General features: G+C 37.4%; 1 protein-coding gene across 2 annotated transcripts; it reads right to left on the bottom strand.

The window, feature by feature from the left end:
• Positions 1-25,681: 25,681 nt before the first annotated feature.
• PLOD2 (procollagen-lysine,2-oxoglutarate 5-dioxygenase 2) lies at positions 25,682-142,627 on the bottom strand. Of its 2 annotated transcripts, XM_025290398.3 has the most exons (20): positions 142,151-142,627; positions 88,524-88,615; positions 85,268-85,404; positions 71,960-72,123; positions 68,018-68,130; positions 64,864-64,927; positions 63,544-63,641; positions 49,835-49,936; positions 46,491-46,616; positions 44,238-44,359; positions 40,618-40,722; positions 38,162-38,287; positions 35,769-35,910; positions 34,574-34,636; positions 33,472-33,585; positions 29,981-30,046; positions 28,860-28,964; positions 27,520-27,666; positions 27,285-27,410; positions 25,682-27,106 (listed from the first exon to the last, which is right to left on the bottom strand). In XM_025290398.3, exons 1-20 carry the CDS (start codon positions 142,272-142,274, stop codon positions 26,951-26,953), a joined length of 2,292 nt encoding a protein of 763 aa, XP_025146183.1. In that variant the 5' UTR covers positions 142,275-142,627; the 3' UTR covers positions 25,682-26,950. The 2 variants fall into 2 exon arrangements, with proteins under 2 accessions (XP_025146183.1, XP_025146185.1); XM_025290400.3 differs by lacking the exon at positions 34,574-34,636.
• Positions 142,628-144,179: the final 1,552 nt, after the last annotated feature.

The raw sequence follows: 144,179 nt of genomic DNA, 5'->3' as shown, positions 1-144,179 counted from the left end.
TTCAGCATCAGTCCTTCCATTGAATATTTAGGGTTTATTTCCTTTAGAATTGACTGGTTTGATCTCCTTGCTGTCCAGTGGACTCTCAAGAGTCTCCTCCAGCACCACAATTCAAAAGCATCTCGGCCTTCTTTGTAATCCAACCCTCACATCAGTACATGACTACTGGAAAAACCATAGCTTTGACTAGACCGACCTTTTTCCAGAGAGTGATGTCTCTGCTTTTTAATATGCTGTCTAGTTTTCTCACAGCCTTTCTTCCAAGGTGCAAGTGTCTTTTGATTTCATGGCTGCAGTCACCATCTGCAGTGATTTTGAAGCCAAAGAAAATAAAATCTGTCACTGCTTCTACTTTTTCCCCATCTATTTGCCATAAAGTGATGGGACCAGATGCCATGATCTTAGTTTTTTGAATGTTGAGCTTTAAGCCAGCTTTTTCACTCTTCTCTTTCACTTTCATCAAGAGGTTCTTTAGTTCCTCCTAGCTTTCTGCCATTAGAGTGGTATCATCTGCATAGCTGAGGTTGCTGATATTCCTCCGAGTAATCTGGATTCCAGATTGTGAATCATCCAGCCTAGCATTTCACATGATGTACTCTACATATAAGTTAAACAAGCAGGGTGACAATATACAGTCTTGACGTATTTCTTTCCCAATTTGGAATCAGTCTGTTGTTCCATGTCCAGTTCTTATTGCTGCTTCTTGACCTGCGTACAGGTTTCTGAGGAGGCAGGTAAGGTGGTCTGGTATTCCTATCTCTTTAAGAATTTTCCACAGTTTGTTGTGATCCACACAGTCAAAGGCTTTCATGTAGTCAATGAAGCAGAAGTTTTTCTCAAATTCCCTTGCTTTCTCTATGAACCAAAAGATTTTCACAATACGATCTCTGGTTCCTGTTTTTTGTAAATCCAGCTCATACATCTGGAAGTTCTCACTTCATATACTATTGCATACTAGCTTGAAGGATTTTGAGCATTACCTTGCTAGCATGTGAAATGAATGCAATTGTATGGTAGTTTGAATATTCTTTGCCTTGCTCTTCTTTGGGACTGAAATGAAAAGTGACCTTTTCCAATTCTGCAGTCACTGCTGAGTTTTTCAAATTTGCTGACATAGTGAGTGCAGCACTTCAACAGCATCATCTTTTAGGATTTCAGATAGTCAGCTGGAGTTTCATCACCTCCACTAGCTTTGTTTGCTGTAATGCTTCGTTAAGGCCCACGTGACTTCACACTCTAGTATCTCTAGCTCTAGGTGAGTGATCACACCATCGTGGTTATCCAGGTCATTAAGACCTTTTTTGTAGAGTTCTTCTGTGTAATCTTGCCACCTCTTCTCATTCTCTAGGCAAGAATACTGGAGTGGGTTGCCATTCCGTTCTCCAAGGGATCTTCCTGACTCAGGGGTTGAACCTGGGTCTCCCTCATTGCAGGAAAAGTCTTTACAGTCCGAAACACCAGGGACGCCCATAACAGGTGATTAAAAGGCGGAATAAAGGCTTTGCTAAAGTTTAAAACACTCATTCATTTTAAAGATGCCAGAGAAGTGTTTTCTAGAATGTGATTACAATATATTGTTCTGCACTTCTTTATATTTAAGAGACCCTTTAGCAAAGAAAGGGATTCCCTGGTGGCTCAGCTGGTAAAGAATCCACCTGCAATGTGGGAGACCTGGGTTTGATGCCTGGGTATTCTGTATTCTGGCCTAGAGAATTCCATGGACTGTATGGTCCATGGAATCACAAAGAGTCAGACACTACTGAATAACTTTCACTTCACTTCACTTCACTTCACAAAGAAAACAGCTCACAAAGGAGTACCTAAATCTATTCCTTTATCTCTTGAGAGTTCAAAACGTACATTAACCTCTCAGAGGCTTTGAGAAGTCCTGCCATGGGGAAACTGGTTTGGCTTTAACATGGGAGTCTCATATTTTCAAACACCAATGTGTTTGAAATTGTGGCACTGTATATTGGGGGAATTGCCAGGAACAATGAAGTTGAGGTGGGAAAAATTGTTTTCAAACTATGTAGAAATATTCAAAGCTCAATATATCACCATGATCACAATCATAAGGTACTTTCCAGTTTACAAAGCAATTTCATATGTATCATCTCATTTTATTCCTATAAATATCTTAGGAACTAGAAAAGGCAATTAATAACACTCACTTTGAAGATCAAGTAAATAAAGTTTACAAAACTTAAGTGAGGGTTCAAGTTCCTGTGAAGATGAATAAGCAGTTCCACTCTGCCTCTCCAACTGAATGCTACCAAAAGCCCTTGGCAGAATGTGTGGAGTGACCACACAAGAACTCTAAGTAAATGGTAGCAGGTGGCTTGGGAAGAAAAGCAGAACACAATGTACAAGCAATCAGTGGGAAGTTCCCTTGTTCTATTCTTTTTTCATGCATATTTCCTTGAATTTGTGTCAGTAGGAGTCCCAGAATAGTGTACCAAGTATGGAGAACAAGCATTCCAAGAGGAATTCATCTTCTTTTGTCCTTAGGGTTGGGAACTGTAGCCTCTAGAAGACAGAGAAAGTAGGGGAAAGTCCCTATCTCTCTCAGTTTTGCTTCCAGCAAGCCCCACTCCTGAAGCTTCAACCCTGTGGCAGTGGTGGCAGTGGCAGCTAGGTGGGTACCTGAAGAGAGGAGAATCCTGCTCTCCAACCAGAGAAACCATGTGGTCCAAAGATCATGAAGGAAAATCTCCTTTTATTGTCTTTGTTCTCCCACCACTTGCATATAGAAGCAGAAGCAAGCTCGGGACCCACATGCAGGTCAAAAAAACCAATAGAGGACCAAGAAGGGGGGATTTTGGGAGGGAGACTGTCTGGGGAATCACTATAGAGAAGATGGAGCTCAAGGAAAGGACCTCAAAACATTTTATTTGAATCCTTTGACTTATCCCTGAACTGAGCAGTATATATGACCCTAAACAGTAAACCAGCTTTGAGAATGGAAATATGAGGTAGACTACACTCAGGCTTCAGACTGGCCCCCAGGAGGCACACATGCAGTAGAGAAGTGAATAACATTGCAAAGATTTTGAGAAGTATACTAACATTTGAACCAAAGTCCACACAAGGCATATTAGAAATTGCAGCCAGCACCTAACTAAGCTAATTGCTTGCTAAAACAAAACAGTGACAACAACATAAAAGTATTCTCCATAGGATCTAATCAAGACCCAGATCCTCATAGCCTAATATCAAAATATTCAGCATTCAGTCTCAAATTTTTCAACACATAAAAAAATCAGAAATGTCTGACAAACTACCAAGGGAAAGGAAATCAACAGACATTAACTTTATATGAATAAGATGTTGAATTAGCTGACAAAGACTTTAGAGAAGCTATTATGAAATGTTCAAAGAAGTAACAATAAACATTCTTAAAACAAATGCAAAGATTAATTTCATCAGAGAAATAGAAGCTATAAAAAAGAGCCAAATGGAAATTTTCAAACTGAAAAATACAATCACCAAATAAAAGAAAATTTACTAGATGAGCTCAATAGTAGAATGAAGACAAGAGAAGGAGTTAATGAACTTGGATGTAGATAAGTAAAAATTGTTTAATTTGATAGTTGGAAAATTGAAAGGAACTGAAATAAAAAATGAGCAGAGTATGAAGAACCTGAAGAAAATATCAGAAAGTCTAACATTTGTGTTTTGTGGTTTCAGAAAGAAAAGAGAAAGATTATGGCACAGAAAACATATATATTTTAAGAAATAATGCCTAAAAACTTCAACTTTGCTAAAGATATAAACTTGCAGATTCAAGAAGTTCAGCAAATCCCTAATGGATAAACTCAAAGAATTCTATGTTGATACACATCACGATCAAACTGATGAAAATCAGAGATAAAAATCTTGAAAGTATTTACAGGAAAATAAAGCTTCACATATAGGAGAATAACCATTCAAATGACTGTAGATTTATCATCAAAAAGAAGGCAGGGAAACAAAAATTATAGTGCTTATAGTGCTATCGCACTATAACAAAAGAACTTTAAACTTATAATTCTCTCGGTAAAAACAACTTAAATTCACAATTTAAATAACTTAAATTTAAATAAAAATAACTTAAATTTAAAAGGAAATAAAAATATTCTCAAATGAATAAAAACTAAGAGAATTTATCACCAGAAAACCTGCTATACAAGTGTTGTAAAAGAGTATTACAAGTATTGCAAAACTTTTCAGGTGAAAGGGAAAAGATACTAGAGAGAAATATGGACTTTTGAGAATAAAAGAAGAGCAACACAAATTGTAAACATTGAATAAATAAACAGTATTTTTCCTTGAAGTTATTCAAAATGGTTCTTTAAGTTTTTAAATGGTTGAAAGTAAAAATTATAACATTGTTTGGTGGATTATTCAGTGAACATAGACTTAATAAATATCACAACTAAATTATAAAGGAAGATACGGTGGTAAGTTTTCTATAGTTGACTAGAAATGGTAAAATATTCATTCTAAGTAGACTGTGAAAACTTAAGTATGCATATTTACTACTTAGAGTAACCATTAGAAAAATATACAAAAAGACATATTAAAATCAATTTATAAAATTAAAGGTAATACAATATTCAAATAACTCCAAAGAAGGCACAGGCAGTGGAATGAAAAATAGAGGGGGCAAAAGAAAACAAAAACAAAATGGCAGACCTCTCTAAACATATCAATATTTAATTTAAAGAAAAATTATTTACACATGCTAGTTAAAAGAGCTGTTAGATTGGGAAAAGGGTAACAAATATATACGGTCTATAAGAATTCCACTTTGAATATAATGATATTGGTAGATTAGAAAGGAAAAGGATGGTAGTAATATAATCACTAGTCAGAGGAAAACTAGAATATACTATTATCAGACAAAATAAACCTCAGAGCCAAGAAACTTATCAGAAATATAGTGGGATATTGCTAATGATAAAAGAGTCAATATGTTAATAAGACATAACAATGCTAAATATATAACTAACAACAGAGTTTCAAAATACTTAAAGCAAAAATGGATAGACATGACAAGAAAAACATACCAATCCTTATTGGATGTCAGCACTCCTTTCTTTTCTTTTTTTTTTTTTTGAGTTCAAAATTTGAGGATATTTATTTTTTCATTGTTTTTTGTGTGTGTATGTGTGTGTGTTTATTTTGTTTAATTTATATATTTTAATTGGAGGCTAATTACTTTTCAATATTGTATTGGTTTTGCCATACATTGACATGAATCCACCATGGGTGTACATGTGTGCCCCATCACTCCTTTCTCAAGAATCCTAAGGATACAGAAGAATTGAACAACCCATCAGACAAATGGACAAATTGACATTTATGGAACAGGTCACTCAACAACAGCAGAATACTCATTCTTTTCATGTGCACATAGAACATTCACCTTGATAGACTACTTCATGAATCACAGTACAAACATTAACATGTTTAAAAGAATGGTAATTATACAATCATGTTCTCTGATCATAAATTTCTCATATGATTCAGCAATCACACTCAGCTATTTATTCTAAACAGATATAAACTTATGGTTATACAAAATATGTACATGAATGTTTATAGACATTTTATTCATAATCACTTAACACTAAAAATAACTTAAATGCCCTTCAATAAGTCAATGGATTTAAAAGTAATCACTCTTCTATTAATGGGTTACTATTGTAAATACTACTAAGTACTATTAGTATACTACTGTATACAATAAAAAGGAACATGCAACACTACCGATGAATCCCAGAGACATTATGCTGAGTGAAAGAAGTCAATGGCAAAAGGTTATGTGCTGTATGAGTCCAGAAATATGAAAACCTGAAAAAAAAAAAACAATGTATTTGGAAGAAGAACAGATTAGCTGATGCCAGCAGTCTGGAAAAGGGAGAGGTTTTAACTATTACATACTGAAAATCAAGATCAAGTGAGCTTTTGTCCTTCTGCTCCACGGGAGGTTTCTGTCCTCCCAGAGCTCGCCTTAGGACACCTGCGTTACCTTTGAAAGGTATACCACCCCAGTCAAACTCCCTACCTGCCACTGTCCCCACAATGGGTTGCTCCAGAAGCAAGACCCTTAGGGCTCACCCCCCACCTCCCAGGGTCAGTGAAAAAATGATCTTAGAGAGATGGGAATATCAGACCACCTTACCTGCCTCCTAAGAAACCTGTATGCAGGTCAAGAAGCAACAGTTAAAACTGGACATGGAACAACGGGCTGGTTCCAAACTGGGAAAGGCATACGTTAAGGCTGTATATTGTCACCCTGCTTATTTAGCTTATGTGCATGAGAAATGCCATCCTGGGTGAAGCACAAGCTGAAATCAAGATTTCCGGGAGAAATATCAATAACCTCAGAGATGACACCACCCTTATGGCAGAAAGTGAAGAGAAACTAAAGCACCACTTGATGAAAGTGAAAGAGGAATGAAAAAGCTGGCTTAAAACTCAACATTCAAAAAACTAAGATCATGGCATCCAGTCCCATCACTTCATGGCAAATAGGGAGACAATGGAAACAGCGACAGACTTTATTTTCTTGGGTTCCTAAATCACAGCAGATAGTGAGTGCAGCCATGAAATTAAAAGACGCTTGCTCCTTGGAAGAAAAGCTATAACCAACCTAGACAGCATATTAAAAAGCAGAGACATTACATTGCCGACAAAGGTCTGTCTAGTCAAAGCTATGGTTTTTCCAGTAGTCATGTATGGATGTGAGAGTTGGACCATAAAGAAAGCAGAGTATCAAAGAATTGATGCTTTTGAACTATGGTGTTGGAGAAGACTCTTGAGAGGCCCTTGGACTGCAAGGAGATTCAACCAGTCAATCCTACAGGAAATCAGCCCTGAATATTCATTGGAAGGACTGATGCTGAAGCTGAAGCTCCAAAACTTTGGCCACCTGATGTGAAGAGCCGACTCACTGGAAAAGACCCTGATGCTGGGAAAGACTGAAGGCAGGAGGAGTAGGGGATGAAGAGAATGAGCTGGTTGGATGGCATCACTAACTCAATGGATATGAGTTTGAGCAAGCTCCAGAAGTTGGTGATGGACAGGGAAGCCTGGCGTTCTGCAGTTCATGGGGTTGCAAAAAGTCGGACACAGCTGAGCGACTGAACTGATCTGAACTGAACAATTACAAAGGTTTTAACTATTACAAAAGAGTTTAACTAATACAAAGGAGTAAAAGAAAAGCATTGTTTGATGTAATGCTCTATTCCATATCCTGATTATGGTGATTGTTACAAGAATTTATACCAATGTTAACTCTTACAGAACTGTACATCAAGAAAAAGGAAAGTTTAAAAATAACCTTAAGTGACTTGCTGGAGATTATGTGGCAATTATGTGATGAATCAGAAGAAAAGGCAGATTAGATACTTTTGCTCTGGGCTTTCAAATACTTATTGAAAGAAATGAATTGATAAATGAAACAGCAACTACTTGCATAGGTCATAATAGTTATTTGGTAATACAGTTGACCCTTGAACAGCACTGGTGTGAACTCCATGGGTTCACTTATTCATGGATATGTTTTCAATAGGTACTAGCATAGAACTCAATCTGTGGTTGGTTGAATCGTGGATGTAGAATAGATGATAAACAGTGAGGCCCAGTAGTCTCACTCCAGCATGTTTCCCCAGTGGCAAAAATGGAAGGGCAAGTGGAAACATAAAAGGACTCTTGGAACTGCCACATCACCACTTCCACATTATTCTTTTGCTAAAGAAAGTCATATTGCTTTACCTAAACTGAAGGATAAAGAAATATGCTTGGAACCTTTAGGAAGAGAAATATGGCAGAGAGTGTAGAAGCAGGAAGGATAGTTGAACGAAATGTTATTTAAAACACTAAAAATTATTATCACAATTTAAAAAATTAATGTATAGTTGACCCCTTGAACAAAGCAGGAATTAGGGCCACCAACCTCATGAGGGCAAAAATCCTAGTAAGAATTCATAGCCAGCCAACCTGAATCCTAACCTGTATGCCAGGCAGGAGAGGAAGATTTGATCCCTAGGTTGGGAAGGAAATATCAACCCATTCCAGTATTTTTGCCTGGGAAAATCCCATGGACAGAGGAGCCTGGAGGGTTATAGTCCATGGGGTCACAAAGAGTCAGACATGACTGAAGAGAAGGCACGGCATGGAAAGCAAACCCGTGGCTGATTCATTTCAGTGTATGGCAAAAACCACCACAGTATTGTAAGGTAATTAGCCTCCAATTATAATAAATAAATTGATTAAAAGAAAAAGACTGAATCTCTAGGTGAAGATCTAATACATACAGAAATGGAAAAGCATTTAAGTACCTGGGGAGTGAAAAATGCCTTTGTGGCAATATAAAGAGAACTTTGTATCAATAATGTATTCTTTCTTCTTTTGTATTGGCTATAAAAACTGCTCATAGTTTTATGAGCAATTGCAATAAACTTCTCAGCACTTCCTCTAAATGTTTCCTCACCTCTTGTACCTTCATTTTATTGGTATTAACATTATTCCTCTGGACTATCCCCAATTCATTTTAAATGGGTGTGAAAGAGATTATGAACATCAATGCATGATACCTTAGCTTAAGAACTAGAGACTTCAAAGCTGTATATCATGATTACTATCAACAATATACTCAATATTCCAAGAATAATGGGGGTTGCTCCTGACCTTTTAAATAAAGGGCCAATAACATGGATTTTACAAAACTGTAATTCACTACCTTGCAATACTCGGGCAATCTTAACAACTTTGATAAAAAAAAAATCTTTGCCAAATGACCCAGAGATGCAAATTTAAATAACTGCAGTTGTTCCTCTTAATGCTTACTCAACACTGATTAATTTCAGATGTGTCAGACTCAAAGGTTTCCACTGCCAAACTTTCTAAATATTCCTTTTAACAGCTGAAAGATATCAAAAGTTAAAGGAATAAAAAGTAGTTTAATTTGGACATGCCTTAAAACCAAGCTAACTAGCATAGGATTAATGCTTGTTTTATTTGGAAGGATCTTAAATTTGGAAAAACATTCTTGTATCCCTTGATTACTGGCCTGTGTCATTTGCCAAGAATGATCATACAAGTTTATTCATAATATGGCGGTAGGATGCTACTACATACTGTAATTGTACAGCACATGCATGATGACCTTATGCATAAACCAACAATATAAGAAATATTAAACTGAAATTAATCTTTATACTATTTAAAATTCCTTTTTAAACTTTTCTAAACATTTTATGAACAGTTTAATAATTTTAATGTTCTATCTTTGTGGAAGATTGTTGAAGACTGACCTCACAAAATTGCACTTGGAAATTCTAGGACTCCTATTATTAAAGATGATTAGGCTGATACAGAGCAAATTTGCATTCAAATAAAAGACTGTATTTACATACAGGTTGAGAAACTCTTCATTTAAGATCAAAACTCATTAGTATACATTCAAAATCACTGAAGCACTTAAAAAAAAATACCTCTACTTGGACCTTACCCCTAGAGATTCTAGTTTTTTTGGTCTGAGTTAAGATATTAGTATCAGCATTTTTTAGATGCTGCCCCAGGTGATTTTAATGTGCAGCCTAAGTTGAAAAACACTAATCTGGTGTTTTCTTTTAAATCATTGTGGTATGAACCCCATCAAAGATGGTAAAATCTTAGGCTTTCTATCTAGAAATACAGGGACCAGACCGAAGGGGCAATCAGATTCAGGTTTCCACTGATACAATGTCAAGTGTAATGTTGACAAAGGAGAGAGAAGGGAATCACAGATGACAGATGCTGAGATGATGGTGAAAAACCTGAAATGCTTATCTTGGAAAGCATTTAGGAAAACTACAATCCATTTGCACTGTGAACACATAGAGCATTCCACTTAGTCTGTGTTCCTTTAGCAAGCAGAACAAGAGCAAATAGGAAGAAGTTATGAGGACAGTTGACAGCTCAATAGAAGGAAAAGCATTTTGCCAACAAGATCTTTAGGCTTCCCAGATGGCTCAGTGGTAAAGAATCTGCCTGCCAGTGCAGGAGATGCAGGTTCTATACCTCAGTTGGGAAGATCCCCTGGAGGAGGAAACAGCAACCCACTCCAGTATTCCCACCTGGGAAATCCCATGGACACAGGGGCCTGTCAGGGTACAGTCAACGGGGTCTCAAAGAGTCAGACACGACTTAGTGACTAAACAAGATCTTTCAACCACGGATGAGCAATCTGCAAACCCTCAAGCAGAGGTCTAGTGATCTATCCTGAACATGGGAAGGAGGCTAGACTATGTGACCTTTTATTTCCCATTGTACAAATAACCTGAGATAACATCTTGAAGCTTCTTGAAATTTCTCAAACTGAGACTGTGCTTTTGGAAGTGAAGAAGCGAAAGACTGAGGGAACTCAGACTACTGTTCGGAATCAAAGTTGTCTATACTCGTGAGATGTCTCTTTATGTGGTTGCACCAAATCTAACTTGACCATCTTAGCATTGGTCAACTCTATGAACCTAGTATGCCCTCAGGAGAAATTGGTTATTTTTGTTTTCCAATACAAAGGATTAGGTAAAAATGCAACATGTTAAGTGTGGAAAAGATAATAGGGAGTGGAAAGGTAAGAGAAAACAGTTGTGATTACTGCTATTAAATATGTGAAAGAGAAGCCCAAATTAAAAGGCATTCATTTTTTTCCACATTATTTTCAAATGTACAAATATACACTTTAAGGAGAAGTTACAAGAGACAGTTCAGCACCATTAGGAAAATGCTTTGCTGTGTCTGTGTCAAGATTCAATAACTTGGCCATCAGCAGATTCCAATGCAAGGGTGGTAAATTGTATCTATAAATCTAAATCAAATCTATAATATCAGATTCAATGATATTATATTGTATCAGGCACAGGCATATAAGAGACACCTAATAAACAATCACTAAATGAAGTTTTCAAGTACATTCTGGATGATCATCAACCAGGGAAACTTGAAAGGGATTTATTTGCCTAGGGTGACAACAGGAAAGAGACTGGACTACCTAGCTTTTAAGACCACTCCAATCTGGAGTTTCTATTGTTTGTTGTTAAGAGCCCATCATAGACACCAAGTCATGTCCAACTCTACAATGCCAGAGACTGCAGCATACCAGGCTTCCCTGTCTGTCACTGTCTCTCAGAGTGGCCATGATCATATTCTATTGTTAGATGATACAAATTAAATCCCTAAACCCTAAAATAATGCTAGGTTTTAATTATTTTAAAATCAATACATAACTAAATCTATCTTCTTCAAACATATATCTTTTCCTTAAACATATGATTGGTATATTAGGTAAAAATAAGCCATCGTGCAAGCCTTGAAAACTAAGTCGGTTTTTTCTTTTAATTGAAGTATAGTTGATTTACAAGGTTGTTAATCCCTGTTATACAACAAAGTGATCTGAATGCAGAGTTCCAAACAATAGCAAGAAGAAATAAGAAAGCCTTCCTCAGTGATCAATGCAAAGAAATAGAGGGAAACAACAGAATGGGAAAAACTAGAGATTTCTTCAAGAAAATTAGAGATACCAAAGGAACATTTCATGCAAAGATGGGCTCAATAAAGGGCAGAAATGGTATGGACCTAAGAGAAGCAGAAGATATTAAGAAGAGGTGGCAAGAATACACAGAAGAACTGTACAAAAAAGATCTTCACGACCCAGATAATCATGATGGTGTGATCACTGACCTAGAGCCAGACATCCTGGAATGTGAAGTCAGGTGGGTCTTAAAAAGCATCACTATGAACAAAGCTAGTGGAGGCAATGGAATTCCAGTTGAGCTATTTCAACTCCTGAAAGATGATGCTGTGAAAGTGCTGCACTCAATATGCCAGCAAATTTGGAAAACTCAGCAGTGGCCACAGGACTGGAAAAGGTAGTTTTCATTCCAATCCCAAAGAAAGGCAATGCCAAAGAATGCTCAAACTACCGCACATTTGTACTCATCTCACATGCTAGTAAAGTAATGTTCAAAATTCTCCAAGCCAGGTTTCAGCAATACATGAACTGTGAACTTCCTGATGTTCAAGCTGGTTTTAGAAAAGGCAGAGGAACCAGAGATCAAATTGCCAACATCCACTGGATCATGGAAAAAGCAAGAGAGTTCCAGAAAAACATCTATTTCTGCTTTATTGACTATGCCAAAGCCTTTGACTGTGTGGATCACAATAAACTGTGGAAAATTCTTCAAGAGATGGGAATACCAGACCATCTGACCTGCCTCTTGAGAAACCTGTATGCAGGTCAGGAAGCAACAGTTAGAACTGGACATGGAACAACAGACTGGTTCCAAATAGGAAAAGGAGTACATCAAGGCTGTATATTGTCACCCTGTTTATTTAACTTATATGCAGAGTACATCATGAGAAACGCTGGAATCGAAGAAGCACAAGCTGGAATCAAGATTGCCAGGAGAAATACCAATAACCTCAGATATGCAGATGACACCACCCTTAGGGCAGAAAGTGAAGAGGAACTAAAAAGCCTCTTGATGAAAGTTAAAGTGGAGAGTGAAAAAGTTGGTTTAGAGCTCAACATTCAGAAAACAAAGATCATGGCATCCGGTCCCATCACTTCATGGGAAATAGATGGGGAAACAGTGGAAATAGTGTCAGACTTTATTTTTCTGGGCTCCAAAATCACTGCATATGGGGACTGTATCATGAAATTAAAAGACGCTTACTCCTTGGAAGGAAAGTTATGACCAACCTAGATAGTATATTCAAAAGCAGAGACATTACTTTGCCAACAAAGGTCCGTCTCATCAAGGCTATGGTTTTTCCAGTGGTCATGTATGGATGTGAGAGTTGGACTGTGAAGAAGGCTGAGTGCTGAAGAATTGATGCCTTTGAACTGTGGTGTTGGAGAAGACTCTTGAGAGGCCCTTGGACTGCAAGGAGTTCCAACCAGTCCTTTCTGAAGGAGATTAGCCTTGGGATTTCTTTGGAAGGAATGATGCTAAAGCTGAAACTCCAGTACTTTGGCCACCTCATGCGAAGAGCTGACTCATTGGAAAGGTCTCTGATGCTGGGAGGGATTGGGGGCAGGAGGAGAAGGGAGAAGGGGACAACAGAGGATGAGATGGCTGGATGGCATCACTGACTCGATGGACGTGAGTCTGGGTGAACTCCAGGAGTTGGTGATGGACAGGGAGGCCTGGTGTGCTGGGATTCATGGGGTGGCAAAGAGTCGGACACGACTGAGCGACTGAACTGAACTGAACTGAACTGAAATGTAGTTACATTCTTTTTTAAATATACTTTTCTATTATTATTTATCACAGGATTTTTTTAATTGCTTTACAGTGTGGTTTGACATGTAAACCTTATTTCTTTCTCATACCTCTCTGTTGTGGACCTGACACTTCTTAGTGGAGACTCCCTTCCAAATAGTGACTTGGGATCCAGACACCTTAGTATATATGCTTCAAGGGTCGCTATGATGGGCTCTTAAAGATTTGGGCCTTGGAAGTGATCCACATCACTTCTGCTCATAGGCCAGTATCCAAAAACAGTCATAAGACCCCAGCTAACCATGAGTGGGTGGAAAATCTAGGAAGTACATGGATATGCAGGAAGAGTAACCACCACAAATGTAAACCATCACTGAGGATTTATATTCCGGGCTACAAGCATCTGAGCTCTCCCAATTAATCATGTCACATAGACAAGCTCTCATTCTGAACATCTTGTTCTGTCCTCATTTTAGATCTCAAAAAAAAAAAAAAAAAAAAAAAAGCATTGGAATAAATATTTGCAAGCAAGTCTGCAAAATGTTGCAACTGTTTGAAAAACAGTACATACAATATGCTTCCCCCCAAAATATAACCTGAAATTTTAAGATCAAAACAAATGTCCCAAATTCGAAGTTATAACCTTTGTAATCAACAAAGTTCAGTTCAGTTCAGTTCAGTTGCTCAGTCGTGTCCGACTCTTTGTGACCCCATGAATCACAGCACGCCAGGCCTCCCTATCCATCACCAACTCCTGGAGTTCACCCAGACTCACGTCCATCGAGTCAGTGATGTTATCCAGCCATCTCATCCTCTGTCATCCCCTTCTCCTCCTGCCTCCAATCCCTCCCAGCATCAGAGTCTTTTCCAATGAGTCAGCTCTTCACATGAGGTGGCCAAAGTACTGGAGTTTCAGCTTTAGCATCATTCCTTCCAAAGAAAGCCCAGGGCTAAAGCCAGAATGGACTGGTTGGATCTCCTTGCAGTCCAAGGGACTCTCAAGAGTCTTCTCCAACACCACAATTCAAAAGCATCAACTCTTCAGTGCTCAGCCTTCTTCACAGTCCAACTCTCACATCCATACATGACCACAGGAAAAACCATAGCCTTGACTAGACGGACCTTTGTTGGCAAAGTAATGTCTCTGCTTTTGAATATGCTCTCTAGGTTGGTGATAACTTTCCTTTCAAGGAGTAAGCGTCTTTTAATTTCATGGCTGCAGTCACCATCTGCAGTGATTTTAGAGCCCCCCAAAAATAAATTCTGACACTGTTTCCCCATCTATTTGCCATGAAGTGATGGGACCGGATGCCATGATCTTCGTTTTCTGAATGTTAGATGGGGCTTAATATCCATTTTTCATATCCTCCTTTTGAACTATAATTAGTCATTGTAACTCCTTGATCTCATTGTTCTCTCTCACGTCTTTATCACTTTACACACTTGATTTCACTGTTTGTTGCCCTTTAAACATCTCAGATCTGCCAGATCCTTTACCAATTTTAAACAGTTCAAAATATATACTCCTTATTTGTATAAAAATACTTTTCCCCAAGTCTGTTTTACTCAAACTATTACTGACATGCAGTCAAGAAGTTTCCAAACTCTGTTTTTTCTTTCTGACATTATCCACATTACAGCTCTTCCAAACCATTCAGTTTTTGAATAAATTCATACATAATTTTGAAATTATGAAGTTTTAATTAATTAATTATTGATCACATTTCTAGCACAATACTGTATAGATGTTAAAATGGTGTTAAAACCAACAAGCCATACCCAGGGAGCAGTGCAATCTGTAACTATGGTAACAACATTAGTTTCGGTGAAAATACACCTCGAGGACACACCCTCCTTGGCCTTTGGAAATCCACTGTGTTCACATATTTCTACTTTATAGAAATTTCTTAAAGTGTGATGATAAAATAGAGAGTTTTTAGTCAGTATATCCTGGAGTAGGGAATGGCCCCAACCCACTCCAGTATTTTTGCCTGGAAAATTCCAAGGACAGAGGAGACTGGTGGGCTATAGTCCAGGAGGTTGCAAAAGAGTTGGAAACAACTGAGCAATTGAACACAAGCATGAGTCAGTATATAGATATAATGCTTTTGCATTTTATTAAAAACTGTTTTAAGATGTATAAAACCAAGTTCATTCAATTCAAAATACTTACTGAAAGGTTAATACGACATATGGCCACCAAGCAGGTTACTCATAAACTGACCACTCCCTGTCTCCATCCTTTCACCAGGATGTTGAGGATAACAGAGGTATGGGTTTCTTTTTATAACATCTTAGTACTTTGTACATTACTCTATCCAACTTGGGGCCACGTACATATTCTTTTATTCAGAAACAGAGTGTACAGTCTTTCTCATCTTTACCTCATATATCATAGCTAAAGAACACAGATTTATTTTTTATTTTGGGTCTGTTAAATTGAAAACTCCTATTTCCTTCAGGGATCATTTTGATTCAAATACAAAAATCTCAGACGTAAAACCAACTCCCAATTACTCATTCACACATACAAGTACCTACTGTATGCCAGGCTACAAGCTAAGTTCTAAAACTGAAAAGACTAGATAAGGACCAGTCCCTTCTGTCAGAAGCTTATGACTGGGCTTTCCCGGTGGCTCAGTAGTAAAGAATCTGCCTGCCAAGGTAGGAGACACAGGTTTGGTCCCTGGTCCAGGTAGATCCCACATGCCATGGAGCAGCTAAGCCCATGCACCACAATTGTTGAGCCTGCACTCTAGAGCCCAGGAGCTGAAACTACTGAAGCCTGCATGCCCTACAGTCAGTGCTCAACAACAAGAAAAGCCACCAAATTGAGAAGCCCACACACTACAACTAGAGAGTAGCCCCTGCTTGCTGCAATTAGAGAAAAGCCCATGCAGCAAAGACCTAGCATAGCCAAAAATAAATAAATTCTAAAAAAAAAAAAAAAGAAGAAGCTTATGGCCTTATTGAGGAAAATGAAATAAGTAATTCAGTATGTTAAGTACTCAGGAAAACAGTTCCAATTAGAGAGGAAGTATAAGCAATTATCCCTGTTCAGTATCAGTTGGTGTGTAGTAAACTATGCAGAACCTAGTGACTCAAAACAATGTTACCTTTGTGTCTTGTGGCTCTGTAGGTTAACTGGGGTCAGCTGGGTGGTTCTTGCTTGGGGACTCACATGTGGTTGCAAAAGTCAACTATGAGGACAACAGTCATCTGAAGGTTCACTTGAGCTCGATGTCCAAATAATTCACTCAGTGCCAAATGATGATGGAATTGAGTTTTCACTATTGGAGTGCTTGTATGTGGCATGGACTTTCCACAGAATGGCAACTGGATTCCAAAAGGAGAGTCTAAGAATGAATGTTCCAAGAAATCAAAGCCATGAGGTCCTGCATGACTCAGCTTGGGAGTTATACAGAGTAAGTTCTACTGCAGTCCATTGGTTGCAGATGGCCCACCCAGGTTCAAGGTGAGAAGGAATCATGCAGAGGGATGAATCTTGGGATGCATCATTGAGGATTGTCTTTGGAACTTGATAGCACAGAAACCCAAATCACTTAGGTTTCAAAAATACACATACTTTTAAATTTCCTCTCCTCTTGGCTCACAGAAGACCAAAAGGAAAGCACTCTTAGGACTATATGAAGTCAATGAAGTCACTGTAGAGTTATATGAGCAGCACCTGACTTTAGTCAAGCATCCAGGGTGCTGCTGCTGCTAAGTTGCTTCAGTCGCGCCCGACTCTGTGCGACCTCATAGACGGCAGCTCACCAGGCTCCCCCGTCCCTGGGGCTTTCCAGGTAAGAACACTGGAGTGGGTTGCCATTTCCTTCTCCAATGCATGAAAGTGAAAAATGAAAGTGAAGTCACTCAGCCGTGTCTGACTCTTCTCAACCACATGGACTACAGCCTACCAGGCTCTTCCGTCCATGGGATTTTCCAGGCAAGAGTATTGGAGTGGGTGCCATCACCTTCTCTGATCCAGGGTTCAAGGCATATCAAAGGAGGGAGGGATGATCAAGAAAGGTGTGAGGGCAACATCTGAATAAGTGAGAGTTTAAGCAAATTAGAACTAGTCTAGTACACTTCCCTTCAACAACTTCAGCAGGAACAAACTTCCTTAATCCCCCAAAACCCAAAACAGAGATGATTTTCAGTTTGTCTGAATCACCCAATCATTGTGCCACAGGAAACCTGTCTTCAGTGCTGCACTTTACTAGCCTGTGCTGGTTATGAGAGGAAAAAAATGTGATTTATCCTTCCCTGCGACAAAGGAACTTATAAAAATACATTTGGTTTTTATAATCAAACTCTTAAATTTTCTAATGTCATGGAAGTTATTTTGTCTACTCAAAACCAATTATTATTTCCGTTGTAATTGAATCTGATCATTTCTATACCGAAGTTGTCAATGGTCCATATTACCCAGTGAACACAGATTAGCAGTTTCTAAGGTAGATAAAATATAGAAAACAACGTACTTCATCAGTGCTAACTGGGAATACGCTAGCTATCCCTTATTTCAGAATAAGGTGTCCCAATTCCCCCATTTAAAATATTGTGTTGTATCCTCAAACTAAATAAGCAATTCCTGAAAGAAATAATACAATTAATATCATTTTTATTTATATTCAGCTCATTTCAGTCGCTCAGTCATGTCCAACTGTTTGAGACCCCATGAATTGCAGCACGCCAGGCCTCCCTGTCCATCACCAACTCAAGGAGATCACCCAGATTCACGTCCATCGAGTCAGTGATGCCATCCTGCCATCTCACCCTCTGTCATCCCCTTCTCCTCTTGCCCCCAATCCCTCCCAGCATCAGAGTCTTTCCCAATGAGTCAACTCTTCGCATGAGGTGGCCAAAGTACTGGAGTTTCAGCTTTAGCATCATTCCTTCCAAAGAAATCCCAGGGCTGATCTCCTTCAGAATGGACCGGTTGGATCTCCTTGCAGTCCAAGGGACTCTCAAGAGTCTTCTCCAACACCACAGTTCAAAAGCATCAATTCTTCGGCGCTCAGCCTTCTTCACAGTCCAACTCTCACATCCATACATGACCACAGGAAAAACCATAGCTTGACCAGACAAACCTTTGTTGGCAAAGTAATGTCTCTGCTTTTGAATATACTATCTAGGTTGGTCATAACTTTCCTTCCAAGGAGTAAGCGTTTTTTAATTTCATGGCTACAGTCACCATCTGCAGTAATTTTGGAGCCCCAAAAATAAAGTCTGACACTTGTTTCCACTGTTTCCCCATCTATTTCCCATGAAGTAATAGGACTGGATGCCATGATCTTCATTTTCTGAATGTTGAGCTTTAAGCCAACTTTTTGACTCTCCACTTTCACTTTCATCAAGAGGCTTTTGAGTTCCTCTTCACTTTCTGCCATAAGGGTGGTGTCATCTGCATATCTGAGGTTATTGATATTTCTCCTGGCAATCTTGATTCCAGCTTGTGTTTCTTCCAGTCCAGCATTTCTCATGAGGTACTCTGCATAGAAGTTAAATAATCAGGGTGACGATATACAGCCTTGATGTACTCCTTTTCCTATTTGGAACCAGTCTGTTGTTCCATGTCCAGTACTAACTGTTGCTTCCTGACCTGCATACAGGTTTCTCAAGAGGCAGGTCAGGTGGTCTGGTATTCCCATCTCTTGAAGAATTTTCCACAGTTTATTGTGATCCACACAGTCAAAGGCTTTGGCATAGTCAATAAAGCAGAAATAGATGTTTTTCTGGAACTCTCTTGCTTTTTCCATGATCCAGCGGATGTTGGCAATCTGATCTCTGGTTCCTCTGCCTTTTCTAAAACCAGCTTGAACATCAGGAAGTTCATGGTTCAAGTATTGCTGAAGCCTGACTTGGAGAATTTTGAGCATTACTTTACTAGCATGTGAGATGAGTGCAATTGTGCAGTAGTTTGAGCATTCTTTGGCATTGCCTTTCATAGGGATTGGAATGAAAACTGACCTTTTCCAGTCCTGTGGCCACTGCTGAGTTTTCCAAATTTGCTGGCATATTGAGTGCAGCACTTTCACAGCATCATCTTTCAGGATTTGAAAGAGCTCAACTGGAATTTCATCACCTTCACTAACTTTGTTTGTAGTGATGCTTTCTAAGGCCCACTTGACTTCACATTCCAGTATGTCTGGCTCTAGGTCAGTGATCACACCGTCGTGATTATCTGGGTCGTGAAGATCTTTTTTTTACAGTTCTTCTGTGTATTCTTGCCACCTCTTCTTAATATCTTCTGCTTCTGTTAGGTCCGTAGCATTTCTGTCCTTTATTGAGCCCATCTTTGCATGAAATGTTCCTTTGGTATCTCTAATTTTCTTGAAGAGATCTCTAGTCTTTCCCATTCTGTTGTTTCCCTCTATTTCTTTGCATTGATCCCTGAGGAAGGCTTTCTTATCTCTTCTTGCTATTCTTTGAAACTCTGCATTCAGATGCTTATATCTTTCCTTTTCTCATTTGCTTTTCGCTTCTCTTCTTTTCACAGCTATTTGTAAGGCCTCCACAGAAAGCCATTTTGCTTTTTTGCATTTCTTTTCCATGGGGATGGTCTTGATCCCTGCCTCCTGTACAATGTCATGAACCTCATTCCATAGTTCATCAGGCACTCTATCAGAGCTAGGCCCTTAAATCTACTTCTCACTTCCACTGTATAATCATAAGGGATTTGATTTAGGTCATACCTGAATGATCTAGTGGTTTTCCCTACTTTCTTCAATTTAAGTCTGAATTTGGCAATAAGGAGTTCATGATCTGAGCCACAGTCAGCTCCTGGTCTTGTTTTTGCTGACTATATAGAGCTTCTCCATCTTTGGCTGCAAAGAATATAATCAATCTGCTTTCAGTGTTGACCATCTGGTGATGTCCATGTATAGAGATTTCTCTTGTGTTGTTGGAAGAGGGTGTTTGTTATAACTAGTGCATTTTCTTGGCAAAACTCTTATTAGTCTTTGCCCTGCTTCATTCCGTATTCCAAGGCCAAATTTTCCTGTTACTCCAGATGTTTCTTGACTTCCTACTTTTGCATTCCAGTCCCCTATAATGAAAAGGACATCTTTTTTGGGTGTTAGTTCTAAAAGGTCTTGTAGGTCTTCATAGAACCGTTCAACTTCAGCTTCTTCAGCGTTACTGGTTGGGCATAGACTTGGATTACTGTGATATTGAATGGTTTGCCTTGGAAATGAACAGAGATCATTCTGTCATTTTTGAGACTGCATCCAAGTACTGCATTTTGGACTCTTTTGTTGACCATGATGGCTACTCCATTTCTTCTGAGGGATTCCTGCCCGCAGTAGTAGATATAATGGTCATCTGAGTTAAATTCACCCATTCCAGTCCATTTGAGTTCTCTGATTCCTAGAATGTTGACATTCACTCTTGCCATCTCTTGTTTGACCACTTCCAATTTGCCTTGATTCATGGACCTGACATTCCAGGTTCCTATGCAATATTGCTCTTTACAGATCGGACCTTGCTTCTATCACCAGTCACATCCACAGCTGGGTATTCTTTTTCCTTTGGCTCCATCCCTTCATTCTTTCTGGAGTTATTTCTCCACTGATCAGTAGCATATTGGGCACCTACTGACCTGGGGAATTCCTTTTTCAGTATCCTATCATTTTGCCTTTTCATACTGTTCATGGGGTTCTCAAGGCAAGAATACTGAAGTGGTTTGCCATTCCCTTCTCCAGTGGACCACATTCTGTCAGATCTCTCATGAAAAAATTTGAAAGCATGTTCAGTTCAGTTCAGTCGCTCAGTCATGTCCGACTCTTTGGACCCCATGAATTGCAGCACGCCAGGCTGCCCTGTCCATCAACAACTCCCAGAGTTCACCCAAACTCATGTGCATCGAGTCAGTGATTCAATCCAGGCATCTTATCCTCTGTTGTCCCCTTCTCCTCCTGCCCTCAATCTTTCCCAGCATCAGGGTCTTTTCCAATGAGTCAGCTCTTCACATCAGGCGGTCAAAGTATTCGAATTTCAGTTTCAAAATCAGTCCTTCCAATGAACACCCAAGACTGATCTCTTTTAGGATGGACCGGTTGGATCTCCTTGCAGTCCAAGGGACTTTCAAGAGTCTTCTCCAACACCACCATTCAAAAGCATCAATTATTCGGTGCTCAGCTTTCTTTATAGTCCAACTATCACATCCATACATGAATACTGGAAGAACCATAGCCTTGACTAGACGGACCTTTGTTGACAAAGTAATGTCTCTGCTTTTGAATATGCTGTCTAGGTTGGTCATAACTTTCCTTCCAAGGAGTAAGCATCTTTTAATTTCATGGCTACAGTCACCATATGCAGTGATTTTGGAGCCCCAAAAAATAAAGTCTGACACTGTTTCCACTGTTTCCCCATCTATTTGCTATGAAGTGATGGGACCGGATGCCATGATCTTCGTTTTCTGAATGTTGAGCTTTAAGCCAACTTTTTCACTCTCCTCCTTCACTTTTATCAAGAGGCTCTTTAGTTCTTCACTTTCTGCCACAAGGGTGGTGTCATCTGCATATCTGAGGTTATTGATATTTCTCCGGGCAATCTTGATTCCAGCTTGTTTCCTCCAGCCCAGTGTTTCTCATGATGTACTGCATATAAGTTAATAATTCTGAAAGAGATGGGAATACCAGACCACCTGACCTCCCTCTTGAGAAACGTGTATGCAGGTCAGGAAGCAACTGTTAGAACTGGACATGGAACAACATACTGGTTCAAAATAGGAAAAGGAGTACATCAAGGCTGTATATTGTCACCCTGCTTATTTAACTTGTATGCAGAGTACATCATGAAAGCATGAACTTGAAAAAAAATGTAAAGGCTTTTGGTTTTTGCTTAAAGGTCAGACTCTATTTAGTGTTCTACATTGGCCACAAGGTGGGGCTCTGATGTCATAATTTATCATGATTTGTAACATGTATATTTATATAAACACAAATGAAAATAATAAAATTTAATAATCTCATTTTTAAATATGCATTTTCAATTATCTAATCATTTATGCTCAATAGAAGAAAGTTATGCTTTAATTTGTCCATTTCTCACCTGGAAGTTGTGCTGTGTGCTTAGCCACCTAGTCATGTCCGACTCTGCAACCCCATGCACTGTAGCTTGCCAGGCTTCTCTGTCCTTAGTGATTCTCCAGGCAAGAATACTGGAGTGGGTTGCCATGCCCTCCTCCAGGGGAATCCCCAACCCAGGGATCAAACCCAGATCTTCCGCATTGCAGGTGGATTCTTTACTGTCTGAGCCACTAGGGAAGCTCTGTCAAATATAAAATTCTCCTGAGTAGATGCAGGATTTTATATCATGATGTGATTTCCTTAAGGACTCTTTCTATCATTGCAGACTACATTCCTAAAGGAAAAGTTACTGAACTTAAACCAGTGTTAAGAAAAATGTCTTCTAAAGCTATTTTTAAAATTATTTTACAATATTGTATTAGTTTCTGCTGTACAACAATGTGAATCAGCTATATGTATACATATATCCCCTCTTTAGCCTCCCTCCCACCCCACTCACCACCTATAGGTCATCACAGAGCACCCAGCTGAGCTCCTTTCAATAAATAAATAAAATGATTTTATAATTAAGCACAGAGAAGTTCACTACTTATTAAAATCTACATGATTTTTTTTTTCTCCTTCTACATCCCTTAATTCTCTTTTGCAATCTAATATTTACTTTAGGATGAAGATAATTTGAAAGGAACAATATTTTCCTTAAATTACTGATAGCATGCATGATGTTTTCCTTTTATTTTGTTAAAACTGTTCTTTAAGTTGTTAACTTGCTTTGTATTGTTAAATAGGTAGAAATTCTTTTCTAATTTTTCAAAATAGTTTAAGTAATCAGATTTTTAAATCATTTTCAGTCAAGATAGAATAGCATGGTAAAAATTATCATTGTTACTTGATTTACCAAAAAAATAAATACCACGTCAAAAATCAGCAAATAACTTACTTTTCCAAATGAATATTTTCTAATTTATTTCAATCTATTAAGAATAAAACTAAAATATTAAAAACAATCTTTAAAATTAAAAAGAAAACTGCAGGACGATTCAAAATTTATAAAGTCCACATATCCCTAGTGTATATATCCACCTTTCCAATTTTCTGTTTCTTTGTACTAGAATAACTTAGCAATATAGTGTTTTGGATTTTTAAAGCATGTTTGTGTGTACAGTTTTCTAATCTTTCATTACTTCTTAGTGTATTTCTCTTTAAATGTAATCCAAAATTCATTGCTTTCATTGAAGAGCTTTATGTATTTGCCCCTGTTTCTCTCCAATGGCTTTTTATACAAAGACTCATACTAAAAGAAGTATGGAGCTTGCTATTCTGAAACATCACAGATAAACAATGTTGCTTAACAAAGGCTGCTTTCATGAAGTCTTGAAGACTTCAATTTTCCAAAACACCCAGTATCTAGGTGTTTACTGAAACTGACTCTTAACTGATAATTTTGTTTGACTTTCCTACAACTTGAAGGGATTTGTTGTATGAACCACTCTGTATTCCAATGAATGACAGGCCCCAAAAACATCATACAAGATAGGCTTTAGGGCTTAGCAAGCAATGAAATTAAGAAAGATATTTCACAGACAGGAAGACAGGAATGAAGGAATATGCAAAGAGATTCTGCCATTAGCATGGATCACTCACTTTATATGTTAATTGTTCTCCATGTTTATTCTCCAGAAAGGTGCTTGATCTGTTAGGTAAGTTACCAATAAAGGTACAGTGCTAGTATTTTTCAAAAATAAAGCAGAGGGAAGAAAATTAACATATTGGACTATTACTAAAGTATCCATACTAAAGGAAAATATTCACTTTGATTCCTATGCACATTAAGAATTAGAAGAAATGCCAAGATTAGCATTTAAAGCCCTTCAGTAATATATGTACACACACACACACACACACACTCATATACATGTACTCACAGTCACCAATACTTACTATTGACATTAATACACTTCCTTTATTCAAATTAAATTACAAATAGGATTGCTTCTTTCTTTCTACTGTTTTTATCTTTCTTTAAATTAAAAATTAGTACACAAATATATTTTCATAGTAAAAGATTTTAGTTCCTCAAAAAATTAAGAATTGCAATGATATGATTTTCCACTTCTGAGAATATACCCAAAGGAAACAAAATCATTACCCCCAAAAGTTGTTTGCACTCCCATGTTCACTGCAGTATTACTTACAACGGCAAAGATATAGAAACAACCTAAAGTGTCTATTAATCGATGAATGGTTAAAGAAAATGGAAAATATGATGTGTATACACATGCACACATATGCACACATTTGCAAGGGGAGGAATATAATTCAACCATGAAAAAGAAATATTGCCATTTGTGACAACCTGGATGAGGCTCAAAAGCATTGTAGTAAGTGAAGTAAATCAGACAAAGACAAATAAGTGTGTTCTCACTTATATATGGAATTAAAACAACTGAACTCACAGAAACAGAGAACAGATTATTGGTTGCCAAAGCTGAACATGTGTCAAGTTACAGCTTCCTCTAGCCATCTAATCCTGCCTGTTTTCCATCTTCCAAATTTTTGATCTACTTATGGGCATTTGTCACACTTTCAGTAATCACGAATTGTTCTTTTTAAAAGTATACTTCATATCATTTCAGGAAGTCTGGGATGAGGGGGAACATAGAAACTATGCTCAGTTGGTTGCCCTCATCCAAATTCTGGAAACATGGAATGAGATTAAAATAGTTACTATAAATCACCACCCACAACTGTAAAGAATTAGGACCTACTTATGTCTTTCATGTGAAGTGTACCACAAGGGACATTAAGCTGGCTTGCACTAGTGGAACTGTTTTTTATAACCAAAGTCTGTTCTGAACAGTTGGTATCCATGCCATAGCAATACATATTTAGAAGAGCATCCTTGAAGTACAATAGCATAATTCACAAATAATAAAATATGTCTTCTACCAAACTGATGGATAGTAGAAATTATTGGGTATGAAGTGCTACTAAAGAGCAGAAACAAGGTAGAATTTCAACTCTTTATCTCCTAAATCCATCTCTCAGTAATTATAACATTTTGTTCACCACATTTTTAGTGACTGGGCCCGTGCCTGGACCATAGTAGGGACTTCAAAAGCACCACTGAATAAATAAATACATAATAAACACATGTTTTGTCTATTTTCTCACTTGTGAATTAAATCAGATGAAATCCCTAGTCAGTCTGAAATCAAAGATACTACAATTCAATTGGAAATTCAATAAATAGTGTTCATTTAGTTCTGATATCAGTAAACATACCAAGCAAAATAAAATCATAGCTTATTCTATTTAGATATTCTTTCAGTCCACTCCACCATCATTCTCTTCTAAACATAAATGACAAATAATAAAGAGAACAGAAACATTTTAAATTATTTTATTTTTCATAATTTTCTAACACACAGTGTTAGAAAAATGAAATTTGGCACCATGACTTAAAACTTTTTTTCAAGTTTAACCTTTAAATTAAAAACAGTAGCTACATTGAGACTATTTAAACCTCACTCAGAATAATGGTGAAAAAAATCAAGTCACAAAATTGTGTCGGGGAATTTTTTGAAAGTGGGATAAAAGAAAAGTAATAAAAGCAGTAAGAAGGATAAAATGGAGACTATGCTGTGAAGACAAAAAAGTGAATCACCCTCCTGAAAAAAAGAATTAGGAGGAAGACAGACGGTAAAAGGGAAGAACAAAGGCTCACCAACTTTATTTTCCTGATATAAAATTCAAGTACTTAGAGTTTTATTAAAAAAAAAAAAAATCATGTGTTACTATTAAATCTCAATGAAATTTTCCTTTTCCTTATTTTCTAGAATTAAAAATGACCCTGTCTTGACATAAGGACACTTGCTGATCTCAAGTTGATGTCTGATGTGCTTTTAAGAAATCAAAAGACTTGAAAGCTTTCCTAAATCTAACATCTACTAAATCTAATCCACCTTGGAAAATTTATCTGAAGGAACATAAGGCTTGATTTCTAAGGCAAATGTAAAAACTAATCTAATAATCTAAACAAAAATGTTTTCCACTGGATATGCACTTCAGTTGTATTTTGTGCTACGTTTCTTGAGGAAAAACATTGTTTTATATATTGTTCCTCATATTCCTTCAATAACCACCAAAAAAGGTCCCAATATAGGTGGTCAAAAAAAGTACTTATGCAATTGGTTGCATACAAATTCAGTTAGAACTCCAGTTTTCCTGCATTTCAAAACTTGAAATTTTCATTTATATCCATTTTGTCTACATGTTGATAAAATTCTTCCCACTCTTTTAATAAGGAAATATTATTACTCTCATTTGTCACTTGTACATCTGTACCTGAATCAACTAAAACACAAATTTGGAAAATTGTCATTATTTTCAGAGACAATAAGTCATAGAAATAAATAATTGCTTTTACATTTTTTTTTCCTTTCTCTTCTTCAATCTGTGTTTTAAGGCTCAGAGCAGACATTTAGAAATATCAAACAATTTTTTTAGGAGAAGTTTTTCAAATGTTTAGCCTAAAGTGAAGTTGTTCTGTGGAAGTTATTTAAATACTCCTTTCATCTTCTCAAGGACTTCAAAGGCATGTTCATGCCAGTCATCCATTCCAAAACAAAATTCATTCAATGAAAAGAAAATAACTTAGGGATCTATAAATGACACAGCAATGTATCTTGTTCCATTTTTTACAGGAAGTCCTTCATGCAGATGGGTGAGTCTCCCTGGATGCATGAAACTCCAGCCTTTCCTTGGTGACTCAATAGAGCAATTGTACCTTAGAAATTTGCATCCACCTCCCTAAAAGGATAGAGAAATAAATGTATCAACTTATTATATTTCATTTTTAATGAGTGATAAAATTCAAATGATGCTATCTAAGCAGAATCTAAAAAAAAAAAAAAAAAGATAAGGCAAAGGCCATTTCATAATGACATATTTGTTTTGAAAAAATGTAATATAGAAAAACCATAATTACCTGAAAATCTTCTCCCACATTATTGAGTGCAATGTTGATGGTAAATGTAGAAGCATCATGATGAGGGCGAAGGGAGCGCTGTCTTTCAGGGGAGTATTTTACTACAAAATTCAAGAGTGCAAATCCCTAAAAAAAGCAAAGTAAACTAATGGATTTGCTTATCAATAAAAACATAAAATAGCACATTTGGGTAAAAACTGGTAGGAGTAGGTACCAGTGGTGGGAGGATAACTACCTTAGTATAATAGCCTGCAAAGACTTTCAGCGTGACTGGCGCAATAAACTCCCGGATAAAATGAAGCCATACATTCTCCAGACCAATTTGCTTCATGTGGATATCATCGGTTGGGACATTTTCATAGCCACCAGATATACGGCTATCCTGGAAAGAGCATTCATGACATCATAAAGTGTGGTCCATGGGCAATTCACACTCACTTTGTCTTGGAAATTTTTTCAACCACAAGATCATAATAGACAATAAAAATAACAGTTCAATTATGGTGTACCATCTGCTTTAATTGCAAAACTATCAAAATAACTTAGATAACACAGCTTTGCAAATGTATCAATGATGAAACAAACTATTACAGAGTAAGTAGACCGCTTTCATATTTATTTAACAGATATGTGAGGTCTAATGAGAAAATAAATACAACTGATCACCAAAGCCTTTCCATGTCCCCTTAAAAGTGAATTTTTTATTTTTTGTTTTACAGTGACCCCTCAGGAAGTCTTAGCTGCTTGATGGGCATAGATCTTGTTTGTCTGCACCTTGGACTACTACCTGTCACTGAAAATAAACTTTACCTGTTAATCTCCTCACTTCTATCTTGTGGCCCCCAAATTCCTTCCAGGATTGGTTTTCATTTTCCTACAACCTGCCAACTTCAAGTTCTTCCTCATATTTCAAACTTCTGCCTTCCTGATCAGCTGACTAGGTGAGTATATATTTGAGCAGAGGCATTAATATTCCAGAGTATTCCACTACAATTCCTTGGTACTATAAAGGAGCTGGCATCTGTGGGTTCTCGGAGGAAAAGAAAGACATTGAACCACCAACAGTAAGGCCTCCTGCCAAGTCTTTGAATGTAAATGCAGTACTGAATTACACCAAAGGCATTCAAACAGATTCCTTCTTCCTATGTTTACACACAAAAAAATAGCTTTGGCAGTCAACCAGATAAACTTTGTTTTGGTATTTTCACTATAGCTCACTGTGAAAACACAGAGAATTAAAAAAAAAGGGGAGGGGGGCACTTAGAGAAGAGCAATATCACACAATAGGCCTATATGACCTTACCATCCCCAGTCAGGGGACACAGACCCTGAAGGATCGCACCATGTAATTGGAGATGAAATTGAGGCCCAGATAGATTAAATGTTAAAAAACAATTGGCAGAATTGGATGAAAAAATATAGTTCTCTTGACAGCCCTGGGTAGCCCCTTCATTGAGATCTAGGACCAAGAGATGTAAGACAAAAAGGACAAACCTCCTCCACTTTCTCTAAATACCTATATTCCTCCTTGCCCCACATATACATTTTAGTTCTTAATGTAAAATGACAACTTACATGATGTTTCCCACCAGACCACTGGCCATAATGCTCCATTTCTTCCACCAATTCATCACAGGCTTTTTCAGAAAATATAGGAAACCAAAAAACATCTGGACAAGGCTACGTATAAAACATGACACTACCATTAAGAGAGTAACATTTTGTGACTTTTTACAAACAAATGGCATTTCAAAAGTAATGTTCAGTATTTATCTCACTTAGATGTCTTTTTAAGAAGTTTGCCCAACAATGCTGACACTACTGTTACAAACAATAGATTTTTAAAAAACAATTTCTAAGACTTTTTTTTGCATTTTAACCTCTATGAAATCAAGACGTGTTCTTAGACTCACAGTTGGCTAGGCAGCCATTGTGATAGAGTTGCTAATGACACAGGGAATGTACACCTGGTCAGATATTGATTCTGTTCTCAACATGTGTCATGTATGCATCTGTATGTGTGCAAATGCATACACACATTTAGTTGGTGTTACATTTGTTAATCTGCTCTTCGAGACATCTTTTTAAATGATACATTATGATTTGTCATTGAAATGAAATGTTATTCTGTATACAGTGCCCTATGACATACAACACCTTTGCCTCAGTAAGTCTAGCATAGCTCTTTCAATGTGCGTCATAGTTTAATTGGCAGTATTTTTTTTCCTTTCTCACAGTGAACAAGATAACAGCATCTCAGAATTAAAGGCCCTTTACATTCTCAGAAATAAGGTATTAGCAATAATTTGGAACATTAATCTAAACCAGAGTTCATTTTTGAAAGAAACCTCTTTGAGAAGTGATGTTTGGAGTCCAATTTCTTCAAAGATTAACTTTCATTGAAAGAGGCTTACACCAGAGATCTGTTAAAAATTTATTTCTGAAATGGTTATGACATTGGGAGTATGCTAAAAAAAATAGCATGACCTTAATATTACTGCTAATTTTCATTTTTCTACATGTTAAACTATATGACCTTCAAGGCTATAAAACTGGTAATTAAGTCACATGAACTTTACTTAAAGGACAGTTTCTCTACTTTCACAACACCCTCTGCTAGAGAGTATTACGTTAATAATATTTGCTACTAATATAACAAAAATGCTCTATATATCATAGTAATTTCCAATACAAACCTGTTCAACTATATTTTCAGTGAAAATCTTTGAGTAATCTCTGTTTATATACTTTTCCTTCCAGTCCTACGGGGGGGAAAAAAAATCATTGCTCAGATTAAAGCAAAAACCTTTCCATGAATACTTTAAAGGAAAATATAAAGTATATGCACCTTAGAAACTGCTCAAGCAATTTATAAATGACTATGTGTACCAGGAGAAATATCAATAACCTCAGATATGCAGATGACACCACCCTTAGGGCAGAAAGTGAAGAGGAACTAAAAAGCCTCTTGATGAAGGTGAAAGTGGAGAGTGAAAATTTGGCTTAAAGCTCAACATTCAGAAAATGAAGATAATGGCATCCAGTCCCATCACTTCATGGGAAATAGATGGGGAAACAGTGGAAACAGTGTCAGACTTTATTTTTTCTGGGCTCCAAAATCACTGCAGATGGTGACTGCAGCCATGAAATTAAAAGATGCTTACCCCTTGGAAGGAAAGTTATGACCAACCTAGATAGCATATTCAAAAGCAGAGACGTTACTTTGCCAACAAAGGTTCGTCTAGTCAAGGCTACGGTTTTTCCTGTGGTCATGTATGGATGTGAGAGTTGGACTGTGAAGAAGGCTGAGTGCCAAAGAATTGATGCTTTTGAACTGTGGTGTTGGAGAAGACTCTTGAGAGTCCCTTGGACTGCAAGGAGATCCAACCAGTCCATTCTGAAGGAGATCAGCCCTGGGCTTTCTTTGGAAGGAATGATGCTAAAGCTGAAACTCCAGTACTTTAGCCACCTCATATGAAGAGTTGACTCATTGGAAAAGACTCTGATGCTGGGAGGGATTGGGGGCAAGACGAGAAGGGGACGACAGAGGATGAGATGGCTGGATGGCATCACTGACTCGATGGACATGAGTCTGAGTAAACTCCGGGAGTTGGTGATGGATAGGGAGGCCTGGCGTGCTGTGATTCATGGGGTCACAAAGAGTCGGACACGACTGAGCGACTGATCTATCTATGTGTAGTAGACAAAATACAAACTTTCAGAAACCAGAGTTTATGTTTTCTAAACTTTGCCTGATTTTTTTTGTATGTTTAAAACATTCTGTGAAATGCAAAGTTTTTATTTATGCAGATTTATAACTCTATGTTAAATTCTGAGTAATCTTATACTGTCTATATTTGTATGCTATATTCTATGGATATACATGAGTTGTGTGTGCTTAGTCATGTCCGACTGTAGCCCACCAGGCTCCTCTGTTCATGGGGATTCTCCAGGTAAGGATAATGGAGTGGGCTGCCATGTCCTCTTCCAGGACAGTTATACATAGGCGTAGGCAAATACATGTTTTTAAAAGTGAAAGATAGGGAAAATAACTCCAGCAACAAACCTTAGTAAAAATTAGCAAATTAATCAACTTGGCCTTGCTTATATACTTTTATAGTGAATTACTCTAAAATAATTTTGATTTTTTAAAATATATTCAAAATGTGCATTTTCACTTTAGCTTTAGATGAGTATCAAAGAATGCTCAATGGGGTTACTAACATTATCATAACTTTCAGTTAACTGAAATTAAGGTTTAAGACCATGTATTGAAAAATCGATCCTCTTTATACTAACTCATGAACCCAAATCTTCTCTTAACCCAATCACTGACACAACAACCACACACTAAGATACAACAATTTTTATCAATATCAACTAAGGAATCTTTTTCCTGGGTTGAGTGTTTTACTTAAAAACCCAATATTTAAAGGGTATATCTTAAGATTCAATATCCATAATGATCATTTCTTAAATATATTTAGACTGTTTAACAAAATTCTTAGTGTTCTCTTTGCAATGTACAAATAGTAAGCAAGTAGGGAAAAACTGAGGTAAGGACTCAAAATAATTTCAATCAAAATATGTTTCAAAAAATATTTGTCTGAAATATATCTTTTGAGGCCACATTTAAAAAGGGTCCTGATAATTAATTTGCCATTCTTAGTTTTACATTTCTCTGCTTATATGTAACTCAGATATTTTTAGATATGGAAAAACCAAAATTATCTTCAAATTCTTTAACAAAATTAATTTATACATAGTATGTCACTATCAGGATCAAATTACTTATTATCCCCTTTAATATTTTTTGGTTCTCTGATTCCAAAATATGGGGGGAAATTAAAAGTAAATAATCATACATAACATTTCAGAATTTTTAAAGATTTTTAAGTATTCTTTCTTGGCATCATTATAGATTTTTTGAAGTTAAAGAAACAAGACCCTAAGATTTTACATTAAAGCATTGATATTAACTTTTTATTTTAGACTGTTTTCAAATATCATTGAACAAACTGACTTTATTAATTTTTTAATAGTTCTGATAATGGGGTAATATTAAATACTTTGCTATGGGATATCCTTCATGAGACATATCAGTCAAGCTAATTTACCAAAACTAGAACAAAGCCATGGAAAGAAAACCAGTTCCGATTTCTGATATATTCATTGCATACTCTTCAAAGATTTTAAATCTCACACAAATATCTACACTTCAGGATATAACTTGGGACTTTTTTTTCAGGAAGCTAGTATTAGCCAAGAAATCAAATAATTGTATCTCTCAAAATACCGAGTTTTAGTGCCAAAGTAAAATAGGTAATTCCATCCTCAACATTTTAAAAAAGAGCCCCTTTTCAATTCTACTCCTGTGAAAGATGGAGATACTCTGCTAAAGTGAAACATAAGTACTTTTAAGACACACAAAAAAGTCAAAAGATATTCTTTTTCCAGCAATAGAGTTTTAGAAACCATTAAATTTACTATTCCCCAAAGTCAACACTTCTACAAAGTAAAAGACAATTCTCAACAGCTGGATTGAGTTTTCGTAATTTAAAACTTGACTACTAGCAAGGAAAAAAAACCATAGATTTTAGAGAGTATTTTCCCTTGAATAAATGTGCCATGTTGCCTAAAGAAAACCAATTAAGGCAAAAAGGAATTAATTCCTGCATGATTCAAAAATTATAGAAAAGAAATAATTTCGGACATAGCTTCCTCAACTTAAGACTTTCTCTATATGCTGATTCCACTTTGCAGTTTTCTCTAGCTATCTTTAGAGTACATTCACAGAATTTTTATTTTATTTTAAAATGCATTTTCTCAAACTAAGTTCTTACATTTTCTTTCTGAAAGTCAAAATGTAATATTGTCATACATGAGCTACTCATAAACATTTTCTTCTGAAATTGAGACTGAAAATTTATTAGTGTTTTGAAATACATATAACAGAAATATTAGGAGAAATCAAAGAAACTGATAATTCCCTTATCCAAACTTAATATGTCTTTAAAAAGAAAAGTCCTTAGCCAAGAAATACAATAAATCAGGCCTGTGATTACATAATTAAAAATACTACTTTAAAGTCTCTTGCTATATTTCTGTATTATTAACCTAATTGATTTATATCCATTTAGAGTTACAAAAAATAAGTAATAAATGAAATTGAGCATGAAATACATACCACAGGATTTTCAAAAATCTGCCAGAGGTCATTGTTAAAATGGGAAATATTGTAATTAGCAGTTGATAATAGTCTTCCAAATTCGTGTCTATTAGAAATGTACATAAACACACCCTATATGCCAAAAAATAATAGTATTAATAATATTGGAGGAAAATATAGGAAAATAAGTTTAACCACAGGAAAAATTTTACAAGAGATATTAATTTTAAATTTTATCTCTTATTCAGGAACATGCATTTTTATTTTTCATATAAAACATGCATAATTTAAAATAAAAGTAGAATTTGATTAATTATGAATTCAGACACCACACAAAACTAATTGATAGCACTGACACTCAACTGAAAAAAAGAAGAGGAAGAAGGACTGTTTTTGTCCCTTTCTTATTGGTCCTAGATGTAGACATCAGGGAAAAAGAATTCCTGTTTGAAAGCAGAAATATTTTTGAGACGCCAAAGTGCAATTAATTGTACCTCTTTTGGTTTCTTTTCCTTTCAAAGAAGATATCACATTTTTAAACAAAAATTCAAATGTCAATATTTTATCAGTCTATTTCATACTTTTATGTTCTGATGTTTAAAGACTGAACACAGAAATTACTCCTGCATTGAGGCAACTAAAGAAAATCAGTTTCTTGTCCTTGCCCCAAACCTAATAAATATGGCAAACACCATTAAGGTAGGGTTGTTTCTTTTTGTACCTGTTTTAATGGTAAAAGAGTTAGTTATTAATAAAAAGAAAATTAGTGAAGAGTAATCAAATCTCATTTTAATCAGGATGTACTTTATACATACTCCTACCTCTTCTCTCCTTAAAAAAAAACTGGAGAAACTAGTGAAAGTGATTTGTATTTAATTTTTCCATCTGTCACCCATAAAATGCAAATCAGTCCAAAGAACTAAGAGTTGAATATCACACATGCCTACCCTCAACACACAAAACACACACTCACATATACAAATTCAGAACCAGTGAATACCAACAGTTTACACCAAGCTAAATGCAAAGAAGACTCTTAAAGAAACTTTACTTTTAGGCAATATACAGTATCTAGTATTTTAAGTAAATAAACAAAAATAAAAGTAAATAAAAATAACACCTTTGGGGGGCTGAGCATTTGGAATGTTTCCGGAGTAGGGGAGTCTTTTTCCCTTTGTAAAGTCTAAAATGAAGAGAAGGATTGGGTAAGTTGACCTGCACATCCACTCTCTCAGGTATTCTTAGGTAAATAAAAATAGCAGCCCTTGAGAAAAAGCTGACATTCTGAAATGTCCTTCACAGACAACATGCAGAACAAGCAAAGCTTACAGTGCACATAAAGAAACAACTCCAGCCCTTTTTTTGTTTTTCTGTTGGTCAAACATAAATCCAAGCTCATTCCTTAGTAACAGAGTTTTCATTAGACAAAGGAAAAAAAAAAAAAAAAAATGTGTAAGAGAGGCCATTCCAGGGTGCGCTGTTGAGTCAAATTAGCCAAACATGAGCACAAATTACAATCACAAGTACTGAGTACATTCAATGTAACAATGGACAAAAGTTTGTAGGAAAAACAAACATATTCAAGTAATACATGCCTTATTAAACTAGAAAAAAGTACTTGCCAACTTTCCTGATTTTACCATAAATACATTTGCTTATACAAATTTGAATAACCCAATTATTTCCAAAACATAAAACCATTTAAGTATGTTTTAAGACACACTTATACATTTTGAAAAACAATTTTCTACAATCACTTCAAGTTTTATAATGAAAATATATTATAGATTAGCAATGTATCATTAATTTTTCACATAAACAGACTACATATTTTAATCCTTCTCCCAGTTTAGTGGTAAGGAACCTATTTTTTCAAAGTATGGGATTAATAATGACAGAGAAATGGATACTGACTTTAGGATAAGAATGTGTTTTTCTTAAATATGTAAATCATCATTTCACTCAGGCTTCAACTATTAAGTTTAATTAGGTCAGATTTTTAAGTATAGAATTTCAAATTAAAGACAAATTTGTAAAAATGTAAAGTTGATTTGTAACCAATCTATGCGTACAACTGAATATCTTATTGTTGCCTGTGAGTTAGCCTAAGCCAAACTTTTTTCCAGTTGTTTCTGCAGGTGTTGCACAGGCAAATTATTCTCCATAACTGCTCCCAATATTTCAATACAGAACCAAAAAAATTGGCTAGTACTTACAAATTAGAAAGAAAAGGGCATCAAAACAAATGACACATCAACTGGTAAAGCAAGCCATCTTATAGAGACATTCAAGCAAGCCATCATCATATTCCCTACCATTTCTCTAGCATTTCGGCAAAGAGCCATATCAGGATCCAGTTTATCACGAACAAAATAGTTCCTTTCATTCATCTCTGATCGGAGGGTCTTTCCTTTAATTAAGTACACGTTAGCCATGTATGGGACATTCCATATCCCTCTGAAAGTAAAGATAAGACATTCCAAAATACCACAAATACAAAATATTTAAAGTTTTACTTTTATGGTTTTAAAATAAATGTCTTATATGTTTAAAATTTTGCATATATAAACTATGGAGTCAAGTTATACACAAACACATCTCATGATATCTAACATATGTACACACACATATACATGAGATTATTTGGTAAACACTACATGAGTGAGTGAGTGAAAGTTGCTCAGTCGTGTCCAACTCTTTGTGACCCCGTAGACTGTAGCCTACCAGGCTCTCTCCATGGGATTCTCCAGGCAGGAAAACTGGAGTGGGTTGCCATTTCCTTCTCCAGGGGATCTTCTCAACCCAGGGATTGAACCCGGGTCTCCCGCATTGCAGGCAGACGCTTTAACCTGTCATTAAGCTATCTCAATTGTCTGTAGAAAAAGGAAGATATAAACATAGCTTGAAGTACACAAGTGATGGAAGACACTGTTTATTTCATCCTTTCTTTCCCACACTTGTCTGCTTACTCTAAGCAGACAAAGTTTGTTGTTTCCTAAAAACAACAAAACAGAGGTTCCACCTGAAGGGTTATGTTTTGCTTTCACAGAACAGGAAGGGAAGATCCTGACCAAGGAAACATAGTCAGAGATTGAAAGCAATATATATACTATCATTTTGTCTTACTAGATGAGCTTCAAAGGAAATGTTCAATCAAAAATATATAGTGTGCCCACTGAATTCAGAAATTAAGCACTGGTTAAAGAGTACACTGTTTCATACACACACACATACACACACACACGTTGTAAGATGTCATTCTTTTATGCATCTCTTATACATAAGGTACATTTTTCTATTAACTAAATCAAAAGCCTCTACTTTATTCTTTTCCTTTAGACAACAATGACAGGAAGTTGAACTAAAACAGCTTAAATGAAATATGTGTTCTCTATTTCCACTTCTGTGAAGCCTTATTTCTGCCACACCCACAGACAACATCAGGCATATGGTCTATACAAATCATCACAGAAACTATTAAAGTACTTTGAAACAACAGAATATGATTGTAATAGTATTTTCTCAGCTATCATGCTTCTTAACTGCAGCTAACAAAAGACTTTATCACATTTATATCATTCAAATTATTACTGTTCTCATGCCTATTATAATTTTCACAAGCAAAACATCTCTTCACAACTCAACTGTTCAGCAAAAACTGTATGGTTTTTTTATCTAAATGTTGCTGCTGCTGCTGCTAAATCGCTTCAGTCATGTCCGACTCTGTGCAACCCCACAGATGGCAGCCCACCAGGCTTCCCCGTCCCTGGGATTCTCCAGGCAAGAACACTGGAGTGGGTTACCATTTCCTTCTCCAATGCATGAAAAGTGAAAAGTGAAAGTGAAAAGTCGTGTCCAACTCTTAGTGACCCTATGGACTGCTGCCTACCAGGCTCCTTTGTCCACGGATTTTCTAGGCAAGAGTACTGGAGTGGGGTGCCATCGTCTTCTCCATTTCTAAATGTTAACCCTCTTTAATTGAGCTGATGTATCTGAGAAATTAGGCAAAGAACTTAATATCTCAGTCACTCTGGTTGAAGTCAGCTGTTTGAAAAAAAGGATGACATTCTTCTTTATTTTAACCTTAGCAAAAAGCTAATTCAAATGTGATCATCCTTTAGTTTAAAAAATATCAACTTCTGTGTCTGAAATAAGTATAAATAATACACACACTTGTTAGCAAGTATACTCTTTTCAAACTCTAGAAAATGAAAATCATACGGAGAAGAAACTTCTCTTTGAAGCAGAATACTATCTATATCACACAGAAAATTCTTCAAAAGGAAATGATGGAAGGTTTAGTTGTTGGTGTTTTTGTTGACTCATTTATAAATTTTATAAGCTATCAAACAACGTTCATCCTGGCCACTAAATAAATTAGCTAAATGAAACTCCCTTTCCAAACTTTAAAGAATATTACTCTTCTAACAACCAGAAGATGACTACCCATGGTAATCATACACTATCTTTTAGTATTTACCACAACTGAGAGTGTGTGCCTTTGAAGATTTATGACATTAAGAACAATTTTTTAAAATATTAGTTTTATACTAGTATTGCAGGATCACAAGTGGTCTCCAGGGTCTTCAAATTTCCATTTAACATAAAGGAAAGAGATTAAAAAATGTTTGAAAACTCAATATAATATTATAAGACCATATCTTTACATAAAGATACTTCACATGAAAAGATCAATCAAGTAACTTACACTCTATTCCCTTGAACAATATCCACATAATCTTCAGATCGAGCATAGTATCCATCAGGACTCAAGGCCCCCCAGAAGTTGGACCACAGTTTTCCATGACGAGTTACAAGAGGAGCAATGATCTTCCTGAGGAGAGAGAAACAAATTCAGATAATTATCCATTTTTTAACTGCCACAAAATTATGTGTTTGGGGCTTAACAAGACAGAAAACAATAAACTTTATTTAACACATACACAGTTAGTCCAAAACACTAAAATAAAATAGAGAGGAATGTCCTCCCTTTACTTTTCCTTAAACAAGTACATTGTTGATTTTCAATCATGCTTGGTTAAAAGACTAATAAAAAAGAAAAAGTAATTGAAAATGTGAATTAAAGTATAAAAATAATTTTTAAAAGGACAATACTTACATCCAATAAAAGTGTAACTACCTTAATCGTTTATTTTAAATATTTCCAAAATTATATTCAATGAAATAAAATATTTTAATTGTTATTAGGCAGACATAACAGTCCCTAGTGCATTAAGGTATCTCATAAATATTTGTTGAATAAAAAAATTTATGAAGATGGGCTGAGATATTTGTAAATAGGCCAGTTTTCCTAAAGTTAAGTCCTGAATTACTTTAAAGTATGTTGCAATTTTTTTTTTAACTTTTATAATGGGTCGTGCTAGCCCTGGCAACACTGAACATTTTTCTGGTTTTTGACTATTTTAGAAAACAGAATAGCACTGTCTCACTATTTACCAGGAAAGGAGTCCCTTTGAGACAAGTATGTGTTACAAATTCAAAACATGTCAGATTTCTTCTTAAGGAAATCTAATTTATAATGCATCAACATTTTTCAAATGAAGTAACAAATTCTGAAATTCCACTAGAATTAACTTTAAAATGAACTAAATTGTAGTAGGGTGACACAATTTTGAAGAAAATCTCACACAACTCCTCCAAGAGGAAGGTAATAGACCAACTATCTCCACAAAAAAACCATTTCACAACACTCCAATCTTGTGAAGACCAGGTGTGCAGTTTCTTTACCTATGGAAAAGTAACACATAGTCTACAAATACACTTCATTAAAAAGTTTGTAGTTTATTTTTCCTGCTTCCTATTAGAATAAAATGCTAACCAGATACATCTATAATCTGCTTTGTTAGAATACCCACAACACTGGAAACAAAAACATAAATTAGAATCTACATATTATGCTAATTTAGGGAATGACAGTCCAAGATAACTAACAAGACCAAACACTTAATAGAAAGAAATCTTAATTATAATCTTAGCTGCCTGAAAGAGCTGGGCAAAGAGACAATGAAAGTGAAAATCCATCTGCTGTGTGCCTCAATGTTTTTGAGTATGGAATTCTAAGATTAATATTGAGCAGCCTTAGATTTTGAATAACTGAATTCTCAAATTGACAAATTATACATAGGATGGGTTAATAGAGGACAGTAGACATCTTACATGTTTTAATCATCAAATTCAAAACAGCAATTTTAACATTTCATTGCTAACCATTCTATTTGTTAAGAGAAATAATTGTGTTAATATTTGTGAACATACATAGATTAATACCTGGCACTTAACAAGCACTCATTAAAGGTGGGTTATTAGTGGAAATATTAATACTAGTAATACTATTACTGGGCTTTCCTGGTGATTCAGATGGTAAAGAATCCATCTGCAATGCAGAAGACCCAGTTCGATTCCAATCAGGAAGATTCTTTGGAGAAGAGAATAGCTACCCACTCCAATATTCTTAGTTGGAGAATCCCATAGACAGAGGAGCCTGGCAGGCTATATATAGTCCATGGGGCTGTGAAGAATCAGACATGACTGAGCAACTAACACTTTCACTTTTTTTTTCACTTTCAATACTAGTGTTTGCAGTAATAAATAAAATAAAGATTAAATCACTATAAGCTGGTATAGATGATGCCATTTTCTCACTTCAGTTAGGCTAAATAAAAACAGGTACTGCCTAATGATAATTAGTTCAGTACTAAATAAAATCACAGATCAGTCTGTGGAATAATGTGCACCTCTGAAATTTCTTTCAAATTCTAAGAACTTCCAACTCTGCTTGTAATAACTTTTTAGGTCAGAAATTTTATGAAATTCTACTTTAAAAATATCTCTAGAAAATAAAGCAATTCCAAATGTTACAGATAGATCATAATTTCATCTAGTTTAAAAAAATAGGTCAAATATAATTAATAAACATTACATTTGTGATTGTAACAAATTGAATACATCTAAATTTTCATTGGGTTATTTTCTATTTGACTTCTCTAAAAAATACAAATTCTTAGAATTGAAAGTTGTAAAAAATAATCTCTTGTGAGTTTCCTCAATTTGCTAAACACAGATAAGTAATTACAGCATGTCCACATAGATGCAGAAAATAATTATAATTTTAAAAATAAACTGACATTGAATCATATATAGTACCTGTTTTGTTCAATCAAAATTTTCAAAGTCCTTGGATTTGTCAAAACAACATCTGCATCCACACTAAAGTAATATTCACAGTTTTCATCCTGACGGCAAAAATCCCTGTTGTTGAAAAAGAAATAAAATAAGCATTAAATAAAGCAAATATTTGAAAATACTGGTTGAAAAATGTTAACATAAATCTCATGTAAAATATGGTTTTTCTAAAATACTTTTCTAATCAAAATAGTAAAACAATATCCAAAAAGGTAAATATTACTTTAAATTTCAAAATGGTCAGTTGATCGACACAGATGTTCATGGATAGAGCAACACTAAAAATTTTAGGGCAAGTGAAATATATTTTCAAGCCATAAAATACTTTAAACCATAAAGCATCAGGTCAAATGGGCAATTTATAGTTCAGCATTTAGTCCTCTCTAAAAGGGAAACATACTTTATATTAATGTTTTTGTCAACAGAATTTTTGCACAAATCAAAATATTTTCTGCACACACACACACATACTCACAGAGCAAAATTCTGTATATCTACAATTTAGTTTAAGTGAAATCTTGGAGGTACAGGAGTATAACTCTTAAGGTATTAATACTTTTTAAACTTGATTTACATGGAATTCTAAGATAATCACTGCCCTGCTTCTTTTATTGGGACATGGATTATGATGTATGCTGTTCCTGGTACAGTCTGGAGCATTATCATCAGGAACACAAAGGAATGAACTACTTGTGATACGTGACATGCTTCCAAGTATTGTGGTTTCTGCATTTGGGGTTCTTTCTGAGCTCTCCTCTGACACTGCTTATCCAAGTTATCATTTTCTGCTATTGACAGTATTTATCTCCATAACACATTTGTTTCTAAGCAACTGTCAAACAGGATACCAGATAGAAAGATTGTTAAAATTGTTCAAAAAAAAAATTAGAGGAAATTATTTTAAAATACTCTAACTATGTATGGTGACAGATGGTAACTAGACATTGTGGTGATTATTTCACAACATATACAAATATTAAAGCATTATGTTGCACACCTGAGACAAATATTATATGTGAATTACACTCAATATAAAATAATAAACTAAAAAAAAATTTTTTTAAAGCATCCCAGATTATCTTGGATAAAAATTGAAACATTTATACTACATGACTTCAAGATGAATATAAATTCTTGGTAATAAAATGTGGCATTCATCTTAGAGCAACAAGACAGAATAGAGAGTTCCCAATTATGCATAAATACTCAGTCACCTAATTTAGGACCAAGGCCAAGTCAATTAAGTAGGAAAAGAAAAGCCTTAAATTAAAAAGGAGTGGGTCTCTGTAACAACCTAGTGGGGTGGGATGGGGAGAGAGATGGGAGGAAGGTTCACAGGGAGGGCACTTATGTAAATCTATGGCTGATTCATGTTGATATTTGGCAGAAAACAATAAAATTTTGTAAAGCAACTATCCTTCAATTAAAAAATAAATAATTTTAAAATAAGAAATAAAAGTAGTGTTGAAACAACATTCTAAAGGAGATCAGCCCTGGGCTTTCTTTGGAAGGAATGATGCTAAAGCTGAAACTCCAATACTTTAGCCACCTCATGCGAAGAGTTGACTCATTGGAAAAGACTCTGATGCTGGGAGGGATTGGGGGCAAGAGGAGAAGGGGACGACAGAGGATGAGATGGCTGGATGGCATCACTGACTCGATGGACATGAGTCTGAGTGAACTCCGGGAGTTGGTGATGGACAGGGAGGCCTGGCATGCTGCGATTCATGGGGTCGCAAAGAGTCGGACATGACTGAGCGACTGATCTCTCTCTGATCTCTCTGAAACAACTGGAATTTCATTTTCAAAGAATAAAATTTGACCCCTACTTCACTCCAAACACAAAAAGGTATTCAAGATGAATTGCAGATTGAAACATCTTAGACATAAATGATAGAATGATAAAGCTTATGAAAGAAAAATTTCAAAGAATGGATTCATGACATCAGAATAAGATTTCTTAAATAGAAAATAAATATCAAAGTATAAAAAAATGAAACAGAATTTTATTAGATTAAAATTTCTTCTCATTAAAAGGCAATTCTTAAAAAGCCAGAATAAGATATCTTTCCATACCCAGTAGGGTGGCTAAAATAAAAAGGTGGGCAATAAATGTTGAGAAACATGTGGAGCAGCTGGAGCTCTGCCACCTTGCTGTTATAAGTGTAAAATGTCCATTCATTTTGGACTATTCAGCAGTTTCTTAAAAAGTTAAACATAATCTATCCTAACCCTGGGCCCTAGTTAGTCCATTCCTTGGTATTTTCCAAATATATTCTAAAGGATATATGTACACACATGCACACACACACACACACATGCACACACACAAAATACATTTTATTCACACTTCTAATAAAGAATCTTCATTAGCAGTCTTATTCAAAATGGCCGGAAACTCTACATAACCTAATGCCTATCAACTGTAGAGAATATAAAGCACTTATAATATATTCATATGGAAAAATACTAGTCAGCAATGAAAAAGAATGAACTGCTGATAATTTTAATGACATAAGTAAATTAGAGAACACTGTGCTGAGGCAAAGTCAGACACAACAGAGCACATTCAGAATTTTTTAAATTAGAGAAAACAGGTTCTAAATGTGGACCCAAGGTACTCTCCAATGATTAAGTTACAGAACCCTTAGTATTAATATCAGTTTGATTTTTCCAAGGTCTGTTTTCCTGCCAGTCCTTAAATGCCCACAGTAGGCACTGTCTATCACTCTGGGCAGAGCTTCCATAGCACATTACAAGAATATATCCTGCTAAGAAGTGATCATCTCTTACATTTTAATCAGTAGCTCTCTAACCACTGATGGGCATATTCAACAATCACTGAATAAATGATTGTCTTTATTGCAACCAAAATTTTATAAATAATCTGTCTGAAGTTATTAAAGGGGCTAGACAAAGGACCTATAGCATTTCCTTTATGGTTATAGTACTATTTAGATCATGCATGCATACATGCTAAGTCGCTTCAGTCATGTCCAACTCTTTGCGACCCCATGAACTACAGCCCACCAGGCTTCTCTGTCCATGGGATTCTCCAGGCAAGAATACTGGAGTGGGTTGCCATTTCTTCCACCAGAAGATCTTCCCAAACCAGGGAATCAAACCCTCATCTCCCTGTGGCTCCTGCATTGCAGGCAGATTCTTTACCACTGAGCCACCGGGGAAGCCCAGGAGGTAACTAAAATATCTGAAACATACATTTCTGTCCCACAAAACCTTCAGCTAATACATATTTAAACCACTGTTACATCAGTCACATGACTCATCTGTCTGAGGATTTAAATATTGAACTGAAGTTCAATTAATAGTTTCATTAAATATACTGACTCTCAGCCATTAATAGAAAATTGTAAATAATTTTCATGCCCCTTTAGACATAAATACATTCAAACATAGATATAGTTCTAAAGCAGAGGCTTGCTCATGTGTGGATACACACACATACATGCACACATACACACACATGTGCACACAGTTGAGACATCCAAGTTTAGAATATTAATTTTGAAGAAAAGTTTCTTTAGTAGATACTGGTAGAATTTATATTTGTTAAAACATACATTCCCATGTTTCTGGCTTCAGCTTGACTTAGATTTTCTTCTGGTCCTACTATTTTTATAGTAGTGATTTCATGTTTAGCTTTATCAAAAAATACTTTGATGTCCTTTTCATGATAAACTTCCTGTAACATATTTTAAAAATTTAAAATTAGTTTCAAAAAAAATAAAAGTAGTGAGAGAAAATAAGACGACTGAAGTTTTCATATTGAAGGATGACTTCACGTTCAAAATTATGAACTCCACAATTCACATATTCACTCAATTACAGACAAAATGATAACTCTATTAAATGTTTTATATATATAAATGTCATCTAAATATCACAGGAAGAACCTAAAATAAGATACATAGGAATTTTTTTAAGATACTTTAAAATTCTTTTAATATCTACTTCTAGACAGATCCTTGCATTAATACTTTTTTTTTTTTTTCTTGCATTAATACTTAAACACTGAGTGCTATAAAACATTTCTAACTTGAGAGGGAAAAAAGGCTTGTGGTAGAGAATCTTAGATATGTGTTGTAAAATATCCATATAAATATCTATTAAACCTAACCGATTTATCTGTTATCATCTTTTTTATAAAATAAATATTACAATGTTATTTTAAGCAGAGAGAAAAAATTATGGTCATATAAAGAGTCATTTTTTAACAAAAAGAAGGGAAAATTAATAAGATTTTATTGATAAAGAAATATGATGAGAAAATAATCAACATCAAAAGTCATCAAACTAGTGTGATTCGACTGTGCTAAAATTTAGATAAGATTATCTCCATCATTAGAGAACTTCAGAGCTTTTTATTTCTCAAATCTCACTAAGTATTTTAGAAAGCTTTTCACAGCTCGTTAAAATGACATCATGCAAAAGCTACAGAGAGGTAAAATTTTGAATAAAAGAAGATAAAAACTTCTGTTATCAAGGGGTTTTAGGTCCTATGAAAGGAGGAAAAGTGTAAGGCACATTCCATAAAAAGAAAATACTTTAAGTAATATATTACAATGCATTTTATAAAAAGCAAATGCTCAGTGCAGTCACCCTTTAAAACTTATTTGAGCTAGTTTTTTGCAAATATATTAAATAAAATAGTCTCTGGAAAAGGCAAATGACTAGTTGATATGTACATCAGGAAGAAAGAACAATGTTAAACTAAAACTATTAAGACAAAAGAGAGAAAAAAACTATATTCATGGTTATTGAGTTTCTCCAGATGATAATAAATGTCAACAGTTTCAATGTGAAAGAGATAAGTAAATGGAAAAACATTGAGGAAAAATGTCTTTAAGTTTAGACTATATGTGGGAGGTTTTTGGGAGGATCTGAATATTTTTTGAAGGAAATGAAAGCCTTTGGGAAAGAGTATGTCATTGTGTGATTAATCAAAACAATACTGTATCTGGAAGACATTTCAAGTTCTGATGTTAGGTACTATCACCAAGTGCATGCTGAGCTGCTTCAGTCATCCGACTCTGCGATCCCCGGTCTGTAGCCTGCCAGGCTCCTCTGTCCATGGGATTCTCTAGACAAAAATACTGGAGTGGGTTGCCATGCCCTTCTCCAGGAGATCTTCCTGACCCAAGGACTGAACCCGCATCTCTTGCAATACAGGCAGATTCTTCACTGTCTGAGCCACCAGGGAAACCCGGGTATTATCATTAACTATTATTTTATGACCAGTTCTATAAAAGTAAGTGCCAGTACGAACCCAAAGCCAAAGGACTATAGACTCTTTGACATCTCTTCATTATATACTAGGTTAAATTTATTAAAATGGCTGATAGTCAACCATTTTTGATCTATAAAAAAACTGACAGCTTCATGTGGCTCATCCCAATACTATGATACTAGTTACTGGATTTGAAAATACTTAGGTGCTAAAGAGGCAAGTAAGTAAGTAAGTAAGTGTTAGTCACTCAGTTGTGCCCAACTCTGTGAACCCATGGACTGCAGCCCACCAGGTTCTCTGTCCATGAGATTTTACAGGCAAGGTTACTGGAGTATGTCACCATTTCCTTCTCCAGGGGATCTTCCCAACTCAGGGACCGAACCCGGGTCTCCTGCACTGCAGGCAGATTCTTTACTGACTGAGCTACAAGGGAAGCCCCCTAAAGAGGCAAAGCAGTAATGATTTCAAAACCCCCACTGAATTTAACCCAAATTTTAAAATTTTTTATACATGAACAAATAATAACAAATAGTTTCAACTAAGATCAAAGTTTTCACATAAAATAATTTATTTTTCAAATACTTACTTTGTTATGAATAAAGAATTTAAGTGCTTCTTTTGGGTAATCCAGTGTCAACAATGTGTTCAGAAATCGAGGTAGGAAAGGGGTTGGTTGCTCAATAAAAACACCTATTGTTACATTTGGATAGACCTTTGTTTTATGGCAAACATAAAAACAAATTATCATTAGCATGGTTTTACTTTAAATTCTATGCAAATATTAATCAATACAGCACAAAACATACTATAATATCAGTACAACATAACTTTGATTGCCCAGTGGCAATTCTCTAATACATTTTTGAGGACCCCATCAATGATTTTTACCAAATAACATCTTGACATTATGATTCAGGTTGAAGAGGAAGCTCACTTCGGTACTTATTACAGGGACACTATAATTAAGGTTATTGCCTGCTCTAGTGTTGACTGTTCCCTTTAAAGTAGTCCTAAAAGAAACTTTCTTTAGATATGAATCTATTTTGACAGCTTCATCTCAGAAGCCAAAATGCTAACTGTGCTTTCTTGTTTGTTTCCGTGGCTTGGAAACTGAATGGTTAATCTGTGGCTCAAATACAGTAATCATAGAGATTATTATGAGAAACCTCATTTAGCCTCATTACTAAAATCATGAGACTTTATTTCTATGTTTGAATCTTTTATTATGTTATATATAAGGAAAGCTATTTTGCATCACTAATATATCTTATCTTGTGTCGATCTTAATATATTTTCTTAATTTCTATTTGGGTAAGTGTTAGAGGATGGCTTGTTTTTCACTCATTGCATGAACAACTCTGAAATATCTATTATTTGTCAATCCTCGTGATCAGAAACATTTAGAAAATAGAGGGAAAGTTCCTGGCTTGGAAACTTAAAATGGTTGAGGAAGACAGAAACATAAGTAAACAACCATGCAATAGTATTTTTATTGGAACTATATGAAAGATTTCTTTATAATGCCTTTTTAAACCCATGGTTTGAAGCCTGACTTTAGATTTTTAAATTACAAATTATATACAAATGGGTGAAGGAGATCAAAAGGTAAAAAGAAAAGACAAATAAGTACATCACACTATTGAACAAGAAAAATTTTTAAATAACAAAAAACTTCTAAAAATAAAGATTACAGATTTTTTAAAGTGCCATATATGTTAAGTGCCAAATTAGGCACCTCTCCCCCATCTTTTCACACATAATACCTCATGTATTCCTCTGTCATCTGATAACCTAATATTTGTGCGGATTGAAGTACAACTCAAACACGGTTGTATATATCAATTCATTGTATACATTCATTCAGTTACTCACATATTTATTACTAAGTCCATAAACAAAGACAAACAACTAAATAAAAATAATTCTACATTCTAGGAGTTCTCAATTTAATAGGGGAAATGAGTAAAAACTGGATGACAACTCTCCCTTATCAAATGAAGTGATGTGTGTCATTTAAATTATATAATAACCTTAGAAGTCATTTATTATTCCAAATTTATAATATGAGGAAAAGGAGATTTAGAGCAACTCAGAACACATTAATTAGTAGGTAAAGAGTTAGGCTTCACCATGCTACATCTCCACTATCAGTCTAGGTTCATTTTATACACTAATGATAACAACAGTACACCAATGACGATAACAGTTAAGTATTGCTCAAGGCTTAGCATCTCATATATATAATTTATCATATAAAATATCACTATATACATAAACATATATGTGTAATTTCTTTAAGCCTCCTACCAATCCTCTGAGACAACCATTTATAAAGAAACTTGCCCATGGCTGACATCTTAGAATATGCTAGCCCTAGACTGTAACTACCCATATAATTTTAATTTTATACACATAATTACTACATAAATAAAATACATAAGAAATTTATTTTTATAATAAAATGGCTTTCCTTTCTAGCAGTCTGTAAGACAAAAATGGCTTGAGAATCAAGTTACTCCTATGTGCAAAAAAAATAAAGATAAAAAATTATAATATAAATATTTTTCTGTCTTGGCATCAGAAAGTTTATGTTAACAGGAAACCAAACAGATAAAAAATTTTAACTCTCCCTCCGGAAGACAGTACTCTTTTGAAAAAAGGATCAGAATGAATTTTTAAACATCTTCATGATGCAGCTTCATTCAGAAATATTCTGGCTTTCTTTCCAGATAGGAAACATTCAGCTTGTTATTTCAGAGACTGGCCAAAAAAATCTTAGTTTCAAGTAAAAGAGGGCTCTATTCAGAAGCTCCTAAATATGAACAAATTACTCTTTATCCTCCCTTTCAGACAGTGATAAAAACAGAAACTACTTAATTCAGGACATTTAGTACTTTACAGTGAGATTATTTTGAATTTGCATGGGTCCAGAAGTCACCAGAACTATATTAAGGGGAATTTTATTTGTGTCTACACTTATCTGGCATGCTGTAGATATTCAACAAAACTATGGTAAGTAAAGGAAATAATCAGTCTTAATGACAAAATTATCCTTAGAACCCATTGTTCATACACATAATAGTCTTCCAAATTATAAGAGCCAATTTTTGAAAGAAAAATATTACCACAGGATATCCTAAAACTGCTCTGGTTGGTGTCAGAAGAAAGATGCATAAAACATTTTATACATAAATAATAATTACTTCCAATTGCATGTTTATCTTCAAAGTATAAATGGTAAACTATAGCTATAATTCTATATGAAATATATGTAAAAGTAGCACTATTCTTGGCATATAATATATATGTGGCATCTAGGCAAAATTGCACAGTGGTCAAAATTATAGGGTCTGGAACCAGATTGCCTAAATTCAAATTGCACTTCCAATATAAAAAAAAAAAAAAAAATTGCATGCCTTAAGTAAGTTACTCAATGTGGAGGTACCTCAGTTTTCTCATCTGTAAACCTCAGTCAAACCTATGGGATTTGTAAAATTAATATGAGTTACTATATATAAAATACTAAAACAGTCTTTATTTATTATTATTTTTAAATCAGCAAATTTGAAAATCAAGCTAATCAACTAATTTTGACAGATAAGATTAGTCAATACAAATACTGAAGCATTATAACCATTATTTTCCTCAATCCTTTGACCAAGTTAAAGACTAAAAACAAGAATTCCCACTCATAGCAAGCTAGTAAATATTAACATCCAAGCCCCTTTTACTAGGGTCAATTATTATCTGGTTTTTCTAGAAATACACATATCTAGCAATTTTCTGTCATCATGCTTTAGATTTATAAATCTATTATCTACCAAATTATCAATACTATAAAATAATGTGTTGTTTTTATTTTACAAACCATTGCATTTCATGAAACTATACTTTTATTACTACATTTCACCCAGAGCCAATTCCACTCACATCTACTGCAGACAAGTCAATTGTATCCACTTCACAAAAAGTGCAGCCATTATGTTGTGTCCATGCATTAGGTATATAGTTTCCAAAATAATTCAGGAGGATCTGGAAAAGAAGGAAAACTGCACTATTAACAAAATTTACCACAGTTTTAATTGAACTAATGAAGCTTATTAACCAAAACAAAACAAATAAAAGCAGTTATGTGAACAGTAATTTAGTAATAATATAAATATGCTTAAAGGCTCAGTCTAGACATGTACAGTGAATGGGTAAGTGCCAGCGTGACTTCTTACCACCATCACCACACAAAACAAATATTGTATATACTTTATCACCAAAAGGCACTAAACTCTTCTGAGAAACTATGGTACTCACTATAACCCAGGCTTCTGGGCAGTGATTCTGGAATACTGACTTGAGGAAAAGAAAGCCTGTAGATTAAAATAGATCTAGAATAAGTTCTAATTAGAGCCACCCCACAAACCCTATCAATAATAAACTAGAGTGGGGAGGGGAGGTAGAACAAGATGGCAGAGTAGGGAGATCTTGGGCTCACCTCTCCCCACACATACACCAAAATTACAACTACATAGAGAGAACCATCTCTGAGAATGACCATAAGACTAACAGAAAATATCTTCTATAACTGAAGATAAAAAGAAAAAGCAACAATGAGACAGGTAGGAGGAACAGAGATGCAGTTTAGTCAGAACCCATGCCCACAGTGGAGCAATCCACAAGCAGGAGGGGCATCACAGCCCTAGGGGTCTTCTCCAAAGGGCCAAGGGCCCAAGTCCAACCTTGGGCTCCCCATCTTAGAAGACTGCACCAGGAGGATGGGCCACAATAATATCTGGCTTTAAAACCAGAGGGGCTTACATGTGAGAGAGCCAGAAGCCTGTAGGAAACTGAGACTGCTCTTAAAGGGTGAAGGCACAGATTCACTCTTTCCAAATCCCAGTGCAGAGGCAGCAGTTAGAAAAGTGCCTGGGTCACACAAGAAGGAAATTTATTTATTAATTTTAGGGCATGTACCTGAGGGGCACGATCTCTTGAAACTTTCTCTGAGTATAAATGAGCTGGCAGATTGTGGCCAGGCCTTACAGCTGGCTGTACTGGGAACAAGCCCCATACACTAGTGCACCCAAAGCAATTGCAACTCAGTGATAACAGGAGTAGCACACAGCCCACGCAGAGGACACTTCTGGAGTACCTGGCTCTGGTGACCAGGAGGGGCCACACTACTGAACCCCACAGGAAACCTTCTATACAAAGTCACTCTTTAAAGACCAGGAGATAATAGCTGATCTACCTAATACATAGAAACAGAAAATTACTTTATATGAGGAGACAAAGAAATAATGTTACAAATAAAAGAACAAGACACAACCTCAGAAAAAGAATTAAATGGAATGGAGCTAAGTTAGAAACTAGAGGGAATCACAGGCAGATTAGATGATGCAGAGGAAAGGATCAGCAATATGGAAGACAGGCTAATAGGAAATCACCCCATCAAAACAGCAAAACGAAAAAAGAATTTTTAAAAATGAGGATAGTTTAAGGAGCCTCTGGGGTACAACAGGCATTCTAACATTTCCATTATAGAGTTCCCAGAAGGAAAAGAAAGGGACAGAGATATTTCGAGAGATAATGGATGTAAATTCCCCTAAACTGGTGAAGGAAACACACTCAAGTCTAGGAATCCCAGAGAATTCAAATAAAGTCAATCCAAAGGGACCCTACAGAAATACACTACCATCAAAAAGTCAGAAGTTAAAGAAAAAGAGAGTATTAAGGGCAGCAAGGAAAGTTATGACCAACCTAGATAGCATATTGAAAAGCAGAGACATTACTTTGCCATCAAAGGTCCGTCTAGACAAGGCTATGGTTTTTCCAGTGGTCATGTATGGATGTTGAGTGTTGGACTGTGAAGAAAGCTGAGCACCAAAGAATTGATGCTTTTGAACTGTGGTGTTGGAGAAGACTCTTGAGAGTCCCTTGGACTTCAAGGAGATCCAACCAGTCCATTCTAAAGGAGATAAGTCCTTGGTGTTCATTGGAAGGAATGATGCTAAAGCTGAAACTCCAATACTTTGGCCACCTCATGCGAAGAGTTGACTCATTGGAAAAGACTCTGATGCTGGGAGGGATTGGGGGCAGGAGGAGAAGGGGACGACAGAGGATGAGATGGCTAGATGGGATCACCAACTCAACGGACATGAGTTTGAGTGAACTCCAGGAGTTGGTGATGGACAGGGAGGCCTGGCATGCTGCAATTCATGGGGTTGCAAAGAGTCAGACACAACTGAGTGACTGAACTGAACTGAAATGAAGGGCAGCAAAAAACAAAACAACAACAACAAAAAAAACTTGTCACATACAAAATAAACCCTGTAAGATTATCAGCTGATATTTCAGCAGAAAACTTGTAGGCAAGGGAATGGCATGACATATTCAAAGTACTGAAAGGAAAAACACAACCAAGAACCTCTATCTGGTGAAGTTAACATTCAGTATTGAAGAAGAGATAAAGAATTTACCAGACTAGCAAAAGGTAATGGAGTCCATCACCACTAAGCCAACCTTATAAGAAATGTTAAAGGGTCTTCCTCAAACAGAAAAGACAAGAACATAACCAGAACTATGAAAATTATAAAAGAGAAAAATACCACCAGTAAAGCCAAATATTTAGTAAAGGTAATGGATCAGCCAACTATACAGCTAGTATGAAGGTTAAAATACAAAACCAGTAAAATCTAATATTATCTACAATAAATATTTAACAATGTACAAAATAAAAAAAGTAAAATAAAACACCAAAAACATAAAATGTGGCAGAGGGGAGTAAAAATGTAGTGTTTTTAGAATACAGCCAAACTAAAGCAATGGTCAACTTAAAATATATTGATATTTACTATATAAGAACTTCATGGTAACCATGAATCAAAAACATATAATAGATACACAAAAGATAAAGAGGAAGTAACACAAACATAACTCAGTAACCAAATCATAAGGGACTAAGAGAAAAAAGGAACAGAGAAGAATACCAAAAATAACCAGAAAACAACTAACAACATTTTAATAAGTACATGTCTGTTAATAATTACTTTAAATATAAATGGACTAAATGTTCAAATCCAGAAAATAGGGTGGCTGAATGGATTAAAAAGGAAAACAAGCTCCATATACATGCTTCCATCAAAGGACTCACTCAACATTTAAAATCACACAAAAAGTGAGGGGATAAAAAAGGGTATTCTCAAACATATAAAGAAGACTTAATACCTATTCTTCTCAAACTATTTCAAAATACTGAAGGGGAAGGATGGAACCCTTTCAAACTCGTTCTAATGGCCAGCATTACCCTGATATCAAAATCAAAGACACTATGAAAACAGAGAAAATAATAATTATCCCTGATAAACCTGGATACAAAAATCTTCAACAGAATATTAGCAAACTAATTCAGTAACACATTAAAAGGATTATAAATCATGATCCAGTAGGATTTACTCTAGGGACACAAGAATAGTTCAATTTATTCAAATCACTCAATATGAAACACCACATTAACAAAATAAAGGATAAAGATCATATAATCAGATGCATAAAAACTTTGGACAAAATTCAATACCCATTTTACAACAAAAACTCTCAACAAAGTGGTTACAAAGGAAACATACCTCAACCTAAAGGCCATATATGACAAACCCACAGTTCATGTCATATTCAGTGGTGAAAAGCTGAAAGCATTTCCTCTAAACTAGGAAGAAAACAAGGATCCCACTCTTCCCGATTTTATTCAACATAGTGATTCATGGGGTCACAGAGTCGGACACGATTGAGCGACTGATCTGATCTGATCTGATATAGAAAACTTTAAATACTCCACACAAAAAACTATTAGGTCTACCAAACGAATTGAGTAAAGTTACAAGATACAAACAAAACACAGAAATCTACTGCATTTCTATACATTAATAATAATTGACCAGAAATTAAAAAAAAAAACACAATTTCATTTACAATTGCATAGAGAAGAATAAATTTCCTAGGAATAAATTTAATCAAGGAAGTAAAAGATTTGTACTCTGGAAACTATAAAACATTGGGGAAATAAACTGAGGAAGACACAATTAAATGAAGAGATAAACTGTGCTCACAGACTAGAAGAATTAATACTGTGAAAATGTCCACACTACTCAGAGCCATCTCCAGATTCAATGTAATTCCTATCAAAATACCCATAGCATTTTTCACACAACTAGAATAATCCTAAAATTTATATGAAACAACAAAAGAGGTCAAATAGCCAAAGCAATCTTGAGAAAGAAGAACAAAACTTGAAGTATTGTACTCCCCGGTTTCACACTTTACCCTAAAGAACAGTAATCAAAACAATATAGTATTGACATGAAAACAGACACATAGATAAAATGAATAGAATAGACAGACCAGAAATAAACCCACACTTATATGGTTAATGATCTATGACATAGAAGGCAAGGATATACAATGAGAACAGACAGCCTCTTTAATAAACGGTGCTGGGAAAACTGGACAGCTACATTCAAAAGAACCAAAATGGACTATTTTCTCATACCATATATTATACAAGAAACTCAAAACAGATGAAGGAATTAAATCTAAGACCTGAAACCATAAACTTGAAGAAGAAAACATAGGTAGTATGCTTTTTAACACTGATGTTAGCAGTGGTCTTTTGGTTATGCCTCCTCAGGCAAGGAAAACAAAAGCAAAACAAACAAATGGGACTAAATCAAACTTAAAGTTTTTGCACATATAACAACTTCTGCACATGAAAATACTATCAACAAAACAAAAAGGCTACCCACTGAATGGGAGCAGATATTTGCAAATGTCCAAAACAGGGGTTAATATTCAAAATATACAAAGAACTCATATAATTCAATATCAAAAGAAGAAAAAAAAAAAAGAAACAACAACTCAATGAAAATACAGGCAGGGGATCTGAATAGATATTTCACCAAAGAAGACATACAAGTGGCCATCAGACACAGGAAAAAATGCAAAAATGCTCAACAAAATTAATCATCAGGTAAATGCAACCAAAACCACAATGAGATACCTGTTAAAATAGCTATGATCAAAAAAAAAAAAAAAATTAAGTAACAAGTGTTGGCAAGGATGTAGAAAAGCGAGAACCCTTATATAATGCTGATGAGAATGCAAATTGATGCAGCCACTATGGAAAACAGGATGGAGGTCCCTCAAAAAATGAAATACAGAACTAACATATGATGCACATATTCCATGTCTATATATTTTTTCCAAGAAAACAAAAACACTGATTCAAAAAGATATATGCACACCTATGTTCAATGAAGAATTATTTATAATAGCTAGGATATGGAAGCAACCCAAGTGTCCATCATTATATGAATGTATAAAGAAATTGATATATATATATATACACACACACACATATATATATAATGTAATATTACTCAGCCATAAAAGGAATGAAATCTTGCCATTTGCAACAACATGGATAAACCAAGAGGATTTGATTCCAAGTGAAATAAATCAAACAATGAAAGGTAAATGCCATATGATTTCATATATATATGGAATCTAAAAACAAATGAATAAACATAACTAATCAGAAACAATCATAGATACAAGAACAAACAGGTGGTTGCCAGAGGGGATGAGAGTGGTGGGATGAGAAAATTAGATGAGGGAGATAAATAAGTACAAATTTCCAGTTACAAAATAAATGAGATGTGCATGATGAACAGTGTGAAGAATATAGCAAATAATAATGTAGTACCTTTTATGGTGATATAATGATGATTAGATTTATTATAGTGATCATTTTGTAAAGTACAGAAATATCGAATCACTATGTTGTACACCAGGAACTAACATAGTATTTTAGGAAATTATAATACTTCAAAAAGAAACAAGCAAGCAAACAATCTCATAGAAAAAGAAATCAGATATATGGTTACCACAGGCAAGAGGTGGACGAGCTGAACTTGGATAGTGATCAAAAGGTACAAATTTCAGGTATAAGTACTACAGATGTAATAAACATAATAAATACGATTAACACTGCTCTAAGTTATACAGGAAAGTTGTTAAGAAACAAATCCTGAGTTCTCATTACAAGAAAATTTGTTTTTCTTTTTCTTTTATTTTGTACTTAGATGATAGGTATTTACTAAACTTACACAGTGCTATATGTCAATTGTAAAACTGGAAGGAATAAAAAAAAATAAAGTATGACACTGTTTCCCAACCTGCCCCTTTCATATATCTCAGAGCATCTCCTTTGTTACTTATCCCCCTTTCTCCTTAATCATCTGTTGGCATTCATCTTATCTGTAAAATCTCAATCCTTGTTTATGTTTTGGATTTAGAAGAAAGTGAAGGAAGATGGGTGGAAGAGAGAGGTAAACACATTGAAAGATGGCTCTGAGCCCTCAAAAAAATATCTTGAACGTCCCCAGCATGTAAACATTTTAAGAAAAATTCTGCTCTCCTTACTTTAAAGAAATTACTATACATTCTAACCTTCAATGTTAACCCCTAGAATGGTAGGAACAGCTGAAGTTTTTAATTTTTTTATTATTTCTTGTCATAAACTATAATTATCTCATCTCAACACAGTGAAGCTAAAACAAATTAGCTTTGGCTGTAATTTTATATTACTGATAAAAGGAAGCACCTAAAATCCTCATTATGTTTACATAATCAATAATTTTTCATTGAAAAGATGAGATGAACTAAAATAAAGAAATGTTCATATGTTAAATATGATAGTCAAAAATGCACAGAAGTACCAACTAAATTTTTCTAACTTCCTAAGATCATGGCATCTGGTCCCATCACTTCATGGCAAATAGATGGGGAAACAGTGGTTGACTTTATTTTTCTGGGCTCAAAAATCACTGCAGATGGTGACTGCAGCCATGAAATAAAAGACACTTGCTCCTTGGAAGGAAAGTTATGGCCAACCTAGAAAGCATATTAAAAAGCAGAGACATTACTTTGCCAACAAAGGTCCATCTAGTCAAGGCTATGGTTTTTCCAGTGGTCATGTATGGATGTGAGAGTTGGTCTATAAAGAAAGCTGAGCACCAAAGAATTGATGCTTTTGAACTGTGGTGTTGGAGAAGACTCTTGAGAGTCCCTTGGACTGCAAGGAGATCCAACCAGTTCATCCTAAAGGAGATCAGTCCTGGGTGTTCACTGGAAGGACTGATGTTGAAGCTGAAACTCCAATACTTTGGCCACTTGATGCGAAGAGCTGACTCATTGGAAAAGACCCTAATGCTGGGAAAGATTGAGGGCAGGAGGAGAAGGGGACGACAGAGGATGAGATGGCTGTATGGCATCACCGACTTGATGGACATGAGTTTGGGTGGACTCCAGGAGTCAGTGATGGACAGGGAGGCCTGGTGTGCTGAGGTTCATGGGGTCGCAAAGAGTAGGACACAACTAAGCAACTGAACTGAACAGAAGACCTTAAAAGAAATCTTATGGTATAGAATCGATAAAGAAATTAGTTCAGTACTATTTTATCTGATTCCTCTCAAATATTTGGTATTACATTCAAATATTTCTATTGTACTAAAACTGAAGCAAAGGCTATTGAAACAAGTACAGTATAATTACAAAGAGAAAACCTTTGTGTTTTGTAGATATTATAGACAGTCACATTATTCTGTATAGCACAATCATAAGACATGGAAAAGTAACTCATTCACATCCCTCTTGTACTACATGAAAAGTCAGGAAACAAATTAAGGCAGAAAATATGCAGTTATGATATTCATTAATGACATTTCAAGAATCAATATGATGATTTGAATATGTTTCTATAACAAAAACAAAAATCTGACTATTGTCAAACTATAAGTGCAAATGTTAATTATTCATGTCCTATATAACATTATGATTTTGAATTAAAAATAGAGATTCATGTTTAAATGGGTTCTCTATTAAGCATTATTTCTAAAAGGAATTTTTAAAAAGCCGGTGAGAAATACACAGTTTTGTTTTAAATATCCTGGGAAATAATTTTTTTAAAAGAAAAAAAAAATCCCCCCCATGGTTGGACATATCTAAAATTTCCACCTATATATAAAGACTGGCACCTTCCTCATCTCAGAAATCTCATAAGAAATTAAATATTTATTTCATGAATTATTGATTAGTCTGTTAGGACCCCTAGGTGAATATGAAAATGATCAATATATTTTTTAAAAGATTAGAGCATAAAAGACATTATATTTAGTTTTCAGAATTAAAACTTTATAACTTTTTTACTTTTTACGTCTATTTGGTTTTCAGAGATCAGTAAGACTGGAAATCTCTCTCTTTCTGGATCTCTCATCACACAGGCAGAGGTTACCCATCACCCTTACCCTCTGTTTACATCTGTTTTCTTCATCAAAAATCGCAGACATTTGTGCTGGCAGCTTTGGAAAGTGCAGAGAACTGTTTTTGTAGTTAGGCTGTTCCAGGAAGTCCCCGGCTACTAGGTGGTAGTGCTTTCTTAATCCTGTTTTCACAATATCGAAACATTTCCAAGGGTGATGTCATGTCACTGGCAGAGAAACTTTTCCAACTGAATCTTTTCTTTTTTCTTTCATTTTTTTTCAAGTCACCCAAGTATTCAAGGTCACAGTGACCCAAGCATTGAGGTTTATATGCACAAAATTAGAGTCCCTATTTTTATTGCGGATCCAATTCATTTCTGAAATGACTTGTTTTCATGCAAATTAGATGATCTGCTTTTCTTATGTTTAACTTCTGTTTGTATAAAAAATACTACCAATTTCATAATGATTTACCTTAAGAAGTACATTATCTGATATTTAAAAGAAATAAGTTAGGAATTAAGATAAGCATCTTACAATGTGTTACTAACAGTAAATAAGTTTCAAGAATAAAAAGCAAAACTTCAAACCAGAAGTCATGGTTTCTATCTAAAAACTGATTTACATTAGAGTATACCTAGACAAGTATGAAGACAATTATGTAGAATAAATAAAAAACATATTTCAAATAAAATGTTAATTTAAAAGCAACAAAGTTGTTTATACATCATTATAAAAACAAATGAAAAATATGAATGCTTAAAGGTACATATCGCAAGGACATAAAGACTGAAAGTAACTATGAATGAAAACAAAATGAGATGTAGTGGGATTATAAGTGATTTTTAAAATTATTTATAATTTAAAAGTTAAACAGCATGAGATTTCAAGAAAGTAAGAAATAAACTCATCTTTACATACTTTGGTCTATAAACACATTATCAACAATTTACCATTTATACATTACGCACATTTTTAAATAAAAATGGTTTAAATATTAACATTCATGAGGTTATGGCTCAAAACCACTGACATTATAATCATTCCTTACTAAATAAAATAATAAATAAAGCTAACTTACAAAATATATAAAAATCCTTTCATCTTTTATGATGGTTAAATAAAAATGGTATATCTAAAAAGTAATCTGCTTTTTTTTCCTTCATTATCCTGGGTAAAATATGATATTTTTTAACATATTACTAAATAAAGTATTGGCATTAGTTTGAATGCCAATTGGCATTAGTTTGAAGGCACTGCTTTGAATGCTCATTTATATAGTCCTTTCTCAAATTTTGTATTATACCAAATATAAATTTACAATAAAAAATTCCTTCATTTTTGCTGCCAAATAGAATTATAAAGTCATGTCACAGAAAATATAATGGGATCATCATACTGCTTGAAATACCAGAAACAGAGAGCCCAAACTAAAAATGTTGCTCGGAAGACTTAAAATTTTGTAGTACATACAGAACTTTCTAAATGACTAAGGACTAAGAGCTAGTTTTCTTATGAGAAGTCTTTTAGTCACTTTGTAAAACTATCAGCATTACCCTGGAAATCTGGAAAAAACTGGTGAATACAATGAAATCACTGAATATCAGGCCTCACTCAAAATAGCCAAATTTTTGGGACCAACCACTCTTAAAGATATTTAAGTTTGATTCAAGTATTACATTACCAAGGAGAAATAGCACACTATTTAGTTATAGATGTCTGGCTATAAAAGTCCATTTATCTGTCTAGGAACAGTTACAGGGACCCACACATATTGCATGAATATTTTGCCTTGCCAGAAAAAAATCCATTTCACTATTCCCAAAAATAATGCTAAGTCACTGGACTATTTATAGACCTTGACATTCAGTTACAATTTGTTAAAAGACAAATATATGCTGCACATGTGCTGAAGCCTGGCAAAACAAAAAGTGAACAGGATAGATACGATTTCTATAATTCCTAGGCTACAGACCCAGTAAGACACAAAAATATAAAACAGGTCAATCCTGTCCCTGTACAGTGTGTGGTATTGTGTTCTGTGATAGACAAAGTTCCAGATATTATACAGGCATGTAGGAAACTTGAGGAGTAAAGACTAAGCTGACACCTAAAATATGAATGGCTCAGCAAGTAAAGAATCCACCTGCAATGCAGGAGACACAGGAGACATGGGTTCGATCCCTGGGTCAGGATGATCCCCTGGAAGAAGGCATGGGAACCCACTCTAGTATTCTTGCCTGGAGAGTCCCATGGACAGAGAAGCCTGGCAGGCTTCTGTCCAAAGGGTCACAAAAGAGTCAGACATGACTGACTAAGCACACACAAAAGATGAATAGCACTTAATAGATGGGTACAGCAGATAGGAATTAGGGTCAGAGGATTTCACAATGAGTGATGTGCATGTACAGAAGACTTGCAGACAGAGGAAACATGAAACGTTTCCAAAGTTTAAATTAACTCCGTATGGCAGGAGTTGAGGGAGAGAATGAGAGGAGAAATGATGTATAGATATTATAGTATCAGGAGTCGGGGAGAAGATGGGATGGTACACTGGAGACCCCTAAACCAGAAGCAAACTTCAAAGGAAAAAGAAAAAACTTTACAAAACAAGTTGAGAATGTGGAATTTCATAGCTAAGACTACAGAGGGCAGCACACAGGTTGAGTAATGTGACTGGGTTTTTGCTTCTGCAGAATACTCTAGGTCCAAGCTGCTGGCAGATGACTGTTACTGGTGGGAGGTTGCAGGTGGCCTGAACTAAAAAGTTGCTCTTGACTCTAAGAAAATTAGTCAAACCACCATGCACAGAGTTAGAAGGTATAGCTCTTGGATTGGATGGTTGGTTAGTTGCTTAGTCATGTCCAACTCTTGCGACCCCATGGACTGTAGCCTGCCAGGCTCCTCTGTCCATGGGATTTCCCAGGCAAGAATACTGGAATGGGTTGCCATTTACTTCTCCAGGGGGACTGGAAGAGAGAGGCAACTACAGCCAAAACAAAGACCAGGTTGTGGCTAATTAACTGGGTGGAAGAAGGAAAGAACTGAAGGTCTTGAGCTCCATGCCTTGACACACAGATAAATCTAACAATTGGGCATTCAAACCCAGAGCTCAGGAAAGATAGAAGCTACAGCAAGGATTTGAAAATAATCAGCACTAGGAGATTTGCTCACTTGGGAATGAAGCAGACTACCTAAGAATACAGAGAAAAGAATGTCTCCGACAGATACCTACAGAATACTTAACTAAAAGAATATAGGAAGAGGACCATTGGATCCCTGAATTTCACTACACAAAGTGTTAAATTTTAAAAATGTATATTAAGGGACTTTCACTGGTGGTCCAGTGTTTAAGAATCTGCCTGCCAATGCATGGGACACAGGTTCAATCCCTGGTCCGGGAAGATCTCACATGCCACTGAGCAACTAAACCTGTGTGCCACAAATACTGAGCCTGGGCTCTAGAGCCTGAGAGCCACAACTACTGAGCCTCTGCACTGCAATTACTAAAGCCCACGTGCCTAGAGTCTGTGCTCTGCAACAAGAAAAGCCACTGCAATGAGAAGCTCTAGCACCACAGCTAGAGAGCAGCCCTCACTCGCCACAAGTAGAGAAAGTGCGTGCACAGCAATGAAAACCCAGCACAGCCAAAAATAAGAAAATAAATAATATAAGAAAGATAAAGAGAGAAACTAAAGAAGAATGAGGATTGGCCAGAAAGTTATTAGACAAACCAGCAGAGTATGATGGAAGCAAAGGGAAGTATTTCAAATTGAACTAAATGGGATGAACATCATCAAATGTTATCTTTGGATGAAAGATAAATGAGAGCTCCTTCGTGTCTACTCCTTAACAAGGATATCACAACACTTTGGCAGGAGCCGTTCCTGGGTGGTGGGAAGAGCAACAGTCTCTAAAGAGTGTGGCTGGGAGGGGAAGGAAAATGTCCTACGTTGCTGGGAAGCAATGTAGACTGAGAAGGATGTTACAGTTTGTGTTGGCTGGGTTCATGGGATGAGAGCGACTTGACGTCTTTAAAATGTTGATGAGAAGGAGAGACTAGAGCTGGGAAAACTGTTATCAGACAGAAAAAGGAGTCCACAGCCAAGGTTCTGTAGGAGGGCTGGAATGTGCTGAAAAGCAAGGTGGAAAGTAACTAGAGAAGGGTAATCTACTTTCTCCATTTTTATGGTGGAAAAGCTGCCAATGTGGGCTTTTCCTTGACTGTCTTCCCATGCATATAGCTTTTACTGGAATTCAAGCTTCTCACTCCTCTGAAATAGCAGACCTCATCTCCCATCTCTCTTCCCACAATGCAAATTTATCTAATAATCTCTTTTCTATGTACTTATGGGTAATCCAGGCATCATCTTGGTATCCCAGAACATTGTTTTAAGCACGATATCACTAACCATATATGTGTATGTTTGTGTGTATATGTGTGTGTATATAGATGTATGTGTATGTATATATGTATATGTGTATATATATAATAAATATATGTAGGTATATACAAAACAATTTATATTTCCATTTTAACTGGATACCAGAAATACAAACTCATTACAGATTTTTCAGTCAGTAACACTTTCAGCACAATTATATATATTTGAAAAGCATATAAAATTTCATTAGAAAAATTATGTCTTTCAACTATAATCCATCATAAATTCAATAGGAACCTTTCTGGATACACAGTTACACCCCAGTGTTAACAGAGCTGTTAACTTTGACAATAGTGACTCAAGTGAAACAAATGAACCCTTATAAACTTCAACATTTATTCAGAAAGGATACTCTGTATTGAGGGAATGTGGTTCACTCTCAAGTAAGCTGTTACATTCAACACTAAACTGAAATGTGTTACAAATAGAATAGAAAGCTATCAATCTCCCGAGGAAAAAATCATCAGTTTGATTAATCTGAATGAAATCAGATAATATAGTATGTAAAGGAATGAAACTAGTAGATTGTTGGCACCAAAATACGTTGTGGCAACCTCTGCTGTACAGCAAGGTGACTCAGTTAAACATGAATAGACATTATTTTTTTTAATATTCTTTCCATTATGATTTATCACAGGGTATTGAATATCCCTGTCTATACAGTAGAACCTTGTTATTTATCAAGCCTCTTAAAGATATTACAGGAGGAAGAGGGGGAGGAAAAGGTAGGAGAGAAGGAAATAGGGGGAGGGGAGGAAGGAAGAGAAGGAGGGAGAGGGGAAGAAGCGGGAAAAGAGGAAGGAGGGGAAGTCATTCTATCAATATATACTTCTCTGTAATCTATCCTCAAGAAATAAAGAAACAGAGAAAGGTCTCCACTGTGACTCACCTTGGTAGGTCCATTTCCATTAATCATCACTGGTAATGTTTCATAAAATACATTTTTAGCTCTGGCTTTGCCATTTTCAAATTTCAAAACAACTTCATCTGGATTTTAAAAAAAGACAGATTTTAGTCATTTGAAATGTGTATGTATGTGTTCATATACACATATACACGTACACATCTATCTATACATTTTAGTTTGTTATAAAATTTCTCAGGCATGCTATTCCATGTGCCACACTTTTAGAAACTTTGCCTGCTTCAAGTCAGCAGACATCCAAAATGAAGGACAACACTGACACAGATGCAGATTCTAAGCTCCTAACCTTCTCCAACCTGGTGCTGGCAAACTGAGCTGCTAAGACACAGAGAGGTCTTGGTTGAAAGAAAGCATCTTCACAATAGTGTCTCTGTCTTTTGAAAGTGATGTAATCCCAAATGAATTAAATTATTGTCTCAATTTATTCATCTGTAAAATGGGATTCTTGCCTGCTTTTCTAGGCTATTATGAAGATAACAATATATGTCTAGCAAGTAGAAAACTGCCAGGCATAAGCTAGGTTTCTACAACTGGCATCATTGATAGTACTTCCAGTTCTTGAAAATCAGGCCTAATGCTAATTCCAGGAATACACAAGTCAGCACAAGGAGCTGAAACAAGGAGAGAAACATTTTTTGTTTTCAAGCTCCTTTCCTCATATTTCCAGAGCACTCTGAACTAAATGCCTTCCACTCTAAGAATCTTTTAATTTATGAACTGCCTTAAAGAAGTATATTGAATTGCAATATATTTTTAATTTGTGAGGTATTAATGCATTAATGTATCAATGTATTTTTTAATGTATCAATTAATTAAATTTAATGTATTCATGTATTTTTATCTAAATACATGTCTACAAGGAAAACATATGCACACACACATACAACACGCTCCACAGTACATGTCTTATTACCAGTTACCTTTAACCTAGATTAAAATAATTTAATACTGCTGAGTAACTCACAATATTAAAAGCTGATACTGAAAACTGTAATAACAAAATGTAATTAATTTAAAACTATATCTAGAGTCCCCAATGGTAAATCACTAAAGTTTAAGTTACCTAAGGGCAGAAGTTTATCTTTCTGTACTATTCGTAGGAAATTATTTTAACTGAATGTATTTATATCAAGCTCAGCTTAACTCCAATATTTTGCTTAATAGTTGCAATACCTACATGTCAACCTTAGTCATAGCTCCAAAATGAATATAAAAAAGGATAAACAGTTGACAACACTGGTGTTCATTTGCACACATGAGTAACCCACTATTTAGGAAGCATACCTACAGCTCCATTTAAGGTCTGGAAAATTTTACATTTGTGATCCAATGTGATGTTAATAGCTTCCTAAAAATAAGAATGGAAAAAAAATATTTAAAATGACAAAAGAAACAGCAAACAACACTCATGTTGATATAGTTTGCTCTTTGGGGGAATATGAAGATCCAAAACACAAATTAGTCCAATAAACTTCTTCAGAAAGATCCATGTAATGTGTTATATCAAGCTATTGAGGTTGGGTATTATTATTATGCAGTATCATCTGCCTGACTGCTAAAACAGGTTTATAAGAAGAGAAGCAAAAGGCAAAGGAGAAAGGGAAAGATATATCCAACTGAATGCAGAGTTCCAGAGAATAGCAAGGAGAGATAAGAAAGTGTTCTTAAGTAAATAATGCAAAGAAATAAGAAAACAATTGAACAGGAAAGACTAGAGATCTCTTCAAGAAAACTGGAAATACTAAGGCAACAGTTTATGCAAAGATGGGCACAATAAAGGATAGAAATGGTGAGGACCTAATCGAAGCAGAAGATATTAAGAAGTAGCGAGAATACACAGAAGAACTACACAAAAAAGGTCTTAATGACGATAAAAATGATAGTGTGGTCACTCACCTAGAGCCAGACATCCTGGAAAGTGAAGTCAAGTAGGCCTTAGGAAGCATTACTATGAACAAAGCTAGTGCAGATGGTGGAATCCCAGTTGAGCTATTTAAAATCCTAAAGGATGATTCTGTTAATGTGCTGCACTCAATATGCCTGCAAATCTAGAAAACTCAGCGGTGACCACAGGACTAGAAAAGGTCAGTTTTCATTCCAATTCTAAAAACAGCCAATGCCAAAGAATGTTCAAACTACTGGACAATTGTGCTCATTTCACATGCTAGCTCATTTCACATGATCAAAATCCTTCAAGCTAGTATTCGTTATGTGAACCGAGAACTTCCAGATGTACAAGCTGGATTTAGAAAAGGCAGAGGAACCAGAAATCAAATTGCCAACATCTGTTAGATCAAAGAAAAAGCAAAGAGATTCCAGAAAAACATTTACTTCTGCTTCATTGACTACACTAAAGTCTTTGACTGTTTGGATCACAACAAACTGTGGAATATTCTTAAAGAGATGGAATACAAGACCACCTTACCTGTCTCCCAAGAAACCTGTATGCAGGTTAAAAAGCAACAGTTAGAACCAGACATGGACAACAGACTGGTTCCAAACTGGGAAAGGAGGTCATCAAGGCTGTATACTATCACCCTGCTTTTTTAACTTATATGCAGAGCACATCATGTAAAATATCTGGTTAGATGAATCACAAGCTGGAATCAAGACTGTGGGGAGAAATATCAACAACCTCAGCTATGCAGATGATACCAATCTAATGGCAGAAAGTGAAGAGGAACTAAAGAGCTTCTTGATGGTGAAAGAAGAAAGAGAAAAGGCTGGCTTAAATCTTAACATTTAAAAAACTAAGATCTTGGCATCCAGTCCCATCAATTCATGGCAAATAGATGGGGAAAAATTGGAAACAGTGGCAGATTTTATTTTCTTTGGCTCCAAAATCACTACAGATGGTGATTGCAACCATGAAATTAAGACACTTGCTCCCTGGAAGACAACCTAATCATAAACATTAATCTACTTTACAACCTTATTCTCAATGGACCAATTTTTCAGCTACATTGCTCTGAAATAATATTCCTAGAATTGTCTTTGCACACTATTACAGATGGAATGTTTGTTTTCTCTGAAAATTCATATGTTCAAGCCCCAAACTTCACTCTCTATCTCTTATCTCTCTCTCCACCATGTGGAATGCAGCAAGAAAGTGGCTGACATCTACGAGGCAGGAAGAGAATTCTCCCCAGAATCCAACTATTCTGGCACCCTGATATCAGACTTCTAGCCTCCAGAACTCTGCGAAAACAATTTCTGTTATTTAAGCCACCCAGTCTATGATATTTTGTCATGGCAAACCAAGCAGACTAAGACACATGCTAACCACATTAAATCTTATGCCTATAGAAAACATAAATAGTATTTACACAACTAAAAATACTCCAGACCCAGCAGTGAGATTTCAGAGGAAGCATCCTAAAGCAAAAACAATTAAATAACACTCAGAGCACTTTCACTGTGGAATTACACTCAGAAAGACAGGCATCAAGCTGCAAGGGCTAGCACTCATGCCAAGAGTAGGTTTCTCCTCTCGAATGAGAGATCAAGTCCTCAGGCTGGTTGTGCCAGTCACATAAGAGACAGTAAAACAAACAAACAAACAAAAATTAAGAATAAAGTTTCTTAAGAAGTATCTAATGAAAATATTTAGATAGTATTTATCAAAAATACAAAAGCAGACACAGTGCAAACTCACTCTAAACTATACTTAAAAAAAACAAAACAAAACTTGTTTCCTAATGACAGTACCCTGAAACACACAACTGAATAAATTTTAGAACTGTGTTGATTATACAAAATAAACTTATGAAACATTAACTTATATTAGGTAATTATACTGAAAATAGTATCTATCAAATTAAAGAACTTTGTTTTTAGTTTTCTCCAAAGTTCCATTTAAATCAATCTCAGGAATATTGTCCTTAGGGTTTAAGGCAAGGTGCTCTTGTTCCCAACATTCTTCCTCTTAATAAGAGAATTCAGATCTTAGTAGAACACATGTGCTTGAAATAAAGAACAAAACTCCTCTGCATTTTGTGATATGGTGTGTATGTGGTTTAGTCGCTAAGTCATGTCTGACACTGGCGACCCCATGGCCTGTAGCTCACTAGGCTCCTCTGTCCATGGGATTTCCCAGGCAAGAATATTTGAGTGGGTTGCCATTTCCTTCTCCAGGGACCTTCCTGACTCAGGGATCTAACCTCAGCTTCCTGCATTGCAGGCAGATTCTTTACTGAGTGAGCCACCAGGGAACCCTTTCCATATTATATGTAGCCAAATAAATATGTTCTGATCAAATAAAATTATAAGAAAGCATTTTGTTAGACTTCCAGATAGGCTCCTTAGAGTTGACACAACTGAGATGGCCCCATATTTATTATTCTGCCTGTAAAATTGCCCAGAATATGGATGCAATGACTGGAGTGCCAGTAGCCACTTGAACCCAGACATTACATTGAAAGTGAGAGCTATTACCTACCCTCTTCAGTGGATCAATGTAAATTTTAGTGTAAAATAACTGATCATCATCATTATCCTGGAGATTCCACTGTTGAACTATACGGTTGATAGAAGGAGCATAACCAATAAATCCTGCAATAGAAAAGAGAATGAAGAGAGGATTTAGAATTCAAAGAGCAAAACTCATGTCTGTGTTAATTTCATAGACCAGTTGCATAGATTTGTGAAGCTATTAGTCCTAATCCATAGTTTAGAATTTCACAGCTCACCATGAGAGAAGTATGAGTTATTGAGTGTCCTTTGTTTCATATATAAATTCAAACAGAAAAAAGTTTTTACTATCAAGTGCAAATAAAAGACTCTCTTTGAATAAACACATTCCCCAAATTAATTTTTTAATTCATTTATTTTTAATTAAAGGACAACTGTTTTACAATATTGTATTGGTTTCTGCCATACATCAACATGAATCAGCCATAGGTATACATATGTCTCCTCCCTCTTGAACTTCCCTCCCACCTCCCACTCCATCCAACCCCTCTAGATTGACACAGAGCCATGGTTTGAGTTCCCTGAGTCATACAGCAAATTCTCACCAACTATCTATTTTACATATGGTAGTGTATATGTTTCCATGCTACTACAACCCATCCATTCAACTCATCTCACCAAATTAATTGATACAAGAGAGGGAACTAATGTTTTCGAACACATGTCAGGGAAAAAAAGAGTTACTAGGAAAAAATCAGAATCGGAAGAATTTCCTTTCTTCTGAAATACTGTTCTCAGATCCTGTGTAAAAGATTCACTGTTTCTGGGGGAAAAAAAAAAATACTACAGTGGTTTTAATGTCAGTGCCAGAGATGCTAACACAATCAAAAGAATGTTGGATTTGTCACTGACTGCAAACATCCCAAAGAAATTTTATATCTAGGACATTTTGGGAATTTTTCCTTCACTGAGCTAGTCATTACTATGTCTGCTAAACCATTTTCTGGCTAGGTTTTGTCATGGTCTGGAAAAAGGAAGTCTAAAATTGGGTTTTTTACCTTGGCCTTAGAGCACAAGCATTCAATATGCCAACAACAGTTGTCTATAAAAGACAAAGACAACAGGATCATTTTTCCCTGTGTTTGAGTCTTCCTCTGAATTTCAGAAATGCAGCCAAACTGCTATGTTTCATTGATATGCAATACTTTTTAACAAGGAGCAATTTTACTCCTGAGAACTGAAAAGAAACCCAACTTATTATCCTCAAAATTAAAATGTCCTCATGGTAATAAAAAAATTAAAAGAAATAGGCAGGAATATTATTGTTAACTAGAGAAAACAAGACAAAATGAAAACATGACTAAATCAATCACTGGTGGCTCAATTTTTTCCTCATTTTTGCCAAATTATAAAAATCCTAAAACACTGAAAAATATATATTTTTTAACTCTTAAAACCAATCTTCTGTGATAAAAAAGACATGTCTAAGCAGCAACATATGACATTTTCCAATGGTTTATATTATTGTTTTTCAAAAATTATGTTTCCTTATCTTTTTTATAAATTACAAATGTCCTTTAAAATGAGAAGGAATTACATTTATTTTCATAGCATGTGATATGTAGTTTATGGTTTACATTTTTCTATTAAACTGCCATACTATTTCAGAAGACTAAAGTTTCTAATATTCCACCATTTTCCTCTTAAGGAAACATGTTTACTCTGCATGATTATTTTAACTAAGTGAGGTACACACAAAAAAAGATCATGTCTCTTAAATAATTCTCTATATCATTCATAAATTTACATAAACTTTTATTGAACATACTTAAGATTTTCAAGCATTTCTTTAATTATTCTGACTACAGAAAGAATAAGGATGATGTTCTGATACCCTGTCTGATCACTTTTGGGTTTCCTGGTGGCTCAGACTGTAAAGAATTTGCCTGCAATGCAGGATACCTGGGTTCGATCCCTGAGTCAGGAAGACCTCCTGGAGCCGGTAATGGAAACCCACTCCAGTATTCTTGCCTGGAGAATCCTATGGACAGAGAGGCCTGTGGGCTGCCATCTATGAGGTTGTACAGAGTCTGGCACGACTGAAGTGACTTAGCAGCAGGAGCAGCAGAACATGACTGAGACACTAACACTTTCATTTTTCACGATCACTTTCTCACTTATAAATACAGTCTCCTTAATTAAACTTGCTCACAAAGACACTCGCTAGTTTTGCTGCTTCCAAAGTACTATGCCTCTGTTTGAAATTTAGATTTTTGAGTAAATATTTCACTATCTAGATTTTACATATGTTTCACTAAGCATGTCATGTTTAGAAAAACTAATAAATACAAAGTAAAACTCGTCCTAGAATTCCATAGCTAAGTGGCTTTTAATCTATCTAGGATTTAGGGTAAAAGATAAGCCATGTGTCACTGAGGGTCTGACAGTTGGGAGCAGATGGAGCTCTCATTCTCACTTAAAATTGCCCAGACAGAGAAGTCAAGAGCAGGCAGCCATTTTACTATAAATCTAAGAGGACAATGTGACCAATATGAGAAACCCTCCTAGGTTCGGACTTGAATGTTGAAGCAAAACCCAAAGATGGTAGATAAATTAGGAGAAAAAGAAAATGGTCAGGAGATCCCAAAACCATGAACGAAAAATGTATTGAAGAGAAAAAAAGGGAGCTGAAACTTGGCAGTACACACTAAGATTTAAGGTTTCAGAAGAGCAAATTTATATGAGATGACGGAGTTCCAAAGAATCACCATGGAAATGGGTTTCTAAAAAAAAATGCAGGTGAATAGAGCTGTAACTAAGTTACTTGTCAAATTCATATACAAAAGTAACTGACTGAAGTCTAGAACCCAGATCTGCTATCTCAAACAGCACTTATTTGAACTAGCCTGAATACAATCGGTTATTTCATGTAATTCACAATAAAATCTGTCTTTCCAGTGTGGCTTGCAATTTCCACCCAACATTGTTTCTCTGACAAGTTACCTGTCCTATATCCACGTTTTCTGGCCATATTTTTATATTAATCTCAGTCTAAAGAAATAAAATAATATCTAAAGTCAAACTTCATTTTATTTTTCAATGGGAGGGAGAAACTTGATCATTTATGTCTTAATTCATAGTGGTATAGCTAAGGCAATACTTTAAGTTCACCTAGGTACTCAATGTTGAATCTTTTTGACTAGGGATTTCAAGACAAATCATTTACTCCGATACATTTAAAATAAGAAAATAAAAGTGAAAGAAAGCCAAAGTCACTCAGTCGTGTCTGACTCTTTGCAACCCCGTGGACTGTAGCCCACCAGGCTCCTCTGTCCATGGAATACTCCAGGCAAGAATACTAAAGTGGGTTGCCATGCCCTTCTCCAGGGGATCTTCCTGAACCAAGGATCAAACCTGGATCTCCTGCATTGGCAAGCAGATTCTCTACCATCTGAGCCACCAGGCCGTTTGTTTAAAATATAGATAAAGTTAACGCCTATTTGTTAAAGCTACTCAAGTGTAGCTTGCACTTTTTCCTAAGTAAGGGAATTTACTAAGCCTATCAACCTACAGCCAGCAAATTCTTGATGAAATTATAGTCAGAAGACCAGAATCCCTATAGTTTTTCCTTTAATAACTGAATGCCTATTGGAGAAGTCACTTAAATTAGGGAAACACGGTTTTCTCACTTATAATGTAGAAATAATAACATTTACACATATATAACATTTACGCTAGTAATAACACATTACTAGTGTTTTTAGGAGAATGATATGATATAACAGATGAGAAAATGTTTTGTCAACTATAAAACACACTGTGAATTTAAACAGATATAATTTTTCCATAGTAATAAGAAGGTAATGGTTATTTAAAACATGTCTATAGTTACATATTTTTTAAAAAGGTGGTTTCATCAATATTTTAATCCATGACTCGCATTAAACTTTTCTTCCAGTATCTTACTCACCTCCTGAATTCAGGTAGCGTTTCCCAATGTGCACAGTGGGATACTTGTCTGCTAGTCTTTTATCTGGCCACAGAATTCCATCAGCTGCAAAGACCACTTTGTGGTTTGACTTTTGAAACTTTTTTAGAACTTCTTCTGGACCACCAGCAAATATAACATTAAAGCTGTTTGATGAGAGGGGGGGAAAAAGAAGTCTTAAATACAGTTGTCAAAATTTAGAGATATAAACCAAGAGATGATTTTTCTCTAATAAAAATCAGAATTTAGAATCCAAAATCAGATTAATTCCAACTATTTGCAGAGTAAACCAAACAACTCTCCCTCAACTTAAATTATATGGATTGTATTATTAGTATTTATGTTACACTGGTAATAAAGTCCAAATAAAAGACAGTTTTTTTAGTATTAGTCTTAATTTTTTCAATAATCATGTACTCTCCAAAATCAAAATTCCAAAAGTGTTGAAAAGTTAAAAATCAGTAACTTGTTGTATAACATAGTAGAAGTGCTATTACTGACAGAGGCTGCCATTGTAACTGCCTAACGTTTCTTTCTAATTTGTACTCATCTATAATAATTTCTGCAGATTTCATTACCTTTGACAAAATGTTTCCACCTACTAAATGTCATCAATATAAATAAATTTAAATTTGAATCACTATTTAGCCTGAAATCCTAAACTAAATGCATACACACATGTGTATCTTTTTAAAGCTCAATATATTTAAAAATGTTAAAAATTAAATTTATAGTTTCATTGATTTTTCTGAAGATTGTATTACCCACAGTTCATCCATAGAATCACAATGACTTATAATATGAAATGTGACACACACTACCTGTTTCCTCTCTGCAATAAGTTCTCTATTCTTGCTATAACCACAAATTCTTCTGCATCTTTCTTTAACAAAACCAATGATTTCCAAAGATGATAATTTCATGACTTGCCATCCCAGGTGGCAAACAAGAAGAGTACACAAACGTTCTTTAATTCAGCATCCTGATGCTGATGCTTTCTAATAGCCTATAGTCCAAATGCACTTCTGTGATACCTGAAGTGGTGCAGAGGCAGGAAGGGGGTACCAGCAAGGAAGGACTGGGGACGTTGCTGGTTTTATTTTTGGCCACACCATGGTACATGCAGGATCTTAGTTCCCCCACCAGGAAGCAAACCCATGCCCACTGCAGTGGAAGTGCAGAGTCTTAACCACTGGACCACCAAAGAATCCCTTGCTATGATATTTGAACTGGGAAGTAAGGAGGCTGTTTCACACACTTTGCCAGACTTGCTCTTGAGGAGTTTGTTAATATGCTAACATAGTAGTATGTATCAGGCAACATTCAACAACTTTCTGTACATGAATTTGGGCTTTCCCTGTGGATCAGCTGGTAAAGAATCTGTCTGCCAATGCAGGCGATACAGGAGACATGGGTTCAATCTCTAGGTCAGGAAGATTCCCTGGAGAAGGATATGGCAATCCACTCCAGTGAAATGTGAGTAGAATTGGTATGTTCATGCAAGCTCCAAGTCCTGGGCTTTAAAAAGGAAGCTGCCTACCCTCTGTTTCCTCTTTCCCTTTCATGGTGAACCAGACTTTACAAGCAAAAATTCCTTGACATACTCTCCCCCACCAGACAGTCCACTTCTGAATCTTTTTTTAAAAAAAAAAAAGATTAAAATGTTGCTAATGTGAAACTAAAGTAGTAAAATTAGTAAATAAAAATTAGGCAATTTTTAAAAATTAGTAAAAGTAAAGTTGAATTCAGAGAGCTACACCATTTTTTTTTCATTCTAAATTGTCCTGCTGCTAAGTCACTTCAGTCATGTCCAACTCTGTGTGACCCCATAGACGGCAGCCCACCAGGCTCCCCCGTCCCTGGGATTCTCCAGGCAAGAACACTGGAGTGGGTTGCCATTTCCTTCTCCAATGCATGAAAGTGAAGAGTGAGAGTGAAGTTGCTCAGTCATGTCCTACTCTTCGCGACCCCATGGACAGCAGCCTATCAGGCTCCTCCACCCCTGGGACTGTCCTAAAGAATTAAATTTTATCATTGCTTTTTGTTACAAAAAAATAACTTTAAAATTAAAACATATCTATCTAGCTACATATATATACATATATACATATACATATACATATTTGGCATTTAATTTTTTATTTCTTTTAGGATCAATGGGTAGAAAAATTTTAATACTGTTAATAATATAATCATAAAGTGGTTCAGTTCACACAATCTGAAGTCTAACAGATGGGTTTCTAATTCCAATTCCAGCTCTATCACTTGACATCTGAGTAACCATAGGAAAGTTAGTAACAAACTCTTTATGCTTCTGTTTCTTTAAGCATAAAATGATGGGGAAAGTAGTGCTTATTTCTCATCAAGATATTGCTACAAAAAATTAAAAATTAAGACCATAATAATCTTTCAAAAAAGTTTAAAAAATTAACATTTTTGTTACTATAGGAAAGGGACCTGAAAAATGAGAGGTAGGACAAAAACTTACTTTTAAATTTACACAAGTCTGTAGTTTTAAATAATTTTATTTTTTAGCCAAATACACATTTTAAGATAAATTTTAAATCAGAATAAATTTGTTTTGACTAAAACCTCATGCCAACTCCCCTCCATGTTTATTTAAAAAACTGAATTAATCTGACTTCACAAAGTATTTATATGAATATATCAAGTTTCTCTTTTTCTTATAAATAAGTACAGCTGATTTCATAAGTATGACCACTTTAGATTTCTGCCTTGTAGGATAACCCTATCTTTTCTATCAGGGGTATTTTCTTCAAGACTACTAGTTGCCAATATAATTTTCTTTTTTAAATACTGAAGATTAGGAAATAATACTAGCTTTATAAGACCAGTTACCAGGGTAACTAAACCCTGAGAGGTAAGGCAAATAAAACAAACCCTCTGAGGCACAGGACCCCATAAATTGTCTGGAGAGATGGATAAAAAGAGCTCATTATGTCAGAGAATCATATGATTGGAGACTTGGACCAAACTGATTCAGATATTTCGCAGGTAGCATCATGTATTCGAACTTTCCTGGTAGCTCAAAGGTACAGAATCTGCCTGCCAATGCAGGAAACAGGGGTTTTATCCCTGGGTTGGCAAGATCCCCTGGAGGAGGCCATGGCAACCCACTTCAGTATTCTTGCCTGGGAAATTCCATGGATGGAGGAGCCTGGCGGGCTACAGTCCATGGAGTTTCAAGAGTTAGACACAACTTAGAAACTAAACAACAACAAAAATCATGTATTCGAAGTAATAAAGGTACAGTTGGCAAATGATTGTTTTGTCTTTGTAACACCAGTGAAGGGCTTAATATCTCCAACTATTAGCAGAAGTCAACAGCTTGAAATGGAGGAGTTGTGGGCTACTTGTACTCTGATAATTTAAAAATTTTGTAAGTAGGCATTACCTTTATAACTAAAAGCAATTACTGTAGATCAAAATGTAAAAGGCAAAAATTCTCTTCACATAATTCAAGTATGGATTTGACTTTGAATAAAAATTTAAGGTTGCTGGAACTTTCTCATTCCATTCTAGTAGCATTGCTATTTCTGTGTTGAAGTACTTTAGAAAAGTTTTTTTGAACCGATTTAAAACTTTTCAAAGGGCAAGAAAGTTTTTCTACTTAAAATGACTTTAGTCACATCAAACCAAAAGGTCAAACTTTTTAAAAAATGCCCACAACAGTCATAAAAATAATGCTCATAGTAATTTGATACATTTAAATGTGAAGAATAAGATAAAACTTTCCACAGTTCACTGTGGTAAATATTCCTGGGTCCTGCAAAAACCATAAGGTTTTCACCTTATGTGGTCATACTGAGTCCTCTACCAGACACGTCAGTGTTCTATCTCAGACAGGTCATTGAAACTTTTACAAGCGTTCCCTGTTTCTGTGGCACCATCAACCATACAGTCACTCAAGCTGAAAATCCTTTATTCAGCCCTGCCTCTTCCCTTTCCATGGCCTCTCTCATCAAATCTTTCTCCAGAACCCATTGATTCCATCTACTTAATCTATTTAGAATTTAAAGCCTCTCCACTCCCACTAGAAGACACTGGACTAGATTAATTCAAAAATCTTATAAGCCTCCCTATCACCCATCCTCTCTAATAAGGACCATCTGATAAACTCTCCTGAAAACCTTTCTGTGCCAGTCCCTTGACTGGATCAGAACTATGGTCTAAAGTAGGACTCAGCAAATATTTACTATCTAGCCTTTTAGAGAAAATTCCTTAGGCTTTGAGGGCAATATGCTCTCTGCTGGATGACTCAACTCTACCATTGTGATACAACGCAGCCATAGGCAATTTGTAAATAATTGAGCACACTTGTGCTACAACAAAAGTACAGAAAAGAGCTTGGGCAGACTACAGCTTACCAAACCCTGGCCTGTAAAATAAAGTCTAAATGAATCAGACTCACATTAATTTTCTATTAAATAGCCTGTTCTGAAGTCACACTGAATTATTTGATCTGTCTTTCATGTCTTTAATCATGATGTTTCATTAGCTTAGCACATCTTTTCCCAATAGGATCCAAACCACTCACCCTCATCCAAATCTCACTTCCTCTACAAACCTCTACGTGAGCAGCATAAATGGAAAAGATCATTTCCATCCTCTTAATCCCCACAACTCTTTTCCTCTCTTTTCCCACAGAATGTTTCATTTTCTACTTGTCATGGACAGGGAAGACTGGCGTGCTGCAGTCCATGGGGGTCGCAAAGAGTTGGACACGACTGAGCAACTGAACTGAACTGAACTTCATGCCAGCAGTGACTATTTATACTAAACTGTCTTGTCTTCCTTCACATTGCCAAATACACCACTTTATTCATCTGTGTATTATTCCCCTAAGTCAGAGAGGAAAACAACAGAAGTGTTTCCTAATCTTATTTATTTGTTCCTCCCCAACCCACACTTTCCTCATCATCACTGATATAAATTTAAGCCAAAAGTTATGATTACCCAAACTATTAGCAGCTGGTTTTTAAAAGCTTAAAGTCTAATGAAGCATGCAAGAAACAATACACCTGATAATTCTCTTTAATCATGTCTTCATCTTAAATACATATCTATATTTTTCACAGATAATTGATGCTAAAAACAATACTATACAACCACTCCCCCCTCATTTTCATAAAGCAGTTGAAAGTATCTACTCAGTTGAACTTGCAGAATAAATTACAAAATAATCACAAGAGAAATGATTAAATTTATCATAGGAATTTTGAAGGAAGGGGAAGGAATAAACTTGGACAAAGTAGGGACTATTTTAAAAACAATTACTGGAAGGATTTTTTTAATGGTATATAATTTCATTTTCTGAATATAATACTCCTACTGAGGCTGGGATGAGGTAGCAGTCAAATGAGGACACTGCCCAGGTGGAGAGTCATTTTCTCCAGACACTTTCCTGAGAGTAGCCAAGTCCTGAGGTAACTCCTAGCAGACAGGGCAGCCAAGGAGACACCGTGGCAAGACCTCAAGCTGCTCAAGCTGCTAGCTAGCTGTGGGACCAGGAGTCATCATCACTTGGTGCCTCTGCATCAGTCTCTTTACTTGTAAAATAAATGCTTAAATGAAAATCTTCCTCTAATTGTAAACGATAGTTAAATTCATCTCTGCAACATTAGAACTTTCAAATCTGATACATATTTAGTGCACAGCAAGTATGGCAAAGAACCTGCCTACCGACACAGGAGACGTGAGACTCGGGTTTGATCCCTGCGTCAGGAAGATCCTCTGAAGGAAGGATGGCGACCTACTCCAGCATTTTTGCCTGGTGAATCCCATGAACAGAGTAGCCTGGCAGGCTACGTTCCATAGGGTCACACAGAATCAGACACAACTGAAGTGACAGCACACACACACATGCACACACAACTAAGTATTCACTGAATCCGTGAAGAAAGCAAGAAGCTTTTTCAATCCCCAGTATTTATTATTATGTACCTATAATATTATTATTATTATGTAGCATTATTATATATTACTACACATTATATACAATATACTATTTACAATAATATATACATATTATTATGTAATATTACATTATTATTATGTAATATTAGTGTTATTATGTAGCTGTGCCAGAAAACATATACAAAGCTATGGATAGAAAAGCCTTTCCAGAGGGCAAGATTTCTGTCCCAGTCAACCCCTGCCCCACCACCAATCCAGCCATGGCAACTAGCACCATATTTTACATAATAACAGATGCTTAATAATACATATTTACTCAAAATAAAACGATTCAAGGAGTAGGTAATCTGGTTTGTAGATAATCTGGTTTGGGGAAAATCTGGTTTATGTCTACACACAAAAAGTAGACAAATTAGTACCATTTATCTAGCTATATACAAACAGCCAATCCTTCTTTTGTATACAGTCTGGTTCTTCCCTACTCCAACATACCCACTAATACACTCAGTAAACACTAATAAGAATATTTGGACAATATTTTTTTAAAGTCATTGATTTCCCATGTAATTCCAAATCATATTTCACATCATGGATGAGGCTAAAGGCAATGCAATATGTTTAAGTGACAGCTAAAGATTTTAACCTTTCCTTCAAAAACAAGGGAAAAAATTAAAAAGCCATGTAGAAACTGAAAACTCTGATGTGTTTGGCTTTCCTTCATACTAATTTAATGAAATATTGTCCATTGCTAATGACTAGGTTCTTTGTGTCTGCAAACCTAAACTGTCCTCATTGCCAAGAAGTCTATCAAATAAATCTGCCATAATTAGTTAAAATTACAGCCATCAATCTTAAAAAGCTTTGCTTTCAGAAAAATTTTACTCTGTCTTCTGTATAAACTATGTGTATTAGTTAGCTGCTCAGTTCAGTTCAGTTCACTCACTCAGTTGTGTCCGACTCTTTGTGATCCCATGAATTGCAGCACGTCAGGCCTCTCTGTCCATCACCAACTCCCGGAGTTCACTCAGACTCACATCCATCGAGTCGGTGATGCCTTCCAGGCATCTCATCCTCTGTCGTCCCCTTCTCCTCCTGCCCCTAATCCCTCCCAGCATCAGAGTCTTTTCCAATGAGTCAACTCTTCACATGAGGTGGCCAAAGTACTGGAGTTTCAGCTTTAGCATCATTGCTTCCAAAGAACTCCCAGGACTGATCTTCTTTAGAATGGACTGCTTGGATCTCCTTGCAGCCCAAGGGACTCTCAAGAGTCTTCTCCAACACCACAGTTCAAAAGCATCAATTCTTCGGCACTCAGCTTTCTTCACAGTCCAACTCTCACATCCATACATGACCACTGGAAAAACCATAGCCTTAGCTAAACGGACCTTTGTCGGCAAAGTAATGTCTCTGATTTTCAATATGCCCTCTAGGGTGGTCGTAACTTTCCTTCCAAGGAGTAAGTGTCTTTTAATTTCATGGCTGCAATCACCATCTGCAGTGATTTTGGAACCCCCAAAAATAAAGTCTGACACTGTTTCCACTGTTTCCCCATCTATTTCCCATGAAGTGATGGGACCAGATGCCATGATCTTCGTTTTTCTGAATGTTGAGCTTTAAGCCAACTTTTTCACTCTCCTCTTTCACTTTCATCAAGAGGCTTTTTAGTTCCTCTTCTCTTTCTGCCATAAGGGTGGTGTCATCTGCATATCTGAGGTTACTGATATTTCTCCCGGCAATCTTGATTCCAGCTTGTGCTTCTTCCAGCCCAGCGTTTCTCATGATGTACTCTGCATAGAAGTTAAATAAGCAGGGTGACAATATAGAGCCTTGATGGACTCCTTTTTATATTTGGAACCAGTCTGTTGTTCCATGTCCGGTTCTAACTGTTGCTTCCTGACCTGCATATAGGTTTCTCAAGAGGCAGGTCAGGGTCTGGTATTCCCATCTCTTGAAGAATTTTCCACAGTTTACTGTGATCCACTCAGTCAAAGGCTTTGGCATAGTCAATAAAGCAGAAATAGATGTTTTTCTGGAACTCTCTTGCTTTTTCCATGATCCAGCAGATGTTGGCAATTTGATCTCTGGTTCCTCTGCCTTTTCTAAAACCAGCTTGAACATCTGGAAGTTCACAGTTCATGTATTGCTGAAGCCTGGCTTGGAGAATTTTGAGCATTACTTTACTAGCGTGTGCATGTCCAACTTTTTGCGACCCCATGGACTGCAGCCCACCAGGATCCTCTGTCCATGGGATTCTCCAGGCAAGAATACTGGAGTGGGTTGCAATTTCCCTCTCCAATAAACTATGTAAGGCAATATAAAATGTAGGTATATTGGTGATGTAGCTTAAATTATGAAAGGTACAACATGGTTATTTCATAGTCTAAAATAAGATAGGATCTGGTCACCAATAGAATTTTAATAAATACAAATTATATTTCTTATAACAATGACAAAATCATAAAAACTATGTTCACAAACAATTAGCAAAATGATGCAATAAAAACATAATCTTTCCCAATTTTCTAAAAGTAAATGATTCTAAAGAGATTATGCCAATGTTTGACCATGAAGATAAATTTTTCTTCTAAATTAGGTCAGTTCAGTTTTGTCTGAAGAACCAGTACAATATGAGATCCTTGAGGGTGGGATCTTTGTGTACCTCTTTTTCTATAGTGTTAAGTTCAGTACCTGGGTCAAAGTTTTTGCTCAAGACGTGTTTTGAATGCCAAGTGAAAAATCTGCTCACTGATGTCACTTTTTCTAATATTTAATTAGAAGCTAAAAGAAACAAACATTGGTCAACACATTAAAGATCAAAAGCAGCAGCAGCATTTTCACAGCTTCTAACCAACAATCAATTTTTAAAATAATTTCTATCTTTGAAATTTAGAAAGTTTGGATGCTTTCCTGCCCTTATAAGTCATTTCATTTCTTCAAATGAAGAAAAAAAATCTTCACAAATAATTTTAAAGAATCCATAATACTTCTGCCTCTTGAAAAATGCTTCTCCATCTTTTAATGCAATTCACTCTTCAGTTCAGTTCAGTTCAGTCGCTCAGTCGTGTCCGGCTCTTTGTGACCCCATAAATCGCAGCACGCCAGGCCTCCCTGTCCATCACCAACTCCCGGAGTTCACTCAGACTCATGTCCATCGAGTCAGTGATGCCATCCAGTCCATCTCATCCTCTGTCGTCCCCTTCTCCTCCTGCCCCCAATCCCTCCCAGCATCAGAGTCTTTTCCAATGAGTCAACTCTTCGCATGAGGTGGCCAATGTTACTGGAGTTTCAGCTTTAGCATCATTTCTTTCAAAGAAATCCCAGGGCTGATCTCCTTCAGAATGGACTGGTTGGATCTCCTTGCAGTCCAAGGGACTCTCAAGAGTCTTCTCCAACACCACAGTTCAAAAGCATCAATTCTTCAGCACTCAGCTTTCTTCACAGTCCAACTTTCACATCCATACATGACCACTGGAAAAACCATAGCCTTGACTAGACGGACCTTTGTTGGCAAAGTAATGTCTCTGCTTTTTAATATGCTATCTAGGTTGGTCATTCTAAATAAATGTGGTTAGGTTATACATCATTTGAATGCACATTTCTAGCTTTAGTTTTTTTGCAAAAGACTTATTACTTGCTTTTTATTTTATATTTACTTTAGACTAGAGAAATGATGTGAGATGAAAAGCAAATTCAAGTAATTTTCTTATTTGAGTTTAAAATGGGTCAAAAAGCATGAAGACAACTCACAACATAAACAATGCATTTGGCCCAGGAACCACTAATGAATGTATAGTGCTGTGGTGGTTCAAGAAGTTTTGCAAAGGAGATGAGAGCTTCGAAGACAAGGAGTTCAGTGTCAGGCCATTGGAAGATGACAACGACCAATTGAGAGAATCATTGAAGCTGATCATCTTAAACTACACAGGAAGTTGCTGAAGAACTCAACATAGACCATTCTATAGTCATTCAGCATTTGAAGCAAACTGGAAAGGTGAAAAGCTCCATAAGCAATTAAGTGGGTGCCTCATAAGCTGACTAAAAGTCAAAAAAAATCAATGTTTTGAAGTGTTGTTTTCTCTTATTCCAACAAACATCAACAAACTATTTCTTGATCAGATTGTGATGTGGGCTGAAATTTATATTTTGTGGTGGCACTGAATGTAAATGTCATTAATCAGATGCGCTTTTTACAGAAAGAATCCCAATATATGAAATATTTAAAAGGCATATTTGGTGGCAGTTATTGGACTCACCAAAATGATTATTTCCTCTCTGAAAATATCTACCCCATGATTTTGGTATATAGCAACTCCTTGGTTCATTGAAGTATTTGCTTAAAGATAGTTAACTTTATGACTTTGAGGTAAGATAAAGGAATTGACTTTGCAATTTATAAGCTCTTGCTAAATAATAGTAGGAGTAAGGTAGACTGAATTTTTAAAAAACTAGAATGGTAGTTGCATGTTACAATATTTGTCCCTAAAATCTCTATGAGCCTACTTCAGAAGAGCTCATCATACTTTGTCCAGTCTGTTAAAGTCATCAAATCCATTATATATACTGATAGTTGTTCAAATCAAGGGGAGATTGCCAATTTCACAAAGCATCTTAATTGCAATAAAACACACACACACACACACAAACACACACACACACTCTGCAGGGTGAAGTAACTTGAAAAAAAAGTTTGTGGTACTTTCTCATATGATGAGCTTCAGTGTTCATTTTGTTTTAAGAATAACCCAAACCCTTGTTAAATATTTATTTACATCTAAATTAAATATGGTAAATCTTAACTTAGTATATTTATGAACACTGTCTCTAATTTTAAATGTTCATCCAAAAGTCAGTTTAGAATACATATTCGCATGGAAGTGATGTTATAAGATTGCTTTCAAAGTAATTCACAAAAGCCTGTCGCAATGAACACTAGGCACCATTTTGAGATATGGGAAATGTTCCAGAATCAAACAGTGACAATAATTCCACAACTCTGTAAATTTAATAAAAAGTATTGAAATTTTCACTTAAAGTGAGCATATGTCAAGGTATATAAATCATATGTCAACAAAGCTATTTTCTTAAAGACTATTTAAACTATTAACTACATAAATCTTGGTATTTTTTTATATAGTAGTGACCTATACTTCCATAAAACTAATTAGTACAGTTAAATTGTCCTTAAAAACTCACATAACAAGTAGTAATTGGTTTGATTTACTAAAATGAGTATATTCTGAACTATAGCCTTAACTGGAGGTAAGGTTAATTAGGAGATTAACAATTCTATTGCAAAAAAAAAAAAATTCTATTGCAAAATGGTTTTCCTTTTTCAAATAATTTAGAATCAAATTAATTTCTCCCTGATCTTGGATTACCCACAATTTCAACTGTACTTATCACTTGTCCACAATCTTTTTTAAAGGGTATTGTCTTTTAAGGAAAAAATAAATAAAAGAAAAGAGCTCTAAAGTGGTACCAGTTGTCCATCCTTCTTATCTTGGTTACTGTCTCATCATCCCTAGGTTTCTCCAGGAAGACAGATATGGTGAGTCATGAAAGAGAAAATGTTACTGCTGCTTCTTTGACTAGAACTTGGGGAGATGGGCATGCATGATTTCAGTTAGCTGGCTCTTTTCACAGAGGCAGTTGTCAAGAAATTTTATCCTCAGTTCACTGATATATCCCAAACATAGTGCCTGGCACATATTGGATCTTTCATTAAAAGGCTATTGTTATCTTTTGGTCATACTGGGTCTTAAAGTATCAACTAAATAAATAAAAGCAACTTCAAGCAGTCGTCAGATATCTCACAGTGTCCCTTGTCTTATCAGAAACCAATTGGCCCCTTACTAAACCAGTTTCTTCCAAGCTTAAATCTTAAATAGGGGGCTCCCTTAAATGGGAGGGGTAGTCTGATAAAGGAGCAAAGGGTGAGGAAAAGGAGCTCGTCCTAAAATGCAGAAAAAGGTTTGGGAATCCAAAACCACTACTGGCTCATATGTGGTAACTTTTACAAGCAGAATTTGCCTCCAAGTCAAAATCAAAACGTACATGTGGCAAATTCAAGCTGACCCAAATGGCTGGTAATTTTAAACCAAACATACTCAATGTTTAATACAAACAGTTAGTATGAACATCCTGCTCCATTTCCCATAATCTATTTTATACATATAATAGATTTTGTAGAAAACTTCTTGATACACAAGCTAACCATCAATCTCATGTTGCAAGAATAAGTAACTATAAGCAGAACTTTATTTTTTCCTGAGAGACAATAGGGAAACTCTAAAGATGTAAATATATGAACCTTTCAAAATTTTAAGTGTTGATGGCACCAGAACTCCAGTATGTCTATTTTCAATTCAAAATTTCTGCCTTTATTTAAAATTTATATAAAAAACACTGTTCTTACTTTCATCTGTAATAATTTGTGGTTTTGGACTTTCAAATTGAGGGAAAGATATAGAAACTTCCCTAACTTAAAGAGGAAAATGCAAGGAGATTTAAAATGATAACCAAAAAATAAAAAAGAATGTAGGGAAAATGGTAGAAAAAAAGGTGTCTACCAATACTGCTTCATGACAACCTGACATTATTAAATATCTGAGAAGAAGATAAGGAAACACAGCAGACACTCCACATTTAGTACAAGAAAAGATATTTACATATTAGAAAGATTTTTCTTTCTTATTAAACATTTTTTTTTTTAATTTTTCACTTATATCTTACATGATATATTTCCTCCTGGACAACCAGAACCCACTGAGTTACTCTTTCAATATAAAGGTTCAATATGATCTTTATTCTATCTCAAATCAGGGTTAAGACATGAGTTTCACAAAAATTTTAGCCTATGCCCTGTCTTCCCATTGGTATTTATGATAACTCATCAAATTTGATCATATTAATTAAATATGTCAGACCATGGTTTTATAATTATGAATAATATCTACTTTTTAAAACAATGATTCATTGTGAATAAAATAATTCAATATATATTCTGCAAGTGTGAATTTCTACTCTTTTAAAATAATTTAGTACCGACTTAGAAAGCCACATGTTCGGGACTTCACTGGCAGTCTGATGGTTAAGACTCCACCGTCCAATACAGGGGACATGGATTAGATCCTTCATCAGAGGACTAAGATCCCACATGCCCCGGGGCAAGTAAGCCCATGCATTGCAAATAAAGAGAAGCCCATGCATTGCAATGAAGAATCTGTGCGCTGACCTAGCACAGCCAAATTTTTTTTTTTTTAATTTTAAATTAAAAAAAAAAAAAAAGTGTCTTCCAAAAGGATGGCACCAATTGACAAAAAAAAAAAAAAAGCCACGGGTTGTTTCTCTTACCATTCAGTAAACAAGACAACCAGATCCTCCTGACTGGCATAATGTTCCATGACTTCTTTCATCAATCTCACTTTTTGGCCCCCTCCGATTGTATTAATTCCATCACCACCTCTCCACTCTTCTCCTTGACCAAGGACCTATAAATCAAATCAACATTTTATCCCCGGGCAAAACTCAGGTTATGAAGTGTCATAAACACTGGAAGTCACCAACAGCTTGTACAATATAACATAGCATCGCTCTTTAAATACTACACTCATGATGCTAGACAGAAAAAAACTTGATGCCTAGATCAGGTCATAATTCTTTAACGTTATCCACCCCATAAAATGTCATTCTCAATTTTAACATTTCAAAAGAAGACACTAATCCAAGGAAGTTGGGGATTGGTGAGGGAAGCCACAGAAAGTATTTCTCACATCTTATTTCTCTTTATTCAGACTGAAATGAAAAGGAAAGAAAATGAAGAAACTTTCCAGATTACTTTTCAATCTGGCAGGAAATCTGTCTGATGAACAAGGGGGAGCCCTGGAAGCTCAGTGAATCCTGGATGGGGCCCTTGATCTGTTTCCCTGCTGAAACCAAACCGGTCATCCCAAGAAACACAGAGGGCATCAGGTCAAATGCCATCTTCCTTACCTTAAGAATCTTAATCTTATGTTTCCGTCAAAAGTTTAATTATTTATCAGTGCAAGAAATCACCTAAGAACAATTACTCAGAGCTAAGCCTACAGTCATCCTGGGTTCTGTTTGCCCAGCCTCAGCAGTTGCCTCCTGAATTGTGTGCCTGCTGATGCACCAGGCTGTGAAGAAGCAGGAAACAAATCTATGAGCCCCTCTGCCACAGACACACCTTGGACCTTAGTTTCATCAAAACAAAGTCTGAAGCTCCTGAAACAAGGATCTGCTAACACAGTGGTCCCCAACCATTTTGGCACCTAAGACCAGTTTCATCGAAAACAATTTTCCCATGGACCGGGGCTGGGGATGGTTTTTATATTGTGATATAGAATAAGATATATAATCTGTATTTACAGCCACTCCCCTCACTAGCATCACTGTCATAGCTCCACCTCAGATCATCAGGTTTTAAATTCTCATAAGAGCATGCAACCAAGATATCTCACATGTTCACAGTTCATGCTCTCCTACAAGAATCTAATGCTGCTGCTGATGACAGGAGGTGGTGCTCAGGTAGTAACGTGAGCGATGAGTGGCTGAAAATATAGATGAAGCTTCCCGCGGTCACCTCCTGCTATGCAGCCAGGTTCCTAACAGGCCATAGACTGGTACCAGTCTGTGGCCTGGGGGTTGGGGTACACTGTACTAAAAGATCTGTGAATTCAGAGGGAATTAAATTAAGAATACAAAAGAAAAATATAAAAGTAGTTTAGAAAATAAATATTATTAATTCTAAATTTACTTACCATTGAGCCAAATACAAGCCTGGCTGGTAGAGCTTGTGGGACTTCCAGCTTCAGATCCCTAGTTAGCACTTTCTCACTACTTATATTGAAGGGAGAAAGAAACACTGGTGTGGGAATTTGGATTCATATTTGGGCTAGTCTATTAGAACATTAGTTCTTGACCTAAAAAGTGGCTTCCTCTGGCCCTAACATTTGTTATACTTCTGTTCCACAACCCCTTTGGACTTCTCCAATACTACAGTAATACTGGACCTAAATATCTGAGCGCCTACTCTGTGTAGTGCTGTGTTGATTAAGCTCTAGTCTTATTTTCTTTCCACTCCATCAGTGTGACAGACTTTAGTATGCATCAGAATCACATAGAGGGTTTCTTAAAACAGATTGCTGGGCCCAACTCCCAGTTTATGATTCAGAAGGTGGGGAGAAGCCTAAGAAACCTCATTGCTATTTCCCAGCTGATGCTGATGTTGGTGGTTTGGGTCCATACTTCAGAATCATATAATGGAAAGACAACAGGAGGATCAAAACCTCCAGAGTCAGACAAAGGGTGCTGGGGTCCAAGATTTGACCCCTTAAAGTTACATGCCCTGGGGCAAGTTTCCTCACTCATAAGCAAAGTAATATCTACCTTACATGGTTTATATAATGAATCAACAGCATGCCATGTATAAAGGTCCTAACAGTGTCTCACACATAAGAAATATTCCACACTCTCCCCATTCTGAACCCTTATGATGTCCTTCATTGGATTTCAGAATTATTTTACCATAATTTTTCTCCATTTCCATGTAGGAAATACTACAGTATTTCCTCTGTATCCTAACAAACTTCTCTAATGTATTTCTCCTTTATCCTATATTAAACACCTAGATCTGTTTCTTTAGCAAAGTCAGCTTCTTTTAACAGTTGTTTTACATTAACATGTGTACCTAGTCTTCTAGCAGTTATGTAGCAAATATTATCTTTATTGTGCATTATATACTAGAACAGCTCACTTTTTCCCTAAGCAAAAAGCAATCTCTCTCTCCTTGCTTTTTTTAAGTTTTATTGTTTTGTTGTGTAAATGTATTAAATTTATTTGTTTGTTTTCCTACCTTGGGATATCTCTCTCTTCTCCTCTATATGTGGAAAAGACTTAGCTGATAGAGCCTCATTTCTATTAAAAAATAAATAACTTTAAAAAAACAAAGCAGGTCTTTCCTAGCTCAGTTTACTAGTCCTACCAAATTTCCCATTTCTTCTGACCATTTATCAATAATATATTCTCCTAGAGATGTTATAAAGCCCTTTTATAATGTTACTAAATTCCTCTAAAACAAACAAAAAACAAGAAAAGTACCTCCCAATAATGGAACAGAAAAAGTATCTGCTTCACAGTAATGTTCCCAATTCTCCTAAATGAAGAAATATACCAAGGTAGATAAACCCACTACAAAAAAAAAAAAAAATCTTCAAAGTGAAAAAAATTACTATCAAATCTTAATTATGTTATACCCATACAAGACTCCTTAAAACAAATATATATATATGTGTGTGTGTGTGTGTGTGTATATATCCTTCGAAATATTCTTCTGTTGTTTTATAGAACATGTTTTTACAAAGCATTAGCAAATACTAGGAAATTATCGTCCGAGTGGCAGAATATTAACAAGGCTGAAACCTATCTTTAAAATAATCTAGTAAGTGTAAACTAACAGCAATTATGTAATCAAATTTCATCTCCCTCCTGTGGATTATAGATCATGTTGCTATTGTTATTGTTTTCACTATGAAAAACGTACTTCAGGCACACAGTCTAAAATCTCCATGAATTAAAAGATATACCATACCTTCACAGTATAATTGAAGTATTTGGCTGATTGCATAAATCGATGGAATCCATCACTTTCTTTTGTTGCTACAGTTATGACTAATAATTTATCTGCAAAGACAGAGGGAATAACATAAGACAGTTTACCAAGAGGCTAACTACTCACACTTTACAGAGATCACTATAGTGATTAGAGACCTCATTAAACCCATGGGAATGTTTTGGTTTGTCAGTCTACATGAGAGTAAACAAAGAGCTGTTGAAAAACTAGGCAATTAAAATTGGCTATATTACTACCAAATGACAGACTGTCAAATAATGAATTATTTTAATGGTAACAAAGTACATTAATATTTAAGATAAAGCATGCCCTCAACGGACGATTTCAGCATTAAGAGAAACACTTCCAAAATTGCACAAGATTTTATCTGTAAAGACCAACTCTCCTACATATTATCTAATCAACCAGCTTCATTGTCACCTATAAATCATTGCTGATGAATACAAACATCAGTTAGGTTCAGAAGGACATTACATTCCTCAAAGCACACATACAAAACAAAAAGATCCAATCATGAGATTAATCCTAACTTTTTCAAATAAATTATGACAAATTGGGAAAAAATACTTAGAAACAGAATCTTAATATTTTTCCTATCAAAGAATGCTTGTAAATGTGAAGTCTATAAAATCCACATTTATATCACCTTCAATGTTTTATTTTTTCATTAAAGAATAAAAAGAACCAAAATCAACACTGCCCTAGTAAATACACAGCTTTGAGTCATCATTTTATAATGGATTATTATCTTCAATCTAACAAAACACCTCTTCTTAATAGAAGAAAACAGATTTAAGGAGTCATCTCAAATTACCTATAGAAGCTATTAAGGAAAAATGCTTATCAGAAAAAGACATGTTGGGCAAATGCAAAAAAGAAACAAACGCATCAGAAACGCCAAAGGTGCTAGAGCATTTTCTTTTTTAAACCTTAGGGTATGAGAGGACCAGTGGACTAAGAAAGCAAAATTAACTGAGAAAGCAAAATGTCTTTTTGACATTCTAAGCACTGAGTTCAGAGAAGGCAATGGCACCCTACTCCAGTACTCTTGCCTGGAAAATCCCATGGACGGAGAAGCCTGGTAGGCTGCAGACCATGGGGTCACTAAGAGTCTGAAATGACTGAGTGACTTCACTTTCACTTTTCATTTTCACGAACTAGAAAAGGAAATGGCAACCCACTCCAGTGTTCTTGCCTGGAAAATCCCAGGGACGGGGGAGCCTGGTAGGCTGCCATCTATGGGGTCACACAGAGTCAGACAGGACTGAAACAACTTAGCAGCAGCAGCAAGCACTGAGTTATGTCATTTGACTCTCAATTACTGTTATCAATAAGAAAAAATTTACAGTGTTAAGTATCTCCTAAACAATAAACAACCATTGAAAATGAAATACATAGCATTAATGTATTATCAATTTAGTTCAGCGCAGTTCAGTCACTCAGTCGTGTCTGACTCTTTGTGACCCCATGGACCTCAGCACACCAGGCCTCCCTGTCCATCACCAACTCCTGGAGTTCACTCAGGCTCACGTCCATCGAGTCAGTGATGCCATCCAGCCATCTCATCCTCTGTCATCCCCTTCTCCTCCTGCCCCCAATCCCTCCCAGCATCAGAGTCTTTTCCAATGAGTCAACTCTTCGCATGAGGTGGCCAAAGTACTGGAGTTTCAGCTTTAGCATCATTCCTTCCAAAGAAATCCCAGGGCTGATCTCCTTCAGAATGGACTGGTTGGATCTCCTTGCAGTCCAAGGGACTCTCAAGAGTCTTCTCCAACACCATACTTCAAAAGCATCAATTCTTTGGCGCTCAGCTTTCTTCACAGTCCAACTCTCACATACATACATGACCACAGGAAAAACTATAGCCTTGACTAGACGGACCTTTGTTGGCAAAGTAATGTCTCTGCTTTTCAATATGGTATCTAGGTTGGTCATAACTTTCCTTCCAAGGAGTAAGCATCTTTTAATTTCATGGCTGCAGTCACCATCTGCAGTGATTTTCGAGCCCCAATAAATAAAGTCGGACACTGTTTCCACTGTTTCCCCATCTATTTCCCATGAAGTGATGGGACCAGATGCCATGATCTTCGTTTTCTGAATCTTGAGCTTTAAGCCAACTTTTTCACTATCTTCTCTCATCAAGAGGCTTTTTAGTTCCTCTTCACTTTCTGCCATAAGGGTGGTGTCATCTGCATATCTAAGGTTATTAATATTTCTCCTGGCAATCTTGATTCCAGCTAACAATCTATTAAAAACTATTTCATAAGATCCAAGGTAATCATTAAATTTTGAAAATAAACAAAATATAAATAAGTGTAACACACATAAAGAAATCAATTCAAGCAAGTCAATCAACAAAAAGGAAAACATTACCATGAAGATAAATATTAACATTTTTATATATTTTTCTAGAAATGTGTATTTCTCACATAACTTCCACCATTATGAGAAACAGATATTCAAGCAAAAATAAAAGTCATTTTCAATAAAGCTGTCAGCACTTTTCTAATAAATTAAAATCACTTTTCCAATAAATTATTCTTTTTTAAAAAACAAAATTTCATTTGTAAAGTTTCAAACAGGGCTTAATCAATTAAGAAAATGACATATTATCATTCACAATAAATTCTGAATAAAAGAATACTAGATTCTCTTTCATAAGAGTAAAGGAAATACTTTTTAAGTACTTTTCACTGTCATAAAATGACTATATTTAAAGACAGCTTTCTTTACTAGCTTTTTCTACATAAATCAGAGTATTAGCTATAGGTTTACAGATTTTGCCTAGATGGATTTTTATACTTAAATTTTCAGCACAAAATTAACAGCAAGGATTTCACCATCCTCAATAGGAAAGTAATGTTGGCCAGACCCTCAGACAGACAGAAATATTACCTCATCTAATGACTCAGAAGGCAAAACTAAAAATATGCAGCCTGACTGTGTCTGGCAATCCTTTGCCAAATAAGGACTCCTGTTGTTTCACTATTACTGCTAATTATAAAAAAGTAAAACCAAGTAATAAGTAATTTCATCAAAGAAAGGTCTATTCAATAACATTACATACATATGTTTGTTTCTTCTTACCTGCTATTAGTATCATAACTGTGAGGAAAATAAATCTTACTCAACTAGGAAGTAAAAGAAGAAAGGGCTGACATGTACCACTCACAAGTTCTTGCCAGCCAGTAGTTCAACAGTTCAACTTGCCCACTGTCTTATGACATATTCTTGTTAAAAACTTTAACCTACATTTAACACATAATTCAGATTCCAATAAAATTCATACCACAAGTTTACCAGAAGTATTAGGACAGAAGATCAACTGATCTCCAGAATCAATGTCAAAAGAGAAAAAGAGGAGAGGGAAACTAGCATACTATATCCCACCAGAATTAAGAGACAATGCAACCAAACATACATCACTGCCTTTATTAGGGTCCTGATGTGAAAAGTCGACTGCCAATAAGGTATCTGTGAGAAAAGTAGGGCAATTTGAACACTAACTTATATTTGTTAATATTAAGAAACTATTACTCATTTTTAGCATGCTAATAATGGTGCTGATATTTTTTAAAGGGTCCTTATAATTTAGTACTCTTGCCTGGAAAATCCCATGGACGGAGGAGCCTGGTAGGCTGCAGTTCATGAAGTCACTAAGAGTCGGACACGACTAAGCAACTTCACTTTCATTTTTTACTTTCATGCATTGGAGAAGGAAATGGCAACCCACTCCAGTGTTCTTGCCTGGAGAATCCCAGGGACGGGGGAGCCTGGTGGGAGGCCATCTATGGGTTCGCACAGAGTCGACACGACTGAGCGACTTCACTTTTCACTTTATAATTTAGAGACAAATACTCAAGTATTTACCCAATGAAAGGATATAGTGTTTGTGATCTGTTTTAAAATTCTTAGGGGTAGATAGGAGGCAATGGAGGAGGAAGATAAAAAATTAAACAAGATTGCCCACATATGATAATGGTTAAAACTGAATTCCATTTACATATGTTTGGAAATTCCTACAATTAAAAAGCATAATCTATAATATTACAATCTGAAAAATATTCAATATAAAACTTGTTTTAACAGTCTGAAAAGGAAAAATGGAATAGAAGAAATTTTCTAAACAAAGAATATTATAATTTAAACAACTTATAATTAGTACCTTACCCAATCCACCCACAACAACCAAAACGATCAAGTGAGATGTTGAGAAAATGAGCTTGAAAAATGGGCACCCATCAGCTACTAACAAAACCAGTCTAAGAATGTGATAAAGATAAGCCCAACTCTGGCCAAATATAACCTCTAGAGCCACGGTCTGACTCTGTCAGAAAGTGGAGTAATGCAGTTACCATGAGCAAGAAACATGTAATGCATCAATAGAGTGTGGTTGATGAGAACCATTTATCAAATGAAAATCACATCAGAGCCAAAAAAAAAAAAAATCCTTCTATAATCATATGTACAAAGTCCACCAAAATGCCTAGCACTATAGTAAGGTTTAATAAATATTTTAGTGGCTTAATAGTTAGCTCTCTAGAAAAATTTAGATGAATAACATAACCTCTCCAAAAATCAAGGCAATTTATTTAGAAAGGCAAAAACAAACAAACAAACAAAAACCACACTATGTTCTCTCTTAATGAATTTACAACTCTCAGAGAAAAACGCATTGTTAGAGTCATGTTTTTTCTCTAGATGTTGACTTAATAACAGAATTTATCAATTTTTAGTGCTGACCTAAATTTTCTTTCCAAAAACAAATCATAGCTTTAAAATAGGAAGTTTTTGGCTAATATGTCCTGTCTCCAAATGATTCTTCGATCAGCCCATAAATCCAGCTGAAATTCATTGTCTTAATGACAGGCAGCACATTCAGTAACTCAGCACCAGCCCAGCTACCTTTGATCTTACTCAGAGGGATAAATTTCCTATCCTTCCAAGAAACTTTCTCACACTCAGTCTTAATTTTAAATTTGCAAAAATTAAAAAAAAAAAAAAAAAATTCTACCCAAGAAGGAGCTGTGAGTACATTGCCCTTACTCTGCTATAACTCATTTTATGAAAGAAGTATCTTTCATCTATAAAACTCAGTGGTGCTCAACTTTCTATTCAAGGAACACATTTTCTAGGAATGGTTACCATAAGAGCCAGCAAACTTTCACTGTAAAAGTTCAAATAGTAAATATTTTAGGCTTTGTAGTCTATATTCAATATGTCACGATTCTCTTTTTTTTTCCTTTCTTCTTTAAAACATTTCTAAAATTTAAAAAAAAATTTTCTAGGTTTTCTGGCTGGCTGAATAGAAACAGTTATGGGCCAGATTTGGCCTAAACATTATAGTTTGCCACTGTGGCTGGCCGTATGGATCTGACAACAAACTATATGGGTTCCAGTCTCAGACCTACCACTTACTACTTGTTTGAAATTGGTCAATTACTTAAACTCTGTGTCTCATGTTTCTCACTTATAATATATATGTAATAATAGTACCTGATAGGCTTGCTGTGATGGTTAATGAGTTAATATATATAAAGTGGATGATACTACATATGTGTTAGACAGTATCTTACTTTTTCTCCTCAAAAGATAAATATGTAAGGGAGGTTGTAGTTGAAATGCAAATCTCAGCAAGTTATATAACTCAATCTCCATCTCTATCAGTTATTTATTCAAGAACTGTCTTTTTTATTATTAATTAATTTTTATTGAAGTACAGTTACTTAAAATGTTGTATTACTTTCTAAAGTACAGCAAAGTGAATCAGATATATGCATAGATATATCCTCTCTTTTTTAAGTCACCACAGAGCACTGAGTAGAGTTCCCTGAACTGTAGAGTAGATTCTCATTTGTTGTTGTTCAGTGGCTCAGGCCTGTCAGATTCTTTGAGCCCCATGGACTGTAGAACGCCAGGCTTCCCTTTTCTTCATCATCTCCCGGCGTTTGCTCAAACTCTTGTCCGTCTTCATTCAGTCAATGATGCCATTCAACCATCTTGTCCTCTGTTGTCCCCTTCTCCTGCCTTCAATCTTTTCCTGCATCAGGGTCTTTTCTAATGAGTCAGCTCTTCATAACAGCTGGCTAAAATATTGGAGCTTCAGCTTCAGCAGCAGTCCTTCAAATGAATATTCAGGGTTCATTTCCTTTAGGATTAACTGGTTTGAGCTCCTTGCTGTTCAAGGAACTCTCAAAAGTCTTCTTCAATACCACAGTTCAAAAGCTTCAATTCTTTAGCACACAGCCTTCTTTATGGTCCAACTCTCACATCCATATATGACTAGTGGAAAAACCATTGCTTTGACTATATGGACATAGGTCAGCAAACTAGTGTTTCTGCTTTTTAATATGCTGTCTAGGTTGGTTATAACTTTTCTTCCAGGCAGGGAGTGTCTTTTACTTTCAAGGCTGCAGTTACCGTCTGCAGTGATTTTGGAGCCCAAGAAAATAGTCTGTCACTACTTCCATTGTTTCCCCATCTATTTGCCATGAAGTGATGGGACTGGATGCCATGATCTTAGCTTTTGGAATGTTGAGTTTTAAGCCAGCTTTTTCACTCTACTTTTGCACCTTCATCAAGAAGGAATTTAGTTCCTCTTCATTTCTGCCATAAGGGTGATATCATCTGTATATCTGAGGTTATTGATATTTCTCCCTGCAATCATGATTCCAGGTTGTGCTTTATCCAGCCTAGCATTTTGCATGATGTACTCTGCATATAAGTTAAACAAACAGCTTGACAATATACAACCTTGACATACTTCTTTTCCAATTTTGAACCAGTCCATTGTTCCATGTCTGGTTCTAACTATTGCTTCTTGACCTCAGGTAAGGTGGTCTGGTGTTCTCATCTCTGTAAGAATTTTCCACAGTTTGTTGTGATCCACATATTCAAAGGCTTTAGCGTAGTCAGTGAAGCAGAAGTAGATGTTTTCTGGAATTCTTTTGCATTTTCTATGATTCAACAGATGTTGGCAATTTGGTCTCTGGTTCCTCTGCCTTTTCCAAATCCAGATTGTACATCTGGAAGTTCTCAGTTCACGTGCTGTTGAAGCCTAGCTTGAAGGGTTTTGAGCATTACCTTGCTAGCACATGAAACGAGTGCAATTGTGCAGCAGTTTGAGCATTCTTTGGCATTGCCCTTCATTGTGACTGGAATGAAACTGACCTTTTCCAGTCCTGTGGACACTGCTGAGTTTTTCAAATTTGTTGGCATATTGAGTGTAGCACTTTCACAGCATCATCTTTTAGGATTTGAAATAGCTCAGCTAGAATTCCTTCACCTCTACTAGATTATCATCAGTTACCTATTTTTATATATAATCATGTATATATGTCAATCCCAATCTCTCAATTCATCCCACCCCTCTCTTTCCCCCTTCTTGTCCATAGGTTTGTTTTCCATGTCTGTGTCTCTACTTCTATTTAGCAAATAAGTTCATCTATACCATTTTTCTAGATTCCACATATACAATATTTGTTTTCCTCTTTCTGACTTATTTCACTATGTATGACAGTCTCTAGGTCCACCCACATCCCTACAAATGTCTTTCAACTTTCAAGATTTCATCATACTGGTATAGCACTGTCCCTTTATCCATGGTTTCTGTCACCCATGGGTCAATCATGGTTTGAAAATATTAAATGGAAAATTCTCAAAATAAATAATTCATAAGTTGTTAAACTGTACACCATTCTGAGTAGAATTGACTAAAAAATCAGTTACAACCTGAAAGCAGAGAATTTGGTGGGAATGTTAAGGACTCCAGGCCTGGGAGACTGTAGCCCTGAGAGTATGCTCCAAGGAGGCAGGGTGGGGAATCAGGCTATATACAAGTTTTCAGCAAAAGAGATAGACAGTCTGAACATCAAAGATTACTGTTAAATAAGGAAAACCAGATATCGGGCTAAGGTATCTAGCATTTCTCTGTGTATGAAAGAGGCAATCCTCTGGGCTCACTGAATTCATTCCTTTCCTATGTACCTCAGCGATCTAGGGCCAAATCTTGTTTCTTGATTATTTACGTCCTTGATTCCTTGTTCACCTTAAGGGGTGGCAGATATGATGGATGGCAGCTTCTTGCATCACCTCCCTCCAGCTTCTCATCAATCACCATGGGGGGGTGACAGCATCTGCAGGATCACAGGCATTGTGTTCCCTTTTGGGAGCTCTCATTCACATTTGGAGGGCTGCAATTGCTGATAGCTGTGACATTTCTTGCTCATCAATATGGCAGAAAATATTTCACTTCACAGTACCGTGGTAAAATCTCCTGCCCTCCTGCTCTCTCCCACCCATGACCTGAATCATTGCCCTGTCCAGTGTACTCATCAGTTAGTCACTTAGTAATTGTCTCAGCTATCAGATGCACTGTCACAGCATCGCAGTGCTTGTCTTCAGGTCACCCTGACTTGACTTGGCCATAAGTCACCCTTATGGCCCCAAAGCACAAGACTAGTAATGCTGGCAATTCAAATACACCAAAGACAGCCATAAAGTGCTTCCTTTAAATGAAAAGGTGAAAGTTCTGACTTAATAAGGAAAAAAAAACCTGAGGTTTCTAAGATCTACACTAAGAACAAATCCTCTATCTGTGAAATTTTGAAGAAAGAAAAAGAAATGCATGCTAGATTAACTTTCTCACTTCAAACTGTAAAAGACACAGCCACAATGCATGATAAGTCCTTATTAATATAGAAAAGGCATTAAGTTTATAAATATTTTGAAAGATCACATTCACATAACCTTTATTATATTGTTATAACTATTCTATTATTATTGTTAATCTCTTACTGTACCTAATCTATAAATTAAACTTCATCATAGGTATGTAATATGTATAGGAAAAAAACAGTACATATAGGGTTTGGGACTATCCACAGTTTCAGGCATCCACTAGGGTTCTTGGAATGTACCCCTTACTGATAAGGGCTGGGGGTGGATAGCAACTGTAATGGGGAAAAAAATCTATGTAAAAACAGTTCAAGTGGAAGCGGTTTATTAAAGTAATATAGAAACTGTACATACACCTTCTCAAGTCTTTTCATTTCTCTCCGTCTCCAAGCAAGTTTACTCAAGTTATGACTAGTCCTTTTCCACAACACCCTCCTAAACCCCACTACCCCCACTCCAATCATATCTCTACAAGGCAGATTTACCTTTTCAAAACCCTTAGATATCTAACCACGTCACCCCATTGCTAAACATCCTTAAATTACTTTCCATTGCTCTTAGAATGGTGACCAAGCTCCATTACCTCAAAGTTCTTGACTACCCCTGTCCTCTCTGATCTTATTCTCCATTATGTTCTCTCTCCTCCAACTGCAGGCCTTTTTTCTGTTCTCCAACAATGGCCTGCTCCCTCCCACCCTGAAGATAATTGTGGATGCAAAGCCTTTACCTAATTTCTCCTCTGATCTCTTGAAGTAGCCACTGCCTATTCAACTCATTGAGATTCTTATATCTATGCCATTTTCTCAGGGGAAACTTCTCTGACCTACTCAAGCAGGTCAATGCCCATTATACATTCCCACTGCATTCTCTACCTCTCTTTTGGAGCACTTTATGACAAACTATAATTTTATATTAATTTGTACAGTTATGATTTGAGATTAGAGTCTCTTTCCCCAACTAGACTGTAAATTCCAAAAAGGCAGAATGTTTTTTGCTCAGCCCGATACCTCCAGGGCCTATCATACTGTTTAGCATGCAGTCGATTCTTAACAAATATTTTGTTGAATGAACAGATTCAGGAACAATGGATGTTATGTTTTATCTGTGCATGTGTGCATGTTAAGTCCCTTCAGTCATGTCTGACTGTTTTCAACCCTATGGAGTGTAGCCTGCCAGGCTCCTCTGTCCATGGAACTCTTTAGGCAAGAATACTGGAGTGGTTTGCCATTTCCTTCTCCAGGGGGATCTTCCCGACCCAGGGATTGAACCTGGGTCTACCACACTGCAAGCAGATTGTTTGGATGTACAAAATAATTTGTTCCTGGCAAAATCCCTGTGTAGTTTGTATTATCATATCCAATCCACAGATGAAAAAACTAAGGTTAAATAGTTTAACTTAGCCAAAGTCACCCAAGTTACCAGCATAGCAGAAAGTAGAATTTCAGTTATTTCTCACAGTCCATTTCTTTCCAGGGTTTCATGGGCCTCACTTGGTGGTGAGAGGTCAAGAGACTGGAAGCAAAATTTGTTTTATTACATGTACAGAAGATATAACACAGCAAGCCTAAGACTTCAATCTTACTTTGCTGTGTTGATCCCCAACTAGCATCTGGAAAGCTGACTTTGGAGATGATTTCCATCATTCCCAGATAACAACAGCTCATTGTATCTGAATTGTACAAACAAGGTATCTATGCTGAACACCAGCTTTCCTTCTAGGAGTTGGGAATTTTGATACAGAAGTTGCCTCTGTGACCAGCCCTGAATAAAAACCTAAGTCTCTAACATGTCTCTAACTAAGTCTCTAACAAGTCTCTGAGTAAGTCTCTAATAAGCGGTTCCGATAAATAACTTTCCACATGTGTGGTCACTAGTTGCTGGTGACTCCCCTGAGAAAAGACTCTTGGAAGCTGTGTTTGGTTTCCCTGGACTTTGCCTATGTGCCTTTTCCCTTTGCTGACTTGGCTTGGTATTCTTTCAATGTAAACAGTCATAGCTATCAATATGACGATATGCTGAATCATGAGTCCTCCTACTGAATTGGGGAGCCTGGGAATTGTCTTGGGGAGAGCTTACCCATTATGCTTCTAGCTACAGGCAGCAAGTCTTCATCTAAAAGAGGCACTATGGGCCTAACTGATTATATATCTGATACCTGACTATTAGATTCTGGGTTCAGAGGCCAGGCTAGAGAGATACAGAAAAGACTCCAAATAGACTCCATAAAGGAAATATTTAATAGATAAGACAATCACACCCTGCTTCTCTACTGGTTGAGAATCATTTCCTTTTTTTTAAGTGAAGGATAATTGTTTTACAGAATTTTGTTTTCTGTCAAACATCAACATAGGTATACATATGAGAATCATTTAATTTTAACATAAACTGTGATCCCAGAGTTTACTCTAGCAAAATCCACTTTTTTTATAGGGAAGGAAACCAAGACCTGAAGAGAAAATCAGACTTGTCCAAGAACCTGCAACTGGTGGTAATCAGCCTAGGACTGGAATTGATGATTCTTAATTACTAAAAAAAAAAAGTGGCTTTTCTAGGTCTCATTACACAATTTTGTTGCTTTTTTTAAGCACTGAGTCACTTAAACACTGTGACAAACTGAAGTCATGGAGTCTAGGTGGCAAGAAAACACATTTTATTTTGTAGAATTGTTGAAAGAAATTCAAGAGACCAAAATTCCTCAAAAGCAATTCACACCACAATTTCAATGAGGAAAAAAACCTAAAAAGGATATGTCAAAGAGACATCAGAGGATTCCTTAGTATTTTTGTAGGAAAAAGGGGAGAGAGGAAAGGCTTGAAGCAAAAAATAACTTTCAAGCATTAATGCTACATAGGGAGCATCTTCACACGTTAGTATTTAGATGGATGCCTAAGTTCCACAGCCCCCTCTGGACAATGTTCTCAGTCACTAAGTCATGCCCAGCTCTTTTCAGCCCCATGGACTGCAGACTGCCAGGCTCCTCTTTCCATGGAATATTCCAGGCAAGAATACTAGAGCAGGTTGCCACTTCCTACTCTAGGGGATCTCCCCGACCCAGGGATTGAACCCGCATCTCCCGCATCTCATGCCTTGGCAGGCAGATTCTTTACCATTGAGCCACATATGAAGCCCTACTCTGGACAACACACAGACATAAGGCAAATGAAATGAGCTGGGGGGTGGTGGGGGAAGGGTAGCATGTGGGATAACCAACCATCCCAGTCTGCTCAGGACTAAAAAGGTTCCCAGAACACAGGGCTTTCCGTTTTAACACCTGAAAAGTCCAGGATGAGTTGGTCACCCTAGCAGTATGAGTAGTGGGACTACAGAGGGTAAGTATTGCTAGTTATGTGTAACAGACTGGATGACAAATGGTCCACGAGAACATTAAGTTAGGATAAACTCTTCTGGAATCAGAAGATCAACACCATATATCGAGTGAAACAGGACCAGATTAAGACTTCCAGAGGCCCTGGTCACCAGAAGGTCAAAGTGCACTAAGACAATCTCCACTCTTCAGAAGTACCTCTCTTCTCAGTTCATAGCCAGTGCCTTTTCTCCATGTCCTCACATGAGGAGGGGCCTAGGGACCCTCTGGGGTCTCTCTCTCTCTTATTAAATATTTATTTATTTGGCTTCACCCAGGTCTTAGTTATGGCATGCAAACTCTTAGTGGCAGCATGTGGGATCGAGTTCCCTCACCAAAGATTGAACCTGAGCCCTCTGCATTGGGCGCATGGAGTCTCAGCCACTGGACCACCAGGGAAGTCCCTATGGAGTCTCTTTTATAAGAAAACTAATCCCATTCATGACGGCTCTACCCTCATGACCCAAGTCTTTCCCAAAGTCCTCACCTGCTAATACTATTATCCTTGGATAGTGGAGGTGAGAATTTCAACATATGAATTTGAGGGGGACACAAATGTTCAGGCCATTGTAGTTACATACCTGTTGACTAGTAAACATGCCTATTTGATAAAACACTTTCATCTATGAGAACTGTGTTATATAAGCCAAATAAGAATAAACATTGATCTCTGGATATCAGCGTAAGTAGACCTAATGAATATCTTTCTCACAAATAGGATCAAATAGCTCATACTGTAAGTGTCTTCATAATTTTAACATGGTGAAAGGGGCTGGGGCATCTTCAGAACCTATTTTATAAAAACCCTAATCAAAGTCATTGTGACTCTACCCTCATGACTTAAGCATCTTCCAAAGGTCCCACCTTTGTGGATTAGGATTTCAACATGCAAATTTTGAGTGAACACAAATATTCAAATCATATTAAATATGAAGTACAGTTAAAAGTACCCAGAATGTTTGTAGTAGCCTGGATGGGAGGGGAGTTTGTGGGAGAATGGTTACATGTAAATGTATGGCTGAGTTCCTTTGCTGTTTCAGCTGAAACTATCACAACACTGTTAATAGGCTATACTCCAATAGAAATTTAAAAGTTTGTTTTAAAAAAAGCACCCAGAATGAATGGACTGTCTTGAAAAAGCAATGTTTCCTATCTTTACAAGTATTTATAAAACTAATACAAAATCATATTCCAGAATTTATGACTTGGAGAACACAATTGATCTCTTCAAAAGTTAGGAAATGTATACCTTGAATGTAATTTTAATGTCAAAGGAAAAAGGATCAGCCCTCTTCACAGAGCAGCTCCAATCTGTTGAATTCCAATGGTTTAAAGGTTACAGCAAACTCCAAAAAAGAAAGACACTGGTAATGAGAACCTCCTTTGAGTGCGATGGTGTAACCCATCTGCTTGGCCAAATGCTTCAGCAGAAGACTATGAACTGCCTGCCAGAAATCTGGTCTCAAGGTTGTGTGTTGCTGCTAAGTCGCTTCAGTCGTGTCCGACTCTGTGTGACCCCATAGACGGCAGCCCACCAGGCTCCCCATCCCTGGGATTTTCCAGGCAAGAACACTGGAGCGGGTTGCCATTTCCTTCTCCAATGCATGAAAGTGAAAAGTGAAAGTGAAGTCGCTCAGTCTTGTCTGACTCTTAGCGACCCCATGGACTGAAGCCTACCAGGCTCCTCCATCCATGGGATTTTCCAGGCAAGAGTACTGGAGTGGGGTGCCATTGCCTTCTCCAAGGTTGTGTAGTTTGTTCAAATAGATTATTGCATTTGATACAATCTTATCTATTGCTCTTTATTCCATGTTTTGCGTAGGCACTAAAAATGTCTCCTAGACTCATAATCAAAGGGTATCAATAATAAAGTTAATTACCAGAACGAAACAGCAGGGTCTGAGATAATACATTCCTGCTAATTCACCTATAATTGAAAAAAACAAAAACAAAACAGTTGTCCAAGGTCAGAGGCCACCCTGAGATGCACTTGTGGTCCATCTGAGACAAAGTTGTAAGGGTGAGGTGCCTAAGCCAAGATGAACCCCACTTCCCTATAATGGAAAACAAACAAAAAATCTTTTTAAAGACTCTTGCCTAACCCGAAGGAATGAGAATAAATCAATCTGTGATGCAAAATTAAAAGCAGACCTGATAAAGTGTGGCAGGGCTGAAAAGGAAACAAAAGACCCAATTTTCATTCATCATCCTCAAGTACACTGAAACATTTGCTTCTCTCATTCCACTATGCCATGAACACATTATAATTACATAATTTTAAAGAAGGGCATTTCCCACTGTACCCATATAGCATAAAATGAACACAATTAATCTGTACAGCAGCTCCTCCTCACCTGCCTTGAGAGTTTTATGGCATCTACTGTATTTTGGCAGTTCAGAATACTACCCTACAACTTGCTGCTGCTGCTAAGTCACTTCAGTCGTGTCCGACTCTGTGCGACCCCACAGACAGCAGCCCACTAGACTCCTCTGTCCCTGGGATTCTTCAGGCAAGAATACTGGAGTGGGTTGCCATTTCTTTCTCCAATGAATGAAAGTGAAAAGTAAGGGAAGTCGCCCAGTCGTGCCCAACTCTTAGCGACCCCATGGACTGCAGCCCAACCAGGCTCCTCCGTCTATGGGATTTTCCAGGCAAGAGTACTGGAGTGGGGTGCCATTGCCTTCTCCACACAACTTGCTAGTTCCTCACATTGGCTAACAAGTTGAAGCTGCCATATAAGAGATTACTAGGAGGACGTCCCTGGGGTACAGTGGATAAGAATCCGCCAGCCAAAGCAGGGGACACAGGCTCAATCCCTGGTCCAGGAAGATTCCATATGCCACGGAGCAACTAAGCCCTGTGCCACAATTACTGAGCCCACCAGCTGCAACTGAAGCCGGCAGGCCTAGAGCCCAGACTCCACAAGAAAAGCACCCACAGTGAGGTGCTCCCACACTGCAAGAGTAACTCCTGCTCACTGCAACTAGAGAAAGGCAGCACAAAGCAAGGAAGACCCAGCGCAACCAAAAATAAATAAATAATAAAATCATAGCTTAAAAAATTAACTAATTTTAAAAGATTACTAGGAAACTGAATTAGCCCATTAGACAGGAGAAGCAGTTCTAAGAAGGAAGCTCATAGTGAGAAATGCCAACCTCAAGAATCAAGCAGTCTCAAATAACCTAACTTTACAACTCAAAGAACCAGAAGTAGAGAACAAATGAAGTTCCAAGTTAGTAGAAAGACTCTTAAATGGTACATATCCATTTGCGTCTCAAGGTATATTTTCTCTCTTTTGATTTCTTCTTAGACTCATTGCTTGTTCAATAACATGTTGTTTAATCTCTACATACCTGTGAATTTTCCATTTTTCTTCATGTAATTAATTTCTACCTTAATACCATTGTGGTTGGAAAAGATGTTTGACATAATTTGAATACTCTTAAATGTATTATTGCATCAGTGATGCCGTTCAGCCATCTCATCCTCTGACGCCCTCTTCTCCTTCTGCAATGATGCAATAAACATGACCTTGGGCAAACTCCAGGAGATGGGAGGGAAGGACAGCCTGGCGTGCTGCAGTCCATGGGGTCACAGTTAGGCACAACTGGGCAACTGAACAACAACAAATGAATTAAGATTTGTCTTGTGACCCAACATACGACCTGTCTTGGAAAATGTCCCATATGCACTTCAGAAGAATGTGCATCCTGTTGTTTTTAGATGGAATTTTCTGTAAATATCTGATCTAACATGGAATTTAAGGTTGATGTTTCCTTATTGATTTTTCAGTCTAGATACTCTAACCATTGATTAAACAGGGTATTAAAGTCTCCTACTCTTATTGTATTACTGTTTATTTCTCCCTTTATGTCCATTAATATTTGCTTCACATATTTAGGTGCTCCTATATTGAGTACAAATGATGTATCTTTTTGTTGATTCCCCCATTTATCATTATGTAGAATCTTTTCTGTCTCTTATTATAGTCTCTGTGTTAAAACCTACATTGTCTAATATAAGTACAGCTACTCCAGTTTTTCTTTTGGTTTCCACTTACATGGAATATATTTTTCTATCCCTTTACTTTTGGCTTGTGTGTTTCTTTATATCTACATAAGTCTCTTGCAGGCAACATGTAGTTAATTCTTAGTCTTTTTTGGTTAAACTATTCAGCCACTTTACATATTTAGATTGGAGAATTTAATCCACTTACATTCAAATAATTATTGATAGACATGTTCTTACTGCCTTTTTGTCATTTTCTTGCTATTTTTGCAAATAATTTTTTTCATCATTTTAAAAACCTTTACGTATCTTTGAGATATTTTCAATATCTCAAATGGAATCTAGCAGCAGAGTATTCCATCATATGAATGAACCATAATGTGAATACAACCATACTAATGGCAGATATTATTTCCAATCTAATACTGTACTAAAAAAGCTGCAATTGATAATGATGTACATAAGTAATTTCATACATGTAAGACTGTATCTGTAGAATAAATTTTAAAAATTTCAAAAATGTTCTCCCATTTCAGTTCAGTCTCTCAGTCATGTACGACTCTTTGCAACCCCATGAACCACAGCACACCAGGCCTCCCTGTCCATCACCAACTCCTGAATCCACCCAAACCCATGTCCATTGAGTTAATGATGCCATCCAACCATCTCATCCTCTGTCTTCCCCTTCTCCTTCTGCCCTCAATCTTTCCCAGCATCAGGGTCTTTTCAAATGAGTCAGCTCTTTGCATCAGGTGGCCAAAGTATTAGAGTTTTAGCTTCAACATCAGTCCTTCCAATGAACACCCAGGACTCCTCCCATTTACTATTTATCATTTGACCTTTGTTTTGACTCTGATTTCTGCCAGGCAAAATCTCTCCTCCTACTACATTGCTTTTATCAGCCATTACCTCTTACATTTCTAGGTTTGTATTATATTTTAGAAAGTCTTTCCACATATTATAATTACAAAATAATTTCCCATATTTTCTTCCATTTTTTATAGTATCACTTTTTCATATTTTTTCTTTCATCATATGGTTGAAGTTAAACCTGACCACATGATGAATCTGTTGAGGTTTTATCTAGTATTATTCCAAACAAGGAATTCTGTGCATTCCATTCTGAATTATTAAAGTGAAAGTGAAGTCGCGCAGTCGTGCCTGACTCTTTGCGACCCGTGGACTGTAGCTCCTCCGTCCATGGGATTCTCCAGGCAAGAATACTGGAGTCGGTTGCCATTATTAAAACCGACGTCAAATCAATACATTAATGTTTTAAAGAGAAACATTTTTTATGTCAACTATGATTGCAAGGTGATTTGTGATTATTTAAAGAGAGTAAAAAAAAAAAAAAAAAACCAAAAGAATGTCTCAAAGTATACAAATACTGGAAACACCAAAAGTAACAGGAACATAATTCTGTCCCATAAATTTTTTTTTTCTAAGTAAAACTGGCTTTATAACAATTGGCTATAAAGCCCCACATAAAAGGTTCTCTATGTGTTCCCATCTGCCACAATGACAAAATCTCACCTAAGATGGAATTATCTCTGACCTAATCAGCTCCCTGTTGTCTATGTGTTTGTTATTCCCTCCTCCGTATTTCTTCTTTCAGTTTTGAAGAGTAACTTCCTTGAATTCTAAACTAGGTCATATGGTAAAAGAACAAGTCTGTGGATGATTAACCTCAGGACCTTGAGATGGCCAACCTCCCAGAACAGCCTCAAGTCAAATCCAAACCCCTGCATCACATTTAGATCCAGGTTAATTCCATGGGGTGGGGATGGTGTTTTGTGGATAAGTGTGCACCTCAACATGGGACTTAGAATGTTTGAAGGACAACAACAGAGGAAATCTACCTAAATGACCCTTTACAATTTTACATCATTCAAAACAATATATTAATAAAACCTTGACCATGCTAACTGAGTTTAGTGCCCATTATAATGTGTATGTAGGTCCATTTTAACAGGAAGCCAAAGGTCTTTCTGAACATGTGTTTATATTCTCCTGGTGCTTGAAGTACAGTTTAATTCCAGTTGGAAATTAAGGAAAAAATTTTAAAAGATTGGTATCATATAGTGAACACACATATGTGATTAAAATAAGTCCTCATAAAGAGTAAGTTGGGATTCCCAGGTAGCAATAGTGGTAAGAAACCACCAGCCAATGCAGGAGATGTAAGAGGCTTGGGTTCACTCCCTGGGTCAGGATCATGCCCTAGAGGAAGACATGGCAACCCACTCCATTATTCTTGCCTGGAGAATCCCCATGGACAGAGGAGCCTGGTAGGCTTCAGTCCACCGGGTTGCAAAGAGTTAGACGTGACCAAAGCAACTTAACACACAAGAATACACAAAGAGCAATTATTTTTCAGTGTTTGATTTCAGTCTATTATCATTCGGGCAATAAAGAGACAGAAAGTGTATAATGTATATCACCCATCTTCAGGCAAAATATTTAATTTTATATGTTGACACAATGTGTTGGCTTTCATGGTTTCTACGATAATCGGGCCCCCCTCTGCAGGCCTCTATACATTGCCCCTGAGGCCATTTAACCTCGTGCCAAGAGTTCACACCAAGCTATTCTCAGTCCTCAGGTTCCTGCATGCCAAGCTCTTCTGCAGAGACATGTTCCTTTCCTTAGTAATTGAGTTTTCTGCTCACTTTTCCCACCAGTGGTCAGATACCCATCATAATATATTATTTCAAAAGATGACTTGAGTCTGGTTTTGTATGTTCTTCCTCAACTTTAGCTCCTGTCAAAATATCCCAGGCTCAGAGCTGGTACCCCAAGTGTTTACTATCCAGGAAAGGCCATGTGCTACCTGGGTCTTAGCATGGCTTACCAGTCTCAAGATTTGCCCAAAGCTAATGCTACAACTTCCAAGTTCTCTGCTAACCTTCTACTGTTCAAAATTAACTCCACAAGAAGAAAATCTGAATCATGGACTTACGCATTCACTAACAGATTTCCATTCCCCTGGCTGTCCTTTATCCTGTAGACATATTTCCCAGTTTCTATGTTGCAGAGAAAAGGTATTGTTTACTCATTCTTAGAACATTCTACCCCTGGTCTTCCTACACCTACTTTAGTTTCCTTCCATCTCTGGGAATTGCTAAACTCTGAAAATGTAACTGGATTCTTAACCCAGACACTTCCAGTCCAATCCATCATGCTAATGCTCTTGTCCAGTGGTTCTCAATCATCAGCTTGTATCAGAAATACACAAAGCCTTATTAAAATATAAATTTTCTGGATCATATCCCCAGAATTTTTCATTTGTCATATCTTAGGAGAGATTTGGAAATAAATTCTGTGCACCAAGCATCAGCAACAGGAGATGCTGATAATGCTGAACATGGATCACATTATAAGAACTATATCCTAGGTATGCCAGTAAACATACATATCTATATATCTCTAATTCTAGACAACAGCCCGATGATATAAAACAATGAAGAAAGAAGTCAAGAGTAGCTGCGGGTAGTGCCACAGAAGAAAAAAATTTCAGGCGGGCCTCAAAGATGGGATAAGATGAAGATAGTCAGAAATGAGGAGGAAATAATAGTGTTTTCAGTATCCAGAATGACAGGAAATGGCTAAATTGCAAATCACAACTTAGCAGTGAGAGAGACCAACTATCAGCCAAGATGTGGAAAACCACAAAGGCCATGGCCAGGGGCACTGAGCTGTAAGAGACAGGAATGTCCCTGAAAGGTCTAAACAGAGAATTAACATTGTTAAAGTGCCATAATTTCATCACTCCTTCAATAAATATTATTGTATGCCTGCTATATGCCAGACACTCTTCAGAGTTTGAAGATTCCATAGTAGATACAAGAGACAAAAAGTAAATATTTGCCATTGTGGAGTTTATATTCTAATGCACAGGAGCAAAAACCAAAACAAAAAATAATTTCTTCTAACTTACAGGGCTAAAGACAAACAGCTTAAATTGCTGGCATTTGGAATAGCATAGACAAGTGTCATCAAGAAAGTGGTGTGAAGTGGAAGGAGTAGTTAGCCCTGCTAACTACTACTAGTAGTTAGATATCTGGGTGGATGCTTTCCAATAAGAGGAAAGAACAAATACGAAGAATCTGAATGAGCCAGTTTCAGGTCTCATAAGCCTTTGGAGGGAAGGGGGCGGGGAGTACACCACAGAACACAAGGGAGAAAATGAAATACGTATAGAAATCAGAGTGGCTAGATTTTGCAGGGCCCAGAAGGGCATTTCAAAGATTCTGACTTCTACTCCAAATGCAATGGGAAGCTACTAGAGGATTTTGAGTACAAGGATGACATTGCTAAAAGTTGCTAAAATATCAATACTATTACTATTACAGCTATGACTGCTGCTACTGTTGCTACTGCAACCATGAAATTAAAAGACGCTTACTCCTTGGAAGGAAAGTTATGACCAACCTAGACAGCATATTGAAAAACAGAGACATCACTTTGCCAACAAAGGTCCGTCTAGTCAAGCCTATGGTTTCTCCTTTGGTCATGTAGGGATGTGAGAGTTGGACTGTGAAGAAGGCTGAGTGCCGAAGAATTGATGCCTTTGAACTGTGGTGTTGGAGAAGACTCTTGAGAGTCCCTTGGACTGCAAGGAAATCCAAGCAGTCCATCCTAAAAGAGATCAGTTCTGGGTGTTCTTTGGAAGGAATGATGCTAAAGCTGAACTCCAGTACTGAAAGGTTGTTGTTGAATCACGTGAATACACCGGGATTCTTGGCCCCTGGAGGAGAAGAATTCAATCCGGGGCCAGAGACGAGGCTTGATCACTCAGAGCTTTTGTGTAATAAAGTTTTATTAAAGTATAAAGGAGATAGAGAAAGCTTTTGACACAGGCATCAGAAGGGGGCAGAAAGAGTACCCGCTTGCTAGTGTTAACAATGAAGTTATATAATCCAAAGAATATCTGGAGGTTGTAAAGACCTCATCAGACCTACTCCCATAATTTACATTTTAAGATAACACTGTCCTCAGGCAAGATACATCCTTGTAAAGACCAGGTCTACTCCCATAATTAACATTTTAAGATAACAGAAGGTTGAATCCAAAGACTGTCCTTAGGCAGGATACATTATTGTTATATAATCCTAAGGAATGTGGAGAAAGAAAAAAAGTTTGTCCTTTCTTTCTTGAGAATTCCAGACCCCTCTCTCCTTGGGGACCCCTAGACTCCCTATCAACCTGCCTAGGAAATGACTTTCTCAGTACTTTGGCCACCTCATGCAAAGAGTTGACTCATTGGAAAAGACTCTGATGCTGGGAGGGATTGGGGGCAGGAGGAGAAGGGGATGACAGAGGTTGAGATGGCTGGATGGCATCACTGACTCAATGGACAAGAGTCTGAGTGAACTTCAGGAGTTGGTGATGGACAGGGAGGCCTGGTGTGCTGCTGCGATTCATGGGGTCTCAGAGTCGGACATGACTGAGTGACAACTGAACTGAACTGTTGCTACTAAAATAGTGTCTATCATGTTCAGTTCAATTATGTTCAGGTCAGTCACTCAGTTGTGTCTGACTCTTTGCGAACCCATAGACTGCAGCATGCCAGGCCTCCCTGTCCATCACAGGGAGTTTACTCAAACTCATGTCCATTGAGTCAGTGATGCCATCCAACCATCTCATCCCCTTCTCCTTCTGCTTTCAATCTTTCCCAACATCAGGGTCTTTTCAAATGAGTCAGGTCTTTGCATCAGATGGCCAAAGTATTGAAGTTTCAGCTTTAACATCAGTCCTTCCAATGAATATTCAGGACTGATTTCCTTTAGGATGGACTGGTTGGATCACCTTGCAGTCCAAGGGACTCTCAAGAGTCTTCTCCAACACCACAGTTCAAAAGCATCAATTCTTCGGCGCTCAGCTTTCTTTATAGTCCAACTCTCACATCCATACATGACCACTGGAAAAACCATAGCCTTCACTAGACAGACCTTTGTTGGCAAAGCAATGTCTCTGCTTTTTAATATGCTGTCTAGGTTGGTCATAACTCTCCTTCCAAGGAGTAAGCGTCTTTTAATTTCATGGCTGCAGTCACCATCTGCAGTGATTTTGGAGCCCCAAAAAATAAAGTCTGACACTGTTTCCACTGTTTCCCCGTCTATTTCCCATGAAATGATGGGACCAGATGCCATGATCTTTGTTTTCTGAATGCTGAGCTTTAAGCCAACTTTTTCACTCTCTTCTTTCACTTTCATCAAGAGGCTCTTTAGTTCCTCTTCACTTTCTGCCATAAGGGTGGTATCATCTGCATATCTGAAGTTATTGATACTTCTACCAGCAATCTTGATTCCAGCTTGTGCTTCTCCCAGCCCAGAGTTTCTCATGATGTACTCTGCATATAAGTTAAATAAGCAGGGTGACAATATACAGCCTTGACGTACTCCTTTCCATATTTGGAACCAGTCTGTTGTTCCATGTCCAGTTCTAACTGTTGCTTCCTGACCTGCATACAGATTTCTCAAGAGGCAGGTCAGGTGGTCTGGTATTCCCATCTCTTGAATTGTCCACAGTTTATTGTGATCTACACAGTCAAAGGCTTTGGCATAGTCAATAAAGTAGAAATAGATGTTTTTCTGGAACTCTCTTGCTTTTATGATGATCCAGCGAATGTTGGCAATTTGATCTCTGGTTCCTCTGCCTTTTCTAAAACCAGCTTGAACATCTGGAAGTTCATGGTTCACGTACTATTGAAGCCTGGCTTGGAGAATTTTGAGCTTTACTGTACTAGCGTGTGACATGAGTGCAGTTGTGCAGTGGTTTGTGCATTCTTTGGCATTGCCTTTCTTTGGCAATGTCTATCACGTAGATACTACTAACACTTTTAATCTATATACTATGTTATTTCAATTTTATATTTAAATATGCTGCCCCAATTTAAACACAGGATATATGGCAGGACCTCTACATGAACCCAGACAGCCTGGCTCCAGAGTCTGTGCCCATAACTCCTATACCATACTGTGCCCCATAATCAGACTAAAGTTTAACAGGCTCATTCTGGTTTCTACGACTGAAAGAAGTCAAGAGTAAAGTTAGGAAGCCTGACTGGGACAGAATTTACAATAATTTAGGCCATGGTGACATGCATCAAGTAGTAGCTTTAAAGAAGATAAAAAGTGATCTATCTGGATATGTTTTGAGAGCAGATTAAACAAGATTGACTGCCATTAAATGTGGGGTTTGAAAGAAAGTAGTGAAGGACTCCAGATTATTTAAGATTAACCTTATAGGATTAGTCTGCTGCTTGGGTAAAACGGTAAGTGCTTAAATCAAAAGCAATTACTGTGACTTTTAAGATGGCAAAAAAATCTAAATGCCACAATTCCCGTCCTAAAGGGGAGACAAGTCCCTGTAACTTCTCTTTTGTGATACTTGTTTGTCCCTGAAGGAGTTATGGACTCCAACCAACAGACAACCTAAATGTAGATGAAGTGCTTTATTTTAACACATAAAACAAGAGGATGGCTGAGCTCATTCTAAAATGTAAAACTTTTCTGTATCCATAATAGTTACTTAGATATTCACTGGTTTTAGAAATCAACATGCAGAGGTTTTTTCTCTTTTTTAAATCTATTTTTGTAGAATATGCAAGCCATACTTGCACATTCCTGTATAAATGCCATCACTTTAAGTCATTAGTAAGAAATGTGTTACAAGGATTATAACATGTATGCAGAAAAGCAACTGGGGAGAAGAAATATCAGCTGCTGGCAAAGAGCCCTGTTAGAGGAAGGTCACTGTGAAAACGCAGACCCTCCCTCCCCTTTCTTCCCCATCTCCTGAACAATCACATTCAATTAATACCTCACCCACTGGTTCCTTAAAAAGAACAAAACACAGGAAGGCATGAAGTAGTCATTAAAAAACACACATATTTAAAGCAGATGTTCATAAAATAGCTCCCTTTCGAATGTAACCTAATCTCACCAGTATAAATCCCCAGGGAGTGGGGAAGGGTTTGCTCCTATATACTGGGTCAGAGTGTATCTTACAGAGTCAGCAGCTCATTCGGAGACCCTGTGCAGATGCCCTAGTTGGAAAACTTGGCCAGTGTCAAATGGCGCCAGCTGCTGCAAGGACTCAAAAACCCAAGCTCTCAAGAAGCCTCTACACAACAGAATCAAAGAAGACATTCCCACTGCTGGAGTGGTCCTGGCATGACTCATCAGAGAGCCGGTCCCCAGCAAAGTCTTATTTCACTGGCACCTGGAAGCAGGGATAAAGCATTCAGTATTTCTTAGCATCGGGGGACCTCTCCAACATTCCTCACTTCCTATTAATTTCAAATTCTCACAGTAGGAGAAAACTCACAATAATGTCCTAAACAGTATATTGCTAAATATACACATATACATCAAATAACACTATATGTATTTTTTCAGAAATAAACACTATGGTTTAAAACGAGAATAGAGAAGACTTATTAAATTCACAAATTACTCTCTATCCACATTTTTGGTCATTGAGAATTCCAATTATTTAAGTTGTGGAGTCTTTGATCTTTCTCTAAATACTTTTTAATAGAAATCATTGTATAAAATACTATAATTAAGCAAAAAATACTAAACAAATATAACCTCTTCCTGATGCTTTGTGATTTCTTACTGTACATTCCAGTGATACAGTAATTCCCCAAAACACATCTCATTCTACACAGCCATATATACCCATTCCTAGTGGGCCCAGACAGTATTTTTCACATCTTGCTGCTGACCTTTAATTTCACAGTCTCTATTTTGATGTCTGAGTATCAGAATGTCTGCTTCTATCAGTAACATGGCAAATTTCTCTAGTTACTGCTTCCTTGTGATTTTTATACTGTATTATGTATGCTGAGGTAGAAAACTCATTTGTTCATGCTGCTGCTGCTGCTAAACCACTTCAGTCATGTCCGACTCTGTGTGGCCCCATAGACGGCAGCCCACCAGGCTCCCCCGTACCTGGGATTCTCCAGGCAAGAACACTGGAGTGGGTTGCCATTTCCTTCTCCAATGCAAAAAGTGAAAAGTGAAAGGGAAGTTGCTCAGTCATGTCCGACTCTTCACGACCCCATGGACTGCAGCCTACCAGGCTCCTCCATCCATGGGATTTGCCAGGCAAGAGTACTGGAGCAGGGTGCCATCACCTTCATGTGTTCAAAATGTGTATTAAATAAAGTCACTAAATAGTTTTCCTATCTTTAATCATAACTAACATACAGAAACAGCTGGAGGTTTAGATTAATCATGGCCCAAAAATAAAAGTATGAAGTTAATTACCTGTGTTAAAAGTAAAATTGCTACACTTTTAAGTGTTCACCAATAATAAAATGATCACTACCACACAAAGTCTTTAGAGATGTATCTGTAGCCTACTTGAACTATAAATGCTACCCAGATGCAGGTTACAAAATAAAATCCAACGCTAAGGACGTCCTACTTCATATTGAAAGTTAGGTTGACCTAAAACATTCTCAGGCTGAAGCAGTGAAAAATATCTCAGGCTTCCTTGGTTATTTGCTGAAAACTTGCATTGCTTTGATAATTATTCAAGTGGTGTGGAAAAAAATTCAAATCCCCTCTGGACAAGAAAATACATGTACATGCATTCACACAACCTACCTACAAACTCTTCTGCCAAAATAAAAAGAGTAGTATTGACAAGAAGCGAATACTATAGAAAAAACCTCCATACTCTTCATCTTTTGTAAGATGTAATCTTGGACCTATCTGTATAGTACAGCCACATAAAGAGCCCAGAACTCTTTTCAAACCAATTCATCAGGCAGAATTTCTGGGTTCTTCTTTTTTCTCCTTTCAGAGTGGGAGATCACTGTGGTGAGAGAGAGAGAAACTCTTGTGCATCAAAGGAGCACCACAGAGGCAAGGGGATCAGGAAATTTCAGCCTGAGATAAGAAAAAGGAGCCCCTTGTCTCAGGGGTTTATATTCCTCAACTTCAGATTTAAGGCTTGAATTCACTCCACCTTTGAGCTCTGCAAATAATCCTCCCTGACTTTTATCGTCATTCTCTCACCAACTAGTCACTGACTATTCTCTGTGAAATAGGCACTGTGCTAAATGTTGGAGATACGATAGCTAAAAAAAGAAAAAAAAGAAAAAACACGAGTATAATGTAAATTGCAGGAGCGTATGTAAACTTAACTCCTAGTTGTCACACAGCAGTTCAGTTCAGTTCAGTTCCTCAGGCATGTCCGACTATTTGTGACCCCATGGACTGCAGCACGCCAGGCTTCCCTGTCCATCACTAACTCCCAGAGTTTATGCAAACTCATGTCCATTGAGTTGGTGATGCCATCCAACCATCTCATCCTCTATCATCCCCTTCTCCTCCTGCCTTCAATCTTTCCCAACATCAGGGTTTTTCAAATGAGTCAGTTCTTAGCATCAGGTGGCCAAAGTATTAGATTTTCAGATTCAGCATCAGTCCTACCAAAGACTATTCAGGACTGATTGATTTCCTTTAGGATGGACTGGTTGGATCTCCTTGCAGTCCAAGGGACATTCAAGAGTCTTCTCCAACACCACTGTTCAAAAGCATCAATTCTTTGGCACTCAAGTTTCTTTATAGTCCAACTCTCACATCCATATATAACTACTGGAAAAAACCATAGCTTTGACTAGATGGACCTTTGTTGGCAAAGTAATGTCTCTGCTTTCTAATATGCTGTCTAGTTTGGACATAACTTTTCTTCCAAGGAGCAAGCATCTTTTAACTTCATGGCTGCAGTCACCATCTGCAGTGATTTTGAAGCCCCATAAAATAAATTCTGTCATTGTTTTCATTGTTTCCCCATCTATTTGCCATGAACTGATGGGACCAGTTGCCATGATCTTAGTTTTCTGAATGTTGAATTTTAAGCCAACTTTTTCACTCTCTTCTTTCACTTTCATCAAGAGGCTCTTCAATAAATAGTTTTGGAAGTATCAATCACTGTCTTCAGAAACATGGTATAGATGACCTTATTTGCAAAGCAGAAATATAGACACAGATATAGAAAACAAATGTATAGAAAGAAACCAAGGAGGGGATGGGGGAGGATGAACTGGGAGACTGGGATTGACATATGTATATGTATGACTTATTTATATGTATAAAATAGATAACTAATGAGAGCCTACTGTATAGCACAGGGAATTGAACTCAGTGCTCTGTGGTGACTTTCACCACAAAGGAAAGGAAAGAAAGGAAGGAAATTCAAAAAAGAGAGGATATATATATACATATACATATAGCTGAGTCATTTTGCTGTACAAGTAGAAACTAACACAACAGTGTACAGCAACTATACTCCAATAAAAATTAATTTTTAAAAATCACTGTCTTTGGGGACCTTACAATATAATGGCAGGTGGGGTGGGGTGGCAGATAGCAAGCAACTATTGCATAAATAAGTATAAGTGGCAATTGTGGTAAATGTTAAGAATGAATTCAAACAAGAAGGAGGTGAGAGATTTTAACGCGAGTTGTTCTAACCTGGAAGGTTAGGGAAAAATTCTGAGGAACTACATTAAAACCAAGACCTGAAGGGAAAGATGATTTCAGGTGAAGAAATGTGCTGTTTGTATAAAAGGGTGGAATTCAATATAATCCAGCAGTACTAAAATCTCAGGCGCCATCTCTCTGTCATTTGTTCTGGGTATTCTCACTTCTGCCCCTAGAGAGTTAGAGGGTTAGCAACAATGTTCCTTACTGGTCACTGACACAGTTCCTGTCAGAAAAGGAATTACCGAGTTACAATTTAACACCATTCCTTTCTTACTTTTCAAAAGAGGAAGGACATATTTAGCCCTTTGAAACTAACTCTAAATAAACTACAAATTAAGTTACCATCTATAGTTATTTAGTGTTCTTCATTAAAAGAAACTTTTTTTAAACAGATTTTTGTTCCTTACACCAGTATATGTACAGTGTTGTTTCCTACCCCACCCCCGCCCCCACCCCGCCCCAGTAAACAGACAATTAGGTAATCCAACAATTTTCTGAGTTTAAGTCAATCAGCAGAAAGGTTTGGTGCCAAATTCACTGTCCCTTGTCCAGCTGTACCAAACCATCCTTCTCATGCTTCCCTCTTCTATTTTTTTTCCTCTCTTTGCATATTCATTTTCAGTCTCTTTTCCCAGTGTTTCTTCCTCCATCTGCTTCTGAAAGCCAAGAGTGGCACATATCAGAATCAGGAGGGAACTTTCTCCAGCTACATGGTGGCTACGTTTTTATGTAAAGGATTATCAGTGAAAATCCTACAAAACCCAAACCTCTCATTTCACAAGAATAACTTTCCCACTGAACTAAATGGAAAGCAAGGGGAAAGGGGAGAAGTTTTTGGTCACATATATCTCCCAGTGCTTTTCTTTAAACACAATTTAAGCATAAAAAATAACAAAGAATGCAAAATTCACAATAAAGCTTTCTGATTAATAGACTGCATCAAATTATGAGAGACTGGCATGATCAGCACATTCTGATCTCCTGTCAAGTCAAGCGCACTGAGGCCTAGTGCAAACCCCAGCCAACTGGGGGTAGTACACCAGCACTGAGCCCACAGTCATGAACCTAAGTCCCCCCATCCTATCTCCTCCTATCTCACTTGCTCTGGTTACAAGACAAGTCCTGTAAACTTAAAAAACTGCTTCAAGCTGCTCTGTAATTTTTCAGCACTTTAACTACCATTTTGCAGATTGCTGGCTTCCAATCTCACAGCTTAATGAATCACAGCAGCTGTTCTGGCCCTCTTCCTACAGTTTCACACTCCGATTTCCCTTGCAAAACTTCTGTTGTGGGGGCCTGTTTCTCAGCACTCACACTCTACTGAATAAACACCTCAGTACCAACATTAGAAGCACACACACACACAAAAAGACTATAAATTTTAATAACGGTGATTATTCAAATAACTGTAAAATAGTCACCAAGATCCTTCACAAGGACGTTTCAATCCATATAAACAAAAGGGAGTTTATAAAGAACGGCAAGCAGTTATTCCTAATTAATGTAGGCTTTGCCAAGTTGACTCATTGGAAAAGACACTGATGCTGGGAAAGATTGAAGGTGGGAGGAGAAGTGGACAACAGAGGATGAGATGGTTGGATGGCATCACCGACTCAATGGACATGAATTTGAGTAAACTCCGGGAGCTGGTGATGGACAGGAAGGCCTGGCGTGCTGCAGTCCATGGATTCGCAAAAAGTCTGACATGACTGAGCGACTGAACTGAACTTGGCAACTTTAAATCTTTTTTCTTTTTTTTCTTTTTGGTCTTGGGCACAGCTTGCAGGGATCTTACTTCTCAGACCAGGAATGGAACCCGTGCCCCCTGCAATGGAATCACAGAGTCCTAACCCATGGACTACCAGAGAATTCCCAAACTTAAATGTTTAACATGAAACGTGTTAACTCCTCTGTTCCTCTCACATTCTGCCCCCAATCAATCTGCAAGTTCTAGCAGCAAGACAGAATGCAGCCTGACAAATCCACCTTCTCTGCCTGGACACCATCATCTCCTCCCTGGACACTCGGCCTCGTAAGGGATCTCCCCACATTTACCTGTACCCACTTTGTTCTTCTCTACAGGGCCACCAGGGTGACATGTCTACATGTCCCCTCAGCCCCTGAACAGTTGAACCACACCCAGCCACCTAGCAGAGAAGCCAGTGGGAGAATAGGGCTGAAACCCAGCCCTCTCCATTCACAGGTGGTAATTTATTCTAATCCATGTAGAGCTTGTCTTTTTTGTCTCAAAACAGTTCAGTAGTTTCCTTCTTGTTCTCCATCAAACCCAAGCTTCATACCATAGTTCCCAAGTGGTTTGGTCCTGTCATTCTGATCTCCTCTTGAAGCACCCGGCCCTCCCTGCCCCAGTGCAGGTAGGTACAGGGAAATGTGCTGTTCCAGGGACACACCAAGCAATTTCTACACTTGAGACACTTACTCTTGTAATTTCTGCTGCCTGTAATGCTCACTGCTGCCACTGCTATTTACTCGGTAAGTCGTGTCCGACAATTTGCAACCCTACAGACTGTAGCCCACCAGGCTCCTCTGTCCATGGGATTCTCCAGGCAAGAACACTGAAGTGAGTTGCCATTTCCTCCTCCAGGGGATCTTCCCAACCCAGGGATTGAACTGGCATTTCCTGCATCTCCTGCATTGGCAGGCAGGTTCTTCACCACTGAGCCACCTGGGAAGCTGATAATGCTCACTCTTCTCCCAACAAAACCCCTTCCTTCAGGTCTGGGATCAAATGTAACCACTAAGAAAAACCTTCTCTGGAAGTAGCACCTAATGGCATTGCCAATCTCAGCACTCTTGCCTCTAATCTCATTTTACTTTCTTCTTAGTACCTATATCCACTGAATATATCTATTTATTGTCCTTTCTCCTCCACTAAGAGGTACACTCCACTGATATGAATATGCTGCTCACAGAAGAAATAGCAGTGCCTAAAAAAATGAACGATTTTATTTTGGCAAGGAAAGAAATAACTGACCATAAATTTAAGAAATTTAAAAAGGAAGATAAAGAGAAACACATTTTATTTTCCCCTATAAACTAGAATAGATTCTTTAAAAAGTAAAGAATTTCATACTGTAGATCATCTGGGACCCTGTTAGGGAAGATGAAAATCCATACAACCTTCTGGAAAGTGACTCAAGCATACAGAACAAGAGATATAAGAACTCATATCTTTTGATTTCAATACTTTGTTTCTTGGGCCTATCCTGTAAAAATAGACACCAAAACTCATTTTTTAGAACATCCCTATGATATTTTTTCTGTTAGTACAAAACAGCAAACTATATATACAGTATTGTTACATATCGGATATTGTTGTTGTTCTTGTTCAGTCACTTAGGCGTGTCTGACCCTGCCATCCCATGGACTGCAGCACGCCAGGTTTCCCTGTTCTTCACCATCCCCTGGGGTTTGCTTAAACTCATGTCCATTGAGTCAGTGATGCCAACCAACCACCTTGTTTTCTGTCATCTCCCTTCTCCTGCCTTTAACCTTTCCCAGCATCAGGGTCTTTTCCAATGAGTTGCTTTTCCCATCAGGTGGCCAAAGTACTGAAGCTTCAGCATCAGTCCTTCCAATGAATATCTAGGGTTGATTTCCTTTAGGATTGACTGGTTTGCAATACAAGAGACTCTTGAAGAGTCTTCTCCAACACCACAATTTGAAAGAATTTTATAAAGAAATCATATGAGGATATATGAACAGGAAAAAAGTACTAGCACATATTTTATATCCTTTATTAATGATAGTGGGATTATGAACCACTTGAATATTTTTAAATGTCTTCATTTTCACTGGAACCAAAAATGCAATTTTTAAATGAAGTTATACCAATTTCATGAAGTTTGTTATATCCAAGTTCTTACTGATTCCTCCTGGTACTTCACCATTTCTTACAAGAGGTCTGTTATATCTTATTAAAGCTTTCAGAATTATTTAAGATAAAAAAATTATTCAGTGCAGTTCAGTCACTCAGTCGTGTCCGACTCTTTGCCACCCCATGAATCGCAGCATGCCAGGACTCCCTGTCCAACACCAACTCCCAGAGTTCACTCAAACTCATGTCCATCCAGTCGGTGATACTATCCAGCCACGTGCTCCTCTGTTGTCCCCTTCTCCTCCTGCCCCCAATCCCTCCCGGCATCAGAGTCTTTTCCAATGAGTCAACTCTTTGCATGAGGTGGCCAAAGTACTGGAGTTTCAGCTTTAGCATCATTCCTTCCAAAGAACACCCAGGGCTGATCTCCTTTAGGATGGACTGGTTGGATCTCCTTGCAGTCCAAGGGACTCTCAAGAGTCTTCTCCAACACCACAGTTCAAAAGCATCAATTCTTCAGCGCACAGAGCTTCTTCACAGTCCAACTCTCACATCCATACATGACCACTGGAAAAACCATAGTCTTGACTAGACAGACCTTTGTTGGCAAAGCAATGTCTCTGCTTTTGACTATGCTGTCTAGGTTGGTCATAACTTTCCTTCCAAGGAGTGTCTTTTAATTTCATGGCTGCAGTCACCATCTGCAGTGATTTTGGAGCCCAAAAAAGTAAAGTCTGACACTGTTTCCACTGTTTCTCCATCTATTTCCCATGAAGTGATGGGACCGGATGCCATGATCTTAGTTTTCTGAATGTTGAATTTTAAGCCAACTTTTTCACTCTCCTTTTTCACTTTCATCAAGAGGCTTTTTAGTTCCTCTTCACTTTCTGCCTTAAGGGTGGTGTCATCTGCATATCTGAGGTTATTGATATTTCTCCCGGCAATCTTGATTCCAGCTTGTGCTTCTTCCAGTCCAGCATTTCTCATGATGTACTCTGCATAGAAGTTAAGTAAGCAGGGTGACAATATACAGCCTTGACGAACTTCTTTTCCTATTTGGAACCAGTCTGTTGTTCCATGTCTGGTTCTAACTGTTGCTTCCTGACCTGCATACAGGTTTCTCAAGAGGCAGGTCAGGTGGTCTGGTATTCCCATCTCTTGAAGAATTTTCCACAGTTTATTGTGATCCACACAGTCAAAGGCTTTGGCATAGTCAATAAAGCAGAAATAGATGTTTTTCTGGAACTCTCTTGCTTTTTCCATGATCCAGCGGATGTTGGCAATCTGATCTCTGGTTCCTCTGCCTTTTCTAAAACCAGCTTGAACATCAGGAAGTTCATGGTTCACATATTGCTGAAGCCTGGCTTGGAGAATTTTGAGCATTACTTTACTAGCATGTGAGATGAGTGCAATTGTGCGGTAGTGTGAGCATTCTTTGGCATTGCCTTTCTTTGGGATTGGGATGAAAACTGACCTTTTCCAGCCCTGTGGCCACTGCTGAGTTTTCCAAATTTGCTGGGATATTAGAGAAGGCTAAACTGACTGCATACTGTGCATACGTTATAGTATTGGGCACATGTCATCAAAATAAACTCAGTTTCACCAAAGGTTTATTTTTATCTTCCTCAAAATTCAAGCAAAAGTTTTGAAGTGTTTCATTTAAACATACACACAACCAAAAAGCTAAAATTCTCATGGTAGCATATTAAACCTACATATGTAATTATTAACCAAACCCATCCATTTCCAATCTAGTCCTGTCTGTTTATTCATTTTAACCCTTAAGAGTATGTACACATGACTGTCACAGTGATACAAAACAAATGTAATTTAAAATAGATGCCATTTATTGCCACAAATGACAAGGAAATTGTCACAAGTGATAAGCAAAACAAATATAATTTAAAAATAAATAAATGCTATAGGCAGTTGGAAAGAACCTAGAAAAGTCAAGTAAAATGAAACACGTTTGCATGTCCCAACTCTAAGAAATTTTGAGGAAAATCAACTTATAATTTTAATGTAAGATAATCTTCTGTAGATTTGTTCAGCAGAACTTTCAGCCACAAGCCTATTTATAGCTTCTGCTCTGAGCAGAGAAACTACAAATGTAAAAAAGTGTTAAATGAAAACAAAGCTTTCAATAAAAATCACTAAAAATAAATGTATAATTATGAAGTGTAGTTATGGTGATTCACAAAGGTTTTTAGGGCCTTTGTTTTTTGTACTTTTGCTTTCATGAATACTTAACAAGTAGTGTCAAATAAACTCCTTCCTTCCTAAATGAGCTAGAATTTTTCCATTATCTCTTGACCTTTGCAAATTCCAGAAGCCTTGATCAAGTCCCAGTTGTTTCATCTCAGAAAAGACACTTTAGCCAGCTAAATACTGACTGAAATTAACAGGATGTTGTATAAGATGAAAGGACTAGAGAATTAAAAAGAATAGCTGAAACTGAAACAACACTGTAAAATGGTAATTAGAGATAACTACACTACATTGTTCCCCCCATAAGCTAGGAACCACTGGGCTGGCCTAAAAATGGAGGGCAAGGGGAGGTAAATTCCCATTACTTACTTACCTTTATTTTATGGCTTTATTTCATTTTTCCATGACTGTCTTCAGTAATTGTTGAAATTTAGGAAAGCAATAATCTTCAAACTTTATAAGAGAGCCCTTCTTAAGAAGCTGAGCCTGTGTTTCACATAATGCTGAGCCCACACTTGCATTCCTACTATCAAAAAGACATAAATTTCTAAAACTTTTGAATGATTTCTCAAGCTTCAAGGAGAACAATTACTGAGGTAAGTTATGGAAAAAATAACTATTAAAGCTACATTTCCCCAACTCCTTTGGAGCTAAGCTTCTAGATGAAAATCATACCCCTCTTTTCAGACACGTTACTATGAAATTTGGAAGAGAGATGGGCTTCCCATCATTTCTGGCGATTTCTATCAATAAACACAGTCAGGAAGACATGGGGTCACCCTACCTCAGTGTTCCAGTCTTCCACTTTGTGGAGCAAGAGCGGGAGGGAGAGACACAGATAGGTATGCAGCAGAGGCAATGGTTGAATTCTGCTTTCTAGAGTCTAGTCACCAGCTTCCAGCGCACAAGTCAGCGGAGGCAGCCTGCTGATTCCGGGATGCACTGATAGCCACATATTCATGCCTCAATAGTTCTAATGGAGGCCTTCTGGTTCCCCCCAGTTGGAAATGAGATAGTAACCTCTTAGCTTGGTCAGCTCTCTGCTGTTCCAGGAGTCAAGGCTGGAGGCTCAGCCTTTTCAACAGTTGTGTAACCCATAATTGCTTTTGTCAAATCACCTCCTGCTCAATACATCTAGACTGGCCTCTCTTCTGAACAGAGCATTGACAAACAAAGGTGCCCACCTGCCTCGTCAGTTGTGACTGATGTGACATGTGTTGTCTGACAGCCCTTCTGTAAGTCCTAAAGGCAAAGAAACTTCCAGAGGCTTCAAGGTCTGAGGCACAGCAATTCACAGATGTGGTACCAACAGTAAGAGATACTGTCTCTGTACTCCTGCAGTTTAAAATCCAGCTGAGTATATGAAGTCAGTTCACATGAAGAGGCTGAGAATAACATACTAAATCTCCAAATAAGTAACAGATTGTAAGCTAGCAACTAATATTGCAGGAGCCCAGTAAAGAGAGGGGAACAAGAAACTAGGATACACCTTGTATATAGCATCTAATTTCCCCAGATGCAGTTTCTCGGATTGGAGAAACAGAAACAGTAGTGAGAGAAAGTGTTAAAATAGATCATTTTTAAGAAAGTCTCCAGTTCTGGACTTCCCTGGTACCCCAGTAGTTAAGAATTCGCCTGCCAATGCAATGGACATTGGTTCGATTACTGGTCCAGGAAGATTCCACATGCCCTGGGGCCACTAAGCCCGTGCACCACAACTGCTGAGCCCATACACTCAGAGCCTGTGCTCTGCAACAACAGAAGCCACCACAATGAGAAGACCTCACACCACAACTAGAGAAAGCCCGGATGCAGCAACGGAGACTCAGTGCAGCCATAAACAAATACATAAAAATTGTTTTTAAGTTCCCAGTTCTAAATGCAAACTGGTACAGCCACTATGAAGAACGGTGTAGAGATTCCTTAAAGAACTGGAAATAGAACCACCATACGACCCAGCAATCCCACGGCTGGGCATACACACCAAGGAAATCAGAATTGAAGATACAAGTACCCCAGTGTTCAGTGCAGCACTGTTTACAATAGCTAGGACACGGAAGCAACCTAGATGTCCATCAGCAGATGAACGGATAAGGAAGTTGTGGTACATACACACAATAGAATATTGCATGCTAAGTCACTTCAGTTGTGTCCGACTCTTTGAGACCCTATGGACTGCAGGCTCCTCTGTCCACAGGATTCTCCAGGCAAGAATATCGGAGTGGGTTGCCATTTTATTACTCAGTTATTAAAAAAAAGACCGCATTTGAGTCAGTTCTAATGAGGTGGATGAAACTGGAGCCGATTATACAGAGTGAAGTAAACCCAAAAAAGAAACACCAATACAGTATATTAATGTATATATATATATGGAATCTAGAAAGAGGCTAATAACAACCCTATATGAAAGGCAGCGAAAGAGACACAGATGTAAGAAACAGACTTTTTGAACTATATGGGAGAAGGTAAGGGTGGGATGATTTGAGAGAATAGCATTTTATACCATATATAAAAGAGACGACCAGTGCAAGTTTGATGCATGAAGCAGGGCACTCGAAACCAATGCTCTGGGACAACTCAGAGGGATGGAGTAAGGAGGGAAGTGGGAGGGGGGGTTCAGGATGGTGGGACACATGTGTACCTATGGCTGATTCATGTCGATGTATGGCAAAAACCACTACAATGCTGCAAAGCAATTATCCTCCAATTAAAATAAATTAATTATTTTTTTAAAGTTCCCAGTTCTAATAAGATAATTTTTGGAGAATAATATGGAAAACTGTCATCAAAAACATGAACGGACAAAACCAAAACCTTGAAAATGTTAAGTAGAGGGGACTTCACTTATGGTCTAGTGGCTAAGAATCCAGGCTTCCACTGCAGAGACACATGTTTGATCCCCAATTGGGAAACTAAGATCCCACATGTCTGTGGTATGGCCAAAAATCACAACATTTAAAACTGATTAAAAAAAAATGTTAAGTTGGGTTTTGACATTTGGAAGAAACTGGAAATGACTTTTAAAAAAGATAAAATTATGGTATCTTGGCTAGATTAAGGAGTCTAAGTATGCATTATCAAGTGAAAATTGGGAAACAATGATAAGCACATTTGGAAAGAGGGACAGCACAGGAAGTTTCTAAAAAAGGCAGTAAAATTGGAAATGTGCCATTAGACTAGAGCAGAGTTTCTCAGCCTTGGCTCTACTGACATTTGGGGCCAAGTAATTCTCTTGAATTCCCTGAAAAAGGGAATTGCTACCCACTCCAGTATTCCTGCCTGGAGAATCCCACAAACAGGAGCCTGGAAGGCTACAGTCCCTGGGGTTGCAAAGAGTCAAACACAAATGAGCGACTAAGCACACACAATTATCTTGTGCTGTGCATTGCCAGCTGTTTTAGCAGCATCCCTGGTATCTACCCACAGGATGTCAGTAGCACCCATCACTCAAGACCATCAAAAATGTTTCCAGACATTACCAAACATCCCATGGAGAGGGGGAAAAAAAATCCCCAGTTGAAAGCTACAAGCCTTGAGAAAGATTAGTATGGAAATATGAGGCAAGATAAGAGCTTCACTGGTGACTCAAACGGTAAAGAATCTGCCAATACAGGAGACCAAGGATCAATCCCTGAGTCAGGAAGATTCCTCTGGAGAAGGAAATGGCAATCCACTCCAGTATTCTTGCCTGGAAGCCTTTGACTGTGTGGATCACAATAAATGGTGGAAAATTCTGAAAGAGATGGGAATACCAGACCACCTGACCTGCCTCTTCAGAAATCTGTATGCAGGTCAGGAAGCAACAGTTAGAACTGGACATGGAACAACAGACTGGTTCCAAATAGGAAAAGGAGTACATCAAGGCTGTATATTGTCACCCTACTTATTTCACTTATATGCAGAGTACATCATGAGAAACGCTGGGCTGGAAGAAGCACACGCTGGAATCAAGATTGCCAGGAGAAATATCAATAACCTCAGATATGCAGATGACACCACCCTTAGGGCAGAAAGTGAAGAGGAACTAAAAAGCCTCTTGATGAAAGTGAAAGAGGAGAGTGAAAAAGTTGGCTTAAAATTCAACATTCAGAAAACTAAGATCATGGCATCCGGTCCCATCACTTCATGGCAAATAGATGGAGAAACAGTGGAAACAGTGTCAGACTTTATTTTTTTGGGCTCCAAAATCACTGCAGATGGTGACTGCAGCCATGAAATTAAAAGACGTTTACTCCTTGGAAGGAAAGTTATGACCAACCTAGATAGCATATTCAAAAACAGAGACCTTACTTTACCAACAAAGGTCCGTCTAGTCAAGGCTACGGTTTTTCCAATGGTCATGTATGGACGTCAAAGTTGGACTGTGAAGAAGGCTGAGCACTGAAGAATTGATGCTTTTGAACTGTAGCGTTGGAAAAGACTCTTGAGAGTCCCTTGGACTGCAAGGAAATCCAACCAGTCCAACCTAAAGGAGATCAGTCCTGGGTGTTCATTGGAAGGACTGATGTTGAAGCTGAAACTCCAGTACTTTGGCCACCTCATGGAAGAGTTGACTCATTGGAAAAGACCCTGAAGCTGGGAGGGATTAGGGGTAGGAGGAGAAGGGGATGACAGAGGATGAGATGGCTGGATGGCATCACCGACTCGATGGACGTGAGTTTGAGTAGACTCCAAGAGTTGGTGATGGACAGGGAAGCCTGGCGTGCTGTGATTCATGGGTTCACAAAGAGTTGGACACAACTGAGTGACCGAACTGAACTAATTCTTGCCTGGAGAATCCCATGCACAGAGGAGCCTGGTGGGCTACAGTCCATGGGGTTGTAAAGAGTCAGACATGACTTAGCAATTAAACAACAATTTAACAATTTAAGAAGCAAGTATAACTATCTCATTCTGTGGTGTTACCCAGACCTGGAGTTGTACCAATAAATAGTGAAGAGGCTGAGGATGGGGGGAGTGGGGGGCAGGGACAGGGGGCAGTGGGGAAGCTATGGTGAACAGGAGAACACAAGTACCATCTTCAGAGGGAGCCCCTCAGCATCAGCCAGCTATCATCATCTGCCCTGTGGGAGGGCAAATCCAAGATCTCCAAGTCTCCTCCCCATTCCACCCATCCCAAGAGAAATAAGTTTCAGAATTTTAAGTAAATTTTCCTAATTTTAAAAACACAGGACTTAGTTCAAGTTTTCTGAAAAACAGTAGGCAGGCTGAATTTGGCCTTCAAGCTGCCAGAGTCTAGATCTATAGTCTGGACTGCAGACTAAGATGATGATAGCTTGAAGGGGTGTTTAGGAGAAATTGATGGATCCTGACCAAATAAATCAACTGTTAAAAGCCAGTTTGGAGAACAGGGAGCAAAAGTGAACTTGAATAAGTATTAGACAATATGATGGAATGACTGTTGAGCGTGATAATAGCCTTAAGACTATGTTTAAAAAAAGAAAAGCCTTATCTGTTAGAGATATTTAAATATATACATATATGCTTTCCACTACAGATGAAACAAACAAACAACAACAACAAAAAAAAAACAGAGAGAGGAAAAAATAGTTAAAATTCAACATATCTGAATATCAAGGCTAAAAAAGAGAAATGAGGAAAAGTGACTTCAAAATTCTGAATTCGAGTAAATAATCAAAAAACATCACCCAAGAAACTATACTGCTAAACTTATTTATTTCCCTCGGGTTCCCCTGGAAAAAGTTGTCCTTATAGCTTAACTTGTTAAACTTATTTTCTAGTATTCACTGACAGCCTACACTTTCCTCTCCATTATCAATCAGAACACAAGAATTCATTTCATGCATCATATGCTCCACTTTAAATAATGTTAATGGGAATTGCACTCTTTAAAATAATACATTTAGCTAGTAGCACTTGTTGAACAATTTCTGTTTGCAGACTCTGTGCTAAGCCTTTCACTGGTATTAGCATATTTAATCCTCAAGTCAAATGCAGAAGGCAATTACCATTTTAAACTATGATTTAGAAAGGTTAAGTAACTTCTTCCCAGGACAATCAGCAAATAAGTGGCAGACACGGACTTTAAATATGGATTGATACCAAAACCCACCTCCTTAGCATTATCCTAAACTGTCTTCCAGAGGGCATCTTTCATAATTAGCATACAATCAGTTATGAATATCTGGCCTTAAAATAAATCATTTGTCCCAGTAAGTCAGGCAAGCTCACACATACCTTTAACTCCCATTTGGAGATGTCTAGCCCCTTCCTGAATGGTGAACCCTCTCTGGCTGTATTCAGAAAGCAAACCTCCCTTCTATAATGCCTTTGCAACTGACCCACAATGTATGAAGAGCAAACTAGTATCTTCCTCAAATTCTTAATAATATATTCAGATTGAAAGTGGGACCAATACAGCTTTCCAGATAATTCAAAGCACAACGGACTTTCACCTCAATTTATCAGAAACTCCAAGAAATGTGAAGCAATTTCTTCCACCATGGAACATACCCACGGATGGCAACACAGAGTCACAGTGTCTAGGTTTCTGAACCTCTGCCAATCACCACAGCAACCAGCTAATTCCTTGTGATCAAATGTAAAGCAAATCCAGTACTGTACACTGTCAGTGTGCACAATCCACCAGGATCCATGCACACAGGACTGCAGCCTCGGAGTCACACAGAGCAACAATGGCTGGGATAAGGTTAATACGACATGCTATGCCATCACTTAGCATAATCCAGGTAAACAAATCCCTCATAGGAAACTATCCAAACCTATATTTCCATTTAGGGCATGTCCAGTTTTACCTAAGCAAATTTCCCCTCTGCCAGCATTTGAAGCAGTGGCAGTTTCAGGTATTTCTGAATTAAGTTCCTGAACCCATTAGAATCATGTATCAGATAATTTTCTAACTGACCCACAAGCAATTTCCCGTTCTCTTCTCCACTTCACCTCCACCTCCTATCACACAGTAAGACTCCTTTTCACACAGTAAGACTCATTTTTCACAAGGATTTTCTACAATTAAGATATCCTCTAAACTCATCCAAACATGCACCATTCTGACACTTAAGAAAAAGTCATACCTTATATCAATGAAGAACTTAAATTCAATTTTAGAAAAGGAGATATAACTGTCCATTGTGAACATTTCTTAGGTTTACATATATGGCTTAAAATAAGCTTCTTAGTTTATCTTTTGGGGGCTTCCCAGTGGTAAAGAACCTGCCTGCCAATGTAGGAGATGTAAGAGATGAGGGGTCGATCTCTGGGTCGGGAGGATCCCCTGGAGGAGGGCATGGCAAAAGTAAGCTTCTTAGTTTATCTTTTATCTCAACCTAAAAAACCTTACCTGCCCACTCAGCCATAAACTGTAACCCGCCACAGTGCTCCTGCCACTGGTGTAACAGAGTCATTCAGGGACTTGCTATGGAGAAGAAAGACCGGGCTATTCAGGATTATATACCCTGTGGGAAAATCTCATGCTTATATTTGAGAGACATGACTACATCAACTATTTTATAATAATATGAAGGCTAATTATTTTAATGAAACAGACTCTTCTTCAACCTTACCTACTCTACAGGAGAAACATCTGCTAAACAGGTAAACATACCTGTTTATTTGATAAATTAGTTAGTCTCCAAAAACAACATTCAGATTAAATGTTTCCGTGATTTTTTTTACAATCTTACATTTGAAAAGGTAACAACTGTATGTTTTCAAAACTAAGCCACCCTCTTTCCCATCCAATTGTTTTTCTTTGAACTGCTTCCTTCAATTTACATGAAATCCATCTATAGCTGTAGGAAAAAAAGCCAGAAAAAGAGAAAAAGCAAAGGGCACCACCACCTCCTCCAAGTTCTGGGTCTAAGACTGCATCACTTACTAGCCATGTTCCATTCCAGGGGTGCAAACACATCACTGTGACACTGATTGAACAATACATCAAAGAAAAGTCCAGATCAAATGGCATTCCAAATTTCTACTCCATTCTCAAGGCTTAATAATTACCTCAGGATTTCCCTGGTGGCTCAGTGGTGAAGAATCCATGAACCAATGCAGGGTGCAAGTGTTCAATCCCTGATCCAGGAAGATCCCACATGCCACAGAGCAGCTAAGCCCGTGTGCCACAACCACTGAGCCTATGCTCTGGAGCCACAACTACTGAGCCCACATGCCACAACTACTAAAACTCATGGCCCAGAACCCATGCTCTGCAACAGGAGAAGCCACCACCTTGAGAAGCCCACATACTGCAACCAGAGAGTAGGACTCGCTCACTGCAACTAGAGAAAAGCCCGCACAGCAACAAAGACCCAGCACAGCCAAAAAATAAAATTATATATATTAAAAAAAAAAGTTATTTCTGTGAGTAGCAAACACAATGCATACACACACACAATGCATACAAAAGCTTTTCTCCCATGAGCTGATTTTCTTTTTATTTACCTTGCTTCTAGTTTACTAAATGCAATCATATTTCAAAGATATTTAATGCCTCAAAAAAGTAAATCTAGGTGATTTGATTAAGTGTTTCAGAACAATTTGGAGACGCACTTCCAATTCTTAAACAGCACATTTCATTAAAAAAAAAAAATATTCAACTTGAAAGGAGTTATCAGCATCATTTTTGTAAATCAACAGGACTTAGGACTGAAACAGAGAAATATGGTTATTTTTGAAAACAGTTGTGTGTGCTCACTCATGTCCAACTCTTTGCCACTCCATGGACCATGGAATTTCCCAGGCAAGAATAGTGGGGTGGGTTGCCATTTCCTCCTGCAGGGGATCTTCGCAACCCAGGGATGAAACTCATATCTCCTGCGTCTCCTGCATTGGCAGGCAGATTCTTTATCACTGAGCCACCAGTGAAGCCCTTAAAAACAGTTTTCAGTATTTAAATGTACTGTGGAATATATGATTCTCCTCAGAAGATGGAAAACAGCTTCATATAAACACCAGATCGTTTTCTCCTCTCACACTGAAACACTTGGAATATTTTTAAATGTAAATTTAATTCTAGTTATTCTTGGCCTTACTTACTTACTTCTAACTCAAAAGTTAATTAGAAAAAAAACAATATCAAAGCCTAAATCCAGCTTCTGACAGAATAATTAAAATCTTAAAAAAATAATTAAAATCCAATTTTGGATCTATGCTTTCCTTGGCCTAACAAAAATATTGAGTTTCCTTGAGGCCTCTTTCTGATTCCTGAGGCACTTTGTCTCCACTACACATCCTGACATTTAGAATTTCAGAAACATCAAATAAGAGAGCTAGAGAGAGCATACATTACAAAGAAGTCTGGAGAGGAATGGTAACTGGCTGTTAGTGAGTGAAAGGGTTGGAACTTAGATGTAGGTTTCCTGATGCCCAGATGTCTATCGTCTTCCCAACAGGCCAGACTTCATCATAAGTGCCCCTTTGATTTGTTCAGTTTTAATATGCATTATTTTCCATGTAAGCAGCTTAGAATTTCAATGCGGAACCAGACTGAACCTGACGTGCTTTCTGTTTTTCATGGTTTTCTACTTTTCCTCCACATAAGGCAACTCAGAACACAGACTAGACATTCAATTAATACTCAATTAATACATTCAATTAATTCAATAAAAATTGAATTAAACTTTCAAATATTATCACCCACACAGACCCTTTCTCTCAGGTCACCCAGGTGTCCTGGAATTCAATTCGAATTAACCAGAATTAGCTCAGACCCAACAGGTTAAGGACTCAATCCCATAAGTGTTCCCATTTCAGATACCCATCACAAGCAGAAGGATCCCAGGTTACCCACAACTTCTGCCTGACTTTGCTACAAATCAGAGGTTCCCAAGACTCCTCTCCTTGGGCTCAGTAATTTGCTAGCATGGCTCACAGGACCAAGGAAAATAGTTGACTTACTACTGCCAATTTATTACAAAAGATATGTGTTAAAGGATACAAAGGAATAGCAAGATGAAGAGATACACAGGGAGAGGTCTACAGGGTCCCAAGGGCGGGAGCTTCTGTCCCTATGGAATCAGGTACACGCCACCTTCCTGGCTTATAGATACATTCCAAGATTCAGAAGCTCTCCAAATGCTATACTTTGGGTATCTCTATAGAGGCTTCATCCCATTAGTTCAGTTCAGTTCAGTCAGAGTCGTGTCCGACTCTTTGCAACCCCATGAATTGCAGCACGCCAGGCCTCCCTGTCCATCACCAACTCCTGGAATTCACTCAAACTCACGTCCATCAAGTCGGTGATGCCATCCAGCCATCTCATCCTCTGTTGTCCCCTTTTCCTCCTGCCCCCAATCCCTCCCAACATCAGAGTCTTTTCTAATGAGTCAACTCTTTGAATGAGGTGGCCAAAGTACTGGAGTTTCAGCTTTAGCATCATTCCTTCCAAAGAACACCCAGAGCTGATCTCCTTTAGGATGGACTGGTTGGATCTCCTTGCAGTCCTAGGGACTCTCAAGAGTCTTCTCCAATACCACAGTTCAAAAGCATCAATTCTTCGGCGCTCAGCTTTCTTCACAGTCCAACTCTCTCACATCCATACATGACCACTGGAAAAACCATAGCCTTCACTAGACGGATCTTTGTTGGCAAAGTAATGTCTCTGCTTTTGAATATGCCATCTAGGTTGGTCATAAATTTCCTTCCAATGAGTAAGCATCTTAATTTCATGGCTGCAATCACCATCTGCAGTGATTTTGGAGCCCCCAAAAATAAAGTCTGACACTGTTTCCACTGTTTCCCCATCTATTGCCCATGAAGTGATGGGATCAGATGCCATGATCTTCGTTTTCTGAATGTTGAGGTTTAAGTCAACTTTTTCACTCTCCTCTTTCACTTTCATTAAGAGGCTTTTTAGTTCCTCTTCACTTTCTGCCATAAGGGTGGTGTCATCTGCATATAGGCAAGATCATTAACTGGTTTTCAAAACTCTCTCTCTCTCTCCAAAATATGGAGGGGTAGGGCTGAAAGTTCCAAGCTTCTAATCATGGTTTGGTCTTTCTAGTAACCAGCCCTATTCATGAGCCCACTAGGAGTTATCTCATTAGAACAAAAGATGCTCCTATCACCCAGGAAATTCCAAGAGATACAGGAACTCTGTGTCAGACACTCTTATCACTCAGGAAATTACAAGGGTTTTTATGAGCTTTGTGTCAGAAACCAGGCTCAAAGACCAAATATTAGCAGGAACAGGGGAGTAGAGACCAAACTAAATGTATATTTTTTATTATCTCACAACTAACTAATATTTTGGCCATCTGATGCAAAGAACAGACTAATTGGAAAAGACCCTGATGCTGGGGAAAATTGAGGGCAGGAGAAGAGGGCGACAGAGGATGAGATGGTTGGATGGCATCACCGACTCAATGAACATGAGTCTGAGCAAACTCCAGGAGATAATGAAGGACAGGGAAGCCTGGGGCACTGCAGTCCATGGGGTTGCAAAGAGTTGGATACAACTTAGCAACTGAACAATAATATTTATCTAAGTATGGACTTTGTGGATTCCAACCCTGGAAAAGAAAGATCTGTCTGGATAAAATAAAATGGTGAGAAGAACTGAGAATTGGGATGGAAGAGTGGAGAAAGAAAAGCTGAGCAAAGACACATAATCTATAAATCCCTAAGGATGTGCCAGGTATGCAGGTCTTTAACTAAAGTCAGAATAGGGCAAGAACTGTGAGTCTCTACTTTGTGTGTTCATTGCTTTGCTTTTGGTGGTTTTCCAGTTTGGGGTTTTGTTTTGTTTTGCTCTTGGTTACCTAGTAAAGTCACTGTGTAAAAAATTCCAACCCTGTTTAAACTAAGAAGAAAAGGAGAATTGTCCCTCTCTAGACGTGGCTGACAGGAATTTCAGAGGCTCTGGATGAGCAAGGCACTCTGGTCACAGTTGTGGTGCCAGCTGGAGGCCCAAAAAGACCCAGCAAGGTTAGCCCAGGAGAGCAGGGAAGCAGGGAGCCTTGGAAGACAAGGCACCTCAGAGCTGGCTTAGGCAGGACTGGAAAATCCCATCAGAGGGCTGGTTTGCGATCTGCAGAGCAGCACTGTAGGACTTCCCCAGGGAATTGAATTAGGGAGGTCATTTGAATCTTTCTGCCTGCAAACTGTTAGCCAGGTAACTAAAAAAAAAAAAGAAATTAATTCTATTAATATATTTGCTTTTTTCCTTTGGCATGCTAAAATAGCTGCTGGTGTTTAGTATACTCCTAGACCCAGGAAGAAAGGATTAAATGTTTAAAGAATCAGTTTGAGAATACATTTTAAAAATCTAAAAGTAAATAGCTTCCTTCCTGGCACATTATTGACCAGGGGATTGAAGCAGGAATCAATGCCTGGGGCCAGCAATTTGTTATGTAAGTGAATATTGAAATGTTTCCAGTCAATAACATTTGGGTAACAAAAGATGCATTAATAAGTCTCTGGTTAATAATATGCTAGCCACATATGTAGCACCTATAAGTAATTAGCAACCTAGGCTCTATAAAAGTTGCAGCTTCAAACCAGTAAAACACACTAGTATATGACAAAGCCTCACTGATGGGACACTGGCTCCATGTTGGGGCTCTGTGGTCACTGGAACTAAGATGCAGTTTCTGGGGCTTTTTCTGAACAATGTCCCAGAATCAAGAATTCAAGGCTGCCAGGATTCCACGTATTTCTTCCACTTGCTGCTGTGCCTGCAGAGTGACGCTGCATGGTATGATACATATTCAATGTCTCCTTAGTGCCCCTGAATGTCTGGTCTGACTGGGGCTGGTGATGAGAGCAATGAAAATTGTGTATGCTTGCAAGTTCCTTCCTGCCATAAGAATCTTTACCGTATAATGTTCACATCATTAGAAAAGTAGAACCACAGCACTTTAACCAAAGGAAAATCCTGTCGCGCTCTCTCTCTGTGGAAGAAATGTTGAAATAGATTAGCAGTAACTAGAAAAATAAATGGAATTCCTTTTAAAAATTTGAGTATGTAACCCTAAAGTAAATGAGCAGATGATCGTTTAATGCATTCAGGATGTCTTATGCATTCAAAATAAGAGAAGTAATATTAAAATCAACATAACAAATGAGTTTTAATTATAACTCTATCCCATTTTATAAATTCAATCATGTTTGCTAGAAGAAGCACTTTTCCTAACCATTTAGCCCCTTCATTTTAGCTGTATGTCCTTGAAAATTCTTTTTTGCACTAAAAGTTTTATAGAATGTATTAACAATAATAAGCATGAAATTACAATGTGTTTTCTTCTATTTCTAGTGGAGATTTTGATTATAAAGTAAGGATGGTCTATTCACCATTCATTCAAAATTTTCTCCCTAACTAAATAAAATGTAATTTCAACCTTATACAAACTAAATTTTAGACCAAATTGTTTTGTAGCAGAATATAAACAGTAAACAAAGTATATGTCCACACTAACAAATTAAACATCTTGGCAAATAATCACATCTTTTTTTAAGAAATAAATTTAAGGCAGGAAATATATTCATATTTCACTCAGAATAAAAAATGATTGTTATTTTCCCAAAACTGTTATAATATACTACTAACATGACCAAGGCCTGAAAAATACTTATCAATCCATCTAGTAACTAAATATGTAAATGCACTCACCTGAATTAGTTTTTTTTAAAGATTTATATTTAAAAACTAAATCAAAATCATTAACAAATGTTGATTTGCCTCTTTTAACACACAGAAGCAAACATGAAATGGAAATTTTTCCCCCAAGTATAAAATAACATACCTCCAGTCTTGGAATTCTGTTTTAAATAAAGTTATCCTGAATGGGAAACATTAAAACTTATTTAAGCTTTGTGTAATTTTATTTTATTATAATCAGTATTTTTTAAAGGCGCACTCTTGTGACACAGTAAAAAGGGTAGTAATAAACTCAGCAGCACCATAACCAAACACTGGTTGCAACATAATGGACTGTAAGATAATAAGTAGCAAATCAACTATGTTTCAGTTTTTAAAAAGACAGTAAGTAGCATAATGACAACAAATCATAATCACTATAATTCTACTCCTCTGCATAACTATTTCTTGGCTAATTAAAATCTCAATTGTGAAAATTAGTTCTGTTATTTAGTTTAGTGAGGCAAACACTGCAGCAAATGCAAAGAAGTAAAATATAAAAGGAAATATCAGTAATTTTAAAAGCAGCAATTTCTCAGTTTAGCCTAAGTTTTATAGCAATGGTTGAAGAAGAATACTTATTGATAAATGTGCTAAATATTTCCTTCCAGGAATGAAGCCACAAATTCATAACCAAGTTTCTAGACCAAATTTCTAGAACACACACAAACTCTGAAGAAGAAATATGCATCTCCTTTCCAACCGGGCATCAGTGTTTTATTCATTTTGTATCGTAAGCACACTATTTACACCAAAGTACATGTCTAGTTAGCATCAAGCACCAGGTTTAAAAAGATGTAACAGAGAAGCTCTCTGTTTGAATTCAAAATGCCACAGAAATCACTGGTGAAGTCTAAAATGAAAAACAGCCCTCTCAAATGCCAGAGCCAGCTGCTACTGTCCACAATCCAACTCTTTCCAAGGAGAACAGCACATCTGCAGAAGACATGGCTTAAGTGGGAACATCGCTTCCTAGGAGTGGGCAAAGGGTTTCTGTACAGGGCCTGAGGAAATAATTTCGAATTTGCAGGCCATACAGCCTCTGTGACAATCACCACTCCACTCTGCCTTGTGGCACCAGGGCCGGCACTGATGATACATTAATGAATGAATGTGGCTATGAGCCAGTAAATCTTTATGGACCCTGAATATTGGATTTCATATAACTTTTATGTGTCATGAAATGTTATTTTTATTTTGATTTTTTCAGCTTTTTAAAAATATGAAAACCACCATTAGCTCACTAGCCATACAAAAGCAAGTAGCTGTTCATAGTTCACTGGATTTGGCCCATGGGCTGTAGTTTGCTACAAGTATCAGCAAAGGGTTTCCTTTTGGCTCTGTCTGTCCCTTTCCCCTCCATTTACACAAATCTACAAATTAGTGCTCTTTAGCAGAGTGGCCCTTTTGCTTCTTTCAGACCTCTGATGCCCAGTTTCTATGTTTTTGCCATAGGTCCCAAAAGTCCAACAGAACAACGGTCAGGAAAGACATGGAGTGTGGCCTGAAGAAAAGGTAGAAGCCCTCTTCTTTTGCTTTCAGCCATCTGATCGTCTATAAATGACACACCATCCAAATGTTCATTTCACTGTCTATAAGAGGATCATGATATCCAACCACCTGAAAGTATTTTTGAAGGTGTGATTTTACATTGAGAAAGGTAGGTAGAGCAGAAAACGCCACATGTGGAGGAGAGTTGCCAAAAACTTGTTCAGAAACAAGGCCTAGCTTGATGTTTCATGGGTAAGTTCCTTGATTTTAATTATAACTCTATCTAACATAGATATAACATCTATAACACATGATGGTGTGTGGGTCCCGGGGAGAGAAAGTGAATTTAGTTAAAACCCCAGGGAAAGAAACAACTAACAATCCCATTGACTGCATGCCACTTTTCATAATTCTCCAAGGTGGCCTGAAACATAACAAACATTGAGAATCTTCTGTGTTAAAAGAACAGGAAAGGTAGTATGAGGATCATTAAAAAAAATAAGACTCAACCCTTAGGCCAAAGAATGCATCATTTACATTTACTCAAATCTATAAACATAAACATCTATCTTACAAAGCAGATATGATTTGTATAAATCAACAGCACTAAGTTAGAAAGAGAACCAAAAAAAAAAAAAAATTGTAGGAGGAAGAATTTCTTAGGAGCTAGATTTAAATAAAGAACAGAATTTCAAGGAGAACAGACACAAATTTGAGAGACATGTACACGTACATGTAGAGTTATAGGATCTGTGGATTCTCAATTCCACCAGATGTTACTAAATTTTCTCTTTTCTCCAAAGATGTTGTGCTTCCATTAACAGTTTGAAACTTCATCCTCACAACAGTTGGTATGATCACAGTTTATTTTTTAAATGCTTTAGTCATTGTGATGGGTAGAAAAGGATATCTTAATTTCATTTTCATCTCTGGTCCTCTCATTCTCCCGAATTGTTTCATATGTCTATTTTTATATGAACGTAAGGCAGAGGCTGGTCATTCTATGTGGCTGGAACTCAGGACACAGAAAGTACACAGAGGACAAGCATCCCTCTCTTCTTCTGGAGGTTTCTCCAGGACCTTGGTCTTTTCCTCTCCACCCCGTAAATTGCCAGTTTACATCAGCAGATAGGGACAACCTTCCCTTTCCTTCATGAATGTGCCAGGGTAAATTAAAGAGTTTATAAATGAACATGCTTGAAAAATACTGGTCTTGACAGAAACATCTGAAACCACTTCCTCCATTTTTCCCTAAAACTTGGTTTCTGCCCAATTTAGACCATGGATGGTCAAGGTACCTTAGAAAACACACAAAATGTTGATACAGCTCTGGAGGCCTGATTACAAATCCTTGGCAGGAATACATCCACTGCTTTCTCATCTCACTGAGAAGGCACAAAAAGTGCAGGAAACATAAATTAGGGAATGAATTTGATTTGCTGACACTCATTAGGAGGGTTCTGCCTCGAAAGCTCCCATGGAAATAAAATTTTAAGGCAAAATTCCTATAAATGATTCTAGGAGAAAATGATTATTTTTAAACAAATCCTTGTTCAGAGTCTTTCCATGTTGAGAATCAAGTGGCAATCAAACAGGAATGAATGCAGTACACAGCAGAACTCTCAGTCAAGAGAACAAAAAGCAGTATTTTCAACTTTGGTTAACACACAGCATCAAAGCTAGGAAAAACTATAGTCCAAAAACTGATTAATGTGATTCGAACAGTACATTCTCTACTACAGTGGAAAAATTGAAAATCACTACAAGTATTTGTTTCCAAAAGAAAGCATTAGTTGCTCAGTCATGGCTCCTCTGTCCCTGGGATTCTCCAGGCAAGAATAATGGAGTGGGTTGCCATGCCTTTCACCAGGTGATCTTCCTGACCCAGGGATTGAACCCAGACCTCCTGAAATGCAGGCAGATTCTTTACTGTCTGAGCCACCAGGGAAGTTTAGAGTGGCTAACATCATCCCAGTAATACTATAATACCACATAGTCTCGAATACAAATGGATTTGTCTAATCCAGTGGTTCCCAATCCTGGGCAATTGTGTCCCTTGGAAGACATATGATTATTTTTCATTTTGAGACATATATCATATTCACACCTGAAGAAGGGTGCTCTGGTATCCAATAGGTGGAGACGAAGGATGCTGCCAAACATTGTAAAATGCACTGAGTGCTGCTGCTGCTGCTGCTAAGTCACTTCAGTCGTGTCCAACTCTGTGCAACCCCATAGACGGCAGCCCACCAGGCTCCCCCGTCCCTGGGATTCTCCAGGCAAGAACACTGGAGTGGGCTGCCATTTCCTTCTCCAACACATGAAAGTGAAAAGTGAAAGTGAAGTTGCTCAGTCGTGTCCGAGTCTTAGCGACCTCATGGACTGCAGCCTACCAGGCTCCTCCGTCCATGGCATTTTCCAGGCAAGAGTACTGGAATAGGGTGCCATCGCCTTCTCCGAAGATGCACTGAGTAGTCTCCCACAATAAATAGTTAGCTGGTTCAAAATGTAAATAAGGCCTGGTCTAATCTATTTCTTCATGGCTAGCTGGGATATATTGGCAAAAATAGGGGGTTAGAGATGATAAGTATTCCTTAAACACCTCCTATTGAGTAAGCTAGACAACACAAAGTTCTGAAGTTTGCTTGATAGTGACATAAAGTTTTCAATTAAGCAATTTTCAGTTGTAATATTTTAGAGAGAAAATGGAACACAATCCATGATTCTCCCTATGTTATCAAGCACTATACCATCTATATATATTAGCTTATCACATCTACTTATACAATAGTTCATAATCAAACTGGCAACTGCTGGCTCCACCTTAAGTCTAAGTCAAAGTCAAAGTCAAATTGAAGTCGCTCAGTCGTGTCCCTTGTGACTCTTTGCTACTTTCATGGACTGTAGCCTACCAGGCTTCTCCGTCCATGGGATTTTCCAGGCAAGAATACTGGAGTGGGTTGCCATTTCCTTCTCCAGGGGATCTTCCCAACCCAGGGATTGAACCCAGGTCTCCCGCAATGCGAGCAGACGCTTTACCCTCTGAGCCACCGGGGAAGCCAAGTCAATATATTTCTGAATTTATATGATTCTGATTTCCTATGCCCACTCTCCAAAACCAGTCTTCAGATTTCAGCAGTGGGTTTTATGTGGTCACTTTCTGAAAAAAAAAAAGCATTCACATCTGAAATTTCCTTCTCTGATGTTACAATCCATTAAAACTTTACAGTCCACCTCCATGAAATTTAAAAATCAAATTAGGAAAGGAAGATGATTTTGAACGTAAACCTAAACGCAACCACAAAGAGATGCCTTCTATAAAAAGTAAGGAGTGCTGAAAATGAAGTGAAATAAAATATGCAAAGGCTGAAGAGGTCCCTCTAAAAGTAGCAAAACCCTTAGAGGTTATTTTATTTTCCAGTAAGTTTCGTTGGGTGTTTCAACAAAGAAAGTCATTTTCCTGGGAATTATTTTTTATCTCCTTTTCCAAGTTTGCTGAAGGCATTTTCTTGTCTAGATGTTACACTAAAAGATAATTTTAAAGTAATGAAAAAAATTTAGTTAAAACTTAAAGGAACCACAAAGGGTTGAGAAACTCATTTTGAAGTCATCGCATGTACCTGAGAAAAAGAAAAGTATCCTGTAACTGACAAAAATCTATCCGAATGCTGAAGTTTCTCAAGCTAACAAAGCACGTACTGTTTGTTGTTTGGCAGAATGTAGAAAGATGGGCAACTTACTCCACTGCAGTTCTCTGAAACACAGATGAAGACAAACGTATTGCTTACATGGACTGATTGGGTTTTACACCAAATGTCAACTTCGGAATGTAGACCTAAAACAGAAATTTCTGTCCTTGTGCTTAAGTAAAATTCAAACAGAAAGAGTCCTATTTACTCACCTACCCTAAAAAGACAAAATGATCTTAATTAAAAAAAATAATAATAAGCAGTACAGCAGAAGGACATTTAAATGCAAGATCTAATTTCAGAGAGCATTGAGTTAGAGTACAAAAGTGGAAAAGCCCAAGGATATCGATGTGCAGTAAATGGATGCAAAGTAAGTTTCCACGAACATGCGGTGAGGTTTTCTTTAATCTTGTTAAATGTAAAAAGTTGTGTTTTAGATGACCTTGACTGACTATAGACTGCAGTTCCAGCTTCTGAAAACAAGGAACGGCATCAGGCTTAGGGAGAATGTGCCTAAAGGCAAGAGAAGCGTCCCCACCAAATCCCAAGGAAGAAAAGCTGCCGCCCGGAGGGAGGTATTGGGTAGCCAAGCCATCTTACTGAAAACAACCAAGGTTTTTGAGCGTTGTTTTTGGCAGGAGGTAGGTGTTACCGGCAGCTTCCTGGGGCGCTGGAAGGAATGTGTCACCATCAATCAGAAAGTACACTGAGCCCCGTGTTTAGGTCACAGAGGGAGTACCGCCTCGTCCAGTAAGGATAAATCCTGCCAACTCCAGCAAAAAAGGAGAAAGGAAAGTTGCAGGAAAGGTGTTGGCGCCCAGGGACCTCCAAACCCAAAAGGAAACCCCCAACTTGTGTTGAAGAAAACTTCGTGCGCTCTCGGGTTCCGGAGGATTCCAAGAGCCCATGAGGGCGGATGCTCGTACATTCCTCCCGGGACCAGCACCGCCCGAGCTCAGTTCTGGGGAAGACCTGGGCGGTGCTGGGAAGAAAGGACAGTCCGCCCCACCCACCTCGGTGGTCCTGGCGGAGGGACAGACTCGTTCCAAATCAACCTCCGCGGACCTGGGAGGGACGGGTCCCCCTCCACCTACTCATCTGGCGGGCCCCACGCGAAGGGCCAGCGGATGAATGAACCGCAAATCCGGCCGAGCCTCGCGGGATAGGGTGGCCCGCGGGAGCGCTCACCTGTGGGGATACTGGAGGGCTTCTCGGAGTCTGCACCTAGGCAGGGATTCCAGGGCTGGAGAACCAGCGCCGCCAGCAGCAGCAGCAGCAGCAGCAGCTGCGTCTTCACAGCGCACCACCCCATCTTCGGCCCCTCGAGGGCCCGCGCGGGCTCCGGCACCCCAGCCGCCCGGCAGCGGCGCACTTCTCGCGAGAGCGGGGACCCCTGGTCCGCCCCGGGTCGAAGACAGCAGGCGGGAGCGGGCGGGCGGAGTGTGCGCTGGGGACCGGCGGAGGGCAACGCGAGCGGGGCGGAGAGCGACGCGGGAAACCCGGAGGTCTGGGAAGCACAGGACGGCGGGCGCCCAAGGCGTCGCGGGAGACTTATAGCCTCCCCGAGGGGGAGGCGACGGGGCGGGCTGCGCCCCGGCTATTGGCCGCCGGCTGACCCGCCGCGCCGCTGCGTGCACCGTGCGGTCGCCTTGGCTCGCCTGCCCCAGCCCCACGTCTGGGATTGTTTGCTCCACTCCGACCTATTTAAGGAGCCGTCTGCGGCTACGTGTGGAGGCTCACGCAGGGCTTCTGGATGGAACCAGGAAGCTTGTAGTTCGGTTTGGGAGTGGGCCTGAGGCGGCGGGGAGGAGACGTCAGCAGTCTGGCCGGCGGGCGGCGCTCCCCGCTCCCTACTCTGCGTTCCCCCAGTGACCCGAGTTTCCCGGTAGCCTCAGAGGGTGCGAATCTGTTCTCCTCTGGATTGAGATCCTACCCTCGGGTCAGAAGCGACTACAAATCTCGGTAATCTTGGCTGAGTGGGACCTCGCCAGGCCTTGAGCGCTGGAGATGTACACACCCACACTCTCACCCCACACCCCCGTTAACTCAGGCGAGTTTCTAAACCCTGTGAAAGAAAGGCCCTGTTTTAACTTTACTCTGTAAACCGAAAGTTTTTATTATCCATTGAACATTTCTTCTTCCTCTGCCCGCGCCAGGAGAGCCGTAGACTCTCTCCAGTAATGGCTTGTAAATCCTGCGGAATCAGAGTCCAGCATGTGTAACCTGGGGCTGTGCCTTACAAGATCCTCCTGCGGTCCACATGGAAAATTACTCCCAGAGATGTTGTCAGAGCCATCTCGCGGCTCCCTGGCGCGTCCTCCTTTGCTTCCAGTTTTGACTCATGTCTGAGCGAATTCCGTTTAATGCATTACTTCTCGTCACATTTCAGCTAGCCCAGTGTTTCATCTGTTGGGATGAGCAGGGGCAAAAGCACAAATAAGGTAAAAGCCTGACAATTTACCTCGTATATGTCATGACATGGCCTACTTTATGGGAGAAAAGAATCAGACCGTGAGTATGGCAATATTCCATCTTCCAAAAATAAGGGCGAGGGATAGGAGGGTGCTCGGGGGACTGACTTGAGCCAATACCCTTTCCAACTCCGAGCTTTTGAAGTTAAAATAGAAAATTACGGGGCGGGGGGGGGGGGGGGCGGGAAATGTTTCACTATGATCACTTTGTGTCTGAAATTAGCATGATATCTAGATGAGTACTTGATGTTCACATTAAAAACAGGTGGAAAACCAGCAAAGAAATGATGCCTGGGTGTGACACCTTAGAAAAAGAAGCATTTCCTGTGTCCAGATCTAAGAGCTGTTACTGTGTTTGTAACATTTGGTCTCAGTATTTTAAGGGAGAAATTGGAGAAAGTTCAGAGAAGAATAACAAATAATTAAAGAAATGAAAGTATGACCTGAAAGAATGAAATAAGGTTTGTTTAGCCTGAAGAAGAAAAGGCTAAAGAAGGGATTCCTTAATAACATCTTTCTGTGTCTGGCCAACGCCGCTCCATAAAACTAGGCAGAAAACAAACAGCATCAGTCCTCTGAATCTGAGGACTCTGCTGGAAACGACTGTTCTTGTGGCCAGATCTCACTCTCCAGAATTGCAAACCTGTCTACTGCGCCTGAATTCTGCCAAACTCCTTGAGCTTGATTCCTCACTTCCCTGGTTGTCTACTATCTTCAAGAACACGCAATGGTTAGAACCTAGCTTT

This window comes from Bubalus bubalis, chromosome 1, assembly GCF_019923935.1.
Source record: "Bubalus bubalis isolate 160015118507 breed Murrah chromosome 1, NDDB_SH_1, whole genome shotgun sequence".
NCBI lineage: Eukaryota > Metazoa > Chordata > Mammalia > Artiodactyla > Bovidae > Bubalus > Bubalus bubalis.
Note: the sequence above shows the minus strand (reverse complement) of the source record. Positions and strands in the feature narration are given on the sequence as shown.

Excerpts from the sequence above, each read along its gene's own strand:
- PLOD2 (XM_025290398.3), bottom strand. The coding sequence starts at position 142,274 with ATGGGGTGGTGCGCTGTGAAGACGCAGCTGCTGCTGCTGCTGCTGCTG. Across the intron at positions 88,616-142,150 it reads GCCCTCCAGTATCCCCACAG|ATAAATTATTAGTCATAACT; the intron begins GTGAGCGCTCCC and ends CTGTCTTTGCAG. Across the intron at positions 35,911-38,161 it reads ATTGTTCAAGGGAATAGAGT|AGGGATATGGAATGTCCCAT; the intron begins GTAAGTTACTTG and ends CTTTACTTTCAG.